Source organism: Jaculus jaculus, chromosome 5 (assembly GCF_020740685.1).
Source record: "Jaculus jaculus isolate mJacJac1 chromosome 5, mJacJac1.mat.Y.cur, whole genome shotgun sequence".
Lineage (NCBI taxonomy): Eukaryota > Metazoa > Chordata > Mammalia > Rodentia > Dipodidae > Jaculus > Jaculus jaculus.
Window position 1 is genome coordinate 158413389 of NC_059106.1, and position 144179 is coordinate 158557567.

The 144179-nt window shown below is 44.6% G+C and overlaps 2 protein-coding genes across 3 annotated transcripts; both read left to right on the forward strand.

The window, feature by feature from the left end:
• Positions 1–8774: 8774 nt before the first annotated feature.
• Positions 8775–98484, forward strand: Mrps6 (mitochondrial ribosomal protein S6). Its single transcript, XM_045149205.1, has 5 exons — positions 8775–8868; positions 37512–37645; positions 37924–38505; positions 87521–87660; positions 98013–98484. Exons 1-5 carry the CDS (start codon positions 8775–8777, stop codon positions 98203–98205), a joined length of 1143 nt encoding a protein of 380 aa, XP_045005140.1. The 3' UTR covers positions 98206–98484.
• On the forward strand, positions 29011–67726 carry Slc5a3 (solute carrier family 5 member 3). Of its 2 annotated transcripts, none has more exons than XM_045150845.1 (2): positions 29011–29333; positions 60736–67726. In XM_045150845.1, the coding sequence occupies exon 2, from the start codon at positions 61070–61072 to the stop codon at positions 63224–63226; it is 2157 nt and encodes a 718-aa protein (XP_045006780.1). In that variant the 5' UTR covers positions 29011–29333; positions 60736–61069; the 3' UTR covers positions 63227–67726. The 2 variants fall into 2 exon arrangements, with proteins under 2 accessions (XP_045006780.1, XP_004654517.1); XM_004654460.2 differs by lacking the exon at positions 29011–29333 and adding an exon at positions 38374–38505.
• Positions 98485–144179: the final 45695 nt, after the last annotated feature.

Here is a 144179-nt window from a genome sequence, read left to right on the forward strand (position 1 = left end):
ATCAGAACATGTATCAAAGAAACGGGCCACTGCAGGTCCATGATTTCTTCTAGCGCTGACCATGTCTGTGGTTAAAAAATACACTTCTGGGCTGGAGAGATGTCTTAGTGGTTAAGGTGCTTGCCTGTGAAGCCCAAGGACCCAGGTTCAATTCTCCAGCACCCACATAAGCCAGATGCACAAGTTTTTTTTGCACTGGCTAGAGGCCCTGGCATGCCTATTCTCTCTCTCTCTCAATATCTGCCTCTCTGTCTCTCTTTCAAAGAAATTAATTAAATATATTTTCAAACACACACACACACTTCCTGGTGGCTGGGAAAAGAGCTCAGTCAGTAAAGTGCTTGCCTTTCAAGCATAAGGACCTAAGTTAGACCACCAGAACCCACACTGAAAAACTCTGGGTGTGTGGTATGTGTTTATAACTCCAGCACTGGAGGAGGCAGAGACAGGTGAGCTGTTGGGGCTCACTGGTCAGTCAGCTTAATCTTCTTGGTGAGTACCAAGCTTGTGAGAATTCCTGTATCCAGAAAGAAGGGAAGAAAAAAAGGAAGTAGGGAGGAAGAAAGAGAGAGAAAAAGGGTGGATGATACCCGAGGAATGACACCCGAGGTTGTTGTTTGGTGGTCTCCACATGCATATTCTCTCTCTCTCTCTCTCTCTCTCTCTCTCTCTCTCTCTCTCTCTCAAAATCTCCAGCATCAGCTCTTCCCTGGTGGTTGCTGGCTGTGATGATTCTTAGGACCACAGTCCTGCCATTTTCCCATCAGCTAGCCCTTCTCGTTCTCTACCATGACCTTGCTTGTCCACTCATTGGCTTCCCCTGTGCAGCCTGTGGATGATGCTATTACCCTCAGGTTGAGGCCCCAGGCCTCCAGCTGGACCCCGGTCTCCTCTTGTCTCCCCCTCTAGGGACTCAGCCTAGTCAAAGGCTCTAGGTGTCACCCCAAAGTTGAGACCCAGGTTGAGGCCCTTAGTACCCTATTTAGAGGAGATCCCTGCCTTTCTGTGTGAGGGGTCAGGACCCAGTTGTGATGAGACCAAGGCCCAGACTCCACAGCTAGCATTTTCCAAGGCCACTTCTAACCACGAGTATCAAAGACTAAATTCAGGGAGCCAGGCCTGTTTCAGACACTGTATGTTTAGAAACTCGCTGACGCTTCGCAGCAGCCCGTGGGCTACAGCCATTACCTCTCTCATTTTAGACAGGCTACATGACATGGCTGATGTCACACAGGGCCTAGGTGGAACTGGGGCAGCTTGATTCCAAAGTCCACCTTCTCCACCAGGATGCTACATTGCTGCTGACCAAACCCTGTTTCCCTGTCACACCACCTCCCTTTCTGTCACCAGGGTCTGTCCAGTGGCACGGAACAAGAACCCCGAAGTCACCGTTGATATCTTCCCCTTTGGGTTTTCAATGTCACCAGAAGCCCAGGTGTTAGAAGCTTGGTCTCCACAGGTGGGAGCTGGCAGAAACATTAAAATGTAAGATCTCTGGGTTCGATTTCCAGAAATCTCCTTCCCAAAGAGATGAGGTCCACTGAGAAGTCACTGGGGGGTGTGGTCTCACTCAGGGACCAGAGAACTGCTGGAGCTGGTGAACAGCACCCTCCAAAGTCAGTAAGAGGCTCCTTTGCAAGTGATGGAGGGGGACACCTGACATTCCCCAGGTAAGCACACGGGGAACCGTATCAGCACGTTTACTTGCATACACCCCCTGCACACACCACATACATACCACACCACGTGTACCGCACACACGAGAGAGAGGACTGGGAAGATGGCTCCACAGTTGAAGGTGCTTGCTTACAAAGCCTGCTGGCCTGAGTTCAATTCCCAAGCCACTCAAGTAAGCCAGACACCCAAAAGTAGCACAAACAAGTCTGGTGTTCATTTGTGGTAGCAAGAGGTCCTAGTGTGCAGAACACACACACACACACACACACACACACACACACACACACACACACGCACGCGCACTTGCAAATAAATTTTTTGAGACAACCATTTATTTATTGGAGAGGGCAAGGTCATTTAAGGAAAGGAAACATATCCAAACATGGGTTTAGCTTGGTGTTACAGGCGTCAATGCTCACAACTAACACTACTCAAAACACTATGGAAACAGGCCACATACAGCCAGAAAGATGCTGTCATGTCGTTCAAAAATAAGCCACAACACTTAGGAAACAATTTTTAGGGAATTAGAGCATATATTAGTCTCCGATTCACCAATTGGCATCTTCAGCAGCTGAGCCAACAGTACTTGGCTGCTTCCTTGGTTACTAAGGGGAGCTCCTGCATTCCATAGAACTGATGATTACACACTTCTCTCTCCTACCTCTGAGTGCCACTAATATCATCTCAACTGCTGGCTTTAACTAGCTCACATCACCATAGTTTTGAACTACAACATTCCATAATAAGCTATTGCAGTATTGTAAATAAAATGCCATGCTTAATTTAGCATTTTTATGATGCACCCAAATCTCATTTAAAGTACCATACATAATATGCTGGGCGTGTTGGTGCACCTCTTGAATTCCAGCACTCGGGAGGCAGAGGTAGGAGGATTGCTGTGAGTTCAAGGCCACCCTGAGACTACAAAGTTAATTCCAGGTCAGCCTGGACCAGAGTGAGACCCTACCTCGAAAAACCAAAAAAAAAGAAAAGTACCATACATTAAAAAAAAGACAGCAGAAAATTATTAGAGTCTTTTTTATACAAGCTGTTAGAAAAGGTAGACACACCTGCATACTGCTGTCCCAACTCTTTGCCAAATTATTTAGCATCACTGTTAGTAGGAGTTTGGCTGGGCAGGCAAAGACAGATTTCAACACCCATTCAAAGCACTGCCCAAATGTTATAAGTCGTTGTATAACATGAAGTTATGAGGAAGAACTCTTCAGTGGAAGATTAACTTCTTTTTTTAAATTTTCTTTGTTCATTTTTATTTATTTATTTGAGAGTGACAGAGAGTGAGAGAGGGGCAGATAGAGAGACAGAGAAAGAATGGACTAACCCTAACCCCAGGGCCTCCAGCCACTGCAAAGGAACTCCAGACCCGTGCGCCCCCTTGTGCATCTGGCTAACGTGGGTCCTGGGGAACCGAGCCTTGAACCGGGGTCCTTAGGCTTCACAGGCAAGCGCTTAACCACTAAACCATCTCTCCAGCCCAGATTAACTTCTTAAATTTATTGATCAACCCTTTTCTTTCTGCTGTAGTGCTGCAGATGAACCTGGAGCCCTGTACCTGGCAGTCCAGCGCTCTCCCACTGAGCCACACCTTGACCCCCACAACCACTTCCACTAACTGCGCAGAGTTTGCAAGATGAGAGTTTCTCACTGCACATAGGAAGCCATATTCAGGAAGCTGGTCACAAGAATAGATACTGTATAAATCCATTATATGAATAAAAATAAGTGTATAGGAAGTAAATTAGTGGTTGACTGAGATGGGGGACACACAGGAAGGAAATAAAGGGGTGACTACTAAAGGTACAAGGTTTCTTTGGGGGTAATGAGATGTTCTAAATTTGTGATGCGGGTCCACAGTTTTATCAATATATTAAAATCACTTGGTTGTATCTTTTTACATTTAAATTTATTTATTTATTTGACAGAGAAAGAGGGAGAGAGGGAATTTTTGGTGTTTTGAGGAAGAGTCTCCCTCTAGACCAGGCTGACCTGGAATTCACTATGTAGTCCCAGACTGGCCTTGAACTCATAGAGATCCTCCTACCTCTGCCTCCCAAGTGTTGGGATTAAAGCCATGCACCACCACGCCGAGCTTGCAAATCAATTTTCTTTTTCTTTTTGGTTTTTGGAGGAAGGATTTCACTCTAGCTCAGGCTGACCTGAAATTCATTATGTAATCTCAGGGTGGCTTTGAACTCATGGTGATCCTATCTCTGTCTCCTATATGCTGGGATTAAAGGCGTGCAGCCCCACGCCCAGCTTGCAAATAAATTTTTTTTTTTTTTTTGGTTTTTCGAGGTAGGGTCTTACTCCAGCCCAGGCTGACCTGAAATTCACTATGGAGTCTCAGGGTGGCCTTGAACTCGCGGCAATTCTCCTACCTCTGCCTCCTGAGTGCTGGGATTAAAGGCGTGCGCCACCGCAAATAAATTTTTTAAAAGGGGGCATTGTAGAGTGGTGGTCCTTCCTTCTCCCCCAGCTTTGTTTCCTGGCTTGTGAAGTGTACCTGTCAGGGTTCTTGAGAGGAGCAGAAGTGATAGAATGAAGGAATATTTTTACAAAGGGGATTTATCAGATCGGCTTACACCACATGGGCTGGGCATGATGTGGGCAACAATGGCTGTCTGCCCACTGGAGAGTCTGAGAACCTGATAGCTATTCAGTCCAGGAGGCTGGGTGCCTCAGTAGTCCAAATGTGGCACTGAAAGTCTGGAAGGTTCCTGGAGAGCCGCTGGCTTTCAGTCTACCCTGGAAGGCCAAAGAGGCTGGGCTCTGATGTCAGCCAAGCACGGCTGTAGCTGAGGTGAAGGCAGGCATGGCAGAAGGACGCTCATTCCCGGAACCTGTTATATACAGGCAGCAATTGGAAGAGCTGCTCACCCGGGGTTAAATTCTCCCTCCCTCTGTCAATCCTTCCTGGAAATGCCCTCACACACCTGCCCAGCAGGTGTGTCTCTTCTTGATTTCTGATCCAATCAAGCTGACGATAGAAATGAATGAAGTAAGCCAGGGTTTTTGTTATTTATTTATTTGCAAAGAAAGGGGGGGGGATGGGTATGCCAGGGCCTCTAGTCACTGAAAACAAACTCCAGATGCATATGACACTGTGCAGCTGGCTTTCTGTGGGTGCTGGGGAACCAGGGTGCCTAGGCTTTTCAGGCCTTAACTGCTGAGCTATCTCTCCAGTCCTCAGTAAGCTGTTTTGTTTCATCATATACTCCTGCTACGGTGAGCTGTCTTTTCACAGGCCCAGAACAACAGGGCCAGTTGATCATGGACTCAAGCCTCCAAACAATGAGCCGGAATAAACATTATTTTATAAATTGATGTTATGGTTTGGCTAAGTGCTTCCCAAAAGCGCATGTGATAAAACTTGGTCCCTAGACCATAGGGCTGTTAAACTTTTTATTTATTTATTTTTTTGTACTAGGAATTGAATTCAGGGTCTTGCACATGATATGTAAGTGCTTTATCACTGAGCTGTATCCCTAGTCCTTAGGTGGGTCTAGTTCTGGGAAGACAGTTCAGTTAATAAAAGAATAATCTTGTAAGCATAAGGACCTGAGTTGATTCCCAGAATCTACTTAAAAATGCTAGGTGTGGTGGTGTGTGCTTATGATCCCAGGGTTGGGGAGGTGGAGCCAGGCTCAGTGGCCAACTATTTTAGCCTGATTGATGGAGCAGGCAATGGTGGCACACGCCTTTAATCCCAGCACTCGAGAGGCAGAGGTAGGAGGATGGCTGTGAGTTTGAGGCCACCCTGAGACTACATAGTGAATTCCAGGTCAGCCTGAGCTAGAATGAGACCCTACCTCGAAAAAAAAAAAAAAAAAAAAAAAGATAGATGCTATTCCTGAAGGACAATAACAAAAGTTGTCCTCTGTCCTCCATGCAGCCATACAAACACACACACACACACACACACACACACACACACTCGCACATTTAAAAGAGGTGGGGGGTCTGGATAGATGGCTTTTAGCAGTTAAGGCACTTGCCTGCAAAGTCAAAGGATCCACGTTCAATTCCCCAGTACCCATGTAAAGCCAGATGCACAAAGTGGTGCACGCATCTGGAGTTTGTAATGGCTAGAGGCCCTGTCACATGCTCTTGTGTGCGTACTCTCTCTCTCTCTCTCTCTCTCCCTCTTCTCAAATAAATAAAAAATATATATTTAAAGGTGGGAGGGCTAGGTGATGATGGCTCAGTGGCCAAAGGAATTTGCTTGTAATTGAATCTGTTAGCACCAGTTCAATTCCCCAGCCACCCACATAAAGCAGTGTGGTGGTTTGAATCAGATGTCCTCCATAAACTGTTTTCTGAACGGTTGATCCTCAGATAATGGCAACTTGGGAGGTGGAGCCTTGCTGGAAGAGGTGTTCTGTTGGGGGCCATCTTAGGGGTGTTATAGCCAGCTCCCCTTTAATAGAGTTTTGCTCACTCTCCTGCTGCTGTTTTCCTCCTGCTGTGGCTGAGGTGGCACACAGCCTCAAAAAGTGATGCAAGCCTCTGGCACTGGACATGCCTCTGGAGGGGATATTGAGCTTTGGGCAATCTCTCTCTCTCTCCTCTCTCTGTCTTCCTGCCTGGATTCTATATGGTGAACATCTACCTCTACCACATACTGTGGTAAGCCTATAAACAGCAATACAAACTTACCAGGTACCATATCCTTTATCATCATCATCTAAAATCTCTCCTTTTTTTTTTTCAGTTGACTATCCCAGGCGTATGTTATAGTGATACAAAGCTGGGCTTGTGCACCCTCCCTCCCCAATTCCGTCACCAAGCTTAGCTGAGTTTTTCTCTAAGAGGCTGTGACTTTGGTGGCCCCGTAAATCCCAGGCATGTGAAATGACGACTCCAGGTAAATGACTCAGTAAACTCCATCTCCATGCTTGGTGTATACTGGGTGCCCCAACCCTTAGTTATATTGCTTAGTCTGTACCCATAGCAAGAGTTTTGGACAATCATGTGTGAAATAAAAATCATTTTAAGGGGCTGGAGAGATTGTTCAGTGGTTAAGGTGGTTAAGGCATTTGCCTGCAAAAGCCAAAGGATCCTGGTTCGATTCTCCAGGACCCATGTAAGTCAGATGCACTGGGGGGGGGGGCAGGCGGAGGAGCATGTAGCTGGAGTTCGTTTGCATTGGCTGGAGGTCCTGGTGCATCTATTCTCTGTCTCTCTCTGTCTGTCTCTCTCTCTCTCAAATAAATAAATATATAAAATATATTTTAAAAAATTAGCCAGTCATGGTGGTGCATGCCTTTAATCCCAGCACTTGGGAGGCACAGGTAGGAAGATTGCTGTGAGTTTGAGGCCACTCTAAGACTACATAGTGAATTCCAGGTCAGCCTGGACTAGAGTGAAACCCTACCTCAAAATCAATCAATCAATCAATCAGGGCTGGAGAGATGGCTTAGCGGTTAAGCACTTGCCTGTGAAGCCTAAGGACCATGTTTCAAGGCTTAGTTCCCCAGGACCCATGGTAGCCAAATGCACAAGGGGGCGCATGCATTTGGAGTTCGTATGCAGTGGCTGGAAGCCCAGGTGCACCAATTCTCTCTCTCTCTGCTTCCTTCTTTCTGTCTGTTGCTCTCAAATAAATAAAAATAAACAATTAAAAAAAAATCACTGGTCAGGTTTAGCAGGTAAGAACCAAACCAGACCATCTAAGTTAGAAGATGCATAAACACAATGACCAAATGACCCTAGCACCTGAGGTGGGGATAGGCCTCTACAGCGTGCATCTCTGTTCCCTTGTCTGTCTTTGTAATTAGAGTGCAATGTCTCGTGTGCAAGGATCATCTTTTCCTCCCTTCTCTCCTCATCTTCTTGTCGGAGGCAAGTGGACAGTTCATTGTCTGTGGGGTGATTATAGCCAGGATGCATGGAGAAACTCCTTGCCTCGGGAGTAACGTGGGAGCTGTCCCCAGGGAAGCAGGGCTTTGGAGTCAGACACGTGGGTGTGAGGTTTCCTCCATCCCTGGCCATTTGAGTGGTTTGGGAACAAAACAGTGAATAGTTCTGAACCTTAGTTTTCATATTTTTTTCTTGTAAAAAATAAGAATAACTCCTACCTACCCCATCATGGAGGATACGAGGAGGTGGAACATGAAAGCCAGAGCCTACGCCTGGGCACAGGTCCTCTTGCTTCTCCTGCCCACTCTTCCTCTCAGGAAAGGGTCGGAAGTTGTTCATCTGATATGATCGTCAAGGTCAAGGTTTGGCCAGCTGCAGCATGTCTTGATGCTGAATACAAGGAGTCAAAATAAAGCCCCTTAAATCTCATCTGCTTAATGTGCTGCTCCTCTCTCCCTCCGCCTCCTGGAGCCTTCACAGTGGAGCCAAGTTTCTCCAGCTGTGGGAAGTGTGAGGCTCTCTGAACTAGTTCTTTGGAAAGACTGACCTCCAGGCCAGTAGCATAACGAAGGCCCCATGTCACCAACAGCAAGCAAGTGGTCACTAAACACTCGCAGCCTGCAGGCTGCTCTGTGCTTTCCTTATATGGTACATGTAATCTTTTTTCTTAAGGTAGGGCCTTGCTCTAATCCAGGCTGACCTGGAATTCACTATGTAGTCTCAGGCTGGCCTCGAACTCATATCGATTCTCCTACCTCTGCCACCCTAACTCATATCGATTCTCCTACCTCTGCCTCCCGAGGGCTGGGATTAAAGGCGTGCGCCCCCACGCCCGCTGTGCCTTACTTTTGAGGTGGGTGTGGGCCTTCACAATCAGGTCTTCCTTTGTGCAGTAAGCCCTCTTATCCTCTGAACCGTCTCTCCCCAGCCCCAGGACATGTGATCTTTGCTCCAACCTGTGTCTTGGGTACATTACAGATAGGGAAACAGAGGCACAGAGAAGTTCAGTAACTTGCTCACAATCACAGAGCCACTGGACTCAGGCAGGCCCTACTGCCCTCCAACAGCCACCTTTGGTGAGACCTGCTCTGCCCATCACTCCTCGGGGCAGCTCTTTCCCACGCATGCAGCTTCCATTCTTCAGTACTGCATTCTTGGGCATTCAGATAAATCCCCAAAGAGATGTGAAGTCAGATTATTCCTACTGACCAGAGATGTCAGCGTCGGTGATCCAGCATGCATGTCCCAGCGACAAGAAGGCTATGGTCCTCTTTCGTGGCGGCATGGAGATCAGGGAGACTCGATGGAGTACGTGGAGGGTAGAGTCACATATTTCTCTTAAAAACATATTTATTTGACAGCTATAGCACTCCTAGGCATATATCCGAAGGACTCATCTCACTTCCTTAGAAGTACGTGCTCAACCATGTTTATTGCTGCTCAATTTATAATAGCTGGGAAATGGAACCAGCCTAGATGTCCCTCAACTGATGAGTGGATAATGCAGATGTGGCACATTTATACAATGGAGTTCTACTCAGCAGTAAAGAAAAGTAAAGTTACAAAACTTGCAGAAAAATGGATGGAGCTGGAAAGGATTATACTAAGTGAGGTAACCCAGGCCCAGAAAGCCAAGCGCCACATGTTCTCCCTCATATGTGGATCCTAGCTACAGATGATTGGGCTTCTGCGTGAGAAGGAAAATACTTGGTAGCAGAGGCCAGTAAGTTAAAAAGGAGATATAAAGGGAAGAGAAAGGAAGGGAGGAGGGTACTTAATAGGTTGATATTGTATATATGTAAGTACAATGATTGAAATGGGGAGGTAATATGATGGAGAATGGAATTTCAAAGGGGAAAGTGTCGGAGGGGGAGGGAGGGAATTACCATGGGATACTTTTTATAATCATGGAAAATGTTAATAAAAATTTAAAAAAATATATCTAAATACCAAAAAAGAATAAAAACAAAATATTAAAAAAAAAATAAAATAACATAAATATATTTATTTGAATGAGGGGGAGAGAGAGAGAGAGAATGGGTGTGCCAGGGCTTCTTGCCACTGCAAACAAACTCCAGATACATGTACCAACCACATTGTACATCTGGCTTCATATGGGTACCAGGGAATCAAACCTAGGCTCTCAGGCTTTGCAACCAAGTGCCGTTAACCGCTAAGCCATTTCTTCATCCCGCCCCCCACTCCCCCAGTGAGATAGATCTGGAGCAGAGTGAAGACCAGATACATGTGCTAAGAAACTTAAGAATGTTGTATCTGAGCTGGACAGATGGCTTAGTGGGTAAGGCACTTGCCTCTGAAGCCCAAGGACTCAGGTTTGATTCCCCAGATCCCATGTAAGCCAGATGCACAAGGTGACACATGCGTCTGGAGTTTGTTTACAGTGGCTAGAGGCCTTGGTATGCCCATTTACTCACTCCGTCCCTCTCTCTTGCTCTTTTCATAAAATAACTAAATAAAAATAAAAATATTTTTTAAAAAGAATGTTACATCTAGTTCCCCAGTAACTCCCAATGCACAGTCTGTTCCTGGAGCTTAGGGTTTGGTTTCAAGTCTTATAACAAACCTTTATTTATTTATTTATTTTGCTTATTTAATGTAATATTTACAAAATGACAACAAGATAAGCAAACCAGACTGTGTGGCACAGGCCTGTGAATCACAAGAGGCTAAGGCAGGAAAATCATAAATTCAAGGCCTGTCTTGGCTACACAGTGAGTTCAAAGCCATCTTGGGCAACATAGTTAGATAGTGTCAATAAATAAATAAATAAATAAATAAATAAATAAATAAATAAATAAATAAATAAATAAATACAGGGTCTGGTGAGCTGGCTTACTGAAGAAAGCACTTGTCACGCAAGCTGCAGCACCTGAGTTCAGTCATCAGACCCCAAGGAAAACACAGGGGCTGTGATGAGCTTCTATAATCCCTTGGATTTCCAGCTACCTGGCTGGAGGAGGTGTCCCTGGGAGGATCCTAGAGTCCGGCCCTAAGGTGTGGTGGTGGATTTGGAATTCCAGTCTAAAAATATCCCAAGTGTCTGAATTCTGCCTGAGTTCCTGAAGCGTGTTTGCTTATGTTGGTGGTGAGGATTTGGGGCTGTGGCTTATGGCTCTTATCTTTCTTGGCATGGTCCTGTGAAGGCAGACCAGCTTCTTCTGCCATTATGGAACTTCCCCTGGATCTGTAAGCTTCCAGTAAACCCCGTCTTCCTCCAGCACACTGTAGGTTGCCTCTTTGCTCTATTCACAGTGGCTTTTGCCATACAAAAAGCTTGTAATTTCATTAGGTCCCAGCAATTATTCTGTGGTTTTATCACCTCAGCAATTGGGGTTATAGTCAGAGAGTCCTTGCCAAGACCAATAATGTGGAAGGGTTTCTCCTACTTTTTCCTCTGGCAGTTTCAGATCTGATATTAAGGTCTTTGATCAATTTGAACTTAATTCTTGTGCATGTAGAGAGATAAGGATCTATTTTCATCCTTCTACACATACATATCCACTTTTCCCAGCACCATTTGCTAAAGAGGCTCACTTTTCTCCAATGAATATTTTTGGCATTTTTGTTGAAGATCAGGAGGCTATAGTCACTCAGATTTACATACGGGTTGTCTATTATGTTCCATTGATCTAGATATCTGCTTTTGTGCCAGTACCATGTTGTTTTTAGGTTGTAGTATAGGTTAAAATCAGGTATGGTGATACCACTAGCCTTATTTTTGCTGCTCAAAATTGTTTTAGATATTTGAGGTTTTTCATGCTTCCAAATGAATTTTTGGATTTTTTTTTTTTTTTGTATTTCTGTGAAGAATGCCATTGGAATTTTGATGGGATTGCATTAAATGTGTAGATTGCTTTTGGTAAGATTGCCATTTTTACAATATTGATTCTCCCAATCCAAGAACAAGGGATGTCTTTTCATTTCCTAGTGTCTTCTGCAATGTCTTGCTTGACTGTTTTAAAGTTTTCATTGTAGAGATCCTTCACTTCCTTGGTTAGGTTTATTCCAAGGTACTTTATATTTTTTGATGCAATTGTGAATGGAAGTGATTCTCTGATTTCATTCTCTGTGTGTTTGTTGTTAGCATATAGGAAGGATACTGATTTTTGTGTTTATTGTATCCAATTACATGGCTATAAGTGTTTATTAACTCAGTTTGCTGGTAGAGTCTTTTGGGTCCTTTATGCATAGAATCATGTCATCTGCAAATAATGATAACTTGATCTCTTCCTTTCCAATCTGTATCACTTTTTTTTTTTTTTTTCGAGGTAGGGTCTCACTCTAGCCTAGGCTGACCTGGAATTCACTTTGTAGTCTCAGGGTGGCCTCGAACTCACAGCAATCCTCCTACCTCTGCCTCCCGAGTGCTGGGATTAAAGGCCTGTGCCACCACGCCCGGCCCCAATTTGTATCACTTTTATGTATATCTCTTGCCTTATTGCTATGGCTAAGAGTTCTAATACTATATTCAATAAAAGTGGGGATAGTGGACACCCTCATCTTGTTCCTGATTTTAGTGGAAAAGCTTCAAGTTTTTCTCCATTTAGTATTAGGTTGGCTGTAGGCTTGTCATAAATAGTCTTCATTATGTTGAGATATGTTTGTTTTATTTCCAGTCTCTGCAGGACTTTTGTCATGAAGGGATATTGGATTTTGTCAAATGCTTTCTCTGCATCTAATGAGATGATCATGTGATTTTTGTCCTTCAGTCCATTTATATAATGTATTACATTTATTGATTTGCATATGTTGAACCATACCTGTATCTCTGGGATAAAGCCTACTTGGTCAGGAGGAATGATCTTTCTGATATATTCTTGTATTCTGTTTGCCAATATTTTGTTGAGAATTTTTGCATCTATGTTCATGAGGGAGATTGATCTGTAATTTTCTTTTTTTGCTCTATCTTTTCCTGGTTTTGTTATCAGGGTGATGCTGGCTTCATAGAAGGAGTTCGGTAGGATTCCTTCCTTCTCTATTTCATAGAAAAGTTTAAGAATCATTGGTATTAGTTCTTCCATGAAGGTCTGGTAAAATTCACCAGTGAATCCATCTGGGCCTGGGATTTTTTTAGTTGGCAGATTTTTATTTATTTCTTGTTTATTTTTTTATTTACTTATTTGAGAGCAACAGACATAGAGAAAGAGGCAGATAGAGAGAGAATGGGTGTGCCAGGGCCTCCAGCCACTGCAGATGAACTCCAGATGTGTGCGCTAGTTAGGAGAGTTTTGACAACCACTTGGATCTCCATACTTGTTATAGGTCTATTTAAGGGATTAATCTCATCTTGATTTAATTTACATAGGTCACATAAATCAAGGAAATCGTCCATTTCTTTCAGATTTTAAAACTTAGTGGAGTATATGTTCTTATAGTAAGTCCCTATGATTTTTTGAATTTCTCTGGTATCTGTTGTGATGGTACCTTTTTCATTTCTAATTGTATTAATTTTTGTCTCTTCTCTCTTTCTTTTGGTCAGATTTTCTAAAGGTTTATCAATCTTACTTATCCTTTCAAAGAACCAACTTTGTTTCATTGACTCATTGGATTTTTTGGAGGGTGGGTTTCAATTTCATTAATTTCTGCCCTAATCTTTATTATTTCTTCCCATCTACTAATTTTCAGTTTGCCTTGTTCTTCTTTTTCCAAGGCCTTAAGGTGAAGCATTAGGTCGTTTACTTGAGACCTTTCTAATTTCTTAACATAGGCACTTAAAGCTATTAATTTCCCTGTTAGGACTGCTTTCATTGTGTTCCAAAGGTTTTGGTATGTTGTGTTCTCATTATCATTTGAATTTTTTTTATTTCCTTCTTAATTTCTTCATTGACTCATTCATCATTTAGTAGTGTATTGTTTAGTTTCCATGATTTTGTGTATGCTCTATAGCTTTTCTTGCTATTGATTTTAGTTTGATCCCATTGTGATCAGATAAAGGGCAAGGAATTATTTCAATTTTCCTGTATTTGTTAAGATTTGCTTTGTGTCCTAATACATGGTCTATTTTAGAGTATGTTCCATGTGCTGCTGAAAAGAATGTGTATTCTGCAGCATGTGGATGAAATGTCCTGTAGATATCTGTTAGGTCCATTTGTTTTATGACCTTATTTAATCCTGATGCCTCTTGTTTATTTTTTGCCAGGATGACTTGTCAGTTGATGAGAGTGCGGTGTTGAAGTCACCCACTACCACTGTGTTTGGTGTTTTCTGTGACCTAGTTCTAATAGTGTTTGTTTGATGAAGTTGGGAACTCCCATGTTCAGTGCATATATGTTTAAGATGGTAATGTCCTCCTGTTGAAGTGTGCCCTTCATCAATACAAAGTGACCTTCCTTATCTTTCCTAACTAATGTTGGACTGAAGTCTACTTTGCTAGATATTAGGATAGCAACTCCTGCTTGTTTTCTAGGCCCATTTTCTTTAAACACCATTTTCCAATCTTTCACCCTAAGATAGTATCCATCCTTTGTAGAAAGGTGAGTTTCTTTGATGCAACAAAATGTAGGATCCTGCTTTTTTTTTTTTTTTCCGAGGTAGGGTCTCACACTAGTCCAGGCTGACCTGGAATTCACTCTGTCGTCTCAGGGTGGCCTTGAACTCACAGCGACCCTCCTACCTCTGCCTCCTGAGTGCTGGGATTAAAGGCATGCGCCACCACACCCGGCAGGATCCTGCTTTTTAACCCAGTCTGAGAACCTATGTCTTTGGTGGGGGCATTGAGGTCATTGATATTAAGAGTTGTTATTGAAAGGTATGTATTGATTTTTGCCATTTTTCTTGTTTAGTTATTATTCCAGTTTTACCTTTGCTTTCTTGTATTGACTAGTATTTGAGTATATGGTTTGTTTTTTCCAGGTTCCTTATATGTGTGTTTTTCTTTCTCTTCAGCATGGAGGATCCTTTCAAGTATTTTCTGTAGATCTGGGCTGGTTTTGTCTTCAAATATTCCTTTAACCTGCTTTTGTTGTGGAATGTCCTTATTTCTCCATCTATTTGAATGGATAGCTTTGCAAGATAAAGTAACCTTGGTTGACAGTTGTTTTCTTTCAGAACTTGGAACACATCATTCCAAGCCCTTCTGGCTTTGAAAGTTTGTGTTGAGTAATCTGCTGTGATCCTGATGTGTTTGCCTTTGTACGTGACTTGATTTTTCTGTCTAACTGCTTTGAATATATTTTCTTTGGTTTGTATGTTTGGTAGTTTAATTATAATATGGTGAGGAGAGGTTCTTTCCAAGTTTTGTCTTTTTGGTGTCCTAATGGCTTCCTGTATCTGCATTGGCATCTCTTTCCTAATTTGGGGGAAGTTTCCTTCTATGATTTTTGTTGAAAATGCCTATTATGCCTTTGTAGTAAAATTCTTCTCCTTCTGCTGTACCCCCAATTCTTATGTTTGATTTTTTTTGGGGAGGGGTTGAGGTAGCATCTCACTCTAGCTCAGGCTGACCTGGAATTCACTATGTAGTCTCAGGGTGGCCTTGAACTTGTGGTGATCCTCCTACCTCTCCCTCCTGAGTGCTGGGATTAAGGGAGTGCACCACCATACCTGGCTATGTTTGATCTTTTCACAGTGTCTCGAATATCTTGAAATGCCCATTCATACTTTCCTATTAGTTTTTCTTTCTCTTTGTTGGACTGTATTAGATCTGCCACCTGGTCTTCTAGTTTAGATATTCGGTCTCTCCTTCCATTCTACTGGTGAGATTTTTCTACAGGTTTTTTAAATTTCATTGACTGTGTTCTTCATTGCTAGTAATTCTGGTTTTTATTAATTATTTCTGGGGCTGAAGGGATGGCTTTGTGGTTAAGATGTTTGTCTGCAGAGCCAAAGGACCCAGGTTTAATTCCTGAGGAGCCATGTTAGCCAGATGCACAAGGGGGTGCACACGTCTGGAGTTTATTTGTAGTGGCTGGAGGCCCTGGTGTGCCCATTCTCTCTCTCTCTCTTTCTCTGTCAAATAAATAAAAATAAATAAAAAATACTTAATTATTTCCATTTTCTTATTTATGTCTTTATTGACTTCATTTCATTACATTGGTTTCCTGTGTCTTCTTTGATTCCTTTGATTTCCTCTTTCATTCCTTTGGTTTCCTCCCTGATTTCTTTGAACATACTTATAATCATTCTTTTGAAATTTTTCTTAGGCATTTCCTCTAAATCATTCTCACTGGAGGTCATTTCTGATGTATAAATACTTTTTGGTGGGTTTATATTTTCTTGACTTTTTGTGTTTCTTGTGTTATAATGTACATATTTTTGCATCTTGGATTAATTTAATGCTTGGATTTTAAATTAGCTGCAGTATTATCAGATGTATCAATCAATCTGATGTTATATATCTTCAGGGTAGGAGCTGAAGACTCTCAGAGTAACTATAAAAGTAACCCTAGATGTTGGGTTTGCCTGCTATGGAGTATTCCAGAGGGCTGAGTGGAACAAAATACAGGCTGGTTCTAAAATTTAACTAAACAATGTACACATTCAATGAAAAACAGCACAAAGTATTTATGCAAAAGTAGGTATTATGACTACCAGATCCTTAAACAAAGTAACAGTCCCTTAAGATGTGTGTTGCCTCACACCCTTAATCCTGTCAACTAGGAGGCTAAGATTTCTGGTCTGTTGAGGGTTCCAAGTCAGCTTGTGACCATGTAAAACTCTTCCCTGGTGTAATCCCAGTTACCTTTTGGGATGATTTTGGTCTCAGTTATTCTGCGCTTCTGCCTGGGTCCCTCTGTTGTGTTGTGGGCTCAGGTAGGCTGGCTGGGTTTCTGGATCGCTGCTCTGATTGTCTGTCAGGTGTGTGTCGGTGACTCCCTTCCCCAGGTCTCTGGTGCTTGCTGGCCCTTACGCTGATGGTGGGGGAGGGGTGGCTGATGTTTTCCCACTGGTCCTCACAATCGTCTTCCTCACGAGCTGCTCCTCTGTTCTTCCCTGCCTCCTCCCTTCATGGTTCTTGAGTTTGTGAGGAGTTGGGAGTCTCCTCACCTGGCTTTTCCTGCGGCTCAGGCCAAGCCTTAGGGCTGGTGCCATGCGGACCTGGTGCCTCTGCTGCTGGAGCCGATGCCTGCTTCTGTGGGCTCTAGACACTGTGGATCTCTTCCACCTTTCTGCTGGCATTGGTAATTTCTTATATACCTCACTTTTTAGTAGAAGAGTATATTTTGCTATTTTCTCTCTCTTTTTTTTTTTTCTCCCCTAGGCTGCTTTGGCATGGTTCCTACATTGCCATCTTTCTTTACCGGTAATTCTTACTTCATTTTTAAATAAATTTTTAAAATTATTTTGAGAGAGGAAAACAACAGGCAGGGAGGAGGAGAATGGGCATGCCAGGGCCTCAAGCCACTGCAAAAGAACTCCAGACACATGCACCACCTTGTGCATCTGGCTTATGTGGGTCTCAGGAAATCAATGAGCCCTTTGGCTTCACAGGCAGATGCCTTAGCTGCTAAGCCATCTCTCCAGTACTGCTCCCCCCCACTTTTTTTTGGTGCTGCTGGGAATCAAAATTTTGTAGCATTTAAGAAAAGATATTTAGTAAAGTTTTTTTTTTTTTCTTTTAAGCATTTTATTTATTAGAGAGAAAGAGAGAGACATAAAGAAGCAGATGAAAAGAGAGAGAATGGGCATGCAGCACTGTGTACATTACATGGGTACTTGCGAATAGAGCTTGTGTCCTTGGGCTTTGCAGGTAAGCACCTTACCTGCTGATCTTAGCAATTAAGGCACTTGCTTGCGAAGCCAAAAGGCACAGGTTTAATCCCCCAGGACCCACATAAGCCAGGTGTACAAGGTGGTGCATGTGTCTGGAGTTGGTTTAAAGTGGCTGGAGGCCCTGGCACACCCATTCTCTCTGCGGTGCCCACTCCTTCCCATCCACCACGTGTTCCGCCTTGGCAAGAGGGTGAGAAACGTCATAGATTCACTGGATTTCTTAAATTCCAGTAATTACTTAAAAATTTAGAAAGATGAGCTAGACATGGTGGCACACATCTTTAATCCCAGGACTCGGGAGGTAGAGGTAGGAGGATCACTGTGAGTTCAAGGCCACCCTGAGACTCCATAGTGAATTCCAGGTCAGCCTGGGCTAGAGTGAGACCCTACCTCGAAAAAACAAAACTTAAACAAAAAGAAAACTTATAAAGATAGCACTTGTCAGATTTATAAGTTTGCCAGGTAAGTTGTTTGATGTGTTTTAGAGAATCAGATGTATTTTAATTTTAAATGTACTCAAATATTTTAGGAAATTAAATGTTTAATTTTTAAGATCTCATGTTCTACCAATTGAGCTAGCTGGGTGGTTGCAATATTTATTTTTTAAAATACTTATTTGCAATAAACAAACATTTAAAAAGTTATTTGCAAGCAGAGATATATAGACAGAGAGAGAGAGAGAGAGAGAGAGAGAGAGAGAGAGAGAAAGAGAGACAGAGAGAGAATGAGAATATGGACATGTCAGGGCCTCTAGCCATTCCAAACGAACTCCAGACACATGTGCCACCTTGTGCAACTGGCTTACGTGGGTCCTGGGGAATCAAACCATTACAGGCAAGCATCTTAACCATTGAGCAATCTCTCCAGTCCTAAATATTTAATTTTAAAATTACTTTTATTTACTTGTTTATTTATCTATATGTAGAGAGAGAGGAAGACAATGAGAATGGGCAAGCCAGGACCTTTTTCCACTGCGAAGGAACTCCCAGATGCATGTGCTACTTTGCACCTGGCTTTATGTGAGTACTGGGGTGTTGAACCTGGGCCAGAAGGCTTTGCAAGCAAGTACCTTTAACCACTTTCCAGCCCAGGAAATTAAACATTTTTATAAATGAAGTTAGATATTTGGCTAAGTTTACTATGCTGAACTTGAGTCATTTCAATGTTAAAGAAATATAGAAAATGATTCATCTTGTTCTATAGAAATTACTAGTTATTTTTTTTTAAATTTTTTATTTATTTATTTGAGAGTGACAGACACAGAGAGAAAGACAGATAGAGGGAGAGAGAGAGAGTGGGCGCGCCAGGGCTTCCAGCCTCTGCAAACGAACTCCAGACGCGTGCGCCCCCTTGTGCATCTGGCTAACGTGGGACCTGGGGAACTGAGCCTCGAACCGGGGTCCTTAGGCTTCACAGGCAAGCGCTTAACCGCTAAGCCATCTCTCCAGCCCTACTAGTTATTAATAAGGATATGATGTACCTGGATGTGGCATGCCAGTAATTCTAGTACTTAGAAGGCTGAGGCAAAAAGACTACTGAGTTCGAGGCCTGCCTGAGAAACACAGTGAAACCTTGTCTTAAAAAGTAAGAAAAAGGGGGCTGGAGAGATGGCTTAGCGGTTAAGCGCTTGCCTGTGAAGCCTAAGGAATCCGGTTCGAGGCTCGATTCCCCAGGACCCATGTCAGCCAGATGCACAAGGGGGGGGGGGCACGTGTCTGGAGTTCGTTTGCAATGGCTGGAGGCTCTGGAGCACCCATTCTCTCTATCTGCCTCTCTCTCTCTCTGTCACTATTAAATAAATAAATAAAAATGAACAAAAAATTTAAAAAAATAAAGAATAAGGAAGGAAGAAAGGAAGGAAAGAAAGAAGGAAGGAAGAAATGGGGAATAAGTTAGATATAAAGACTTAGAAGAATTTAGGTTTTAAATATTTTGACTTTATCAATTTGAGTATTAATTAAAACAAGAGATAAAATGTGGATCTCTTCACCCTACAAGCCTTTCACAGACTTAAATATCACAAGTGACATGAAATAGGTCTACTTTGGTCTGCTGTGTGCTGCTATCACAGAACACTTGAGAATGGTTGACTTCTACACAATCAACGTTGATTTACTCACAGTTGGAGACTGGCAGGTTCAGGGTAAAGGTGCCACCAGTTTGGCTGTCTGATAAGGGTGTGGTCTCCTGCTTATCATGGTGCCTTGAACGTTCCATCCATCCACGTGCTGTCTCCACACGGCTGAAGGCAAAAGGACAAGCAAAACATGACATGAAGCTTCCCTGGGGCTGGGGTCGGAGCTCCGTTGCTAGAAGGCTTGCCTAGCCTGGCATGCATGAAGCCCTGGGATCAATTCCCAGCACTGCATAGACTGTGCACAGGGTGACTCTCGGGAAATGAAGGGCAAGTAGATTTAAAGTTCAAGGAGGACATCCTTGGTTGGAGGTCAATCTGGACTACATGAAACTGTCTCAAAAAATGAAATGAAATAAAATTTTGGAAAATAAAAATTAAAAATACCTAGTCTCTTTCACAAGAACAGAACCTTCCTTACCTGACCAACACTTAAAGGCTCCCAGAATTATGTAGAGGATCCATTTAAACCATAGACAGTCTGTGGATTGGTTCTTCTTCTGACCAGAAACACTTGAGGAAGGTGCCCCATTACCTTATGGTTTATTTTATTTATTTGTTTAGTAAGTTTTGAGAAAAACTGGCCTTAGACTTGCTTTATAGACCTGACTGGTCTCATGACCTTTCTGCCTCAGCCTCCTGAGTGTTAGGATGAGAGGCATCTGCCACCACACTCAGCTCTAGCTCCTGTTTTTATATGTCTCTGTGTTATAAATCTTGCATGTTATAAACCTGGCATACATTCAGTGTACAAATTAATGGGTTTTATTGTGACATTTGCATACATGAATATAATGTTCTTTTAAAAATACTTATTTATTTATTTATTTGTGAGAGAGGCAGATAGATAGAATGGGCATAGCAGGGCCTCCAGCCACTGCAAACAAATTCCAGACATGTGCCACCTGGCTTACGTGGGTCCTGTGGAAACAAACCTGGGTCCTTAGGCTTTGCAGGCAAGTGCCCAAACTGCTAAGCCATCTCTAGGTCACATGTAACATTCTTTGATCATATTCACCCTATTATTAAAATCTCTCTTATTTCCCTTCCTCTGATTCCTTCTTCGTTTCCTTTCTACTCAGGTCTTTTCTTTTCTCTCTCTCTCTCTCTCTTTTTTTTGGGGGGGGGGCTTTTTGAGGTAGGGTCTCACTTTAGTCCAGGCTGACCTGGAACTCACTATGTATTCTCAGGGTGGCCTTGAACTCATGGTGATACTCCTACCTCTGCCTCCCAAGTGTTGGGATTAAAAGCATGTGCCACCATGAACGGCTTCTTTTTTCTTTCTTTCTTTCTTTCTTTCTTTCTTTTTTTTTTTTTGGCAAGTCCAACAGACTGGCCCTTCTTTTTAATGCAAGAGAGAGAGAAAGAGAGAGAGGAGGGGGGAGAATTGACACTCTAGGGCCTCCAGCCACTGTAATCAAACCCCAGACACGTGTGTCACCTTGTGCACATGAGCAACCTTTCAGGCTTGCATAACGCTGTGCATCTTGCTTATGTGGAACCTGGAGAGCAGAACATAGGTTCTTAGGCTTCTCAGGCAAGCACCTTAACCACTAAGCCATCTCTCCAGCCCCTTTCATGCCTTTTAAAATCTAAATTCCACATATGAGAGAAAGCATCTATATTTTTCTTAATTTATCACAACCCTCCACTCTTGCATGGGAGAGGAAATACATGTTTGGAGCCTATCTAGCTTCCTTTGGCTTCAAAATATTCTCCATAACCATGACCTGCAAATTCACAGGTTTTAGAGGTGGCTCCTGACAGCCATAGTAACATGATTTGACATGATTTGACCTTCTCTCTAGATCTGGCTGATTGGTCCAGGAGAGGTGTCACTCACCCAAGCTGGACTAATCAGAACCCCAACTGGAGGAGAACCTCAGCCTATCTTTAGGGGATTAGCAGGGCTGTATTACATAGCAAGGGACTGGGAATGGCTATCTTCTATTGTGTGGACTGGAAAGCAGAGAAAATGGGTTCTTAGAGGAGAATTAAGATGACAGTAAGAGAACCAACTAGAAGAAAGAGAACATCTTTGTTCCAGTCAGTTCCAAAGACCCAGACAGCCACACATTGCCTTGAGTCCCGAGAGACAGCTGGTGCATTTATAATTCACCCCTCCCTTCTAAACAAGCCACAGCCCGTTCCTATTATTTATAACCCACAGAAGTCTAACGAAAATATATTAAGCTGATTGTGTGAAGCAAACTTGTGTGTTTCATTTTCAAAAGCAATAGTCACTTGGTTACTTGAGTTAGTGGAAAATCCTAGTGTAGAGCTGACCTTTGGGTCATGAACCCTAAAAGCCCACAAAATCATGTTGACCTAAAGCCCAACTCTTTCAGTAATTCTATCCTGATAAAATGCCCAACTCTGACAGAGTATAAGAAAAGTTATAACCAGCTGGGCGTGGTGGTGTATGCCTTGAATCCCAGCACTTGGGAGGCACGGGTAAGGGGATCGCCATGAGTTCGAGTCCACCCTGAGACTACATAGTGAATTCCAGGTCAGCCTGGGCTAGAGCGAGACAAAGAAAAAGTTATAACCAATTCATAATTTGTGGCAGTGTCTCGTTACAGTTGGAGTGACTTATGGGAAGATATCTAAAAATCCCACTACAAAGCCCATGGTAGCGATAGATAACTCAGTGTTCTTTCCCAACTACACTTACATTTTCCATCGCTTCTTTAAGAAAAGGCGGAACCAGGACAAGTGACAAGAATGAACCATGGCAGGTGGGTAGAAGTGATGGGTACGACATCTGGGCTACTTTGACACAGGAGTAACGCAAGTCCAGCCTGCTCCTGAAGGGTGCACAGCGGACCGGAGCCGGATCAGCCATGTCAGAACAGGAGATAGAAACCATAGAGAGCAGTAAGCCGGGAAGAGCCTGGGCCCTCACACCTACCTATTTGCATCCAGCCTTTTCTGGGAGAAAGAAAAGCCTTTGTTTAAGCCATTGCTGTTTTGACTTTTGTTTCAGTAGCTAAACAGTACTAACAATAATATTGTTACTAGATGAAAAAAAAAACAAACAAACCTAAATGTGTGTTTCTTATCAAAAGGTATTGTGGGGCTAGGCATGGTCACACACACACAAACCTTTAATCCCAGCATTCTGGAGGCGGAGGTAGGAGGATTGCTGTGAGTTCCAGGCCAGCCTGAGACTACACAGTGAACTCCAGGTCAGCCTAGGCTAGAGCAAGACCCTACATCAAAAAACAAACAAAAAAAAAAAAAAAAAAAAAAACAACCCAGAAGTATGGTGGGCCGGGCATGGTGGCACACGCCTTTAATTCCAGCACTCAGGAGGCAGAGGTAGGAGGATCGCCTGGAGTTCAATGCCATCCTGTGACTACATAGTGAATTCCAGGTCAACGTGGGCTAGAGTGAGACTCTACCTTGAAAAACCAAAAAAAAAGAAAAGAAAAGTATTGTGGGTTGGAGAGATTGCTTAGTGGTTCAGGCATTTGCTTACAAAGTCTAAAGGCCGGGGTTCAATTCCCCAGTACCTACGTAAAGCCAGATGCACAGAGTGGCGCATGCATCTGGAGTTCATTTACAGCAGCAGGAGGCCCTGGTGTATCCCTTCCCTCCCTCTCTCTGTCTCCTCTTGCAAATAAATTTTTAAAAACTTATTTTTTTAATAAAAATACTCTTTTAAAAGGTATTGTAGGGTACTGGAGAGATCTGGCTTAGTAATTAAGCGCTTGCCTTTGAAGCCTAAGGACCCCAGTTTGAGGCTCGATTTCCCCGGACCCACGTTAGCCAGATGCACAAGGGGGCGCACGCGTCTGGAGTTCGTTTGCAGTGGCTGGAAGCCCTGGCGCGCCCATTCTCTCTCCCTCCCTCCCTCTTTCTCTCTCTGTCTATCACTCTCAAATAAAAAGATAAAAATAAACAACAACAACAAAAGGTATTGTGGCTAAAGGCAAGACTTTATGATGATGGGACTGACTTGCTCAACAGGCAATAGCACAGGCAGACTGGACAGTTGACACCCTTGGGAGACGCATGCGGCCTGGGCAAACAGTCCAGTCCACGTGAAGTGAGCAACACTCCAAGAACGTGGGGACGACTGGCCAAGTACAGGTCAGAGAATCGTCTTCAGACACAGGAGGAACTTGGGGGAGAGGGGCTGGACTTGTTCCACGTGGCCTCAGGGGACTAAACTAAGGCCACTAAGGCCCATAGGTTTTGGGGGAACTGAAATAATAAGAGCCAAAGTTCCATCAGCCAGACTTCTTGGCTTTATACAACAGAAACAGACTCTGTCCTAAGCAACTGTGACATATATTGGGGTGATACCTGGGGAATCCCTGAGTTGAGGGACTAGGGGACTGACAAGGAATGAAAGATACCCTGTAGGTCTGATTACCAGAGCAGGTCTTTGGAACTGACTGGAACAAAGATGTTCTCTTTCTTCTAGTTGGTTCTCTTACTGTCATCTTAATTCTCCTCTAAGAACCCATTTTCTCTGCTTTCCAGTCCACACAATAGAAGATAGCCATTCCCCGTCCCTTGCTATGTAATACAGCCCTGCTAATCCCCTAAAGATAGCTGGTCATAGGATTCAAAATCATGGGACACAGCCTGACTGACTGCTCCTGGGTCATCTTTCTCATCCCTGGCTGGTTGGAGGCTGGCCACAGAAAAATCTTGGCCTACTGTGCCATCGCACCAGCTTTAAGAGGAACCAAGATGCACCCAACAGGAGTCCTGTGTCATCTCTGAAGATGCTCTCAGAGCCCATGACTGTGTCCCAGCTGAGAATGGAAGGATTGTCTATTCAAGGAAGTTGTCTCCTTCCCACCCTCACCGAGGCTCTCTGCTGAACCATTCCAGTGAGGAAGTCCTTCCCATCAAGATGAAATCAAGACTGGGGAGTTTAGACCTTCTGCCTGACACTCAAGACCTCCCCCCCCCCCCAGCTCTGGTCCTGGAATTCCCCCGCAGCAGAAAGCTCTCCTCTCTTCTAAACTGCTCCCGAGCTGTCACCAACTCCTGACCCCACCGAAAACTCTTTGTGCTTCTGTTATGTCCCTAACACTTCCACTCTTCACAGTCCAGCTCAAATCCAACACTGTCCAGATTATCCCAGCCCCAAAGCAAACACTGTTTAGAAACTGTTGCCTGGGCTTTTCATGGGCTCAGTTAATCATTTTTGAATGTCTCCCCCTCCCCTTTTTTTAAATTTAGAAATGATACTTGAATCTTGTGACACCATTAAACTTGGGATGCATCTGTTTCTTCCTTTGTTATCTAGATTATCACTTCTTGAGGCCGTGGCTGTCTCTTGTACTCCTTTGCATTAACTGTGGAACTCAGTAAAGCACATCTGATATGGACAGTGGTAACTTAATTCCATAGGTGAGTTGTGAGCTTTACTCGGTTCCAAGAATTCAGAGAATGGGAAACATGGGGTAATGAGGAGAGAGTTACCAGACAATAACCTAAAATGACATTCCTCAGAGAATAATGATGTGAATGACATACATATATATATTTTTTAACACTTTTTATTTTTGTTTATTTATTTTCAAGCAGAGAGAGAGAGAAGAGAGAGAGAGAGAGAGAATGGGTGCACCAGGGTCTGTAGCCACAGCAAACAAACTCCAGATGTATGCGCCCTTGTGTATCTGGCTTACGTGGGTCCTGGGGAATCAAACCTGGGCTCTTTGGCTTTGCAGGCAAATGCCTTAACCACTAAGCGATCTCTCCAGCCTGACACACACACACACACACACACACACACACACACACGCACGCACACACACTTCTCAAAGTATAATCGAGCTGGTTGTGGTGACACATGTGGATAGGAAAGAGGCAGGAGGATCAGGAGGTATAATTGATACATAATAAACTATACATTATAATGTATGCAATTTATCCAGGCATGATGGCACATGCCTGTAATCCCAGCTCAGACTTGGAAGTCTGAGGTGGAAGGATCCCAAGTTTAAGGACTGTCTGGACTACCTAATAAATTCAAGGTCATGATGGGCATCTAACTGAGATCCTGATTCAAAAGTAAAAATAACAACAGAGCTGGAAATGTAGCCCTGAAGTGGTGCTTGTGTGGCATGTATAGGACCCTGGATATAATCCCTAGTACTGAATGGATAAATAATAAATTGTTAAGTTTTAAATATTTTTGTTTATTTATTTGCAAGCAGAAAGAGAGAGAGAGAGAGAGAGAGAGAGAGAGAGAGAGAGAGAGAGAATAGGCACACCAGGGTCTCTAGCTGCTGCAAATGAACTCCAGATGTATGTGCCCCTTTGTGCATCTAGATGTATGTGAGTACTGGGGAATCCAATTCAGGTTGTTAGGTTTTGCAGGCAAGTGCCTTAATTGCTAAGCCATCTCTCCAGCCCAATAATTTTTAAAAAATATTTTATTTATTTATGAGAGAGAAAGAGAGAGATTGGGCATACCAGGGCCTCTAGCCACTGCAAAAGAACTCCAGATGCATGTGCAATTTTGTGCCTCTGCCTTATGTGAGTTATGGGGAATTGAACCTGGGTCCTTAGGCTTTGCAGGCAAGCACCTTAACCACTACGCAATTCCTCCAGCCCCCAATATGTTTTCATACAAGTACAAATCCATGATTAAACCATTGCTTGAGCCAAGGTAATAAACATATCCATCATGCCTTTTTCCAAGTTTCCTCTAGCCCCCTTTGTAATCTCTCTCCATACCAGACAACTATTGATTTGCTTTCTGTCACTGCAAGTTTGCATTTTCTAGAATTTTATATAAACAGCATCACCCAATATGAGCTCTTTTTGTTCTTATACACTCACTCGTCACGACTGAGAGTCATGTATGTTTCTAAACATATCAATGGTCTGGGGCTTTTATCGATGAGCAGTGTGCGCTGTATGGGTGCGCCACAACTTGCTGGTCCATTCACCTGTTGAGGACCTTCCTGTTGTTTCCAGCTTCTGACTGTTGTCAACAGTGCTATGGTGCTCAGTTTGACTACCTGCCTTCATTTACCTTGTGGAAATAAGAGAAGAGTACAATGGGCGGGTCACGTGATCTATCTAGGCATGCCATTTTAATAAGAAAGTGCCAAAATGATTTTTCTCTTTTACATTCTGACTAGCAGTGTTTGAGGGTTTCAGTAGCTGTGGTGGTTTGATTCAGGTGTCCCCCATAAACTTAGGTGTTCTGAATGCTAGATCCCCAGCGGATGGAGATTTGGGACTTAATTGCTCCTGGAGGGAGTGTATTGTTGGGGGCGGGCTTATGGGTATTATAGCCAGCTTCCCCTTGCCGGTGTTTGGCACACTCTCCTGTTGATATGGTCCACCTTATGTTGGCCAGGGGGTGATGTCCACCCTCTGCTCATGCCATCGTTTTCCCCTGCCATTGTGGAGCTTCCCCTTGAGCCTGTAAACCCCAATAAACCTCTTTTTCCCACAAGCTGCTCTTGGTTGGGTGATTTCTACCAGCAATGCACACCTGACTGCAACAGTAGCTCCCTCTTTGGTCTTTTGAATCTTTTTTATTTTTAAAAGATATTTAATTAATTAATTTAGAGAGAGAGAAAGAGAGAGAATGGGCATGCCAGGGCATCTAGCCACTGCAAATGAACTCCAGATGCATGCACCACCATGTGCATCTGGCTTATTTGGGTACTAGGGAATTGAACCTGGGTCCTTAGGCTTTGCAGACAAGTGCCTTACCTGCAAAGCCATCTCTCCAGCCTTTGAGTCCTTCTAACTTTAGTCATTCTAATAAGCATGTGGTGTATCTTACTGTGGTTTGAATTGGCATGCTCATTACAGCTAATGGCATCATATACTTTTCATCTGTGTGCCATCCAGAGGTAACTTGCTTGCCATCTTTGATGCTGTGTCATAATTAAAATTCTTATTGTTGGGATGGGATGGCTTAGCGGTTGGTTAAGGCATTTGCCTGCAAAGCCAAAGGACCCAGGTTCGATTCCCCAGGACCCACTTTAGCCAGATGCACAAGGGGGCGCACGCATCTGGAGTTCTTTGCAGTAGCTGGAGGCCCTGGCGCGCCCATTCATTCTCTCTCTCTCTCCCTCCCTTGTTCTCTGTCAAATAAATAAATAAATAAAATTCTTATTGTTGAGTTGTTTTCTTGTTGAATTTTGAGTTTCTCTGTGTATGTTTTAAGGGTGTAACACCCTTTGCCAGCGCAGTACCGTGTGTGACAGAAACGAGCTTGGTTTCGTTCTCTTATGCTGACTGACAGGAAGTAGCAGCCTAGAGGACAGGCGGTCTCAGCCTTGATGGAGCAGGAGTCCAGGGGGCCGTTGGGAAGCTGAGCACATCATCTTGTGCGTGTAATAAGGCACACTGGGGTCACGATGGAGGAGCATGGATAGTAACAGAATGCGGATGAGAGGTGCCTGAGCCAGTCTTTCTGAGGTTGATAAAACAGAGAACAGGAGTTAGCAAAATCTTCGAGGTAGCCCAGCGTGGTGGCTCACGCCTTTAATCCCAGCACGGGAGGCAGAGGTAGGAGGATCACCATGAGTTGGAGGCCATTCTTAGACTACAGCGTGAATTCCAGGTCAGCCTGGGCTAGAGCAAAACCCTACCTTGAAAAACCAAAAAACAAACAAACAAAAAAATACTCGAAGTGCAAATGCTTTGGAGGCCAGGTGTGGTGGTGCACGCCTTTAGTCCCAGCACTTGAGAGGCAGAGGTAGGAGGATTGTGGTGATTTCGAGGCCACCCTGAGACTACACAGTGAATTCCAGGTCAGCCTGTAGTTGAGCAAGACCCTACCTCGAAAAACAACAGTAACAAAAAACCCAAAAACAGGGCTGGAGAGATGGCTTAGCGGTTAAGCGCTTGCCTGTGAAGCCTAAGGATCCCGGTTCGAGGCTCGGTTCCCCAGGTCCCACGTTAGCCAGATGCACAAGGGGGCGCACGCGTCTGGAGTTCGTTTGCAGAGGCTGGAAGCCCTGGCGCGCCCATTCCCTCTCTCTCCCTCTATCTGTCTTTCTCTCTGTGTCTGTCGCTCTCAAATAAATAAATAAATAAAAATTATAAAAAAAAAAAAACCCAAAACAACAAAAACCAAAACAAAAAAAGTTTTGGAAGACCATTTTGGAATTATCTGAAAAAGCTGGAATTTTGCATACCGTGGGAGGTAGCATTCCATTCCTTGGTCCAGGCCTTGGAGCTGCATGAGTCTACACGTACAGGAATGTTCCCAGCAGTATTGTTTGTTTTATCTACCTTGTTAATAAACAAGCCATCCCCATTATCAACAGAATGCGCGACCAGTGTTTTAGTTGCATGATGGACCATCAACAATGAAAGTGAACGACATTCAATGACTGGATGAGTCACACAAGTATGACTTATTATGGGGTGGGGAGCCCGCAAGACACACAGCATTCAAAACAAGCAGGAATAAGCCGTTGCTTAGCAACTGACATGTATAAACGATAAAACGTAAAAAAAAAAAAAAAAGCAAGGAAGGGGGTAGGGGAGAGGCTGCATTTCTAAAGAGACAGAGAATAGGATATTTGGTAAATAATTCTTTAAACTATATATGCGTACGCAAGTATGAAATAGCTCAATAAAAAAGAGAGAAAATAGGAGTAGGCTAGGTAAAGAGAAAGGTGTGTGCTGCAGGCAGAGGGCAAAGGTCAGGAGGGAAATGGCCCGCTGAAAACTCTGGGGGTTGTAAGCAGGAGGGAATCATGGAATGGTATGGTGAGGAGTGGCCAAAGGAACAGAGACACTCAGGGGCCCTGTGGAGCAAAGGGCTTTATAAGCCCCGAGGAGGAAGCTTGGCTTCTTCCCGGGCGCAGTGGGGAGCCACCTCAGTGGCCAGGCTGGGAGAGGCTGAATCGGGTTTGCATTTTCAGGAACACCCTTTGACTACAGCTTGGAGGACGGTGACCAGGTGAGTGGTAGTGAAGTGGGGGAAGGGGAGTCTCTAGCGGGGTTTCCATCTTCAGTGTGTGGCTGCTGCAGGTGGCGCCTGCCGGGGCTCTGTGTGAGTCTAAGCAGAGCTGCGGGCCCACAGCTGGAGTTCAGCTCGCTAGCTGCTCTCAGAGCTCAGGACTGCGCCGCCTCCCCTTCACACCCAAGGCTCTGCTGTGCTCCCCGATCTTGTCACTTTTTAATCAGTAGGTCATTAGTAACAGGAGGAGATCTTTAATCTCACCACTGAGGAGGCAGGAGGGCCTCAGTGAGTTTGAGGCCAGCCTGGGCTACAGAGTGAGTTCCAGTTCAGCCTGGGTTAGAGTGAGACCTTGCCAAAATAATAATGATAGGAAGAAGAAGAAGAAGGAAGACAAAAAAAAAAAAAAAAAGGATTTGTAGGTTTGCAAATATCTGATTATTATCAAAAGTCAAGCTGCTATACGAGCCATCTCATAACAGTACCATGCATCTCTGAAATGAATTGTTCTACCTGCAATAATATCATTGTGGAGCATCCAGTGAGTATGAAGCTTTCCTTGTGATGAGGACTTCTTGTTTTTTGTTTTTATTTTTCAAGGTAGGGTCTCGCTCTGGCTCAGGCTGACCTGGAATTTACTATGTAGAGTGGCCTCGAACTCACGACGATCCTCCTACTTTTGCCTCCCGGGTGCTGGGATTAAAGGCATGCGCTACCATGCTTGGAGTGATGAGGACTTCTTCACTCAAATTGGGAATTAAATTCAAGTTCAGGAGGATGTATCAGGAGGGGTATCATCTGATAGCTCCAATTATCCTGTAATTTTACTTTATTTTATTTTATCTATTTTCATTTTTTTCGAGGTAGGGTCTTGCTCTAGCCCAGGCTGACCTGGAATTCACTATGTAGTCTCAGAGTGGCCTTGAACTCATGGCAATCTTCCTACCTCTGCCTCCTGAGTGCTGGGATTAAAGGTGTGTGCCACCACACCTGGTTCCTATCCTGTAATTTTAACTGTACCTGAGGAACTTTTTTTTTCTCCAGAAATAGATGACGGTTGCTGTTGTTGCCAATTGGGCTTATTTTTATAGATATAATCAACTTGAAAAAAAATAAATGTATTCTATATTTTGAAATATTTATTATATACTGACCTGATACAGTATAAATGCAAACTATAAAATATTGCTCTCAGACCTGTTTTGGAGGTGTTTATGTTACTATGAAATGTCTTCTCCATTGCAAATGGTTATTTATCTCCTGAATATGTTCTCTGTTGGGAATCCCTCTGCCTTGTATATGATTTTATCAATCTGTTGTATTCCATGGTAAAAGAAAAACCAATGAAGTTCTGATCAGAGGCACAACAATTTTTTTTTTTTTTGTCTTTTTCAAAATTTTTTCAAGGGTCTTATTCCAGCACAGGCTGACCTAGAATTCACTATGTAACTTCAGGCTGGCTTCAAACTCATAGTGATCCTCCTACCTCAACCTCCTGAGGGCTGGTATTAAAGGCATGTGCTACCACACCAGGCTTGGGCACAACTTTTTGTCAGGGCAAACTTCACCCTGCGCCACGGTGTATTGGATAACTATTGGGTATAATTTGGTGTCTGTGGGATTGAGTCCTGTGATTAAACCTCCATTCAGCCCTGTCTGATCATAATGAGACAGCCCAGCCAGGTTCCATCACTCCTAGCAACCAGAGGCGGGGTAATCACGCCGAGTGAGACTTGGGGGCCGTACTTGTACATTGACTTATTTTTCCAGGAACTGTTGTTCATGACACCCATCAGCATTCCCCTGCTAGCAGGATCATTCAGGTAGGGGACACAGAGCAAGCCGTGGGACTTGTTGAAGCCAAAACAGTAGCTCTCACCCTCATAACAGATGACCTAGGAGATGGTTTATTCTGGAGCCAAAGATGAATGACCACGGCTTGGTTGTACAGATTTAGGTTACCCCAAATGCTATATCCCAATGTGGTAACAGTTTTGTGAAGTTCATTTTGTTTTAAATAGTAGCAGATCACAAAAGATCATAAATCAAAACACTTCTCAAATACATTAGTAGGCAAGCTAAAGCAAAGCTGGCGAAATCTCTGCTAGGATTATTCCTAAGCACCCCATTCCCTGTTTTAGATAGTTCCCCACATCAATAGGCTTCAGATGTTACCTGATGATACTGAAATTTGGGTTGGTGGAAGCTGGTAATCTGTTCCTACATACCCAAAGGACTTACCTAGTAGTCACAAGGATATTAGGTCACACGCAAAAAGTAGGCAACAAATGGCTATTTAAGGGGCTGAGACAGGCCAAGGTAACTTAGCTGTGGGCCTTCAACATTCCAATTCCCCACAAGTCAGCTTTTGTAGAATGTTCAAGGTAGGTGTGGCTTCCCTCTGGGAACTTTCGGGTCCTCACTATTCCACTTCTTGCTTTGGTTAAAATCCTAAAGAGACACTATTTAGAGCAATACAAGATATCACTGCAGCACACTGGAAGATTATGATCTTGACATAAAGATTTGTGAGGATGTAACATCTGGAGCATTAACGAGTTGGGTTGTAACATAAGCCTTATGAATCAGCAGCTGCAGGCATCTCAAATGTGGAAGTGGCCAGAAGCCAAGTTGGTTCAGAGTGCGTCTTCAGAAGAAACAGTAGGAAGCTGACGTTTGCCCCCTGCGCTGTGCCTTAAGCCCCTAACCAGGGGGAGGCCTACAGACTGAGTCTCCTAACTCTCCTTCCTTCAACCCCCAGCAGCATCCGCCCTCCTCTTCCATCTGCATCCTCAGAGCTGCTTGCTCTGTGCTTAGCAAACACCAGCCCCCTTTAAATCACTTCTGCCTCCTCTCCTCCCCTCCTTCCACCTGCAGCCTTAAAATTCCCCTTGGTATGGAGCAAGCCCTCCTGCAGAGTGACTGCCCCCCCTACTCCCCAGGTTTATTTGGGGGGCTTGTCCTGGGGCTTTCACTGGAACCCTGGGAAGATGCCATTTCATCTCCCAGATACCCTCTCCAGCTCATGGTCTTTGTTCCTTTTGCTCAATCTGAAAAGGCTTCTTTTTGGGTTCTACCCTGGTGGAGGGAGAACACAGCCAGCTTCATACCTCCAATACTGACGCAACATCAAGAACTCTTGAGGCTTGGGCTGGAGAGATGGCTTAGTGGTTAAGCGCTTGCCTGTGAAACCTAAGGACCCCAGTTCAAGGCTCAATTCCCCAGGACCCACCTTAGCCAGATGCACAAGGGAGCACATGTGTCTGGAGTTCCTTTGCAGTGGGCTGGAGGCCCTGGTGCACCCATTCTCTCTCTCTCTATCTGCCTCTTTCTCTCTCTGTCTGCCACTCTCAAATAAATAAATAAAATTGAATAATTAAAAAAAAAAAGAACTCTTGAGGCTTGTGACAGCCTGTTGGAAAACACTTTACAACTAACTCAGAAGAAAAACAAACTCACCAAGTGGAGAACACAGGAAATTTTTTACCTTTTAGGGCCATGGAATTTTTAAAAAAGTATTCTCTCTTTTCTTAAATAAAGAACATCACAACATACTATAACAACATGTATATATGTAATATTTTACTTTATTTGAGAGAGAAAGAGACAGAGAGAGGGAGAGACTAGATGCACCAGGGCCTCCAGCTGCTGCAAACAAACTCCACATGCACCACCTTGTGCAGCTGGCTTACATAAGCCAGCTGCACAAGGTGGTGCACATATCTGGAGTTCGTTTGCAGTGGCTGGAGACCCTGGCATGCCCATTCTCTCTCTCTCTCTCTGCCTCTCTCAAATAAATAAATAAAATGAAATGAAATGCAAGGAGAGATGGTCAATGTATGACCATCTTAAAAATATGACATGACTCTATCATTCATATCATAACAATCATTTTCTCCATTAACTGAAAACCTTCACCTTTCTCCACCTTCTGAGGGGTGTGTTTAGACACAATAGGCTCATGAGGAGAGTATGTGTGTCGCTTACCTCTTCCCAATAACATTCAGAACTCAGTGTTCAGAGCAGAGGAGAATCATGCATCCTTTGATTAGCCCACTAGCAATGGCAAAGCCAGCATCAAAACCCGGAGCGCATGGATGGGTGGACTCTGGTAAACAGGGCCCTCCTCTCCCTACGTCAGAGCTGTGCTAGCCCAAGGTTGTATGGCTTCGGATAAATAATTTACCTTGTTTCCTTATCAGATTCCTTATCTACAGACAGGGAGCTTGCTCATTTTATACACTTTCCACTGCCCATTTGGGCTGCTGTAGTAGCCTGGGATCCTGGCAGGAAAGAACAGTTCAAAGTTCTTCAAAGCCAAACATCACTTGAGTGACAGGAACTCAGGTTATTCGTCCCTACTGCCTTAAATCCATGCTGCCAGGATGCTTGCTTGAGTCAGGGAACAGTGACAAGCACGTGCAGGAAGGGAGAAAGAGGACCAAAGAGAGGCAAGATGCCCCTACGATGACAGGGACATCATGGATGGCAAAAAGATATAAAGACTATAGCGGGGATCTTAATGTGCACACGTGGGAAACAGCTCGGAAGGGGTGTATTGGCTTTTGAGACTGTTGGAGAAATGTGATGGAAAAGAAAGGAAAAGAGGGCTGGAGAGATTGCTTAGTGGTTAGGGTGCTTGCCTGCAAAGCCTAAGGACCCAGGTTTGATTCCCCATAACCCCCATAAGGCAGATGCACAAGGTGGTGCCCGCATCTGGAGTTCCTCTGCAGTGGTAGAGGTCCTGGTGCGCCATTCTCTCTCTCTCTCTACCTCACTCTCTCTAAGAAATAAACAAAATATCTTAAAAGAAAGAAAGGAGAAGGAAAAGAATGACAAGCTGAGATTACAACAGGGTTAAGAAAAGAGACCCAGCGTTGTCTGAGGAGAAGGAAGATGTCTGCAAAGAATGAGTTTGGCACTCAAAGAAGCCCCGGTTGTACAGCTGTTGGGAATGGGAGACGTCTATGGAAGATGGTGCAGAGTAAGGCTTCAATAAAAGTTGGCTAGTCACTGGGCATGGTGGTGCACACCTTTAATCCCAGCATTCTGGTGGCTGAGGACACTGTGAGTTCCAGGTCAGCCTGAGCTAGAGTGAGATCCTACCTTGAAAAACCAAAAACACCAACAACAATCTGTTGATCAACTGACAGCTGCTGGATTTGCACTGGCTAGTAAGTGCTGAGATGCTGTGTGGTAGTGGGGTTGGAACGAGGTGCTAGGGACCCAGGAAAGTTCTTAAACTCTAGGTTTGTTTCTAACTTTAATCAAAGAATTGAATAAAAAAGACTGGTGGGTTGGAGAGATGGCTTAATGGTTAAGCGCTTGCCTGTGAAGCCTAAGTACCCTGGTTCAAGGCTCGATTCCCCAGGACCCAGGTAAGCCAGATGCACAAGGGGGCCCACGTGTCTGGAGTTCATTTGCAGTGGCTGGAGGCCCTGGCGCACCCATTCTCTCTCTCCCTCTCTCTGCCTCTTAATCTCTCTGTCTGTCTGTTGCTCTCAAATAAATAAATAAAAATAGATGAAAAAGAAGACTGGGAAGGATAATTATTAAATTGTTATATTTATTGAGGGAAGTACAGAGCCAAGGAAAGGCACCCACGCAGCTAGAGACTCCACGTGGAGAGCCTGGGTACAAAGCATGGAAAGAAAAAAGAAAGTTCAAGGAGCTCCTGCCATGGGGAGCTGGAGGGGATAAGGGCACCTATGTGCACAGTAAGAGTTAGGGGTCCCTCCAGGCTGGGCCTGGGCTTGGGCCAAGCTGGAAGTTCCCAAGTAGTCAGAGAGCCTGCCCTCCCCTTGCAAAGGTATTTACAACCTTATAGTAGCGGGCTGTCTTCTTGGCTCAGGTGAACCAGAGGGACAGCAGGTTGGTTAGGGTTAGGGGCTGTCTCGGGAAGAGGTTAGTGGAAAAACAGGCTTAGGGAACTAGGCAAGAGATAAGTCAGATCATCTTTGATTTCTACTAAGTGCAGACTTTCCTTCCTTTTTAAAAAATAACTGTAACCCCTCTCAGGGTTAGTGTACAGGTCTAGAATTCTGGATGAGTTGGGACAAGATATTGAAGACCTGTCTCACTTAGTATCACTTTCTTCCTTTGTAAATGGCCAGAGCGGTCACACCTGTCTTTATGGTGAGATTTGAATATTAATACATGCAAACCATTTAGGATGCTTCCTGGCTCATGGAGAATGCTCAGAATCTAGTAATAAAAAGTAACAGCCTTCTTTGAGAATTAACTATGGAAAGCACAAAGTCCAGCCTCATTATACAGCTACAGAAAATAAGAAGGTAACGGTGATTAAACTGACGCAGAGTATATTCTGAAGTTATTTCTTAAAAAGTGGACTGGCGCACGCCTTTAATCCCAGTACTCTGAGGCAGAGGTAGGAGTATCGCCATGAGTTCCAGGACACCCTGAGACTCCATAGTGAATTCCAGATCAGCCTGAGCCAGAATGAGACCCTACCTCGAAAAACAAAAACAAACAACCAAAAACAAACAAACAACAACAAAAAACCAACTGGACTGGATTTCCACTTCTGTTTTGATTCTTCTTCCCTATTATCCTGTCCCCAAAAGAACAACGTTGAATATTTACCAAAAAACTCTGGTTAATCAAATCTTATGTACCTACCATACTAAATGTTTTGGAGACTTTAAGAAGTAGTTAAAAAATAATAATTAAATACTTTGGTAATGCTTTATGAGTCTAGATGCTCACAATACATTGTATGAAACTTAAACATTGCTTTATGAATTAAGATTTGCAGTTTCAGTTGGAGGACAATAAACCTACAATAGTATTTAACTTTAAGAAAAGAATTTTAATGAAGCCACCAACAACTAATACACAAGTGAGAGGGGAGAGATTAAAGTAACTGTCATCTCTCTCCCTTCAAGAGATGGAATGAGTCTGTGGGTGCCCAATGCTTTGGGAAGGTTTGGGAGCGCTCTCTGGTTTGAGTCACTGTGCAGTCAATGTCAAGTAGAGAGAGAAGGGGAGAGGGAGAAGGCTCCCCGGGAACCAAGGATAAGCAGTGGAGTCTGCTCATGGGATTGCCTTGGCATGTAAATGTGCGGTTCATATTTTCTCTTTCCCAAAGTGGGCCATGTAGTTGATAACGGGAAGGACAGCTGCAGTGGGATGCCAGACGGATACAGGGTCCACTGCTGAAACTCCTTGTGTCCGGCTCTTTGTAGCGCGCTGCTTTTTTAAATCCAAGGTGGATGGATGCAGAGCACACGGATGGAGGCAGGCAATGCCAAGTGGCAGCATCTCCGGGTAAAGTGACTCTCCGTTTGTGGTTTCCATGATCAGCATCTTGACCTGTATGGCAGGACCTCAGAGGGTGGGGTGGTGCCTCAAACTGCTGGGCCCAGCCCACAATTTGTTTCTGCTAGTGTATGACGTGGACTAATGCCATCTTTTCTTTTTAAAAAATATTTTATTTTTATTTATTTATTTGAGAGAGAGGGGGAGAGAGAATGGGTGCACCAGGGCTCCAACCACTGTAAATGAACTCCAGATGCTTGTGCCCCCTTGTGCATCTGGCTTACGTGGGTCCTGGGGACTCGAACCTGGGTCCTTGGCTTTGCAGACGAACGCTTTAACTGCTAAGCCATCTCTCCAGCCCACATATTTTCTAATACTCGAAATGGGGTGAATAGTATTTGCTTCGTAGGGCTGCTGTGACAATGTCAGAGGCACTCGGAACAGCCATCGTGTGGCACTTGACTCAAAAGAAGTGTTCAATACATTTTTAAACTAATTGCCATCGAAGCACTTTCAAGATGAAAGAACATCTCACTTACAGACCGTTTTTAGTGGAACAAGCTAAGGCACAGGGAGCAGTTGCAGGAGACTCAACCTTTGCAAAGCAAGAGCTATAGAATACAGCACCTCACTAGAGGGCAGGGTGGGCTCCGTGCCCGTTTTCTTGGGGGGTGGTGGTGGTGGTCAGGGAGTGCACAGGACGTGAACCTCTCCCCGAGGTTAACCTGTGCTCCTCCAGGGCATGCTCCCGACCCCAGGCAGTTGCTAAACGCGGCTGCATCTTTAACATGTACAGTAACTGGATGGACTGGGGAACACGTTGGTCAGGCCGGGCACATTTCGTCCGTCTGCACCAGGCACCTTTCTTTGGTGGTTCATGTGCCTCCATCCACTCCAAAGGCATCCATCCCATCTTCACGTTTTGCAAACACCAGCCTGGCCAAGGCCACCGACGGCTGGAGCTGGACAACGAAAGCGCGCGTGGAGGCTCACGGCTTGCACGCCCTCTGCGGGTTGGCAGCGGGGACGGCTCGGTGAGGGGTGTGTGTGTGTGTGTGTGTGTGTGCAAAACCTCGCGTGCAACCGTGGGCCGCGACAAGCCCGTGGAGGTCTCTCGGGCGCGGTGGAGAGAGAGCTGCGATCTGGGGGCGGGGGGAGAGGGGGGAGAGGAGAAAGGGGGTGCAGGGGAGAGGGCGCGCGGCGCGCCGAGCGGGGAAAAGACCGCACCGCGGCGCACGCGCACACGCACCCGCTCGCCCGGGAGGAGACGAATGGCATGGAAAGTTCCAGCCGGTTCGAGAGCCCTAGGTAGAAAAAGACGCGGCGGCTCGGGGCGGGTCCCGAGGCGGAAGGAGACGAGCCGAGAGTCGGCGTGTGCGAGGGGGGTGGTGGTGGTGGTGGTGGTGGATGGTTGGGGGGCGCGCCGAGCCGCCTGTGGTCTCTCGTCTGCCGGAATACACCCCACGGCCGGGAGGGCCGCAAAGGCTGTGTCCCCTCCCCGGGGGTCAGCGCGGCGGCGGGGAGCGAGGCTCGGGGACGGCGGGGGAAGGGGGGGGAGGGAGGGGGCGCTGTCGGCGCATGCGCGCGCGGGGCCCGGCGGGAGGGGGGAGGTGGGCGTGGCGTGGGCGTGGCTTCCGTCTGCGCAGCTGCCAGCGCCTTTAAGCCCGGGCTCGCGCACTCCGACCGAGCTTTCGCCGCCGGGGAGCCGACCGGTGTCGTCTCCTCTGCGCTTTCTCCACTGCCCGCTTACCCCCCCCCCACCTCTTCTTTAATAACCCGCGTCGCCTCTGGCTTTTCGGTGTCCCGGGACCCGGCTCGCTTGGGAGCCGCGCGCTCTGCGTTCGGGCCAATGCCCCGCTACGAGTTGGCTTTGCTTCTGAAAGCCATGCAGCGGGTGAGTGACCTCTCTCCCCTCCCCGGCCCCGCTTTAGAGAGCCGCGTCCCCGCGCGCGGGCGCCGCGCTTAGGCCGCCCGGTCCTCTCCACCGCCCCCCCCAACACCCAGCACCCCTCACACCCCGACACACACCTCCCTCTTCCCCCCTCCCCTGCACCCGGGTGACGGGACCCGGAGCTTCCCCCACGCGGTCTAGAGTATAAGGAAAGGAAGCCGGGCCCGGGCGGGCGGTGGGGTTTGAGCGCGCGTGGGCCGGCCGCGGCGGGGTTTCTGTGTGTGTGTGTGTTTGTGTGTGTATGCATGAGTGCGTGTGTGCATGTGTGTGTGTGTGTGTGCGTGCATGTGTGCGCGCGCGTATGCATGTGTGCCTCGCACGGGACGTGGGGGAGGGGGCGGGGCGGCCTCTCGGGTTCTCGGCCCGTGGAGAGTCCCGGTTTTGGAAAGGACGCCCCCCCGCCCCCCCCCGGGAGGACACGCGCGAACGCCCAGCCTTGGCCCCGGTCTGCACCCACGCGCGTCGTGAAGCTGCTCGTCCGCCGGCCCCGCCGCCCGCTCCGTCCCCCCATCGCCTTGGCGACGTCCGCGCTCAATAAAAACCATCCCATGCAAAGCGTCTGTGTGCAGTTGTCTACCCCACGCGCGCTTTGTGTTAAAAAAAAAAAAGAGAGAAAGAAAGAAGAGAAAAGAAAAATTCTTTTTGACTTGTCTTTTTCTGACTCCAGCGACCATCCTGCTGCAGGTACCCTTAGCCCAGTTTCATTCATCCACCTTGTGGCCCTTACTTGCGTCTTCCAAAGACGATTTTCCATCCCCCTCCTTCCCCCAGCTGCTTTTGATTGATGGCATGAAGTAGAGGTATTCAGGTTTGGAGGGATGCTAAGCGAGCCAGCCATCCACGAGCAGGCCCCCCACCCCCCGGGGTGCTGGCGGCCGGCCTGCCGGAGGCACCTCTTCCTCTCCGTTCTCTGTTCTGGGTCAGGCACTCCTCGAGTCGTCGCCCAAATCCCCGTTCTTCCGGGAGAAGTCGGTAACGTAGTGTGTGCTTGTGTGCTTTCTCCTTCCCCAAGCAGGTCAGATGATAAAACAAGGATCATTGTGCCTCGTCTGAACTTGGAAAGAGCTCCCTACAGCCCTGGGGCACGTGGACACGTTTGAGGTTGCAAACAAGCTTTGGGGGGACAGTTTGGATTAGTAAAACGAGTTGGACTCAGTTTGAGCCTGGGATTATGATCTAGGCTCTTACTGGAGTTTGTTAGGAGGGATGGCTTTGCACAGGACTAGCTGGGAAAGGACACTGAGGGCGCCTTGTCAGGTCCAGAGAGGCTGCTCTTTGTGTCCCTAAGCTTGTGCTCCTTGTATTTGGGAGACGATTGTACTGTTTTTGACATTCCGCTTTCTCCGTCTTTCTCCCTCTTCATATACAGCTTTAAGAGGATGGAAACAATGAAGGTGAAAACTTCCAAGAGGGAATGTTTTTAAATTAAGTGGGGATTGTTTGAGCCTTTCTTTTAACTGCTTTCTAGGTGAGATTACGGAATCTGGAAAATGACTGTTGAAATTCCTCTTTACCTACCCTGTTTTAAGGGAGGCCAGGTAGCAGGTGATCACTGAAGAGGCAACATGTAGGTATTAGACTTCATTCAAGTTCCACAAGCCTTTGAATTAAAGTCTACACTTTTTTGGTTAGCATGATCGCAAGTATAATTTACATTAAGTGTGTGTGTGTGTGTGTGTGTGTGTGTGTGTGTATAAAATATTTGGTGTACTCAGGATCCATAATCTATGGGTAGGGCATACAGTTTTGTTTTTTTTTTTAATTATTTATTTGAAAGAGAGAATGGGTGCGCCAGGGCTTCCAGCCACTGAAAATGAACTCCAGACGCATGTGCCCCCTTGTGTATCTGGCTTACGGTGGGTCCTAGGGAATCGAACTAAGGTCCTGTGGCTTTTCAGGCAAGCGCCTTAACCACTAAGCCATCTCTCCAGCCCACAGTTTTTATTCTAGTTCAGAAGAGCGAAGTAGATGGGCTAAAATGAAGAAGTCACTTAAGATCCTTGCCTGGCCGGGAGGGTGGGCAGCAGTCTAACTTACTACAGTTGATTTTAGTGGGGAAAAAAAAAAGTCCAGAAGCGATGATAACACCTCACAAGGTAGCCGAATCAAGAATTTCTTAGATAGGTGCAAGGGAAGGCACCTTTGGCAACAGATAAACCTAACAATACTGAAGTTGTGTTACGATCCTTGACCTGCATTAACCAAGATTAACAACAGACTAATCACTTTGTAAGCAAGTCACAAAAATGTACAGGTTGTGGGCAGTTCTACTTGAGTTCAATTTTGGAAAATTGAATTCTAACCAGATGCCTACTTGGTGGGGGGAGGGTGTGAAGGTGAAAGTTAGCATTAGGTTTGTTTTAATATAAAATGCCCCTGTGGGCTTGCGCACCTCTCGCATGCCCTGGGGGACCTTCTTTTCAACCTGAGGCAGTTTCCTTCTGCAGCAGGAAAGCTCTTATAAATCCTCAATTCTAAGTCGCATATCTTTGTGTTTCAGAAAGACTAATATGACAGTATTTTCCCTCCTCCCCTCCATGAGCATTTTATTGCTTGGAATTGAGGAATTAAGTTACGCAATTTTTATAGCAGATAAGGGAGTTAAAAGACTATAGTTTCTCCAGTCTTTTTTAGGTTCCCAGAGCAGTTTTGTGTCTTCTCTGTGCTGGAAGAATATCCTTACACTCTGGTGGGGATGGGGGGGGGTACTGTCCTCTGTCATGCCCATTATTTTATTTTCTCATATTTAGTCTTCAGCTCGATTTGAATTTACAGTTGTTTTTTTTTTTAAGTGTAAAGATACTATGTCGGGACTCCCACAACAATTCCTTTGTAGCCAAATCACTTGTGGAGATTTCCCATGGAAAGATTTCAGACAAAAGTTTCAGTGCCATTGTTTTTCCACATTGCAGTTGGGAGTTGGTTTTGAAGTCTCTGCTTTTGTTGCACTTCCAAGCCCCTGCATTTGTAAATGCAAATGCCGGTCTCCTTATGATACGCACAGGTACCATTGAGCCTGAGTTCTCATGTGTGCATGGACCATTTGTAATTTCTATTTTCTGTCCTTTAGCGTGAAAAGTAGATAAGAATGTGGTTCGTTGCTGGACTATGACATGGTGAGGCAGTGAATGTTGTGAAATCCAGCACTCTTTGAAGGTGGTGGCAAGCCATTTGAAAAAGCACTTGTTTAGACCAGTCTTAGACCATATCTGGAAGTTTTCTTACCCCATGCTCAGATAATGTCTGAAGAGTTTTCCTCACTTCTGAAGAAGTGTTAAGGGCAGTGACATGGAGGATATAGTTGCAAAGGAAGGACCAACGGTGCAGATTCCCTGCAGCCTCATCTCTGGAGGAAGACCTTTTCTAGCAGCGGCGGAGTGCCTGTGAGATGGTGAGCAGAGCCTCTGCCCCCCTGTGGACTCCTTGCAGAAGGAACTTAAAGGTGGAGAGAGAAGGGCCATGAGCTTTGGTGGGTGAGGTCCAACAGTTGCTAATCCTGTTTCTGGAAAGTGGCTATGTCCTTGGATTCCACTTTGTAATTAAATTATAAAGATTGATATTTAATTTAATTCAGTTAGGTAAATAAGTTAGTTGCTAAGATGTGAGTGATAAAGCCACATCCTAGCAGAGAAAAAGCACTGGAAAACTTGGTAGCTTTTATTTTATTTTATCCTTTAAATAACACTTGTAATATGTATAGGAAGAGGAAGCTTAAGGAGAAAAACCTGTGAAGTACCTAAATATTCTTTGGTTACTCGGTTTAGGAATACTGTCATGTCTTATCCATTTGCTCAGCAGATGATCACAGTTGGGATAGACTGACAGGCCTGGGAAAACACGTGTCATTACTCAAGAATGTTTTACATCATAGCTGGTTTAATTGGTAGATGAATGAATGGGATGTACACTAAAATAGCATTTATACATCTTTTTTTTTTTTTTTTTGAGGGAGAGTCTCTAACTCGGGCTGACCTGGATTTCACTAGGTGGTCTCAGGCTGCCTTCTAACTCAGAGCAGTCCTGCTCCCTTTGCTTCCCTAGTGCTGGGATCGAAGGTGTGCGCTACCATGCTCGGCCTTTAGCCTTTCGTCCTTTATTTATTTATTTATTTATTTATTTTTTACATGTTTGTTTGCAAGCAGAAAGAGAGAGAGAGAGAGAGAGAGAGAGAGAGAGAGAGAATGGGAATGGGTGTGCCAGGGCCTCTAGCCATTGCAAAGGAATTCCAGATGAATGTACCACTTTGTGCCTTTGGCTCGATATGGGTACTGGGCAATTGAACCCCCAAGTCATTAGGCTTTGCAGGTAAGTGCCTTAATCACTGATCCATCTCTATATATCCTTTTGTGTATATGTATATGGATTTTAAAAACAGGAATAGCTGGGCATGGTGGCACATTCCTGGAGTCCCAGATCTTTTTTGGGGGGTGGGGGGAGGTGAGTGTGGGGGAGGATAATCTTCTGCTAAGTAGTAAGTTTGAGGCCAGCACGGACTACCCGAGACCCCATCACAAAACAGCAAAAGATAGGAATAAAGTGATTGTCTCATTAAAACGAGTTACTTTGTTTAATCACTACCCATTTTCAAATTTCAATGAAAAGCATATTTTAAGGTGACTCATAGCAGTTTGTAGGTAATTTTATGGTATTCTCTTAGTTCAATGACTTGGTTACAAAAAGTATAGTGAGGACTGGAGAGATGGCTTAGTGGTTAAAGTGCTTGCCTGAAAAGCCTAAGGATTCAGGTTCAGTTCCCCAGTACCCATGTACAGCCAGATGTGCAAAGTGGCACTTGCATCTGGAGTTTGTTTGCAGTGGCTAGAGGCCCAGTCATGTCCATTCTCTTTCTCTTTGTCTCTCTGCTTGCAAATAAATAAATAAATGTGTAGTAATGACAAACTTCCTAAAATGTAGAAAGCTGTGGTTTTCTAAAAGATATGAAGAGTTTCTCTTAGGCCTTTTTGAATTTGTCAGTTTTATATTTGTTGGAGAGTTTTGGGTCCAAGTTAGGATATACTGAAAAGTAATGCTACAGAATCTACATTTTAGATTTTTTTGAGGTATCGAGTGATAATGAACCCATGGATGGGGCTGGCCCTATGTCATCATGGCTTGTCTTGCTTGACAGCATCTGATAGCTAGGACATAGTGAAATGTCTCCTCTCAGCTGGTGGGAAAGTTCAAGTGGCAAAGTCTAGGTGGCAGGTGACCACGTCAGTCTTCTCCCTCCCATTTTAGGGCCCACCTGAACAGCTTAGCTTGTATCATTACTAATCTCTGGTTACTTATTATTTATTTATTTTTGCTTCAAGCTAGTTTTGTGGGAGATTAAAGTCTTCTTGGGTTACAGCTTAATTACAGCAACAAGTGATTGAAGGAGGAGTCCTGTTCCTGCCCCTGAGCTACAGCTAAAGAGCAGGGAGTGGCTTGGGGGTAAGGAGCCCTTCCTTAACGGTTTGTATATGTGAAGACTGCTGATCAGAAGCAGACATTCTATCCTAGTTAAAAAAACTGCTCACCACTTGTATATCATTACTATTTAATGTTGATTTTAAGATCTTGGTTAGGATTGAATTCTCTCTCTCTCTCTCTCTCTTTTTTTTGGATTGAATTCTTAAGTAATTTTTCATCTAGTGCCATTACTGTGTTTGTAGTCCAGGTGTAACTCATGTAAAAGAAACATGGAATACAGAAGTTTGGCATGACATTAGTGTAGAAGGAAGAGGAGAGGGAATAATACATTGTGGTCTGATTGTTCATGTATAAAACGGTTAGGTTATTTGTCATGGTTTTCCTCATTTACTTCGTTTCTGCCTTTGTGTTAGCGTTCATTTCTAATATTCTCATGAGGATATCGATTCACAATGAGTACCACCCTTCAGTACTTCTAGAAAGGCATGTAAAGACAGGTACTAACTAAACCAACAGACCTGGCTGGCATTATGTAGCTCTCTTCAGGGGAATCGCATGTAAGGAGTTAATGCTGGTAAATTATCAGTTAACCTAAAGAGAAAACTCTACCTAGGAGTTTGGAGGGTAGTGAACCCATTTTCTTCATCCTGTTGCTGGTCTACAGGTAGGGGATGACAAACTGGCTCCAAGCCAGATCTTACCTGCTGCATTGACTTCTTGCGTCCTATGAGCTAAGAAAGGATTTTTACAAAAAAACCATTAAAAACCAAAAGAACAATATTATTTTTATAACTATGTGAAAATGTCAGAAATCTAGATTTAACACTGTACAAGTGAATTTATGTTGTAATATAACTTGTTCTATTGTTTATTTTCTGGCCCTTTACAGGTAAAATTTGCTGGCCCCTGATTCACAATGCACAGACACAGTTTCCTAAGTTCACCATTTCTCTTGGCTTTTTATAGTGCTGTTTTCTGGCTTTCCCCTCTGCTCTTCCCCTTCCTCTGTGTGCTGTACCTTTTACCACATGGGTGATGTGCTGTTTTCACGCCATGCTGAAAGTCGGTTTTCCCCACGTCTCTGGGCTTGCAGATGCGTTGCAAGCCCAGTGCATTACTCCTCGCTACCCCTTCCTTGGTGCTTTGCTTGTGTGTTACTTCCTTGTCTTCCTCCACTCGAGGCTGAACAGATCTCTCCATCCTGTGGTCTCGCTCTGGAATAGTGTCTTCTCTATCTTTTTTCACTTCTTGGCAGTTTTTTAGTGGTTTCCTCTAATATGCTGCTGAGGGGAGAACAGTTCATACTTACAGATACACTTTCTGAAGTATTCATTGTTGAACTCCATTAAGAGAATTAAACTGGGTGAGGAGATGGCTCACGGGTTAGGAGGGCTTTCCGCTTAAACATGAGGGTTTTTCAGCCCTATACCACCTAGTTAGATTCCTCAGAACACATGTAAAAAGCTTGGCATGAGTTGAGCGTGGTGGCACACACCTTTAATCCCAGCACTCGGGAGGCAGAGGAAAGAGGATTGCTGTGAGTTTGAGGCACCCTGAGACTACATAGTGAATTCCAGGTCAGCCCGGGCTGGAGCAAGACCCTACCTCAAAATAACAACAACAACAACAACAAGGCTTGGCATGGCCATGCAGGTCTGTAACCCAGTTGGGGTATGGGCTGGGCTATGGGAGAGTAACTGGAGCTCTCTGACCAAAACAACTCTGGGTTGAAGGAGAGAAAATGTTTCAAGAAAACACACAGATAAGCAGTAAGAGGATACCTGGCTTTCTCTTTTGGCCTGTGCATGTATCTGCACACACATGTGCATACACCATACTTCACACAAAAGAGATTGAGTTGCTTTTTATTTATTTGCAGAGAGGGAGAGGAAGAGAAGGGATGAGTCAGGGCCTCCAACCACTGCAAAAAAAAAAAACCAAAAACTAGATGCATGTGCTACTTTGTACATCTGGCTTTACATGGGTCCTGGGGAATTGAACCAGAGTCATTTAGCTTTACAGGCAATGCCTTAATGGCTGAGCCATCTTGTAAGTCCTGTGTTGCATTTTCTAATAAGGAAATAATTGCAGTAATGCTGACTTTCTGATATTCCATATTATATGAACACTGCCTAACTAGGGCATATGGCTTTTTCTCAGAGATATCCACAATATAGTGTGACATCCGTGATAGCCTCTGTTATGGCTCTAACAGTTAAAAAAAAAAATTATTGCTTTATTTGAGAGAGGAAGAGAGAAAAGGGAGAAAGGAAGACCGAATGGCCATGCCAGGGCCTCCAGCTATTGCAAATGATCTCCAGCTACGTGTGCTATCATGTGCATCTGACTTATGTGAGTACTGGGGAATCAACACGGGTCCTTAGGCTTCATAGACAAGCGTCTTAAATGCTAAGCCATCTCTCCAGCTCCAGTTTTTTTTTTTAAATATATATATTGACAACTTCTATACTGAAAGCATGATTTTTCCCTCTGCTCCCCCACTTTCCCCTTCACAACTTTGCTCTCTGTCATATCCCCTCCCTCTCTCCATTAGTCTCTCTTTACATTTGATGTCATCACTTTTTTCTCCTATTATGAGGGTCTTGTGAAGGTATTGCTAGGCACTGAGAGGTCTTAGATATCAAGGCCAATTTCTGTCTGTACAGTTGCAAGTAAGGAGTGGTACCTTTCATTTGGCTTTTACATTCTTTGTACCACCTCTTCTGCAATGGATCCTGAGCCTTGGAGGGTGTGGTAGAGATGTTTCAGTGCTGGACATTCCTCCGTCCCTTTTCCTCAGCATTATGTTGCCCTTTGGGTCATCCCAGTGGTCATTGCCATCTGAAAAGAGAAGCTTCTCTAACCAGCAGTGAGAGTAGCATTAATATATGTATATCAACATTAAGTGTAGTGCTTTCAGGGCAATTTTGTTTTTTGGGGGGGGGGTAGGGTCTCTCTCTAGCTCAGGCTGACCTGGAATTCACTATGTAATCTCAGGTTGGCCTTTAACACATAGTGATCCTCCAACCTCTGCCTCCCAAGTGCTAGGATTAAAGGCATGAGCCACCACACCTGGCTTTCAGGGCAATTTGTTGAGAATAATATATGCATTTATCCAGACAAGAGCAGGCTTTATACTCCTAAGGCTCATGACCTCCCCTGTCATAGGCTTTTGATGAGGTTTTCAGTACTAGGCATGTATTCTCTCCCACAGAGCGGGCCTTCAGTCCAGTTAGAGAGCAGTTGGTTTCTCCCAGAGCAGACATGCCACTATTGCACTCGTTCAGTCATTTGGCCTGTCTGTCCAAACTTGAGGCTTCCACTTTCCACAGTTTTCACCACTGATGACTTCTGTTTCCCATAAGGCTGCATGCAGTGTAGCTTTTTCCAGCTTTCAGTTGGCTGGACTACAGGGAGAAGGCCAAACCGTTTTTTTTTTTTTTTTTAAAGCTTTTTATTGACAGTTTAATAAGTCTAGACAATAAACCATGATACTTCCTACCCCCATTTTACCCCTCTCAAATCCACCCTCCATTGAATCCCTTTCCAGGTAGTCTCTTTCCTGTTTTGATGTCATCTTTTCCTCCTATTGTAAAGGTCTTATATTGGTTGTATTAGGCACTGTGAAGTCATGAATGTCAAGGACATACTGTGTCTGGAAGATAGTACTGTAAGCAGTGTTACCCTTCCTTTGGCTCTTACATTCTTTCCGCCACCTCTTCTGCAATGACCCTGAGCCTTGGAGGGTGTGATAGAGATCCAACAGAGTTTTTAAACTCATCACTCAATTTCTCTGCGTTCTCCATTCTAGTACCAAGTAACAAGACTCTTGGATCTCTGTACACTACTGTTCCCCTTTTCTTTCTTCAAAGGTGCATGTATCACATTGCTTCTGTGTGGAATGCTGTTCTTTTCCATATTACCACACTTCATGCAAACCTGCCTGAAGTCCATCTTAACTCACTTGTTGCCCTAACCAAATGCCAAGGGCTCTTCATCATGGGTGCAGACCCGGGACCTTTCCTTTGCTGGCAATATTTCTCACCCTGTGGTTCACTTCCTAAAATTGTATTACTGTTGACTTCTTACCTCCTGAGCTAGATAAAGATGTTTGCATTTTCTGCTGTGCTTTATGCATATGATATTAGCTCACTCAGCTGCTGTTGGGGGGCTCACTACTCTGATCTCTCTAGAACAGTTCTTTGATGTGATACATAGTATGTTGACTTTCGTGCCAGTATGTTCTTTTCAAGTCATTGTTCTTTCCTGGGACTGGGTGAGTTGTGTGTTTCTCTAAAGTCTACTGATTTCCGGAACTGTCTTACGGCAGGTAATCTTGTTTTTTAATAACAACTTGAATATCGTAACTGAAATGAAATGAGGGCAAACATTTTCCCAAAACTGAAGTTGGATTCTTTGGAATGACTTGATAGAAGGTGAGTCACTGAAACAATGGCTGTGGAATGAGATGTGTTGAAGTGATTAGGCTTCCGAGGAAGAGTTGCAGCAGTTCCTGGTTTGTGTGTAGATCATTTTACAGGCACCTCTTAAAGCTTTTTGCCTTAAGGGCGCTGGGGCTTTGGCTGGTGTCCAGCAGAAGTAGCTTCATCAGCAAGTATTCCAGATCGTCCATGCCACTCTTCAAGAGCCGAGGGCCCCAGTGTTAAAGTTTATCAATGACGGTGCACATAGGAGTTTAGAATATTTAAGGTATATCTGTGTGGTGTTTTGACTGAATGTGACCACTGGGTGTGACGAAACTTTTGCTAGAACAGCAGCTCCCAAGTGCAGTTACAGGCTGGTCATGATGGCATAAGCAAGGGACTCTGAAGGAACTTCAGATGGACTGGCTTTTGGGTCCTAGTACCTGCTTCCTGGAGTTCTTAACTGTTTGGATCCTCAGTTTCTCATCTGTTAATAGGGGCAGTCTTTATTGGAGGACTTTTGGAGACAGAGTGGGAACTTGGAGGTAGTAGGTGTCAGGTGGCCAGTGTGTCTTGACTGAACTTCATTGCCTGGTTCTCTGATCCTTTACTAATGATGCTCTGTTAATGTACTCTTTATCTTCTTACCAGAATCCCAGATGGAAGCAAACCTGAGTTGAGTTTGTGATGCTGGTGCTTACAGTTCTTCTCCAGTCTATTCCTACCACACATAGCACCAACCATTTTCTGTCCGCTTGATCCCCCCAGAAATCTAGAGTTCATAGGACATCACATTTTCAACATGTTGACAACTAGTTCAAAACTGTGTAAGCACCATGGGCTTAAATGTAGTGTATCTGTAGCGCATATATGGTTCTCACTTGGTAAATTGTGACTTAGATAATTTTATTGCTTTAGATGGCTGCTTTAAACCCCTTTCAGCATTAATAGAGACAAAGCCTACCTTGCTGGTTGACCATTGGTTTATAAGAGGACTCAGAGCTACTCAAGAAATACCAAGCATGTCGCTTCAGATTGTTGGATTCATTTGTGTTCATTTACTCAAAAGTTTCCATAGAGACCTGGGAGTTGCGTGTAACTGAAGTAAGGTGTGACAGTGTGACTGTAGGGAGTTGGTTTTCGTAGTCTACCTTTTCTTTTAAGTGAGTGAGTGAACATGCCCAATTTCTTCTTTTCTTTTTGAGATGGGTCTCAGCTCTGATCCATGTTGGTGTGGAACTCACTGTACAGCCCAGGCTAGCCTCAAACTCATGACAGTCCTCTTGCCTCAGCCTCTTGAGTGCTAGGATTACAGTGGTTAGCCATCATGCCTGGCTATGCTTTATTTTTGACTAGACTTCTTTCAGTACAGTAGAAACTAACTTATTACTACCTTAAGTAATTCTTTTCTTTTTGTCTTTTTCTCTTATTGCCCCCATTCCAAATAACCGGAAATCAGATTGGAAATTAAAACCACAGATCCAGGTTTTTGTTAACATATTTCTGCTCCTTGCTAATTGACTTGTTTGAATCCCCCATCATTTTTACTATGATTACAGTGCCCCAGTTATGGGAATCCTTACCCACTTTGGGGAAATCTCAGATTGATATATAAGCAAGAAATTAAAATGAAAACATAAGTGAATGCATAAACTTAACACAGTATCTGCTGGATCCCTCAGTCTTCATTAATGGGTGCTTCACTTCTTCTGCCCCAGCATCAAAAATAAACACTGGTTTTACCTTTGTTTAGACTTCAGTTTTGATACTAGATACCTATTTTGGCTATTAGATGCTTTAATTTTGTCAAGTGAAGAGACCCAAGTGCGGCTGTTGCAGCCAGGTTGCTATACATGTCCCCTTTGAGATGATTCTCATGACCTTAGAAAGGTTCCCATGAGAATTATGAAAACTGTTTCTGTTAGAGAATGCAGAGTCAGTGAACATCCATGATAACACATCTGTGTTCATATGTGTCTGAATTATAAAGGCCCCATTCTGTACTGGTTTTGAGACATTTTTAAGGCGAGTTGCTATTGGTGATTGAAAAGCTAAATTTGATGGTAGGCATATTATAGGTACGCATATTAGTTGCACTTACCTTGTTTTGTTTGCTTTTTAAATTGCTTGGCTCTTTCAAATAAATGATCTATTTGTCTTGATGTACTGCTTGCTTTCTGTTTTATTAGCACTTAGGAGAAAACTCTCGTGTAGAGTTTGTGAGTTTTTGCAAAGTTGGTCTATGAGAGAGAGAAAAGAAAAAACTTCTCCTAATGTCAGTTTCTTTGTTAGCTGCTTTATCTAACAAAATGAAAGTTAACTTTAAAAAATTTTCAAGATCGGTCTTCTGCTGGGAGTGGGGCATACTCCTTTAATCCCAGCACTCAGGAGGCAGAGGTAGGAAGATCACTGTGAGTTCCAGGTCAGACTGGGATAGAATGAGACTCTACCTTGAAATCCACTCCCCAGCCCCCCTCCCCCCAAAATTCATCTTCTGATATCCAAAGGAAAGCAGTTCTGCAAGTATTCCTCTGGATTTTTATACCCCTCTACTTGTCTGCCTGACATAGAAGAGGAAACCCAGCTGCATTCATCATTTACAGTATTGTGCTTGTTTTAGGATTTATAATTCAGGGCTTATTTTCTGCCACTCCTTCCAGATACTGTTGGCCTATCTGTAGTCCTATTTTTTACTTCCTGGGAAAATCTTTCTTTCCCCACACCTTGGGAAAATCAGGACATTTGTAAATCTTTCTTTTTTTTTTTTAAGCCAAAATTCACCTTGTTAGGAAACATCTGATTTTCAACTATTTATGACTTGGCTTCCTAGGAGTTAGAATCTGGTCTACCAGGGAAATTCCTGTGATTATATTTTCTGCCTCAGTCACATGGAAAATAAGGAGAGAGTGTTTACTATGTGCTCAAAGAACACTTCTAGGAATATAAAATTGGAACCAAGTAGGATGGAAAACATGAAGGTGGGCTACAAAGTCGACTTGGTTGGATGTTTTGCCACTTTCAGCCCTATGATTGCCTTTGAGGGAGCTGAGATACTCAAGTGGTAGTGATCACCAACTGTTGTGTTTTGTTGTAAGCAGAGGCTCTGTGTGTTAATATTAAGTTAAGATGCCTACTTCTCCCTTACCTAGGAGTCCTTAGCATCTTAAGGGTTAGTGTGACTTACATGGTACAGATGAGAAAGTTAAAGCAGAAAGACATCCAGTGTCACCAGGCTCAGTAAATGGCCAGGCCAGGACCCTAAGGCAGTCTCAAGCTAGAAGTCATGCCTTTTGATGACTGCATCTTCCGTACACTAGTTAGATTATAGCACAAGGTCATTTGTGTGGCAGGAAAGCAGTTTTCATCTGTTTGTTTCCATGCATTTCAGCACTTTAGTAAACAAAGCAAAGGTCCCTGTTGATGGTGTGGATGTCCCAGCAGGGCAAACAGATTAGCAGATGCGGTGAAGAAAACCAGGGCAGCATAGGAGAACAGACAACGGCAAGTTCTGTCTTTCCATTCAAAAATTCAAATGGCTTGTTCCAGTGCATGAAGATACAAAAATTGCTTAATCCTTAATTTCTCCCACAATTATTTTATTTGCTTATTTTTTTGAAACTTACTTTTTGGAGGAAGGGTTGTCATAGAGCCCAGGTGGGCTTCAGACTTCCTGAGTAGCTGAGGAGGACCTCGATGCTCCTGCCCCTCCCGAGCCTGGTGTCGTGGGCGTGTCGTGGGCGCGCACCACCACGCCCGCTTCAGCGGTCAGCCGTCTGAGGGAGCACACCTCCCAGCGCCTCCACTGCTCTTCAGTCTCGCTGTCATCACTCTGATGATGCCTTGAGGTACATACTTTAATATTCTATCAACCAGAAGACTTAGGCATGCATAAAAGTAAATGGATTAATGATTTTCCATGTTGTACCCATCACTTAGCTCTATCGGATTAATCATTTTACCAATCTTACTGCATCTCTTTACTCCTCCCGTTTTTGTAACATAATTTCAAACAAGTACCTTTTTTCTTTTTTTTTTTTTTTTCCTGTTTGTCTTTTTTGAGGTGGGGTCACTCTAGATCAGACTGACCTGGAATTCACTATGTAGTCTCAAGGTGGCGTTGAACTCACAGCGATCCTCCCACCTCTGCCTCCCAAGTGCTGGGATCAAAGGTGTGAACCACCACGCCTAGTTTCAAGCAAGTACCTTTTAATAGCTGAGTTTTTTTTTTTTTTTGTAAAAAGTTTATATTTTTTTTGCAAGGAGATTAGGAGGGAAGGAGAGAGAGAGAGAATATGTATATGAATAAATGAATTGGTACACCAGGTTCTTCTGCAGCAAGTGAACTCCAGGTGCCTATTTCATATTGTGCATCTGGCTTTATGTGGGTACTAGGGAATTGAACCTGTACTGACAAGCTTTGCAAGCAAGCATCTTCAGCCACTGAGCCATCTCCTGAGCCCTGCAGTGTAATTTCAGGCTGTTACAAGAACAGCTCATTTAATACTGGTATGCATGATATTCGCAGAGCTAATTGTTAGGATGTATCATGTTTGCTTGTTTTTTTTTTTTTTTTTCTTTTTTTTTGAGGTAGGGTCTCACTGTGGTCCAGGCTGACCTGGAATTAACTCTGTCATCTCAGGGTGGCCTTGAACTCATGGCAATCCTCCTACCTCTGCCTCCCGAGTGCTGGGATTAAAGGCGTGTGCCACCATGCCCGGCTTGTTTTGTTTTTCAAGGTAGGGTCTCACTCTAGTTCAGGCTGACCAGGAATTTGCTATGTACTCTCAGTGTGGCCTTGAACTCACAGCGATTCTCCTACCTCTGCCTCCCAAGTACTGGGATTAAAGGCATGTGCCACCATGCCCAGCCAGAATTCATAATTTTTAAAAATTCTGCCACATACAGACATTTTCTTAGGAGTAAGGACCTTCTTCCCAAGTACCATGTTGTACTTGAAATTGATATTGTTATAAAAGTAATGTGAAATACCTAGTTGATACTGGAATTTAGTGACTCTAGTAATTTAGTTTTTAAAAATTCACTGTTAAAATAAGGATCACAACATTTAGAAAATAGTTTTCCCTGAGCAGGTTTAAAGCCTTTCCCATGAATGACAGTGATACTTTGAAGCACCCAGGCCCATGTTCTGCAGAGCCCCTGGCACAGAACTTGTCATGATGGGGAGTATTTACAGGGATCAGAGCCTCGTAGTGAGAGGCAGGCTGGAGTGCCCATTGTGAGGATGCTCAGCAGTCATTTGGTTTGGGAACACCAAATTGCTCCATTGTAAATGTACCTTTCTTCCTTTTGTAGCAAGTGATTTATGAAGTTACCAACTTGTAACTGTTCTCCAATAGCTAACCACTGACTTCAGTATATATGTGATTCTGAATCGATGATAGCTTCAGATAGGCATGAATAGACCATTGAACCTCTGAATATTCAGTATATATATCCCTCCTTTTTCAGAGAAAACCCTCCTCTATTTTAGTGATCCTTTAACATCATTTATTTTCTTTTGTTTTTGGAATTCCAGTTCTAAGAACCAGGGTTTTGTGCGTGATGGGCAGGCTCTCTACTACTGAGCTATCTATATCCCTGACCCCTCAATTATCTTAGCAGTAATTTGGGGTAATATGCTTGTTTCTTACAGTTTTTTGTGGGGATTACAAGATCTTCTACATATACTGTGAATGCACTACTTGGTGTTTGATAAATGCTAGCGTAAGTAACTTCTGGCCTACCGCATAACCCAGTGGTAGAATGTTGGCCTATTTACTTTCAGCCCCAACACCAGGTAAACAGTTAGGATAGCAAATAAAGCAGCTCAGTTCTGTAGGAACATCTAACCGAAGTGTAAAGGAGACACTAAGAAGGGAAAAGCTTTTCGTGTGTTGCCATAGTCAGGAAACGGGCTTATGTGGATTGAGCTAAAGGGAGTTAGTTGCTGCCTGCCTATACCAGTCTGTCCTTCTGCCATCAGCGGGAAGTGTGGATTGAGTTAGAGGGAGTTGGTGCCTGCCTGTACCAGTCTTGTCCTTCAGAGTGTGGAAGCAGAGAATGTTGTTAAAATGAAGGGAAGTGGGTCCCTCTGATGGGTGTGTAAGGGGGGGTTTGTACTGGTTATGGCTCTTTGAGATGCTTATCTGGACAGAAGGCTTTCTTGCCTTGTCTGATTGCCTTGTCAACTCCTCAAGCCCTCAGTTGGATCTATTTGTGATGGGGTTGGGCCTTTAAGTCTGTATCTCCTACTTCTTAAGCAGTCTAGATGGTTGATAGCGGTGCAAGATCTCCAGGACATCAGGCTTAGCGCTCTTGTTGAGGTACTGACTGTTAATATTTGAGTCACTTATTAAAAGATACCCAACACCGGCAGGAAAGTAATATCCAGACACAGGAACAGTTGTGAGTGGATCAGATGATGCTGTAGAAAGTCAAACGGGATAGGAAGGATCAGTGCGCTCTGAGGGCAGAGGCTAAAGGGAAAGGCCAGGAAGTCATGTGCCTGGTTGGAACACGTTTCCTTGTGTGTGTTAGGCAAATGCTGTGCTCCTGAGCTCCGTGTATTCCAGTACTGCTTTTTGTTTGTTAATCTCGTTTTCTTCATATATGTATCTGTTTACATGTGACCACACAAAATACTGCAGCTGGATTTTTTTTCCCATATATGCTCTTTCCAGTTTTTTTGCTTATGTTTGTTATATATTTACCATGAGTATTTCTCTGCAAGCACAAATTTGAATTTTTTGAGACAGGGTCTCATTTTGTAGCCCAGGCTGGCCAAACTGTGAACTTTCTGCCTCAGCCTTCCAAATTCTGGAAATACAGGTAATGTGCCACAATGCCTGGCTTGAAAGCACAAGTTTCAAACATGTGAGATACTGAATTTTTTAAAGTAAAGTTTGAGGACAGTCATATGTGAGTACTTAATGTTATGCATGAAGTACCATTAAGTATTCCAGTCATGAAATTTCCCTTCCTGGACCTTGACTTAAGATGACAAAAAATGAAGATGTGTATGAAAAGTCTAAGAATTTACATAAGTTCTGTTTTTAACCTTTTAAATTTTATTCATTTAAGAGAGAAGCAGGGAAGGGGTGGGGTGGGGAGAGACAGAGAATGGGTGCCTCAGGGACTCCAGCTTCTGCAAACAATCTCCAGATGCCTGCACCACTTTTTGCATCACTTTGTGGATCCTGGGGAATTGAACCCAGGTCCTTTGGCTTTGCAGGCAAGTGCTTTAACCACTAAGCCATCTCCTCAGCCCTGTTTTTTTTTTTTTAATTTTTTTTTTGTTCATTTATTTATTTATTTATTTGAAAGTGACAGAGAGAGAGGGAGAGAAAGAGACAGATAGAGAGGGAATGGGCGCGCCAGGGCTTCCAGCCACTGCATACGAACTCCAGACGCATGCGCCCCCTTGTGCATCTGGCTAACGTGGGTCCTGGGGAAACGAGCCTCGAACCAGGGTCCTTAGGCTTCACAGGCAAGCGCTTAACCGCTAAGTCATCTCTCCAGCCCCCCAGCCCTGTTTTTAATTTTTTTTTAAACTACAGTGAAGTGCAGTAGGAAAGGGCTAGTAGCTGGTGAGATGGTTGGGAGCCTTCTAAAAGACTTGTGAGACCTAACTATATGTTGAATAAATACATTATTTAATTTTGTCTAATTCCTCTATATACAAATGACATCTGTAAAGATCATAAGATACTTGACGCATACTTGGCAGTCCACATTGCTACAGATTGTGTAGAATAACCCGACGTCTCCTGAGCTACCCCTCTGTTGGGCTGGGCAGAACTTAAGGGTTGTTACGCCAGTGGGCACTAGCTGTTGGCTGCATTTTGCAGAGACGGTTGAAGTCCGTTCAGATGAGTTGCTTGTAAGATCTTGTGGTTGGGAAGGGGCCGAGCCCAGAGCCCAGAGCCCAGCGCCCAGCTCTTCAGTGACTGCTCTCTGCTGCACTCAGCACCTGTGGCCCTGGTGGTCCTACCCCCCCCCCAATGGAGTCACGAAATCTGGTGTCTGTTGCTCTGTGGGCTTTAGCAATCCTCAGGCATGTCCGGTTTTTGTTTTTGTTTTTAATGTTTTTCCTTTGTTTTTGGTAGGTTACACAGAGGTGGTAATTGAAGCTGTGGGGTCTTCGGAGGTCTCTGTCACCCCCATGTTTCTCATTTGCATCAATGTATAAGACCTCCCGGGCCTGCTACTACTGACTTCCCTGGGCCTTTGCAGATTCTCCCTTTAGCACGTACACTGTCCCCAGGACATGGTTGTTTGGTCCCTTTGGTGTCACCATAACTATCTGAGTTCAGTTACCTTGCTCCCTGTTTGATTTTTATGATGTGGCATGTGTCTTTAGATACACATATTTTGTTCACTTTATTTTTTTTAATTTTTTTGATTGTTTGTTTGTTTATTTATTTATTTATTTATATGAGAGAGATCGAGAGTGAAAGAGGCAGAGATAGAGAGAGAGAGAATGGGCACGCCAGGGCTTCCAGCCACTGCAAATGAACTCCAGATGCGTGCGCCCCCTTGTGCATCTGGCTAACGTGGGTCTTGGGGAATTCAGCCTCGAACCGCTAAGCCATCTTTCCAGCCCTAGATACACATATTTTGGATTTTATAGATTATTCAAGAATAATTTCCTAGTTTGGTAGATGAAATAATATAGTTAACCCTGTCATAGAAGAATAAAGTGAGATTTCGTCATCATAACTAAATGTTTTGGTAAATAACTTTCAAAAAACATTTTATTTATTTGTTTATTTGACAGAAAGAGAGAGAATGGGCACACCAGGGCTTCCAGCCCCTGCACACAAACTCTAGATGCATGCGTCACCTTGTACATCTGGCTTATGTTGGTACCTGTGTCCTCAGGCTTCACAGGCAAGCACCTTAGCTGCTAAACCATTTCTCCAGGCCCTTGGTAAACAATTTTTATGACATCTGAAGGGATTTTTATTTATTTATTTTTTCAGGTAGGTTCTCTGGCTTAAGCTGACCTTTCAAGGATATAAAGCAGCAGAAAGCAGTAACCTCAGTTTGGTGTTTCTTTAAAAAAAAAGATCGATTTGTTTATTTGCAAGCAGAGAGAGATAGAAGAGAGACAGAGAGAACGGGCGAGCCACAGCCTCCAGCCACTGTGAACTGACTCCGGATGTGTGCGCTCTCTTGTGCATCTTGCTTTACGTGGGTACTGGGGAATCTTAACTCCAGGTGTTAGGCTCTGCAGGCAAGTGCCTTACCTGCTGAGCCCTCTGTCCAGCCCAGTTTGATGTTTTATGACACAGGGGTCTCACTTTATGGCCCAGGCTGGCTTGGAAACGATGGCACTCCTGCCTCAGCCCCCTGAGTATTGGGACTACAGGTATGTACCTCCATGCCCAGCTGTGAGCTCACGTTTGGCCACCCTCTGGTACCTGCCATGTGTGAGTAGAGCTGCAGCTAAGGAAGTAGAGGCAGGTCTGCATGGATCAGTCAACCACATGGAGAGAGCAGTGTGTCTTAGGAATCTGCTCTGCCTGTATCTTTCTTCACAGCGGGAAGCGGGCCTGCTGGTGTGGCACTGCTTTGTGTGACAGGCAAGGAGCTCCTGCCTGCCTTTAAAGCACTTCGCCTCTGACCAGAAAGCTGCTCTGGAAGCCGTGGGCACAGACCCATCCCACTGCCCTGCAGACAAGGCTGTAGGTGCTTGCTCACCCTCTGGAAAACACGTTTGGCTACTATCACTGAGAAGAGCTTTACCTCAAGACCTCCTGACCCTCTTGGAGTCGGGCTTACCTGTGTAGGAGAGCAATTGACAAGGCTGTGTCTGGATCTTGAGTGACAGGGACATCTCTGAGGGCAGGAGTTCATGACTGCCAGCACTTGAGGACTTTTTTTTTATATATTGGCACATAAGGCACGTTGGTAAATAACTTGGGTTTAGCGAGTCTTCCTAAACAATTTCAGAGTATTTCTTTGAAAACCTGAAAATTTTCAGGAATGACAAAGGTGCTCATAAAATATGACAAGCTTCCGGATTTAGCAAGTATAAAGTGATAGAGATTCCAATTGTTGATTTTTTATTTATTTATTTATTTTTGCCTTGACCTTTTGTTGATAGCTTTTTGTAGGCAGGATTTTAATCTGCTTCATTTGCTAATCTAAGAAATTGTAAGTACCTCTGTGAGGTGAGGATGGGATTGACATTTTTATCCAGCTGGCTTCATGGGTTAGGCCTAACCAAATTTGGTGGATCATTAGTGTGTAGGCAACATGTCTAGCTTTTCATGTTGGTGGGGAGAGTTTCTTATTTTGAACAGTTTTGAGAAGTAGTGGCTTTAGTATAATTTATGGCTTTTAAGTATACTATTGATTTTAAAAAAGAAAATCCCCAGATTTATCAGAATGCAGCAGCTTTTTTAAGCATTTATTTTGAGGTTGCCCAATGAAAGAAACCACTTAGAAGTTAACATATGGCAGTAGTATTTTGATTAGTAATGGTTTTCATATAACTGTCAAGTACAGTTACAATTAACTTTGAAGATTCAGAATTTGTCTCTACCAGGAGGAGAACCATCAAATTCATAAATTTGGTTTTAGTTACAGTTAAATGTCTGTTTTACAGTGTGGTTATCATAATCCAGGACTGAAAAACTGTGTGGGTTTATTGAAGATTACTTAAAGGTTGACAGATATTTATTTTGTTCAGGTTTGGAAGACAATTCAAATTCCAGAAAACCTTTCTTTTCTCTCTTTTTGCTTTTCATACTTTTTTTTTGTTTGTTTATTTCAATTATTTATTTGAGAGCAACAGCAGAGAAAAAGGGAGAGAGAGAATGGGCATGCCAGGGCCTCCAGCCATCGCAAATGAACTCCAGATGCATGTGCCCTCTTGTGCATCTGGCTAATGTGGGTCCTGGGGAATCAAGCCGCGTACTGGGGTCCTTAGGCTTCACAGGCAAGCACTTAACTGCTAAGCCATCTCTTCAGCCCTGCTTTTCATACTTTTAATGACAACAAAGACGTTAAAAATATTTTACCAAAGTCAAACCTTGGGCTGGAGAAATGGCTTAGCAGTGAAGGTGCTTGCCTGCAAAGCCAGAGGACCCAGTTCAATTTCCCAGGATCCATGTAAGCCAGATGTACAAGGTGGTGCATGTGTCTGGAGTTCATTGGCAGTGAGCAACTGGAGGTCCTGTGCACCTGTTTTCTCTCTCATTCTATCTGCCTTCCCCCCCAAAGTAAATAAATAAATATTTTTTAAAAAGGATCAAACCGGGCTGGAGAGATGGCTTAGCGGTTAAGCGCTTGCCTGTGAAGCCTAAGGACCCCGGTTCGAGGCTCGGTTTTCCAGGTCCCACGTTAGCCAGATGCACAAGGGGGTGCACGTGTCTGGAGTTCGTTTGCAGAGGCTGGAAGCCCTGGCATGCCCATTCTCTCTCTCTCCCTCTACCTGTCTTTCTCTCTGTGTCCGTCGCTCTCAAATAAGTAAATAAAAAAAAAAATTAAAAAAAAAAAAAGGATCAAACCTTGACTGTTTTGGCTTTCTCTTCTCAGAGGTTCTCTTGGAAATAATGCCTGAAGAAAAGGAAAGAAAGGGAATTGTCTCTTAAAGTTTTCTTTTTATCTTCTAATATCTCAGTAGCTGAAAGAGAAACATTTTAGGGTGGTTCTGGAAGTTGTGTGCTTGCAGTTTTGTGTGTGTGTGTATCTAGTATTTTATTTTCTACTACCCATGTCACAAATTTAAGTTAGCATTTGGTAGCTGTACAGACATTTACAGTAGGAATTTAGGAAAGTTTCATAACAATAGGTTTGCATAGATGGAAAAGTTCTTTGTTTTCTGTTTTAATTCTTAAGGAAGATGGTAATGCCTAGGAAACATGCCTGCTGTTCCGGCTAAGAGCCTACCTGGCTCTAAGGTTAGCCCCTCCCCATTTCTCTTGGGATTTGTAATATTTGAAGATTTGTTTCCTTATGAATATCTGGTGTCCCTTTGACCTGTTAGAGTGCCCTTAAGATGTTGATTCCTGTTTCAGACTGATGCCACAGTAAGACAAGAAAGGACTCATACCATGATAGGCAATTACTGCTGGAGGAGTTAAGACCGTCAATGAATCTGTTCTTTGTTCTGAATGGTGACTGCTACCACTGACTTTACCTTTAGCTGTGACAGTATAGATTGTCCTTTGCTGTAGTACTAAAGTGAATTTTTTACAGTTTTTTTTTTCCTTTTTATAACAAATCAAATGTCTTATTGCACCATGTTTACTCGATTGAAAGTTTCCTCATCACTTGGTGAGACGCTCCTCTAATTCAATCTTTGTCTTTTGTCTTTGCTGCCTTGCAGGGTTGGTACAATAGGCTTCACTAGACTTAGCTGCAACTCAGAATTTCTCCTCCAACACCTGAGTAAATGCTGATGGTCTTGTGGAGAGTGGATTAAAAGTACGAGCTAAGTTCTCAATCCCAATTACGAAGCGGAGGAAAATTTAAACTGTCTCCTTCCAAGTTTATCACAACCACCACCATCAAGACAGCAAACCAAAGGACAAAGACTTTGACCTGCTGTGTCTGTGTAGTCCAGTTCACGTACGGTTTACAGACTTGGCTGGGGTTACTAATAAGTCATAAAAAGTTGGACACTTCTGTCATTTGGACATTTTTATTCACAAGTGACCAGAATGAGGGCTGTACTGGAGACAGCAGACATTGCCATAGTGGCCCTGTATTTTATTCTGGTCATGTGCATTGGTTTTTTTGCCATGTGGAAGTCTAATAGAAGCACCGTGAGTGGATACTTCTTGGCGGGGCGCTCTATGACCTGGGTAGCGATTGGTGCCTCTCTGTTTGTGAGCAATATTGGGAGTGAGCACTTCATTGGGCTAGCAGGATCTGGAGCTGCCAGTGGATTTGCAGTCGGCGCATGGGAATTCAATGCCTTACTGCTTTTACAACTTCTGGGCTGGGTTTTCATCCCAATTTACATCCGGTCAGGGGTATACACCATGCCCGAATATTTGTCCAAGCGATTTGGTGGGCATAGGATTCAGGTCTATTTTGCAGCCTTGTCTCTGATTCTCTATATCTTCACCAAGCTTTCAGTGGATTTGTATTCAGGTGCCCTCTTTATCCAGGAATCCTTGGGTTGGAACCTTTATGTGTCTGTTATCCTGCTCATTGGCATGACTGCTCTGCTGACTGTCACTGGAGGCCTTGTTGCAGTGATCTACACAGACACTTTACAGGCTCTGCTCATGATCATTGGGGCACTCACACTTATGATCATTAGCATGATGGAGGTTGGCGGGTTTGAGGAAGTTAAGAGAAGGTACATGATGGCTTCACCCAATGTCACTTCCATTTTGTTGACGTACAACCTTTCCAACACAAATTCTTGTAACACCGATCCCAAGGAAAATGCCCTAAAAATGTTGCGAGGTCCAACAGATGAAGATGTTCCATGGCCTGGATTTGTTCTTGGGCAGACCCCAGCCTCAGTATGGTACTGGTGCGCTGACCAGGTTATCGTGCAGAGGGTCTTAGCAGCCAAGAACATTGCTCACGCCAAAGGCTCTACTCTTATGGCTGGCTTCTTGAAGCTTCTACCAATGTTTATCATAGTTGTGCCAGGAATGATTTCCAGGATACTGTTTACTGATGATATTGCTTGCATCAACCCAGAGCACTGCATGCAAGTGTGCGGAAGCAGAGCCGGGTGCTCCAATATTGCATACCCACACCTGGTCATGAAGCTGGTGCCTGTGGGCCTTCGGGGTTTGATGATGGCCGTGATGATTGCAGCCCTGATGAGTGACCTGGACTCGATCTTTAACAGTGCCAGTACCATATTCACCCTTGATGTGTACAAACTCATCCGCAAGAGTGCAAGCTCCCGGGAACTAATGATTGTGGGCAGGATATTTGTGGCTTTTATGGTTGTGATCAGCATAGCATGGGTGCCAATCATTGTGGAGATGCAAGGAGGCCAGATGTACCTTTACATCCAGGAGGTGGCGGATTATCTGACCCCTCCCGTGGCGGCTCTCTTCCTCCTGGCAATCTTCTGGAAGCGCTGCAACGAGCAAGGGGCATTCTATGGTGGAATGGCAGGCTTTATTCTTGGAGCTGTCCGTTTGATACTGGCGTTTACATACCGTGCCCCAGAATGTGACCAACCTGACAACCGGCCGGGCTTCATCAAGGACATCCATTATATGTATGTGGCCACAGCGTTGTTTTGGATCACAGGACTCATTACTGTGATTGTTAGCCTGTTCACAGCACCTCCCACAAAGGAGCAGATTCGCACCACCATCTTCTGGTCCAAGAAGATCGTGGTAACGAAGGAGAGCTGCTCTCAGAGAGACGAGCCGTACACAATGCAAGAGAAGAGCATCCTGAGGTGCAGCGGGAGCGCCGAGCCCATCAACCAGGTCATTCCCAATGGGAAATCTGAGGGTAGTATCAAGGGCCTTCAGCCAGAAGATGTTAATCTACTGGTGACATGCAAAGAGGAGGGCAACCCAGTGGCTTCCTTGGGTCACTCAGAGGCCGAAACTCCAGTGGATGCTTATTCCAATGGGCAAGCTGCTCTCATGGGTGAGAAAGAGAGAAAGAAAGAGACGGAGAATGGAAGTCGGTACTGGAAATTCATAGACTGGTTTTGCGGTTTCAAGAGTAAGAGCCTCAGCAAGAGGAGTCTCAGAGACCTGATGGATGAGGAGGCCGTTTGTTTACAAATGTTAGAAGAGACTCCACAAGTTAAAGTAGTACTAAATATTGGACTTTGTGCTGTGTGTTCGCTTGGAATTTTCATGTTTGTTTATTTCTCCATATGAACTTAAGGATATGGTGAGACACTTAAGAAAATACTGATCTTTGGGAAAAAAAAATGTAACTGTTGCATCTCTCAGGCATTGTTTACGCTGAAGGTTTTAGCCAAATTTTACTTAGTAGAAAATCATCTATTTGCAAGACTTTATTTCCCCAGAGATGGACAAAAGTAAATCTTCAATTTAAATGAAGCAAAACAGACTGAATTGTGTAAAAATGTGGTTTAGAATTTTCCATACCAAAGTTAAGGAGAGACCATTCGTTCTCATAGGTCACATAGAGAAGAACATATGTTAAGGTGTCATGGGTAAGGTGTTGTCTGCACTGCCAAGTCTCAGTAGACCTTACGATGAAGTAGATTTGCTCATTTGTAAGTTTTTTGTCTTTGTAATACCCACTGTGATAAACTGAATTTGTAGAGACTGATCAGTTATATATTGAAAGTCTAATATGCTTGGATGGTAATAATTTCAGGACAAATTAGTTTGCCAGGTCTTTTTGTTAGCATGAGTCTATGGATTCTGCTTGCCCCGAGAAAGGAAGAATGTTCCCCTGTAGGTATTTTTGTACCACCTGTATGTAGACTTTTGGGAGGTGGTGATGGGCTTTAGCCCAGTCCCGCTCCCTAAGTTTTGTTTCCCTTCTGTCATGGAAGCTTAAGTGGACCATACTCAACTACCAAGTCTGTCTATAAAGTTACTTGTTACAGTTGTGTTTTTTTTACATTATTATGAGGGGGAAGTAAATGTTGCTGATGATCCCCCCCCAGATGTTGACCAAATTAAAATTATTTTAAAATACAGTTTGGGAATTACCAGCTATAAAGTAGCACTTGATTAACTTATGCTAAATATTTTCTAGCTTCTTCATGTCATTTTTATAGCATTCTTTGTTAATTGGCCAAGAGCCTTTCCAACTGGATCCAATTGAAAGATAGTGTCCAGTGTTGTGAGGAAGAGTAGACATAGCTTTTGTGTGCTGGGAGGGAAAAGTCTAAATCTGAGACCATATTCTATTCCTCACAAGTTCTTTTCCTGATTTTTGTTTTTCTCAAAAGATGTGCCATTGGCACATAGCCTCTGCAGCTTTATATCCGTAGTCTGTCAGAGCATGAGGGTGTTTCAGTAGAAGCTGGTCGTTAAGTAATAGGAAACTGGAAGTGTACACTTGCCATTGATGAGTTATCTTTGTAGGCTTTCTGTGGGATGGATACCATGTTCAGAAGGTGCCAGGAACAACCAGTGTTGCTTGTAGAGAACATTGGAAGACTTGTGATGATAGATTTTATCTTGACATGGCTTGGTGCTCAGTTGAAATATCCATGGGTAACAAGTCTTTTTCACAGGCTATTTTTCTCCTCAGTGAACTAGGATACAAAAGATGTTAGAGAAGAATTTTACAGATGACGTAGGTCTGTGTCCTCAACACTGCCCCTTTTCCTCTGAAAGATGAAGAAAGCCAATTGTGTATCTACTTTCTTTGACTTTCTGTAAGCTGATAACTTTTTAAAATGCATGATTTTTATTAAGCCTTGTACTTAGGAAAAATTAATTACTTTTATAGGTAATTTTGTAGATTTTGAATCAAAACTCAGTCCTAATACTAAATTTTTTTGTAATACATAAACTAGTTTGTTAGTGATGGACTTGACTAGTCCGAAGTTGATTTTAGGAACTATCAGGTAGCATACTGTCTTCCTGTTTTCAGGAGGTTTCTGATGGACTGAGTCTGTAGGTTAAAAAGAACTAAATGTTTGAATGGCATGTATTTCTGAAGAGCTTAGAGTGCCTTGTACATTTTATTCCTCTCACTTTCATTCTTAAGATTTGTCAACTAGGGGCCAAATAGATAGAAGGACCATTCTTTCTTGAGTGGAGGTTGAGGCTGTGACGTGTCCAGGGTTACGAAACCTATTTGGGAAGAACAGAAATCAGTTCTCCAGATCTGGATTCAGAGTTTGTCCAGATATATTTGGACAAATGGTTTGAGCTATTTTTTTTTTCAAAGGAAGAGTTCTTCCTTTGTGATAACCTTTTGACATTTGGGCAAGTAATGGGATCTTAGGTTTTCCAAATTGGCATTAGTTGCAGGAGTTAACATTTTCTTTGGCTCTGAACACATTCCTGTGTTGACACTTCGGATGGGCAGCCAGCGTGCCTGTCCCTCCTGTTTATAGCATCATTCTCTCCCCATTTGTTATTTAATGTTGAGTCCTAATAGCTTTGGAGTATTAGGATTCCCTTCACTTTCCTCTGCTGTTGTCTTAGTAAGATCCACAAAAATGCATCATCTTGTGTCTATTGATGGGCAGTAGCAGTAGCCAAGTTTAGAGTCTAATGTCTGTAAATAAGGGTGACTTAACATCATTAAACTGTTCATTCTTACTAGTACAAGCATCATTTAGTAGTCTGAAGTCCCCGAGGCTCTTCCTTCTTACTGCTTCCCAGTAAGGGGTAGGGTAGTGTGCTCAAAGAAGTGTGTGAATTGCTGGGGGCAGCCTCATTTCAGGGGCCCAGTCTTCAGTGTAAACTTCAGAAGAATGAGTGTTCCTGGAGTGACGCACACACTGTCTTAAGCTGTAACATTTCCATACTTTATCTGCATACATGAATCTTTAAAGGTGACACAGATCTGCAGATAATAATATGTAACTAAGAGTGGTGGTACTGACTAAAACAGTGGCTGAAAGTCAGAATGGAGCTGGCGAGACTACTAGTCTACAAAGCAGAAAGAAATACCATCTGACCTATGCTATGACTGGTTCCTTGCTCCTAGGTGTTTGTCTTATCAGACACTCTACAAGCAGATTTGATGAAAGGGTTTACTCTCCAGCATGCAGAATGACTGTGGGCTCTGTTGTGGGACTGAGAACTTCTCTCTTACCTTGGGAGATTCTGACCTGCCACACAGGAATAAGCAGCTGAGCCACTCTCTCCTTCAGCTGATCTTTTCAGGAGGTGATCTTTTGTCTGTAGAGAAGTGTCAAGCAATAGCACTGATCCTTTGGCCCAAATTCAGTAGATCTGATCACTAGGGCTTCCTTTGCACTTACTTGGCTCAAAGGATCCATTATTTTGCACAAAGAAGCTGCCCAGGGTCTGTACCCATAACTTAGGAAGGGCACTGCAAGAGAGGAGCAGGCCCTTCCCTCTGAAACTTCCTGTTTTAACAATCAATGGCAAAGATGTTCAGCTCTAATCTGAAGCTAAACAGGAGGTAAAAGTCTTGTCCGTGGCAATTCAGAATCTTGAGAATTCTACCTCCTGGGTTTTTAGCTTCTTTCTGTGTCAAAGGTGCATGATCCTCCCCTCTCTTTTGGATACCATTTAATGTCATCTAGGTCCCCCCCCCCCAAAAAAAAAAACAGCTTTATTGTTAGCCACCAAAGGATTACGTCATTCAGCATTCCTACTTGGATTATGATTAAGATTAGGATTGCTTTATTTCTTCATGCCTTATCCCCTGTCTTATTTTACCTGAAGTGTGGTAACTGAAAAGGGACCATATGGGAGTGACACCTCCCCCATTTCCTAGATTTGTGTTGAGAAAAAAGATGTGCTCAAGACCAGTCTTGTTATGTGATCGTAAAGCCTACCCAATAGAAAGTTCTTCTAAGTCAAAAACTAGGGTGAGATCTTGACAAGTCCCTGGATGTGATATAGATGTGAACAGATTGGTAAAGAACAAACATTGGTAAATAAAAAAGTCTGGGCATGGTGGCACACACCTTTCATCCCAGTACTCAGGAGGCAGAGGTAGGGGGATTGCTGTGAATACGAGGCCAGCCTGAGACTTAATGCCAGGTCAGCATGGGCTACAGCAAGACCCTACCTCAAAAAACAAACAAACAAACAATAGAAGAAGTAGTAGTCATCTGTAGAGATGTTGGCAGATGTTCACTGAATTCTAGAACTTGAAGCCTCTGGGCTCTCAGCTGGTTTAAATCCCCCTCTGTATAAATTAGAACACAGGGGGATGACCCCAGTTTAATGTTACTGTAAAGTGTGAATTTATGAGTACAGTAGAGGTAAAGTGAGTGATAGTGGTGATTTATTTAAAAACATAGTTTTAGGCTTTACTCTTCAGCCCAGACATGTTTTACAAATGACAGAGACTGATCATCTTATCACACATCCTTTCTCAGTTTAATCACATGTTCTTTATTTCAGCCTTAGTAAATTCCTTCTCAGCTCTTCAGTCCAGTATGAGCATACTGTTTTGATGTGTAAAGTGCTGTTTTGTCCCAATGTTGAACTTAGAACCAAGTAATGGTTCATTCAGACATACGCTTAAATATACCAAATTTATATTAGCTCAGAATGTTGAGAACAATAATTTTCTCAGAATTACTGTTGGTTAATGGTAAAAGCAATAGAAGTTCAGTGTTTTCAAAGTTCCATTTCCACGAGTTATGGAAAAAGCAATAGTGATAGTTCATTAAAAAAAAAAAAAATCCACTTGAGGGCTGGAGAGATGGCTTACCAGTTAAGGCGTTTGCCTGCGAAGCCTAAGGACCCCCGTTCAGTTCTCCAGTACTCACGTAAGCTAGCTACACAAGGTGGCACATGCTTTTTTGGAGTTTACTTGTAGTGACTAGAGGCCCTGGTACACCTATTCTCTCTCTATCTGACCCCCCCCCCGTCTCTTTCTAATAAATGAAGTGAAACATTTTTAAAATAAAATAAAACCCCCTTGAGGTGATGGTGTTGGAATGCAGAGAGGACCTGGAATTTTTGGTGTCCAAAGACTTGTTTTTGCAGTATGTGTTAAAAATAGTCTGGAATAAAGAGCTGTGGTAGTTAGCTTGGTCTTATGATTGATTGCATCTTTTTTGTACTGTGTGTGGTTGGCTTAACTGGGGCTAGAGACCCCTTTCCTCATTAAGCTGAGCTCTCTTGATTTGGTATGGTTTCGCCACCGTCTTCTGTTGGGGTACTCCTCAGCTTCTTTGAGAACAGTTAGCTGGGGTTCCTTGTGGTGGGCTTTGTCAGTCCCGAACCACTGACACTTGGTCGCGTAAACTCTCTGCTGGAAGAAAGGCTTTACTACTGACTCATCTTTAAAAAATGTTGTGAAATGGTTGTCATTTTTGTTTTTGTTTCTGTCTCACTTCCTTTTTATAAAAGGTAGGGTTTAATTTATTTGGTATTAAGCAATCCACTCATGTATCTGGCAACCAACAGCTAACAATTGGCAGATAAGAACTATCTGAAATGAATGGACAAGGGCTGGTAAATCTGTATCATTACTGATCTCACGCACTTTACTTTTGAGGAGAGTATCCTACCGGATCTGCAGCTGTTGTCTTAAGCTAGGACCTTTCTTTCATATAGTGACTATTGAATTGGTTGCCTTTGTTAAGATAAAGCTGCCAAAGAGCCAGTCAGGGTGACACGCGGTGATCTGATTCTCTTCACAGCAGTGGTTCTCCTGTTGTCAGAAAGGCAGAGGAGTGCTGCGCCTGAACCTGTGTCCCCTCCCCTCCCCCTTCCAGACTTCATACACTCACTCAGTTCTGCCCGTATGGTGTATGTTGCCATTTGTACAATAGCACAAGATGACCACATATGTCCACAGCCCCGTTGTATCTTGGTGATCTTTCCCTGCTCCTTAGCACTGCTAGATAAAGCAGTATTACTTAGATTGTTTTTTTTTTTAAGACTAGTTAAGTTTTGAATTTATCAATGTAGCCTAGACTTCTGCAAGTGGAGTAGTTATTAGTGACTCAACATTTTTTTGGTGTTAATAACTGGAAAAATTAGACTGAAAGCTATTGAAATCTCAAATTGGCAAATGTCAATATGTATATGCTATTTCACGGCATACATGATCAATTGTTGGAATTTGTGTTTGGATTAATGTCTTCTGGTCGCCAGTATTGACTATGCTACTTTGCACCTTTCCTTTTTTTAATAGAAGACTCTTATTTGTTGTTACTCTTTGTAAACTTTTATTGCAACTTGTGAAGGAGATTAACAAAACCACATTTCTATGCTTTTGTGTATAGCCTTTAGGTTCACTAATAACTTAGTTTAAGATTTGTTTTGCAGCTTAATGTTATTTATTTGTCATTATTTGCTCTTTTGTCTAATTAAAAATTACATACATAATTTTTCCAACATACTCGATAAATGTATCTTGAGAACACATGTAAATAGCATTTCATATTTCCATGAGAGAGAGAAGGCTCGAGGTCGGTAAAGAGCACAAAACCATGTTCATACCTGTGTTTCTCCATACATCAAAAGCACAAGGCTAGTAACATTCTCACCAACTCATAAGTGCCACTGATACACCTACCCAGTGTTGGTCCCAGAGTTGTTAGGAAGACCACAGTATTGAAGCCTTAAAAATGAGCTGTTTCTGCTGGTGGTGGGTCTTGAGTGATGAGAGGTTTAAAGTAATCTTGTTAAGTTTGTCCTTCATTGGTGAATGGAGAGCCCATAGATGTCAGAAATACTGTGATTATACGTGGGAGTTACAAGCAAAAATTAGGCTCGTGGACACACTTTGATAATCTGAAACTAAAGAAATAGGGACAACTTGGGATTTCGGTGGCTAGAACAGGTAACAACTTCTGCTGTATCTTGTGGAGTCATTTGAGCTGTGTTTTTAAATATTGTCTAAAAGAAATATTACCTCTTGCCAACAGGGCTCTGAAAAGCATGGAGAAATTCACACTGAAGCAGGGCAAATCCTGTATTCATTTTTGTGTAGGTCTGTGTGAGAGATGAAGTCATCCTCGTTTTCTTTCTGTGCTTGATTTCAGAGATAACTTGATCTCAGTGTTTTGAGCATAAACTAAATCTGAGGCAGATTTGCAAAGTCAGCAGCAGTGCTCTTCCTAGCAGCACCGTCTGGAGGAAGGATGTTTTGACCCATCCCTGTATCTTCCCAAGGCTAGATTAGTGGAAAGCTGTGAATGTGCATACAAAAGATGGAAATGTGTTTCTCCTGCTCATTGCCCCTAGACTGTCCCCTGATTTCTTTATTTCCAAGTGGTCTCATGTCTGCCAGGAATAAAAAGTAGTTGTCTTGAGTTTTGTCTGGGTTTTAAGATACACCAGAACAGGAGAGAAGTGATTAACCTATTTTCCTCTTCTCTTCTATTTTGCATATCTTGTTATCTTAGGGGAAAGACTTGATAACCGTTAATGAAGATGGCAGATGGTAAAGACTAATGTCACCTTTTAAAAATATTTTATTTTTATTTATTTATTTATTTGACAGAGAAAGAGGGAGGGGGATAGAGGGGGGGAGGGAGAGAATGGGCATGTCAGGGCCTCCAGCTACTGCAGATGAACTCCAGATGCCCTGTGCTCCTTGTGCATCTGGCTTACATGAGTCCTGGGGAATTGAACCTGGGTCCTTCGGCATTGCAGGCAAACGCCTTAACTGCTAAGTCATCCCTCCAGCCTCAACCTTTTTGTTTTTAAAGAAGCACTTGCCATGTGACACGCTTCAGATCGTTCACGTGAGCACTGGGGAGCTACTTCTGAGCGGTGTACCTACAACCCAAAGGGGAGAGCACCTAACTCCTTAGGGTAAGTGGGTGCTGAGGGCGAAGAGTGTGAAAAACTAGGAAACTAGAGCAGTTTGGAACGTCTTCCTAGCAATATCATGACGCAGAGCAGTCATGATCTTTAACCCTCTCTACTGTGTGCTCTGTACCTTGAAGAGAGTTGATATTAAATTTTAAAAAACACTTTTTAACATTCTTTTGGCAGAAACATTTTTCATTTGCAATCTCATGGAAAACTGCTTTAATTAGCCTAGGTAAAAAGTAGTCCTAGCAATGTAAATACATGCAATTAAAATGCTCTGATTTCACTGTGAGATCTCACATTTGGGAGTGGCAAACAGATCAACAAGTCTTCTGCTCATGGACTTTTCTGTGGGGTTGTTAAAATGTAAAAGCTTTATATATATTTTTTTTAATAGCAGCATATGTTAGCATCGGATAATGGTATGGAGTCTGTCCCTCCTCTTTCCCTCACCTTTATTGCTTCAGTTTGTGGATTGCCAGCAGAGCTCAGCAGAGATGGGCTGTTTCTTTCTGTCCAAAACTGTGTTGGCAGTCTCCGTATGAGCTGTGTTAGGCTTCTCAGTGATTCTCTCTCTCTCTCTCTTTTTTTTTTTTTTATAAAATGGATATCAAAAATAGTTGCTGTGCAAAAGTTAGTAGTCTTCTTCAAGAAGAAATCCAGTTCTTTTTCTAATAATATCCTGTGAAATTGCTTCATCCATTCCTTTATTTTTAAGCCAAATGTCAGCAGAATACTGCTGCTTTTATCTAATACTTTTGATATGTGAGTATTAATTAATGCATTTGAAAATGATGATTACGTTGTTAAATATCTTCTCCGGTGTCCTGCCTGTTACACGGGAAGAGACCAGGCAGCGCGCCTGTGTGTGCGCATCGTGTCATCAGGCGCTTTGCACCACCGTGGTGACGAATTCAGTGGATGAATGTCAGTGTGTTACTGTTTTTTTTTTTTTTTAATTACAAAACTGGCTTAGTTTATCACCCATTGTCTTTAGTTTGTTGTTGTTGCTTTTAAAGTTGTTAACTAATCAGGCTTATCTCATTGTGAAGTGCTTTAGTTGCAAACAGAAAGTAGAATTTTCCGTAAACCAGGTTACTTCCATATTGAAAAGCAATGATTAAAACTGTAGATTTTGAAGTGTTAACCATTCACGACAATTCTAACCTGGCTATTCTGTATACAGCTGATTTTTAAACTTGTAAACATGTATGATCTTGGTTTCATGTGTTCAGTGTTACTGTTTAAATAACGGAAACAGTGAAGCAGAGCCGCTGGAGACCTGTCGGCTCTCCTCGCTGCCCGTACACTGCACTGTTCTGTGTAAACTGCGCGTTATTCTGCCAGCTGCTGCATTAGCCTTCAGAAGTATTTGGAAACTTAAGATGAATTACATTTCTTGCAAAGTACATTCCTTTCTGTGGTATTTTGTCCTGTAACTGAAGTGTAGTAATTATTTTATGGAAATGTTAGCACTTCTGTACCAACTTTGAATAAAATGAAAAATTTACATTTCTGTGACTGTTTTCAGTGTGAACATGTGTCTGTCTGCCCAGATTTATAGTACTCTGTACTCAATTGAAGGTCTGATTCTTGGCTTATTAGTGGTTTATTTATCCCTGTTGGCATTATCATTTTTAACCATTGTGAATACTGACTCACAAATGTTGACCAAGAGTTCAGTCACATGTGAAGCATGGGGTAAGTAAAATTCTTAGCTCTTTTCCCTGTAATTTCAAGTTACAAGAAAGCTATATGGATAAAAAGAAGAATAAGTTTGGAGTCATCTCAGTCCACATTTACCAGTAGTTCGCACACTGCCACGTCTGCTCTCCTGTGCGTGTGTCCCGCAGTCTTCTGAGAGAACCGTTTGTAGAATTAATCCCACCTCTTAAATTCCTTGGGGTGCTTTTTTTCAAGACAAATCAATTACATAAAGTACCAGTGATTTTAATCCAGACTCTTCAAATGCTACTGGTTCTGGGACTGTCAGCAACGTGTTTTTAAGTTGTTCAGAGGCTACTGCATGGTTTAGTCTCACGTGTCTTGTTTACTTTAGTCTGGAACAGTCCCTTGGCATGCCCCCCTGCTTTTTTTAAAAAAAAAATTTATTGAGAGAGAGAGAGGAAGAGACAGATAGAAAAAGAGAATGGGCACGTCAGGGCCTCCAGCCACTGCAAATGAACTCCAGATGCATGCTCCCCCTTGTGCATCTGGCTTCCGTGGGTCCTGGGGAATCGAACCAGGGCCCTTAGGTTTAGCAGGCAAACTCCTTAACCACTAAGCTATTTCCCTAGCCCCACTTTTGTTTTTTGAGGTAGGGTCTTGCACTAGTCCAGGCTGACCCAGAATTCACTGTGTAGTCTCAATGTAGCCTTGAACTCATGGCAGTCCTCCTACCTTGGCCTCCTGAGTGCTGGGATTAAAGGCCTGTGCCACCATACCCCCTTAAAAATTTTACTGAGAATGCACACGTGCAAGAGAGAGTGCATGTGGGCATACCATGGCAAATGAACTCCAGACTTGTGTGTGTGCCACTTGTGTATCTGGCTTTACGTGGGTGTTGGGAAATTACATGGAGCCTGCAGGCTTTGCAAGCAAGCAACTTTAACCTCTGAGCCATCTCCCCATCCCCTCTTTCACTTGTGATACTGATGTTGGGGGAGTGAGTCCAGGCCAGGTATGTTTTGACTGTCCCTCCATTTGAGACTAACTTCTCTTCATAATTAGATCCAGACTGTACATTTCTGGCACACATACAGCATAATGATAGAGCCTCAAAATCTCACATTAGGCTATGAATCTCATTGTTGTTGACAATACTTTGCTGCTTAGTGAAGGTAATGTCTTGCCAGATTGCTCCTTTGTCCAGTTTCCCTTTTTCCTTTAGGTAGTAAGGAATGTGTGGAGAGAGAGTTTGAAGCTATATGAGCAGGTTATTTTTCATTAAATTAGACATCCCCCCCACACTGGTCTTTTATTTATTTATTTATTTATTTATTTGAGAGCGACAGACACAGAGAGAAAGACAGATAGAGGGAGAGAGAGAGAATGGGCGCGCCATGGCTTCCAGCCTCTGCAAACGAACTCCAGATGCATGCGTCCCCTTGTGCATCTGGCTAACGTGGGACCTGGGGAACCGGGGTCCTTAGGCTTCACAGGCAAGCACTTAACCGCTAAGCCATCTCTCCAGCCCCTCTCCCCCCACTGGTCTTAGCGACCACTGGAAACTTTTCCTTCAGCCATAGCTGATAGAACAAGATGGCTGTCTTGTCTTAACCCTTCTTGACCATGCTGAACTCCAGTGCTTCCCTTTTCTCTGTCAGCATGGACAAACATGGATTTCTTTATTGGGTAGGCTGTATGCCATTTCGTCATTTTGTTCAGATGTTGTCCCATTTAGCTAATGGGGTGCTTTGACATGGCTTCACTGGTAACTTGGAGTAGTTCTTGTTTTCTAGGACACCAGAATGTCCCAGGCTTCATATTGCCCTTTCCTTGACCTCGTTGGGTCAGGCTGCCTATAGGAAGTGAACGGTGTACATGTGCTTATTGCAGGGGGATGTCAGGATTTCACCAGGCAGTGTACAGAGTACCTTCTAATTCCAGTGCTAATCCAGGCCCGAGGTTTCTGTTAAGACCTCCCTCATTCCGTGTTCCTATATCCACATGGAAGCAAACTAATATTTATCTACTTACTTTCTCAACTTCACATCTCCATAGAACTAAAAATTGTGCATACTTAAAATATTCTACTTGAATGTAGAATTCTGTGTTGGGAAGCATTTCCAGAACACCACTAAAAATTAGAAAAAAAGTGGAAATTGGGAAACCCAAGCCCCTATATCCTAGCTTCTGTTCTTTGTTCTAAAATTTGCCAACCCTGCTGAAAGTGTGTCTTTCCTTGCTCTGACCCTCAGTGGGGGGTCTGAATGTGCCAGCTCAGTTCTGGGGTGGTGATCCTGTTTTCTCTTTCTTTGTCCCTTGAAACTTCTGCCAGTAGGTGTTGTTTTACAAGGCATATTTGTGTGTCTGTGTGTGTGTGTGTGTGTGTGTGTGTGTGTGTGTGTGTGTAAGCTGGTACACATGTGAGGATAGCTGGGTGTTGGCCTTCACATTTCGCCTTGCTTGAGGGGAGGACCTCTTGTAACCAGCGTATGCGTCTCTCTGCACCTCCCTTCTGGCTGAAGGTGTGCTGCCGTGACCCGTGCCTGCCCCAGGTGTGTAAAGGTTCTGGGGATCTGAACACAGGTACTCACTGCTTGTGTAGCAAGCACTTTGTCTACTGATCCACCTCCCCAGCCACCTCTTTACGTTTTTTATCTGTCTTTTCCCCCTTCACATGGGTGTTCCTAACAGTTTTAAATGATTTCTATCATGTTTTTTAGTTCCGAGCGCTTTTGTGGCTTGTGTCTTTTATTTTACAGTCTTTTGTTTTGTTCCGTGAATATGGCACAGTCTCATCTCTGAAGACGGTAGAGATTTCCTCTGGCCTTATTTACTCTGACAGGTTTTTTTTTGGGGGGGGGGTATGTATTTATGATGGTCTTTTCTAGTTTTTCCCCCCGAGGTGGGCGGTGGAGGGGGGTTGTCTCACTCTAGCCCAGGCTGACCTGGCACTCACTCTGTAGTCTCAGGCTGGCCTCAAATAGTGATCCTTCTACCTCTACCTTCTAAGTTCTGGGGTTAAAGATGTGCGCCACCACACCTGGCACCCTGTTGATCTTTCATATTAAAGGCTTTTCTTAATTATTTGCTGGTCCTTGGTTGCTTACCTGTACATGTATGTTTGATTACAGACATACATAGTATGGCTATGTCATTTGTTGGTATCATCCTTTCCCTCGTCCCTGCCCCTGTTCCTGTAGGGACCCTCCTCAGTGGGGTTGATGGTATTCCTCACGGAGTTGTGGGTTATGTGTTGTGGGAGCAGCTGTCAGTTACTGAGGAGAGGCAGTGCTTCTGGGCTTGACGTCCCATCCTAGGAGGCCTCCGGATCTCTGCTTTGGCGAGTGTTGACCATCCTTACTTAGCATCTGTCTCCTTCGCCCTGGTGCTGATTGCCAGGCCCACCGTGGAAGCAGCACTCTTGCTCAATCTCCCCAATTCATCCATGGCTTCATCTGGGGCTTGGCTGAAGTGTGAGGGGTAGTGTACCTCCTTGGTACCTTCTGAAAAAGAAAAATAAGGTAAACAAATGGGTAGGTGGAATTTAGCTTCCACATTGGCCTTCAGAGCCTCAGTGTAAGATAGGCCCTTCAGTATATATTCAGAAAACCAGTCTCCAAATCATGAGTTAAATAAACCTGTCATCTTCACTAGTTACTGGCTCAAATTTTAAACTGTGGGGGTATGGTTGGGTAAAGCTCTCTGGTACAGCACTTGCATAGCATGTGTGAGGGCCTGCGTTTTGTCCCTGCACCAGCCCAAAATGACACCTGAAGGGTAAAAAGCCTCTTATCAGTCTGAGAGCTAAGAGGTAAAACATCCAGTCTCGGCATTCTGCGCACTTCTTTTTTTCTAAGCGCCCCTGCTTAGAGTGGGAAAGCCATGAGGCTTCTTGTCCAGAGGCTCTCAGACATAGCCACTGCAGATAGCAGTCCTCCAGATAGATACACATCTTGGAGTCCCACTGCCCTTTTGATTGCCATGATTTAACCCCATTCCAGAGGTGTGTATGAGAAAATCTAGTGGTGAGTGAGTGAGCGCGCATGTGCGTGTGGCTTTGATTCTTGGTTGTCTCCATTGTTGCCTTGTTTACCTACATCCTTCCAAAATCTTTTATCCCTTCTTTCTCTCCACATTCTTAAAAAAAAAAAAAAAAGTGGGCTGGAGAGATGGCTTAGTGGTTACGTGCTTGCCTGTGAAGCCTAAGAACCTCGGTTCGAGGCTTGATTCCCCAGGTCCCACGTTAGCCAGATGCACAAGCGGGCGCACGCGTCTGGAGTTCGTTTGCAGTGGCTGGACGCCCTGGCACGCCCATTCTCTCTCTCTCCTACTTTCTTTCTGTTTGTCTCAAGTAAATAAATAAAAATGATTTTTAAAAATGCATGTAATACACCTTGAACTGTCACTTTTACTGCCATAAAGCCGAAAAGAATGTCTTTACAGTACACTTCCCTTGAAAGGGTGGAACCTGGGTCCTTTGGCTTTCCAGGCAGATGCCTTAACTACTAAACCATGTATCTCTCCAGCCCTTTGATGGCTGTTTTTATGCCTATAGTTTCTTTGTGCATTTCCATCCTTGCTTTTCCCTGCTCAGGGTAGAATAGGCTATTAAGCACCGTCCCTTACTTAATGCTTGAATTTAAGCACCACACAGTAGCCTAGTTGATGAGTGTACTGTTGGTCTGTTCAGCGAGGAATGCAACTTTAACTCCTTCACCAGAGCCCATGTTTTCAATTCTATTGATGCATATTAACACCCCCAGTCCCTTCCCCTGAGCAGTCATCTAAACATTGCACGGGCGTTGAAGAGAGTCATGGGACCTAAGTAGAATTTCCTTACACATCCTTTGTCTCCAGTGTCCAAACCCTGTGTTGGTCCATACCTTCCTTGTCCTGGCAGGCCCCCCTGGCATCCCGTGCTGTTCTGTACCTGTGAAGCAGGTGAAATACAAGGCAAAGCAGGGAACTGGGCTGTGCCCAAAGGAGAGCAGTCAGCCAGACAGGGAGCGCAGTGATGTCTACCTGATTCCTGCTCTGACTATCCATTTCACAAGCTGTGGCATTTCATTTACTTGCTGCCATAGTAACCAGGCCTCCTGCCAGTCTTCTTGTTTCCCATCTTTTATTCATCTGAAAGTGCTTCTGGAAGGGGGATGGAAAGGATAGACATGAACCCAGCAGGAGGATCCTGGACTTGGGGATGCCCTTGGACCAGCAAGCATGGGCATCTTAATTTTGGTTTTGTTCCCAAACTGATTCTCAAGTGTTTACGACAGGTAGCCACCACTGGAACTGCCATTCGAGAAAGAGTGGTCTGTCTTAAAAGAACAGGTTAGTGCTTAAAGCCCTTTGTAAATTGCAGTTCAGCCAGTCATCCCCTTGAATGACAGGAAGCCAGCTTCCTGATAAGAGAGTAGCTCTCACCTTTGTTTCCACGTGGAGAGCTTTAAGACATTTCAGTACCCAGGAGTTTTCAATCCCAAGGTCAGTGGAATTGAAATATCCATGGGAGAGATGTAAACATCTTCAGTTTTTAAAGTTGCTTGATTCAAGTGTGTGCTGAGGAATACCATGGTGACTACCTTTGGCTGAACTCAAACCCAGGTTAGCCTCCAGATTTTTTTTTCATATTTTTAATATATTTATTTATTTGACAGCAGAGAGAATGGGTGGGTGGGGGAGAGAGAGAAATGGACAGGACCTCCAGCTGCTGCAAATGAACTCCAGATACATGTACTACTTTGTGCATCTGCCTTTTTGTGGGTGCTGGGGAATTGAACCTGGTTCATTAGGCTTTGCAGGCAAGTGCCTTAATCGCTGAGCCATCTCTCCAGCTTCAACCTCCAGATTTCTCATTAACTACCAGAATGATACTGGCTGGCTTGGGCCTTCAGAAAGAAGTTAAGGAACTAAACTGCATTTCAGTTGAACTGCACAGATTTCATGTTAATCTAATACATGGATCACTAACAATCGTCAAGTCGTTCAAGGTTGGTTCTCATGTAATTTATTTGAGAGAGAAAGTGAGTATATGGGTGTGCCAGGGCCTCTTGCCACTGCACACCAGCTACAGATGTATGGGCCACCTTATGCATCTGGCTTACTCGGGTAGTGGGGAATTGGACCTGGGTCCACAGCCTCCATAGACAAGTGCCTTAACTGCTAAGTCATCTCTCCAGTGCTGTGTTTTAGAATTTTAATACCTTAACAAACTAATTTCTTATTTGAGAATGTTAATATATGAACATACTGCAAATTGGCCATATTCCCATCAGGTTATACTCTTAACATTCCCTCTCTCCTGCCCCCATTCCAGTGAAGGCTCTCCTCAGTAAGGTTAATGACTGGCTGGGGTCATGAATGTACCAGCTTCTCTGGGGTAGACAATGCCTCCGTACACCTTCTCACCTGGGGCTCCTACATTCTGTCCACTCCCTCTCTCACAGTGTTCTCGGAGCCTCTCAGCCTGGTTTTTCTGCTGTGTCGAGTGTTGAGTCTCCTCAGTGTATTTCCATCTCCGTGGAGGAGGTTCCTAGGCCAGCAGTGAAAGCTGCACTTCTGTTTAATCCACCACTTCTGTGAGGTTTCCTGGGCTCTGCCAGATATGATAGAGATGGCCTGGCTTGTGCTGGGCAGTCTGCTATCTTTTCTTGTCATTCTGATGGGTCGTGGGTCTCCCTGATATTAGCTGTCATGTGTAAAAAGCAGATTGTCTAGCCAAGAGTGAGAGCAGCATAGATAAAAAGAGACAAATACAGACATTTAGAAGATTTTTTTTGATAAGAGACATAACCTCTTCTTTTCGCCGAAGAATGATGGAAGCTTCCACTTAAGTTCTGTTTTTCCAGTCTGGCGTGGTTCTCAGCAGGAGGCATGAATTCCCTCCCACCGAGCAGGCCTCATATTAGATCAGAGGGCAGTTGGTTACCCCCATAACCTGTGTGCCACCATTGCATGGGTATGAGTACATCCTGCCTGGCTAGTTGATTTTGTAGCTTGCAGGGTCCACTGCTCATTCATGCTGTTGGTGACTTTTACCCCCCAGCCTCTTGCATAGCACTTCCCGGCACTATGAGAACTAGCTGGCAGGGGCCTGAATTCTTACAGGATCTCTCAGTGGTCTGTGACCACAACCCGTGGCATCTTCAGCAATAGGGTCTTGTCATTTAGTTCTGGTGGATAACCAAGTACTTTGGCAGTTGCTTGCGTTCTTTCGGGGGTCCCATGGGCCTTCTTGACCAAAAGCTTACTGCTGTGTGTGTGTTGGAGTGCTGAGGCGGGGATAGCCCAATTCTGGCCCTGGTATTTACTGACAACGGCCTATGGTTTTACAGAAAAGTTTTCTCCTAAGGGTGTTTCTGCCCAAAGTACCCCTCTCATCTTTTCTATTTTATTTATTATTTTTTATTTTAAAAGAGTTAGGTCTTTTAATTAGCTAACAAAGAGGTGAATTTATATGGTACTGATTGTATACCATCATTAATTTTGTATATCTTCTCATCCCCTTTCTGTCTTACTCCTACCTCCCCAGATCCTTTTAGCCCCTGTATGCTCTCTCTACTTGCCTGTCTACTGTCTCCGCTTTTGATCCCTTCTGGCTCGTTCTCTCTGCAAGCCTCGTATTATAGCGTCCTAACTAGTACTGTTGATGCTTAGTGCACTTACAAACAAGTCAGACTATTCCATGTTAGGATAGGCAGAAGAGGGAGAACATAAGGTGTTAGTCTTTCTGAGCCTGGGTAACCTTGCTAGGTATAATTTTTTTCCCCCAGGCTTATTTTCCTGGAGATTTTAATTTTTCCTTACCACTGAGTATTGTGTATATGTCCCACACCATCATTATCTGTTCATTAGTTGTTGGGCATCTGGGATGATGGCATTTCCTACCAACGGTGAATAGCGCAGCACCAAACACAGCTGACCAAGTATCTCTGTAGTAATTTATAGAGACTTCAGGGCGTATGCCCAGGAGCAGCACAGCAGGGTCAAATGATAAATCCCTTTTTAGATTTTTGAGGAACCTATGTTCTCATTTCCAAAGTTGCCATACAAGTTCGTACTCAAACCATCAGTAGGTAAAGGGGTTGTCTTTGCCCTTGCCCTCTCCAGCATTTCTTTGATTTTTTTTTTCTTTTTATTTATTTATTTGAGAGAGAGATACAGAAATAGGCAGGTAGAAAGAGAGGGAGAATGGGCGCTCCAGGGCCTCCAGCCACCACAAATGAACTCCAGATGTGTGCACCCCCTTGTGCATCTGGCTTACGTGGGTCCTGGGTCCTTCGGCTTGGCAGGCAAGCACTTTAGCCACTAAGCCATCTCCAGCCCTGACTTTTTTAAAGAAAATATTTATTTATTTATTTATTTACAAGCAGAGAAGACAGAACAGAGACAGAAAGAGAACGAGTGCACTAGGGCCTCAAGCTATCTCCTAAATGAACTCAAGAAGCACGTGCCACTTTATGCATCTGGCTTTACGTGGGTACTGGGGAATCAAGCCTAGGCCGTTAGATTTTGCAGGCAAGCACCTTTATCACTGAGCCATCTCTCCAGCCTCATTTAGTTTTTTTTTCTTTCTTCTTTCTTTTTTTCATTCTGACTGGATTGAGATAGCATCTCAAAGTAGTTTTAATCTGCAGTTCTCTGAAGGCTAAAAATGTTGAACATCTTTTTAGATGTTTATTGTCCATTTCTTCTACTGAGACTTCAGTTTCCTGCTTTATTTTTTTAGTGGGTTGGTTGATTTTTTTTTTTTTCATTGCTTAGCTGTTTTGAGTTCTTTGTATATTCTAGATAGTAAGCCTCTGTGAGATATGTAGCTGGCAAAGATTTTCTCCCAGTCTGTATTGTCTATTGATTTGGTTGATGGTTAGTTTATCTGTACAATAGCTGTTTTAATTTCCTGAGATCCCAACAGTTCAGTGTTTGTCTAATTCGCTAGGCTGCTGGAATCTTATTTAGAAAGTCTCTCTCTCTCTGTATGCCTATATCCTGGAGTTCCCCAGTTTTTTTTCTTCCAGTTTTAGAATTTCAGGTCTTTTTTCTTTTCTTAATGAGAGAAAGAGAGAATTGGTGCACCAGGGCCTCAGCCATTTCAACCGAACTCCCGATGTGTGTGCCAACGTGTGCACATGTGTGACCTTGCCCTTGCATCACCTTGTGCGTCTGGTTTACGTGAGATCTGGAGACTTGAACATGGGTCCTTAGGCTTTGCAGGCAAGTGCCTCAATTGCTAAGGCATCTCTCCAGCTCTAATTTCTGGTCTTATGTTTAGGTTTGATCCATTTAGAGTTGATTTTATGCAGGGGAAGAGAAGAGGGTCTAGATGCAATCTTCCACATTTGGCTATCCAGTTTCCAGCCCTATTTGTTGAAAATGCTGTTTTTTTTTTTTTTTCCCCCAGTGTGTATTTTTAGCCTCCTTTATAAATATCAGGTAGCTGTAATTACTAGAACTTGAATCTTCTATTCTGTTCCATGGATCTCTGTGTCGTTATGTCAATCATGCTTTAAAAAAAAAAATTACTGTGGCTTTGCCTCTATCTACCTACCTACCTACCTGTCTATCAGTTTTTCGAGGTATGGTCTAACTGTAGTCCAGGTAGATCTGGAACTTACTCTGTAGTCTCAGGGTGGCCTCGAACTCACAGCATTTCTCCTACCTCTCCTCCTTGACAACAAGTCCAGGTTGTTCACTGTGAAATCCATCTTCACAAGGACAGACATGGGGATGTGCAATACATAGTAAGTTTTCATAGGGATACAAAGTCACTTGCGGTGGGCAAAGGAGATAGCTTTCCATGCAGGAATTAGGATATCAGTTTCGCTCCCAAGAACCCACATAAAGGTAGGGCATACAGCATGAGCCTGCATTCCTAGTGCTGGGAAGGTAGAGACAGGCAGATCCCCAGAGCAGGCTGACTAGGCCAGCTGGATCAGTGAGCTCTGGATTCGAGTGAGAGACATACCTCAATAAATAAGCTGAAGAAAGTACTGAGGGCACCTGACACTGACGTCTACTCTCGACGTGCCTGTGCACGTACCTACCACACACATATGTGTGAAAAGAGAAAAAGGCAGGTGGAGAAACAGGCAGAATTCAGGTGAAGAAGTATGCTACAAGAACTCAGGAAGCATTGCTTCCAAATGGTGTATCAGAAAGTAAACATCAGCCAGACCCTGAAAAATGAGCACCCTTTCTAATTTACCAGTAGGGCTACTCAGAGCAAGCCTGGACAAACAGTCGGGTGGAGGACAGTAAGAGATGACTCTTGGTGGTCAGGTTAGTATTTGGAGTGTAATCCCCATAGAACAAAATACAGCTCGTGACAGACAAAAAAGTAATGAAGAGAGGGCGGAAATGAATGAAACAGAATAAAGGAGTAGCACATCGAATCAGTGTTCTTTTAAAACATAAACATAATTGATAAACCCCTAACCAAGAGAGAGAAAAAACAAATTAAAAAAAAATTAGAGATGAAAAGGGAATTATTAAGCCCCAATGAAATTCAGAGGATGATTAGCATGTAATTTGAGAAACATGCCAAAAAACTGAAAAATCAAGAAGAAATGGATAAATTCTTAAGCATATGACTTACCAAAATTAAGATCATAAAACAACTTAGACCCATAAAAAGAAATGATGTGGGAGCAAAAATTAAAAGTTGACAAAGAACAGCCCAGAACTGGAGGGATTTACTGCTGAATTCTACAGAACTTTTTTCCTTTTTGAAAAGCCTTTGCACTTGCTAGCATTTAGTGAACCTCCTTGGATAACATCAAGCCACCAGAAACACAGGTGTCCCCGACACGCCTTCGCGATGACAGGTTGCTTAGGGGCTTTCCTTGTCCGATTTCACACCATCAATGATGGGGACAAGTCTGGTCTAGTTTTTGGCAGCATTTACCCAGGTCTGTTCACTGACCAATGTCCACAGTTCGTCAAGGTTGGCAGTGGAGAGAAGCTCTGGTTCCTCTTTAAGTGGTCACGCCTCCTATCAGCTTTCCCAGAGTGACCTGGATGGTATACTTGAGAAGCGGATCCTGTGGTGATGCCTGCCACCAGCATTTCCCCAGCCTCCCCGGTGCTCCCCTGCGGCCATGGCATGGCCCACGTGGCCTCCAAGCTTCGGGGTCTTCCTCAGTCTGGATGGCATGGTGGCAGCTGGAAGGGAAGAGCTGGATTCTACAAAACTTTTTTTTTTTTTTAAATTTTTTATTTATTTGAGAGCGACAGACACAGAGAGAAAGACAGATAGAGGGAGAGAGAGAGAATGGGCGCGCCAGGGCTTCCAGCCACTGCAAACGAACTCCAGACGCGTGTGCCCCCTTGTGCATCTGGCTAACGTGGGACCTGGGGAACCGAGCCTCGAACCGGGGTCCTTAGGCTTCATAGGCAAGCGCTTAACCGCTAAGCCATCTCTCCAGCCCTCTACAAAACTTTTAAGGAAGACTGAAGATCAGTGTTTCTCAAACTGCTGTGCAAAATAGAAAGGGAAGGAACAATACCAGACTCATTCCATGATGCCCCTGTTGCCCTGGTTCTGATAAAGGACACAACAAAGAAAGGAAGTCACAAACTAACTTTCCTGATGAACACAGATGCAAAAACTCAACAAAATACTCACAGACTGGTTAACTAGACCATACATGATGATCAAGTTCGTTTCGTCCCAAGGATGCAATGTTAGTTTAACATATGCAAGTCTCTACATAAAATATATCTTATAAGTAGACTTAAGGACATAAATCACATGATCATCTCAGTAGATGCAGAAAAGGCATTTGACAATTCAACATGTCTTCATTATAAAAGTCCTGAAGAAATTAGGAATAGAAGGACTGTATCTCAACATAATAAAGGTTATAAATGACAGGTAAGTCATTAATATACTAAATGGGATAAGACAGAGCATTTCCTCTAAAATTTGAAGTGAGATAGGATTGCTCTTTCTAATATTTTTTCAATATAGTATTTGAAGTCTTAATCTAGGGCAGTCCGATAAGAGAAAGAAAAAAGATACAAATAGGAAAATAAGTGAGATTATCTTATTTGCAGATGACATAATCCCAGACTCAAAAAACCCCTTGGAATCTACCAATAAACTAGATCTGATCTATACTTTGAGCAAAGAAACTTCTAGAGGTATCATAATACCTGACCTCAAATTACACTACAAAGCCATAGTAATATGGACAGCATGGTACTGGTACAAAAACAGACATGTAGACCCCATGGAATAGAATAGAGGACTGAGTAAGAGGACTGAGTAATAAACCCGTATAACTACAGCCACCTAATTTTTGACAAAGATGTCAAAAATACACGTGGGGGGGGGGAGAGGAGAAGCCTCTGAACACATTTGCTAGGAAAATTGGATATCCTCATGTAGACAAAAAACATACGTGGGGGGAGGAAAGGAGAAGCCTCTTTGAACAAATTTGCTAGGAAAATCTGGATATCCTCATGTAGAAGAATGAAATTAGATCCATATGTCCAAGTTTGCACAAAAGTCAATTGAAATGGATCAAAACTTAATAGAAACACTTAAAATGCTGGAAGACAACATTTAGATATATAGACATAGGCAGGAGCCTTCTGTAAAAGAGTTACAGCACAGGAAGTCATCCCAGGAGTTGACAGATGGCATTACGTGAAGTTGAACAGCTTCTGGTCAGCAGCAGGGTGGAAGGATGGGCTGTGAAATGGGGGGGGGATCTTAGCTGCACCTCATACAAGGGACTCATATCTAGAATTTATAAAGAACTGCAAAAATTCCACTTATGCATGTGTGTGTGTGCATGCACGCACACAGCAACAGAAATATTCCAGTCAACAAGTGGGCCAGTGAACTGTACAGACCAGTCTCAGATACAGAAACACACGTGAACAGAGTGTTCAACATCCTGATTCCATCTTGTCCCAATCAGAATGAGAAAACATTGTCTTTGCTGCCCCCCAACTTCCTCCCCACTGGGTTTCTAGTCCTTGCAGTGTGTGTGTGTGTGTGTGTGTGTGTGTGCGCACGCGCGCGCGCAGGTTAAGAAAGTTAACAAACACTAGACCGATGACAGGCCTGTAACAAGTAAATAAATCACACTAATCACACTTGTTACCATTATGGTTATTTTAAAAATGTAAAAATCTGGGCTGGAGAGATGGCTTAGCAATTAAGACGCTTCCATGCAAAGCCAAAGGACCAAGGTTCGAGTCCCCAGGACCCGTGTAAGCCAGATGCACAGGGCACATGTATCTGGAGTTCATTTGCAGTTACCAGAAGCCCTGGCGTGCCCATTCTCTCTGTCTCTCTTCTATCTCTCTCCTTGCTAGTAAATAAATAATTTTTTTAAAAAAAGAAAAAAAATTAAAAATCTTTCATTTTAACTTTTGGGTTTTTGAGGTAGGGTCTCACGCTAGCCCAGGTTGACATGGAGTTCACTGTGTAGTCTCAGGGTGGCCTCGAACTCACAGCAGTCTTCCTGAGTGTTGGGATTTAAGGCGTGTACCACTACGCCTGGCTTCCACTTAAAGTTTTTGACTTGGTTCCTTCCCCTTTTAACTCCTGACTTGGCTCATGTGTTTTCTGTCCACAAATTCACAGCCCAGGTCTGCTTGCCTCTCAAGCTCTTGGTTCTCTCCTTGCTCCTCTGCTTGGAGACCTTTCTCATTGGGCCCATCTTGCCGAGTTCCCTTGCAGCCCCATGCCGTGGATCTCTTCATCTCCATCCTCATTGCTGCATTCTGAGGACTGCCTCTTGCCTTGGATTTCTGTGACTTGCTTCTCGAGCTCTCCGTGCCCTTGTCAGCCTCCAAGTGTTTGTGCTTTCTCTTGTTGATATCCCCCCCCCCCCCCCCGCCGCCAGACAGGTGCTTATTGAACATGCGTTTCTCACCCACATGGTTGAGAGGTCACCCTTGGAGCTGTGGGCATCTCGGTCTTAAATCTGGATTTCCTTTAACTGCTGGTGGCCGCACCCTCCTCAACCACATCTTGTTCTCCTTCTCCACGTTGCACTTACTGCAGCTTTCCAGGGTCACCCTTGGCACTGTGTGTGCATATACATGCAGAAAGAAAGCATAAAATATTTTCTTCTTACCCCTAGATAATGGATTTTTTTATTTGAACTTTTAAAATATTTTTATTTATTTGAGAGACAGAGGCAGACAGAAAGAGAGTGAGTATGGGCACAACCAGGGTCTCTAGGCATTGCAAACAAACTCTAAATACATGTGGCACTTTGTGCATCTGGTGCTGCATGGTTACTGGGGAACTGAGCCTGGGTCGTTAAGCTTTGCAGGCAAAGGCCTTAAGCACTGGGCCGTCCCCCCAGCCCAAATTCTGCGTTTCACGGAGACTCAACGCTGTCGTCTTTTTCATCCTTCCTCACCTTGCTGCTTTTATCTCCCCAGTGCACCTGCACCCCTTGTCCTTGCTCCTTCATCTGGTGCCCGGCTCGTCATTCATATGCAGTCTGAATTTCTAGGGCTCCTGTGTAAGCCTGGCTGAGGACAGCCCTTTGTATTCAACCTCTGGTCCCTATGGAACTGTTGTTTCGACCATCTTGTTTTATGTGTATTTGTTAAGCCCTTTATTAGATTAGAAGCGTCCTGAGGGTGGAGATTGGGTCTTACCCTTTCCCTTTTTGGTTATAATCTCCCAGTTTTTCTTTGTGATACGACTCCTTTTCTCCCTGGTTGTGGTTTTGGTGGAATAATCTAGTGAGGTTTCCCACCAATAGGATAGCTAAACTTTCATGGGCTGGAAGGACCAGCAGTGATTGGCCCTGACTGGGCCTGGCTGAGGTTCTTTGAAGAAGCCATTTGTTAGCTCCTGATCATTGGAGCTGTTCTGGCTCCTGGACTCATAAGACCTCCAACTTTTCCTCATATTTTTACTTATCTCAATTCTTAAAATAAATGCCTTCCCCACTCTTTCTTTTTTTTTTTTTTTCCTATTTTTTTTTTTTTTAGCCAAGACCAGTTTCAGTTGCTTTTACCCACTGATCTTTGCCAGCATAGACTTAATCATTTTAATTCTCATATTGATTCCCCCTCCTTTCTTCTCTTTACAAATGAAAACGCAACAAACAGCCAGAGACTGTTGCTGCTTTGAAGCGTACAGTGGAGGCCCTGCTGGACCGAGGAGCCATAGTGAGGAACTTGGAGAGCCTGGGTGAGCGCACCCTCCCCTATAAGATCTCAGCCCACAGCCAGAAGCACAGGAGAGCAGGGTAAGTGTCTCCGCGGCACGCCTTTGATGGGCTCAGGTAAGAGCACTGACCAGAGGGCTGGGGCGATGGATGGCCCCATGAGTGAAGTGCTGGATCAGCACAAGGCCCTGAGTTTGGATCCCCAGTTCCCACATAGAATGCCAAGTGTAGTGACACACACCCGAGACTTGGCGACAGTCAGGTTCGCATTGCTGGTAGAAATCACCCAACCAAGAGCAGCTTGTGGGAAAAGGAGGCTTATTGTGGTTTACAGGCTCAAGGGGGAAGCTCCATGATGGCAGGGGAAAATGGCATGAGCAAAGGGTGAACATCACCCCTTGGCAACACAAGGTGGACAATAGCAACAGAGGAGAGTGTGCCAAACACTGGTTTGGGAAAACTGGCTATGACAACCATCAGCGGGCCCCCAACAATACACCCCCTCCAGTAGGCATTAATTCCTGAATCTCCATCAGCTGGGAACCTAGCATTCAGAACACCTAAGTTTATGGGGGACACCTGAATCAAACTACCATAGGTCCTTACCGAAGGAATGTCGTTTTACAAATCGCATGCAGTTATGCTGGCCCTTAGGAGACTAATCAGAACCGAGCAGACCGCGCTAGGCTTGTAGGCTCTGATTGGGGAAAGCTCTTCGTGTTAGCCTGAATCCTCGTTTTGCCGTGGTGTTTCTTTTAACTTTTGCCTCCCAACCTAAACAATGTGTTGTCCTCGTACATGGCATCCTTGTAAATAGGTAGTGGCAGATAAGGAACATATGCTTCTGACCATGGCCAGAGCTTAATCCACGAGAGAGCTGATTTGACCCACTGCAATCCGACTAAAGATCAGCGTAGCGTCCTCTGTGGGCATATTTCCCCAGGGGTGAAGAACTCCACTTTCTATGCCTTGGGCAAGTCCCTTAGCTTTTCGGAGTGCTGAGGCCTTGGCTCTCAGGCAGTTGTTCTCCCATTCCTGTTGTCTCAGGGATGCAACGAGAAAGAAATAAATGATTGTGCGCTGTGGTGTGCTGGGCTCAAGATGCTGCTTTTGTCTCTTGGGCTTCATGGCGTGGGCGGGGGCCGGGGGCTGAGGCTTCTCGGGGCCGAAACCTGCCACTCGGCCGTGGCTCGCCCTGCAGACCTCGGTGGCCGCGCCTTGTTTTGAGCTCGTGTGCAGCTTCTCAGGAGCGCCTCGCCAGAGTGCCCGGCCGTTGCTAGGAAACCAGAAGTGCACAGTAGCTGGACTGCTTCCCCAGTCGTCATAACAATGAGGGGTGGAGATGGGGGGCCCCGGTCCTGTGCAGCCATTCTTTCTTTACTCCTTTTAAACAACAACACAAACAAAAACTTAGTCACAAATTGGGGTGGCTGTAACAGCAGGGTTATGGATCCTTTTGTTTAAAAGGTGCCTAGGTGCCTACCCCTTCGCCTGGTCAGGAGCTATTCGCTGCTCTTGGGTGCACGGAGGGCACTGAGCAGGGAGGGAAGCCCGGTGTCCCCGTCCGCGTGGCGCTCATGGGGGCATCCAGTGCAGGGCTCCTTCTGCTTGTATGTGTCCACCTGAGTCACCCTCCCCCTTGGCAGGGAACTAGGATTTGGCACAGGCACCAAGTGCCTGGTGCGACGGATGCTGCTACCCTGACCGAGAATGGCACTTGGAGTGCCACAGTAGTAAATTACTTAGGTGCCCGCCTCTGCACGCAGTTGCTGGCACGCGTGTAGGTGTGGCTGTGGGTCACGCCCGGAACTGCTGGCAGCACTGGCCCCGTGCGCTGGTTGCTGACCAGGTGCGCGCGCCTCTTCCTCGGCATTTGATGGTGTGATTTCTGGTTCTTGTGTTCCAGGCTCTGGTATTACGAGAGTGTCTACCCAGTACAGAAGGGGGATTGCTCAGTGCACGGGGGGGGGGGAGTGCTGCAGGGTTTTCACATTTGTTTTCTGAGATAAGTCATGTTTACTTGTTTAAATGGCTACTTTTCAAGATTTTAAAAATTTATTTATTAGAGAGAGAAAGAGAGAGAGAAAATGGGCCCCCTGTGCATCTGGCTTACATGGGACCTGAAGAATCAAACTTGTATCCTTTGGCTTTGCAGGCAGGTGCCTTAACCATTAAGCCAGCTCTCCAGCCTAAGTGACTACTTTTCAACGTGTGGTATCTGAAACACTTAATTTACAAAGATTGTTGCAGTCAGGTTCGCAATGCTGGCAGTAATCACCTGACCAAGAGCAGCTTTGGGGAAAAGCAAAAAAGATTTATTTTGGCTTTCAGACTCGAGAGGAAGCTTTGTGATGGCAGGGGAAAACGATGGCATGAGCAGAGGGTGGACATCACCCCCTGGCCAACAACATAAGGTGGACAATAGCAACAGGAGAGTGTGCCAAACACTGGCAAGGGGAAACTGGCTATAATACCCACAAGCCAACAATATACTGCCTCCAAGAAGCATTAATTTCCAAATCTCCATCAGCTGGCAACCTAGCATTCAGAACACCTAAGTTTATGGGGGACACCTGACTCAAACCACCACAGAGATGGTCAAACAAAAATAAAACACGGGGCATGTGATATCTGGAGGCTCACTTTGGCATGTAATGATGAAGAGTATTTCAGTAAGATGACCTTCATTTAACAGTTTTATTTAAGCATGGCATTTTTTGTCGTACCCATGAATATTTTTTGCATTGGTTTTCGGTAAGTGTGCATTTGAGGGCTAGTGTATTTGGAGTTGCCAGGGTCAAGGTCTGGAACAGAACGACGTGTCCAGATGTCTGCAGTAGGGGCATGTGGTTACTTGGGTACCTCGGCCAGCCCTTTACCACCACTGACTCGTCCTGCTTGCTTCGTGCCTTTCCTTCATGTGCACAGACAGAACCAATGAAGGGCTGCACAGGTATTATTTATTTATTTATTTATTTATTGTTTTTTTGAGGTAGGGTCTCACTCTAGCCCAGGCTGACCTGAAATTCACTATGGAGTCTCAGGGTGGCCTCGAGCTCATGGCGATCCTCCTACCTCTGCCTCCCGAGTGCTGGGATTAAAGGCGTGCGCCACCACGCCCGGTTTGCACAGGTATTATTAAGTGAAATGTGCACTGCTTAAAAACGGTAGACTTGTCAGTCGTACATTCCATACTCAAAAGTTTTGGTTCATTTTTAACATCCCTGGAGATTGTAACATACAATTTTGGCAAGACATTGATTCAAATCTTGACAGTGTGTGTATGAACTAGTGTGTTTCAGCTGGCTAGTGAAATGGGCCTAGGTGTCCTCCGAGAATCCACATTCTTTGTGGGACTTTTGCTGTCATATGTTCCTGAATATGTGGTATGTCCTAGTGCATCTGTAGAACTCGGGATGATCATGATTGCCCTGGCTCCTGGTAGGTTTTCAAGGTCTCAGAGGACTTGGCACGTTGTGCTAAGCTAGGCCCCAGATAAGGGGGTGTGGGTAGAGGTGTCTTGTACGCAAGGGTAGTGCCCAACACAGGGCTGACAACCCAGGTCTTTTCCCAGCATGCTGTGCGTTTGCCACCTCCTTCCGTGCACAGGCCGTGCAGGCAGAGGGAAAGGAGTAGAAGGTGCTCAGGGGTATTCCTGCTTTAGGATTAGCTGGGCCGCCTTCCCAGAGGAGAAAGGCTTACTTTGGAAGTGATGCCTCCTAGTTGTTATTTATTATTCTGTCAAGGCTATAGCCAGTTTGTGCCAAACACAAAAATGGAGTTATTCCAAATATTAATTTGGTCAGTCCCCAGTTTAGAAACAGGTTATGTTCCAGAAATTTGTCTGTAAGTCTCTGTTTATAACTGGAAACTTTGTTTTCTCCCTGGGACAAGTTGATGGTTAAGTTCCCAGACTTGTCCACAGAAATTCACCTAATTCATGACCTCTGAGGGCCTGTGCAGTGGGGTGGGTTATTTCTGCACAGTGGAGGACGCTGTAAGTGTACTGCCAAAAGTGCTGTTGTGTGTGCCACTTGGCTGTAGAACAGCCTGCTCTGTCACCCTCACCAGGGACAGAGACAAGGTGTCAGACACCTGTCACTTCGGTGTGTGCTATTCTTTCGTTTTCCCAAGGGGCAGCCATGTCCCAAACTGCTTGCCTGCCAGGTGATAGGCATCTGGGAACAGTGCAGGACTGATCAGATGCCTCTGCGGCTAGGGCTCTCTTAGGGTGGTTTGAGACACTGGGTGTCTGGGACCAGCTTTTCAGATGGGGTGTCTGCTCTCACGTATCATCTGTTGTCACTGGGCACTGTCTAGAACCCCGGTGTACAGCGGGGAGCAGGGTAGTGGGGAGGTCTGAAAAGGCCTGGAACCATTCCCAGCTCTGGATCTGCTTTGATCTTTTAGGCCTCCGGACTATCTTGTCCATGCCCACCTCATCTACACCGTGGGGAAGGTTCTACCCACACAGAGGAGGGAGCAGTGGGAGTGGGTGCTCCTTAGACCCTTGCCTGAAAGGGCCAGCATCTTTCGATCTAGTGAGGTCCCTCTGCCCGAACTCTAGCATCTCATTCACAGCCGGGCTGCACACCCTTTGAGGCTCTTTCCACTAGATGGGGCTGGATGGAGAGCGTGCTCTCTGCGGGGCAGGAGACGGAGCTCACAAAGGGACAGTGCTCTGTATCTCGGGCTGGGCTGTGCCTGTGGTGAAAGGAGCCCAGTGGCTTTGACTCTGACCAGGTCTTGCTCTGGCATTGGCTGGGCTCATCACGGGTACCTGCAGGAGCCCTTCCATTGGGAAAAGGGGGTCTTCCCTCTTTTGCCCTGCTTTCCTTATTCTCTTCTGCTTTAAAATTCGGGCAGGTGCTTATGGCAAAGTTCTGCTGGCCTACATATGAGACACCCTTCTATTTACGGGTAAGCAGGATGGCAAAAATAACTGGCTTTGTGGTGAATCAGTGGAATTTTACTGACTTGCTCCCCGATTGTGTCTGCAGCTCACTTACTCTTGAGTGCTGGCAGCCTCCCTAGAGGAGATTGTTCTCGTACTTGCCTGCCAGCATCCTGACCCCATTCCTGTGTGGAGGTGCTCTGCAGCCTGTTTCAAGGTGCTGCTGTATCCTGAAGGGTTCTTTTCAGTGGCAGTGCTGCAAAGACCTGGTAGATGTCAAAACACACGGGGCTTTCCATGTAGAGGCCACTCCAGTTTTAAGGTGAATAATTCTTTGTCTCTGCGAAGCATGAATTCAGAAAGATTTAACCAAGACAGTCTAGGAACTGGCATCCGTGCAGACCTGTCTCCTGCCTTCAAAAAGCTTCCAAGACGCTTGCTTAGAGGCCACAGAGTCCTCCTACCCCTCCCCTACTCCACACCTACTGAGCCACTGAGCCCTGCAGTGGAAATTTCCACATCTGTCCCTGGGAGGGGGAGGGCGTCTGAGAGGGACGGAGACAAAGAATATAACCACAGCTCAAACGCTTTCTGTGAGGAAATCGTAAATACAGGGTTAAGACAAAAGTGGGACTGGAAAGGTATAAGCTTTGCATCTAAGAACACTACAGAGAAACACATCTCATTCCCCCAGCACCTATGGGAGGTGGAGGGCTCAGACCTGGGCAGCTGCGTAGCCTTGTATGAGAGGTGACCACATCTAGGACCAGGCCCTGGACCCGTGGAAGGCTGCTGAGGCACTGGTTCCCTGGGAGACCACCGCTGTGTGTGTGTGTGGGGGGGAGGGGTCAGTCTTGGGAGCATTGGTTTCCAGTATTGACCATATTCTGTCCTGAGACACCTTTGTCTGAGTCTTTCCAGGCCTCTGGAGTCCTGCAGTGTGACAGTGACTGGAGCAGCTCTCAGGAGGGTAGATTGTCCCTGAGACCATTTGAGCAGGTTTTACCTGGGAAGCAAGCCGCTCACTACCTCTGGCTTCTGAACATTGCGGTAGCCCTCCGTGGGCCCACGTCCCCCCGCCCCGCCAGGCATCACCTCACTTGCGGAGTTGGCGTGCGTTTCTGCAGCGAAGAGAGGTGCTGTGGTGACGCTGGCCGTGCCTTTGTACACAAAGAGGTCCTGCAGTCAGAACCACACGAGAGAGGCGTGTCGGGGTTCCGGGTCTGTGTTCAAGGCCGTCGCCATCGTCCTCGTCCCGGCTGCTGGGCACGTGATGAGGGATGTGTCATGTAATTAGATTTTAGGTTATTACACTGAGTTTCTCAGAACGATCTGTCCGCTTACTGGTGCACTCACTAATTAGAATAAAAATAGAAAATGGAAAACTAGCTAGAATACTTCATTGTTATTTTCTTATTGGAATGTCAGCTTTTAGGCCTCTGTGTAGCCATAGTCACAAACCTATTCAAGCTCATAACTCCACACATGTAAGGAGTTCAGGTGGTGTGTTTAGGTTCTGAGAAGCAAACGCCAGTATCCCATTGAGATCTGGAATTTGCTTGTTCCTCTCTTCCTGGGCAGGATGGAGTAGGGCCACAGACCTCTGGTTCCATAGATTCCTTAGCCTCTCTTTAGCCTCCCTTGAACTCAGCTGCTCTGAAGACTGGCTATGGCAGCCTCCAGCAGGGTACAGGGAGCGTTGTTTGGTATCAGGAGAGTTCCTAGGGCCGTTTTGTTTTCTCAAGTCTCCTTTTTTAGTTCTTTATAGACCTGGTCTGTTAAGGGAAGAGAAACCTGGCAGGCCTCAGAAGCCGCCCAGCCCCCAACTGTACCTGGGCTCTCTTTCCCTCTCCTCTCCTATGAAAAGACTCATTCTCATTGCTGCTCTGTCATGTGTCGCTAGCAGAGCCACCAGCCCACAGCTGGGTGTGCGTGGCCACAGGAAGGGAGTCTTACTGAGTGGTGGGAGCCTGGGTTTCTGCTAGTACCAAACTCTGGTGACTTCTGTCTTCTGCTCTTCCCTTGTTGCAGGGGCCTGTGCATCTTAGTGTCTGAGTCTCCTGTGGTTTGTTGCTAGCCAGTTAAGTTTGCCCATATAGTTAAGGGGAAGAAGAAGAAGGGTGGGGGGAGGGGGGAAGGGAGAGAGGCTAAAATAAAATTAAAAAAAAAAATACTGACTGGAAGCAACTAGAAATTGGTCATGAGCCTTCCTGTGTGGGAAGACCATGTGGACTTTACAAACTAGATGGGTAGGCTTTGTCCTGGGAGGGAGGGGGAGATTCAGCTTTCAGGGAGAGCTGAACACAATATATCTGCCCATCTCTGAGCCACTTCCCCTCTTTTCTGTTTGGTGTTTCCTTTTCGTGGAAATTTCCATGGTGTAATAAGGAACCATGGGAGTGGAAGCAGTCTTTGCCCACATGAGCCCCAGGCACAGATCAGCAGGGTGATAAGATAAAATGACAGTCACACACTGTGGTTGTGGGCACAAACCCACTTGCATTTTGGCCAGTGCTTTTGTTTGGATTAGGCTGCCAAGAGGACTGTAAGAGCGGGGAAGGTGAGTTCTTAGGGAAAGAGTGAGAGGGTTTGGCAGCCGTGGGGAGTCTCCAAAAGCCCAGCCCCAGCCTCATCTTAGGACATTCAGCACTTCCATCCTCTAATTCTTTACCTCCGTTGGTCTCCAAACTCTAGTGGCTTCTTGTATGGAGTCAAAAAATCAGATGTAAACCAGGCATGGTGGCACATGCCTTTAATCCCAGCACAGGGAGGCAGAGGAGGCCAACCTGAGACTACAGAGTGACTACCAGGTCAGCCTGAGCTAGAGACCCTACCTCCAAAAACCAAACAAAAATCAGATGTATTTGAGCTCCAGCTATGACCACATGACAGCTGAGTGAGCTAGGTTCGTGACCTACCCTGAGTCTCTCCTTGGGGACCTGAGGTGGGGGGGAGGGGAGGCAGCATGTAGGAAGGTAGTCGTCACTGCTGGGAGAGGACTGCTGAGCTCGACCAACACTCAGCCGTACCACTTCTTCTTGCACCCCCTTAACGAGTGCAGAGTGGGATTTCCACTGCCCTTCATCCTTTTCCTCAAGCTGTTAAGGTGCGAGAAGCAAAGAGCTTATGCTGCCGTGTGTGCGCATGCTCCGAGTTCTCTTGGGCACACGCCGAGAGCGGCTTAGTCAGAGTGCAGATGTACTCTGCGACGCTACGCGTGCTATGTGACAGCCCGGTGCAGTGCCTGAAGAGTGTGCCAGAGGACCTTTGTCACATTGGCTGGGTCATAGGCGTTCCCACTGGCAGTGAATCACAGTGCCAGTCTCCCTGTGACTTTGCCAGCACCTGGTATGGTCAGTCTTTCTAACTGTAGCCCTTCTAGCAGGTATGGCTTTAATTTGAATTTCACTAATGATTAATGGTTCTGTTGCAGTCAGGTTCGCATTGCTGGTAGGAATCACCCAACCAAGAGCAGCTTGTGGGAAAAGAGGTTTATTTTGGCTCACAGGCTCGAGGGGAAGCTCCACGATGGCAGGGAAGACGATGGCATGAGCAGAGGGTGGACATCACCCCCTGGCCAGCATCAGGCAGACAATAGCAACAGGAGAGGGTGCCAAACACTGGCAACAGGAAACTGGCTATAACACCCATAAGCCCGCCCCCAACAATACACTCCCTCCAGGAAGCATGAATTCCCAAATCTCCATCATCTGGGAATCTAGCGTTCAGAACACCTAGATCAAACCACCACAGGTTCTAAGTATCTTTTTTTGTACTTCTCTGTTATTTTTACCTTTGGTGAAATGTCTATTTAATCTCCCAACTATTGTTGTAAGATTTAAGTAGGTTTATTTTTTGCTTTTTCGAGGTAGGGTCCTTCTGGGGCTGTTGTTTTGATGGACTCGGGCCGTCATCAGCAGAGGAGCATAGGCCCCTGGCGCCGCAGTGCTTGAGAGGAGTTGAGCTAAGGGCGCAGTGGGTGAGGCCTGTGGCGTGCCACAGGATGGCGAGCTGGAGGGAAGGGTTACCGAAGGCCTCTGTGAAGGCAGGCTTCGAACAGAGACCAAGGGGTACGCCAGAGAGTCCTGAGGGGGGTGTGTGGCTAGAGCACAGAAGGTGGCAGTGAAAACCCAGCTAGAACGGTGCAGAAATTTTAGGAATGTGTGCTGACATCACCCTGTCTTTAGCAATGTTGTGGTTCAAATCAGACAGTAAAGGAGGCTTCAATGTTTCCTTTGTTTTGTTTTTTGAGACAGGGGCTGTATAGCTGTGGCTGACCTGGAATTTACTATGTAGACCAGCTGGCCTGGGATTACAGGAGCACACCCCCACCCCCAGCTAGAGGCTAGCATTGAGGCTGGAGAGCAGAAGCGCTTCTCCAAGGGGCAGTGCTTCTTTAAGGTGTTTCTCAGCAGGGTGCTGATAAAGCCTTGGCGCTTTCAGGGCCAGTAGCTGTCTAGGATTCCTGTCTAGCCTGAGTGGATGTTGCATGTTTTGCCTTACCCAAGGTCTAAGTTGTTCTGTTTCTTGTCACTTCTTGAGTCTACAAGTCAGTCTTAGATGAGTCTTATCCCTTTATCTTTTTCCTTATTGTGAAGTATGGTTGATGTCTGTACTGTATTTGTTAGGTACACTGGGTCACTTCTAAAGTCTTCTCGAAAATTAGAAGACAACTCAGTAAATGTTCATGTTTACACACACATGCATGCACACACGACTTTAAAAAATCATTGATGAGCTCCTGACTCTCATGTCATGGTAGTTTTTTGCTGCTTTAAAGTTGGGTTGAATTTATATTTTGTTGGGAGAAAAGCCATATGACGGGAGACTGGTCATCCTACTGGGCTGCTCCATTAATGGGTTTCTTTTCTTTTTTAAAAACTTTTTTTTTTTACAACTTCCATAATTATAGACAATTACCCAATTACCCATGGTAATTCCCTCCCTTCCCCCACTTTCTCCTTTGCAACTCCACTCTCCATCATACATTTTCCACTTTCAATCAGTCTCTCTTTTATTTTGATGCCATCATCTTTTCCTCCTCTTATGATGGTCTTGTGTAGGTAGTGTCAGGCACTGTGAGATCATGGATATCCAGGCCATTTTATGTCTAGAGGAGCACGTTGTAAGGAGTCCTACCGTTTCTTTGGCTCAAATTCTTCCCACCACCTCTTTCACAGTGGACCCTGAGCCTTGGAAGGTGTGATAGAGGTATTTCAGTGCTGAGCACTCCTCTGCCACTTCTCAGCACCATGGTGCCCCTGAGTCATCCCAAGGTCACTGCCATCTGAAAACAGAAGGTTCTCTAACCTAAAGTGAGAGTAGCATTACTATATGGGTGTGAACATTAAGAGAAGTGCTTACCGGGCAGTCTGGTGAGCATAGACATCTCCACTAATGGTTTCTGTTCACAAGGTGTGTGAGTGTTCTTGGGTAGCTGGTGCTTGTCTAGGAAGAATAAATGAAACCATTGACTGAAGTACCGGGATCATTATGACATTTCAGAATATAGGATTCACAAGTTTGTATTTCCTTGCAGGTATTTCTTGGTGGACTTTTACGCCCCAACAACCATGGTGGACAGCATACTGGATCACTTGTCTCGTGACACTGATGTGGTTAGACCGACTGTTGTAAAACACCCTCTGACTCAGGAAGTAAAAGAATGTGATGGCATTGTCCCAGTCCCATTACAAGAAAAGTTATATTCTACGAAAAGGAGTAAGAAGTAAGAAGATTTTGGCTTTACATGAAATTCTAAGTGTGGTCTTATGTGACGTACTGCAAGAGGTGGGAACACTGGTCAGAGAACTGCCCTGAGGTCGGTGGCTCCAGCAGGCTACTCTTGATGGCCCCTGTCACCAGTATACAGACCAGTACACAGACTTTCGCCATGTAATGGCAGCACCATTTTGAAAAGCAAAACACAAAATTCCCTTGGATTGCAAGCCTGTCATTCAGGCCACACTGCCATGTAAAGAGATCAGGGTAATAAACGTGATTTTTACCAACTCTGACTGGTGTGTTCCCTCTTCCCCTGCCTTGCACGGTGCACTCCTGGAAGCTGGGCAGCTCCAGTCTTGTGCTGCCTCGAAGACACTCTGAAGTTAAGGCCCCGGAGAAAGGAAACAAGGGAGAGTCTGTTCTGGGCCCCTGTGAGGTCTATAAAATTAGTACTTCTTTCCCTCTGGTACTGTTTCCTGTCCGCTGTCCCCCACTGACTTCTGCCTCCTCCACTGTCCTGCAGCCCAGGCAGGCCTTTCTGAGAAGGCGGGAGGATGGCTTATGTGATGGGTGTTGGTGACTGTCTATTCCCTGGCTGGTGGCTTAGTAGGACCTGGCAGCGCCTCCACCCTCCCAGAGGTGTCCTGCTCAGGCTCAGGGATTGGCACCATCACCATGACAGCTGACATGGATGATAGGCTGGAGGAAGGGCCCATTTAGTAATGGCTGTGTTGCTGTCTTAAAGCGGAAGGGGGCCAGGCTCAGAGGTGTGTGAGCGGTGCCCGCAAAGCTGCATCTAGGACTTCCTCTGCCCCGGTGACCCGGTTGTCACCGTCTCTGATCCGGAGAGCCCTACTTAAACTTCTTCCAGGCAAGAGCCGCACAAAGTGTCTCTGAAGAACAGTGAAGGAAAGAGGATCATTAAGAGCTCAAGGCTAGAAATAAAAGGGGTAAAGTAGAGATGATCTAGGAAAACACATTACTTCCACCCAGTTCATTAGGCATGGTCTGAAAACGCAGGCTCCTGGTGAGGACTCGCAGGAGCCGTGAACACCTCTCCCAGGCAGTCTGCACCGCGTGAGTTTTGACTTCGCGGTTGCCTGAAATGTGTTTCCTACCTTCCTTTAAAGTGTTTCTAAAGTCCACACCACGTGCCACGTGCTGTGCTGGACGTGTTGTCTGATGGCCTCAATGTAGTCTTTCCGGCCCCAGAGAGAGCGTTGCTACTCCTGAGTTTTGGCTTGAGGAGACTGGCTCGGAGTTGACGTTGTCCGTGCAGCTATCAAGTTGGGACCTTGACCTGGAGTGTGTGTGGGGCAGGGTACCGAATGTCTTCTGGTTTTGTGTTTGTTTGCTTTTCTATCTTACAATATTGAGGCTGACTTTTTCCTCTCAGGTTAAATAAGGCGCCTGGTGGTCCAGCGCAGGTGGTAGCTCTGTCCGGGCACTTGCGTTTTCTGCACTTGCTAAGTCCCGGAGGAAACAGTTGATGCCACTGGGCATCCAGGTCGTGCAAGTGCTCAGTTAGTTAGGCGGGAGGCCGGCGGAGTAGGAGAGCTGTGCAGCGTGCTGCGCTCCCCTTGCTCTAAGCAGCGATTCTCAGCGAGCCCCTCAGCAGCTTGTTGCGGCCTCTGGCCACTGCGTTCCTGGCTTTGAGCGAGCCCAGGCAGGTGATTGCCAGACTGCCTGTTTCCTCTGAGAGCCAAGTGTCTGGTCTTCCTCTCCAGGCTGATAGTGGTGCTGGGAGCTGTTGTATTACTCTGCTTTCTCCTCCTTGTTGGTATGACCCGCAGTCCCCATGGGGATGACCTGCATCCCCCAATAAGGAAAACCCCTTCAGCAAGGGGGCAGAGATGAGGGAGAGGATGGTACCCACATACGTTGTTTACGTACTGAGTATGTCTATATCTAATAAAAATTAATTTAGAAAATAAAATCTAGGGCTGGAGAGATGGCTTAGCGGTTAAGCGCTTGCCTATGAAGCCTAAGGACCCGGGTTCGAGGCTTGATTCTCCAGGACCCACGTTAGCCAGATGCACAAGGGGGCGCACACGTCTAGAGTTCATTTGCAGTGGCTGGAAGCCCTGGCGCGCCCATTCTCACTCACTCACTCACTCTATCTGCCTCTTTCTCTCTCTGCCATTCTCAAATAAAAAATGAACAAAAAAATTTTTTAAAAAACATAAAAAAAATAAAATAAAATCTAAAAAAAAATGATAAGGTGCCAGGGCTAGTTAAGTGATGTTTCTCCTCGTGATCTCAGCTTTTCCTCTCTGGCACCCTTCCTCCCCCCTCCTTCCCCACTTGATGCCAGTATCTCCTAAGACTTACTGTTGCCAGTTGGCTCTGACACCTGCCTGAAGGAAGGTCGCGGGAAGGAAAGCCAGGAGTCCTTGTGACAGTAATGGCTCCTCCTCAGTGGTCCAAAGGTAATGGCTGTGAGAAGAGCCTGGGGCATGAGGCTTTCTTAGGGAGGTGGATGATGAGATACGAGCTGAGGCCAGGCAGCCGCTTTCAGGGAAGCTGGCCCCACTACATCGACATCATCGACACACACGACACACACGTTGACCTAGCCCTCTAGCTAGCCCTAGGCCGTGGGACATCAACAAAGAAAGTCTGTAAGCCTTTTCGAGCTCTGCTGAAAGGCCAGGTCTGTGTTGGTTAGAGACTAGGGTATTGAAAGCCCGAGCCGCCCTGGTCTGCGTCGGGCTGAATGTGGGAGAGTTGGATTGCCGGCTTAGACGTTGGCTGCAGCCCAGCTGAGGTGCGGGACTGGGTGTCTTTCCAGAGCTCAGCGTGGAAAATTGTGCTTTGCCCGCACAGCAGTGCGGCCACTCTTCGCGCACAGAGAAGGCTCCTCGTTTATGGCCACAGGGGAGGATTTGGGGTTGGGAGCCTGTCTGCCTGATTCCGAAGGCCACTTTTGGCCTGGTACACCCTCTGGATGCCCTGCTGGCCTGTCGCCCAGCCCCTGCTGTGAGTGATCCCTCCCCTGCACAATACCCAGGCTCCTCCATGGTTGCAGGGGGTGAGTGGGTCTGGGACTCCTGGAAAGTTTTCTTTTTTCAGTTTGGGTCTTCAAAGGGCAGCTCTGAGAACAACAAGCAGAAAATGCGCATCCTGGATACCTGGCCTCCCTTTACACAGTTCCTCACAGAACCGCCCTTCCCTGCGCCACTCCAGGGGTATGTTTCTATAGAGCTCACATGGAAACTGCTGCCTGGGGCAGGATACAAAATGCAGTGGGCAGTGTTGTGTCCCTGACCTTCAGGCACGCATATGCAGGGAAGATGGAAATGCTCAGAGATTTAAAACAGCCTAGGAGCTGGAGAGATGACTGGGTGGTTAAGGCATTTGCCTGCAGAGCCTAACAACCTGGGCTCAGTCCCCAAGTTCCCACGTAAAGCTAGAAGCACAAAGCGCATGCATCTAGGGTTTGTTTGCAGAAACTAGATGCCCTGGCATGCCCATGCCCATTCTTATTCATTCATTCTCTCTCACACACACAAATAGATAGATGTATATATACATACATCTATCTCACAGGCCATAATTTAAACAATAGTTGAAACACAAATCAAGTGCTATGGAACTAGGTGGGGCTGGATTCATTAATACTTGGAAAGAGGGTGGGGCTCACAGTTTTGCAATTTGGCATAGGGGCAGCTAGTCAAGTAGGGAGCATGTGTTGGGGGATGGGAGGTGGCAACGTGTGTTTGGGGGGCTCCCAGAGCAAGTGAGTATGATGTGTTGGTGGGAAGGAACGTGAAGTGTTAGGGAGATGAGACTGGGAAGTCATGGGTTCATGTCTGCTGTGGATACCCTGTGGCTATTGAGGGTTTCCTGAATGATCCTCGGGAAGAGCCAAGAGTGAAGTTGTGCATATAAACTTGGTATAACATGTTCCTGACTGAATGGCCCTATGCTGCCTGTATGTTTATGAGGTAAGAATTCTGCAGAGATGAGGTTTTCGGATGTTCCTAAGAAGGTAGCAGGCCATTTGGAGAATGAAAGTGTTTGCTCAGTGTCTCCTAGCTGAACAAGGTATCCTGTGACATTTGTGTTAAAAGAGACTGAGTGGAGAGATTGCCTATAGAGGCCTTGTAATGCCACCCGCCAACTGGTGTCTTCTTCACCTGAGTATGATGTGGATGATGGATCCTTAGTCACTTTGAACAAAAAAAAAAAAAGATGGTGGGAGACGGAATGAACTTAGAACTTTAGGTTGGAGATCTGCCTCTGGGCCCAGGCTTTGCTATCTACCAGCTGCTTGACCCTGTCCTTGTATGAAATGCGCACTCCCAAGAGCTGTTTCAGCTCTATACCTGGCTGGTTTCTGGAGAGGCCGATTGGCTGGTGACTCCAGAACGAGGTGTAGTGAATGGGAGAGGGGGTAGGGAAGGGCGAAAAAAGGGCTTTCAGGGGTTAATTCTTCATACACTTCTTTTTCTGATACACATAGCCATTTGTTTTCATAACCTGCCAGTGAGCTCTGTTGGGTTGTCTGTGACTCTCATTCTAAACAGAACAGGCGCTATACTTGATCACAAGGACTCGGCAGAGGGACCCCCAGGGGTCAACCCCACCATTTACTTGCTCAAATTGCCAGCGTTCTTTGCGCTCTGCAGAAATTAAGGGACGCACACGTGGAGCCAAACACAGGCAAGAGGCATTCTGAGAGCCCACAGAAGAGACACAATGTTGTAATCAAGACATTCATTTGTAATGGCAAAGTCTAGTTTGTGGAGAGTCAAACCAAACAACCCTCCTCCCTACCCAGGTACACCAAATCTAGAGCCTACCCATGCTGCTCCCTGCAACCTAGCAAAGATAGCAAGAGAGTTCTTTTTTTTTTTTTTAATTTTTATTAACATTTTCCATGATTATAAAATATATCCCATGGTAATTCCCTCCCTCCCCACCCCCACACTTTCCCATTTGAAATTCCATTCTCCATCATATTACCTCCCCATTACAATCATTGTAATTACATATATACAATATCAACCTATTACGTATCCTCTTCCCTTCCTTTCTCTTCCCTTTATGTCTCCTTTACCAAGAGAGTTCTTGAAACCAAACATTATCTGCAAAATGCCCAAGTTGTTTGGGTTGCTGGAAAGGACAGAATTATCTGGGTATTGCCTCCGATCTCTTGTCCATTCTAGGAATACCAGCACCCCATTTTCCAGAGAAGATTTGACCTGATAGGATATGATCCCACTGGAAAGTGGAAAGGTCTAGGTAGGTGGTGGTCAACCGACCAGGCCAGAAGTAAGGATTGTGCAAAATTAACTTGACTTCTGTGTTCACCTAGGTGGGAAACTCCGTTGCTCTGATACAGCTCAATACTAAACTCGGAGACAGTACATGACTGGTAACCCCATTGTCCAAATCGATTCCCAGCTGGCAACTGTGTAGTGTTGGCCGTGGAAGGAGGTGATTCAGCAACTCCCTTGGCACAGTGCTATCTTTCAAGTCAACCCTATTTCAGATACCTATAAAGTAACTGCAAAGGGTTATTCACATAGCAAAGAAATACTCGCATTGCAAGGGATGGTGGTGGTGACGTTATGAAGCAGACTACAGAAAATGTGAAAGCTTGTTCCGTACATCTCTTGCAGATAATAATGTGGGATAAGTTAAGGAAGTCCACCCTTGCTCCCTTATGCCTGCTTCCTAGTCAGCGTGATGTGGCTGGGGGTGGGGGGTCTCTTTAGCTGAGACATGGGGCTGGGGTCGCCATTGCCCAGCTCTCATAGCGTGACTTATAATGCTCCTTTCTCAAAACCTGCAAGTCAGAGGATCTAGAATCACCAAGGAAACAAGACTGGGCATGTCTGGGAAGGGTTTTTCGAGGTTAGATTAATTGAGACGGGAAGACCTGCTCTAACTCTGGGTGACACTGTTCCCTAGGCTGAGGGTCCTAGACTGAATCAAAAGGAGAAAGTGAGCTGAACATCACTCCTCTCTGGAGCATAAGCTGAAATAAAACTTTCGTCCTTTAAGTTGGTTCTTGTCTGGTCTTCTGTCACAGTGCCCAGGAGAGTAACTAATACAGATGCCTACCCGTCCAGTTGAGCAGTATGCTGTGTCTTTGCCACATGTGCTTTCAGCTTGTTTAAAGAAGTGCTAGCTCGGCTGGAGAGATGGCTTAGCGGTTAAGCACTTGCCTGTGAAGCCTAAGGACCCCGGTTCGAGGCTCAGTTCCCCAGGTCCCACGTTAGCCAGATGCACAAGGGGGCGCACGCGTCTGGAGTTCGTTTGCAGAGGCTGGAAGCCCTGGCGCGCCCATTCTCTCTCTCTCCCTCTACCTGTCTTTCTCTCTGTGTCGCTCTCAAATAAATAAATAAAAAATTCTAAAAATATATTAAAAAAAAAAGAAGTGCTAGCTCTAGTTGAAATATTTTTGTCCTCTTCATTAGGGTAACTGATTCAAAAACAACATTTTAATCTATGTTTTTATACTTTTATTATATATACAAGTAGCTATAATGCATTATTTTTTTTGTAAATTAATTAAATGAGGTCATGATAGCCTTTAGCAATATGCCTGTTATCATTCAGCACTATCATTTGGAGACCTCTCATGGGTCACTGACTTATATCAGGTCGTCCACCTATTAATAGGCATTTCCAATTTGAGCGTGTCAAGCCATACTACATTGAACTTACTTACAGATATGCAGACTGGGTGCAAGTTTTCAGTCGAGTTGATGCCAACTGTGTTGATGCACACTTGTAATCCCAGCACTCAGGAGTCAAGGACAGGACTATCTTGAGTTTGAGGCCAGTCTGAGCTGCATAAGGAGATACTGTCTCAAAAGAAAAGGAAAGGAAGGGAAAGGAAAGGAGAAAGGAAAGGAAAGAAAAGAAGATAAAAGGAGAGGGAAAAGCTGAATTGCTCGTTCATTAGGCATTTACATTTTTTTTCTTTAGTACTTATTGAGAATTTCCCCTCCAAAGTCATTCATAGAAACAAAAATCACAACATGTGAGAGTTCATGTTTTCAGGCACTTCCTAATATATGGCATGTTTTTACAAAACAAAACCTGGCTAGCCTGAGTGTGAAGATGTGTACCTTGGGACAGCAGAGATGACTCAGTGGCTCAAGTGCCTGCTGTGCGTGAAGACATGAGTTTGGATCCACAGAACCCACGTAACAGTGGACACAGCAGCAAATGTCTGTAAGTCCCGCTGTCCCGCAGCAAGATGAGAGGTGGAGAAAGGAGAATCCCCGGGAGCTCAGGGGCCAGCCAGCCTGGGGAATGTAGCAAACTAGAGACCCTGCCTCAAACAATGTGGAAGGTGAAGATGAAGGGAGTTGTTTGATCCCCACATGCACATGTATATATCATGCACACACATAAAGCATGTCTTGTTTTAAAACATAATTTCTTGCTGGGCATGGTGGCGCACACCTTTAAACCCAGCACTTGGGAGGCAGAGGTAAGAGGATCGCCATTAGTTTGAGGACACCCTGAGCCTACATAGTGAATTCCAGCTCAGCCTGGGCTAGAGCGAGATCCTACCTCAAAAAAAAAAAAAAAAAACCCCACAATTTCTCCATTACTAATAAATACTAACTTATTTTAATGGTAACAATTATTCCATTATTTAAAATATTTATTTAAGAGAGAGGAAAAAGAGGGAGACAGAATGGGCACACCAGGGCCTCTAGCCACTGCAAATGAACTCCAGACATGTGCCCTGGGCAATCGAACCTGGGCCCTGTGGCTTTGCAGCCAAGCACCTTAACAGCTAAGCCAACTCTCCAGCCCTTCATTTTGTTTTTTAGCCTGCTAATTATTTGTTTATGGACTTTGCTGATGCCCTTCCTGGGTTGCCTGTCATTTTCTAACCTAAGAAAAGAGAAAGGCAGTGTTTTGTATTCAAGTGCAGGGTTAAAGAGGGCTTAAGACCACTCCCTGCCTCACCCTACCACGGATGGGAGAGAAAACCTAAACGGCACATGCTTCTGGAAGCACTGTCAGCCATTCTTGCTGAAGCCTACCCACTCTGTGTGTGTGCCTACACGCACACGTGTACACATACATGCACACGCACTGCCTGGCTGCTGTTTGCCTTGAGTACTTTGAAGTTAGTCCCTCCAGGTCTTTTTTTTTTTTTTTTCCCTCCAGGTCTTTTGTCTTTGATGGTCACCATAGGAATCCTAAGACTTCCAGGCCCCCTCCACTCTCAGAAGCCCAATCTCCACCCAGCCCCAGTGTATTCCATCTTTGACCCATTTCCTTCCCTAGTCCTCAAGATGGTTCTTGTTGCGTCTGCAGAGTCGCAGTCATGAGCCACACCTGTGCTCTCTTCAACCTTTTCTGTAAATGTTTCTCTCCTTTTGCTGCTCCAATGGAAACTTGACTCTCAAGACTCCAGCTTTCCCCATGGTCCTCTCAGTGGTAGCTGTTTCCTCTGCCCTGACATTCCCCCACTAAGCCTGGAGAGAAAGCAAGATATCCTCCTTAATCCTGTGCCCCATCCAAACCGTTGCCCCTCACATCCTTCTGAAGTCCTTAGACTTCAGCCTCAAGCCATCAGGCTGAGCCACTGGGTGCAATGAGTCATCTGAGGACTCTAGGCCACGTCCTCTTCACGAGGACGTCAGCTCTTGGCCACTGTTAGCCTTCCCGGTTCAACTCCTGATTCTGTGTGATTTAAACATCCACTTCGATAAAATCCATCCCGGTGTTCTGGGCTCTCATCTATCTGATCTCCCTCTTGCTAACTACTCTACCTCAGTCACCTGCTTCTTGGTTACCCCTGAGACAGTGCCATTAGCAGCAGCGTCATCACCCAAACTCTTACCTTAAAACATCCCAATCTCTCCTGTCCAGATCGCCCACTTTTGCATCCTAGCATCAGCAAGCCGTTCTCAAAACCTACTGACGCCTGCCAATCATGCTGTTTTCTCGTCGTCTCTCATTTCATTCCTTCTTTCTTAACCCAGATTAAATTGCAGGTCAGTTTCTCAAATCCCATGATATTCTTTGTGCTATGTTTAAACTCTCCCCGCAGCCTGCACCCAGGCAGCTGAATGTGCCAGAGAGACCACTCCCTGTTGACTGGTCTCATGACTACTAGCCGTACATGAGCCATCGGTGCTCCCTGACTTTGTGATACTTCCCTAGTCCATTGATTCTCTCTTTGCCTGTGTAAATATTGCCTTCTTTCCCCTTTTCTCAAACCTTCAGTACCCCTCTTTGCCCCCATTGCACCCTCAGCGGGTCACCTTTCCCTCTATTTTACTGAAGTAAGACAATCAGAAGAAAAGTGTCATAAAAACTGGAAGCACATCTGTTGTTCTTTGAATCTGTAACTGTGTCCTCCATTTTCCCCTCCTCGATGAACTCATGGTGCTACCAAGAGCTCACATCTCTCCCATTCCCACAGCATGGTCCTGGAAATCCAGCCAGTCTAGCCAAATCAGTGAGCTCTGGGTTCAGTGAGAGACCCTGTGTTAACAATAATGTAGAGAATGATTGAGGAAGAAACCCTACAATGGCCTCTAGCCTCCATATACACCCATCCCCACACACGAACCCATACACACAGTGTGTATACATGCACTCACATTACACACAAAAAAGTGGTGATGTACTAAAACCATTATTAGGAAAAATCTTAGTAACAATGAAGAAAGACTGAGCAAGAAAAATGAATGAAATATCATCAAGAAAGTCATCATTTACTGCAAGTATGTGAGCAACACAGGCTTTTTACTTAGAGCGAATGTGGCACTGAGGGCAGTGGACCTGGGTATGAAATCATTGTCCCTGGGGCCTTTAAGATAGCGGGCTTCCTGAAGTCATTGTTCCTGAGGCCTCTAATCTCTTTTGTTTTAGGAGAGACCTAACAGGTTCTCAGCAAAACATAACTGCTAATCAGATTAAGATTTTAACTGTCTTGATTATTTTGCCTAATACAAATCATGGCTTAAAATTTCCTTTAAGTAAGTAAAGAGTTTTAGATGAAGACACTGATCAATTAATTGTTCACCACTTTTGCAGAGAATAGAGCAAGAAGCAATCCTAAGTCGATCAGAAACTTGAAAAAGACTTATTTTCTGGGAGGCTGCTAAGTCCTTGGCATTAGAGGACAGGGCTCTCAGACCCAGGAGACTAAACAAAGGATGTACCATCTGTCACAGGATATCTAGGGAGGGCTCCTGTGCTGGCTGACCAGAAGATTCCTTGAAGTTTTGGTTTTATGATGTCTCGATGAAGGTGTAAATTCACCTCATCTATTTGCTGGACCACCTGGAACTCAACATGTCTATGTTCTTGGCCAGGACTGGGCTCCAGAGAGCTGGTAGCCAGCCATCTGTGCGATGCGAGTGCTTCCAGAGACTGCTGCATCATGCTGTGTGAAATCCTGCTAGGTGACAGTCATGGTTTTGGTCATCATGAGACCAATGGAGTGTGAGTGATGTGCTTATGGGCCTCCTTTTCCTCCTCCTCCTCCTCCTTCTTCTTTTTTTTTTTTTAAGTTCAAGAAGGAATAGTATTTGAGGTTTTGAGATAATTAGTTTAGAATTTTCTCTGTTGAGAAATGGTTAAGAAAACACATAGAGTTTATAAATATGGCAATGGGGTGTGTCTTTTCAGTGACTTACTGAGAAAATGATAGGTTCAGGCAAGGATAGTTTCGTTATTGATGAAAGTATACCTGGATATGACTTACCTCACTGATAAGCCTAAACACAGTAAGTTGTTGGGTTCTTTTTTCGGTTTTTCAAGGCAGGGTCTTGCTCTAGCCCAGGCTGACCTGAAATTCACTGTGTACCCTCAGGGGGGCCTCAAACTCATGGTGATCCTCATACCTCTGCCTCCCGAGTCCTGGGATTAAAGGCATGCACCACCACACCCGTCAAGTTGTTGGTTTTTATACTTTGTAAATGATAGCTACAAAGGTTACAAGGTTAGCCAGGCGTGATGGCACACACCTTTAATCCCAGCACTTGGGAGGCCGAGGTAGGAGGATCGCCATGAGTTCGAAGCCACCCTGAGACTACATAGTGAATTCCAGGTCAGCCTAGAGTGAGACCCTACCTCGAAAAGCCAAACAACAACAACAACAACAAAATTATGTGGCTGATACGACCTGAGGGTCTGATTGAAGTTGTGGGCCATGTGCTGCAAGGAACAGAGCGCAGTGATCATTGCATTCTGGAACTTTTTGAGGAAACAGCATCCTCTGTCTCACGGTGTTTGTAGATAGAGAAAGCTGAACGTGAACTGACTTACCTCCTCAGGTCATAGGAAGCAACACACAGCACCAGAAGCCCTGGGCCCAACATTTCATTGTTGATGGCCTTCTATGGGCTGTTCGATCCCACTCTTTCCTCTCGCCCTGGTTGTTAACCAGTCCCTGTCCCAGCCCAGCAATCCTGCTGCACTGCGCTGTAAGCCCGTGACTGCCAGTCCCTGCTGAGGAGGGTGTAGGGCCCGATTGAAGGGTGATGACACACACAGAGAACCCCTGAGTAAACCGAAGCACCGCAGTCCTGTGACGTGCATGGGCGCTCCTCGCCGTGGGTGCCTGCGGTACAGCTGCAAATTCCAGCTTTATCTCTGCTGTGGTTGGAGCCTGTTTGCCTTTGATTATGTTTTGGCTTCCCAAGGCAAGAGACACACACAATAACATCTAGTTCCTTCTTTTGCTTTCTAAGATGGAGTAATAAAGCTTATTTATAGTGGAATATTTTTTTTTCCATTAGGGCACATCTGATTTTATTATCCTGCTGGCTTGCATTCTGAATTGCTTAGGAGGAGACACAAGTAAAAGAATACGCACATACAGACCACCTCCGTGTAGCTAGCTGGTGGTGCAGCAAGACCAGAATGATTTCCATGGTGATTCTCAATACTATCATGTTGACAACCAGAGATTAATCAGCACAAGTTCACCCTCTGTGATTTAATAACACTTTTAAGACATGACCTTCCCACCCCTTGCCCCTCAGGTACATGACTATCTCATACAAAATGCATCCAGTCTAACATTAAAAGTGCTTATAGTCTAGGGCTGAGGAGATGGTCCAGTGTTAAAGGTGCTTGCTCTCAAAAGCCCTCATAGTCTTTAACAGTTCCAGCAGCTTAAAAGTTTAAGTGCAGGGCTGGAGAGATGTCTCAGCAGTTAAAGGCACTTGCTTGCAAACTCTAACAGACAGCCCAGGTTCAATTTCCCAGTACCCACATCAAGCCAGATGCACAAAGTGGTGCATGCATCTGAAGTTTGCTTATAGTGGCAAGAGACCTTGGTGCATTCTTTCTCTATCTGCCTCTTTCTGTCTCTGTCTCAAATAAATAAGTATTTTGGGGGCAGGAGAGATGGATTAGTGGTTAAGCGCTTGCCTGCAAAGCCTAAGGACTCTGGTTCGAGGCTTTATTCCCCAGGACCCACGTCCAGTTGCACGAGGTGGCGCATGCGTCTGGAATTCATTTGCAGTAGCTGGAGGACCTGTTACACCCATTCTCTTTCTCTTTCTCTCACTCTCAAATAAATTTTTTTAAAAAGTAAATTCTATAAAAATAAATAAATATTTTTTTAAAGTTTAAAGTTAGGGCAGAGTCTCTTCTGAGATTCTGACAGTCTCTTAACTGTGAGCTTCTGTAACATCAAAAAATTAGTTTCTCTGGGCATGTGGAGCACACCTCTAATCCTAGTACTTGGAAGGCAGAGGTAGGAGGATTGCTGTGAGTTCAAGCCTACCTTGAGACTACATAGTGAATTCCAAGTCAGCCTAGGCTAGAGTGAGGCCCTACCTCAGAAAACAAAACAAAATAAAACAAAACAAAATGAGTTTCATACTTCCAACATGCAGCAGCACAGAGCAAACATTCCCATTCCTATAGGGAAGATTGTGTACACAGTAAGGAATGCTCAGACCAAGGCAAGACCAAAACCCAGCAGGGAAAATACCAAATCCTGCAGTTCCATGTTCACCAGCTGGGACTCATAATCAAATCCTCTGAACTCCAAAAGGCTTGGTAGCTCTGCCTCTCCAGCTGTGCTGCTTATAGCCTGGCCCCTCTTGTGGGCCAGGTACACCCTGAGCATGCAGCTTCCCTTGGCAGATGTCATCTTGTCCTGACATCTGAAATCTCAAGGTATCCATTGAAACTTACGATTCACCTTCACAGCTTCATGTAGTGACATCTCAGGGCCCTTGTGGAGGTTTGATTCAGGTGTCCCCCATAAACTTAGGTGTTCTGAATGCTAGGTTCCCAGCTGATGGAGATTTGGGAATTAATGCCTCCTGAGGGGGGGGGGTGTTGTTGGGGGTGGGCTTATGGATGTTATAGCCAGTTTCCTCTTGCCAGTGTTTGGCACACTCTCCTGTTCCTGTCATCTACTTTATGTGGATCAGGGGGTGATGCCCACCCACTTCTCATTGCCATCATTTTCTCTGCCATCATGGAACTTTCCCCTCAAGCCTGTAAGCCAAAATAAACCTCTTTTTTTCCCCACAAGCTGTTCTTGGTTGGGTGATTTCTACCAGCAACGCGAACCTGGCTGCAACAGCCTTCTTGCAAGGATTCTAGAATCCTGTTCCACGTCATTTAGTCTCAGTGATTCTCTGGAACTGTGGTGCAATTTTACATCACCCACTATGTCTTGAATGTTTCATTCTTCCAAAACTGGTACCATGTGGGCAATGCTGGTCACTTTTGCTGCCATACTGGGATGTAGCCTGGCCTTGGATCTCAGTTGTTATTTATTTTTAATTTTTATTCTTCAAACATATCGCATTTAGGGATGGAGAGATGGCTTAGTGGTTAAGGCACTTGCCTGTGAAGACTAAGGATCCAGGTTGGACTCCCCAGTACCTAAGTAATCCAGATGCATAAGGTGATGCATGCATCTGGAGTTCATTTGCAGTGGCTGGAGGCCCTGGCATGCCCATTGTCTTTCTATCTGCCTCTTTCTATCAAATAAATAAATAAAAAAATTTTTTTGAGGCAAGCCCAACAGACTGGCCTTTTTTTTCAATGTATGTGTGTGTGTGTGAGAGAGAGAAAGAGAATCGCGATGCCAGGGCCTCCAGCCACTGTATTCGAACTCTAGATGCATGTGTCCCCTAGTGCATGCACATAGGCAACCGTGTGTACTTGCATCACTGTGCATCTGACTTATGTGGGATCTGGAGAGTCAAACCTGAGTCCTTAGGCTTTGCAGGCAAGGGCCTTAACTGCTAAGCCATCTCTCCAGCCTGTAAAAATATTTTATTAAGTATTTGTTTATTTGCAAGCAAAGAGGGATAGAGAGAGAGTGAGTATGGGTATGCCAGGGCCTCCAGCTGCTGTAAACAGACTTCAAATGCAGGTGCCACTCTGTGTATCTGGCTCTACATTGGGGACTGGGAAATGGAACCCACATCGTTAGGCTTTGCTGGCAAGTGCCTTAGCTGCTGAGCCATCTTCCCAGCCCTGTTTCCTTATCATTTTTGTACAGCGTTGGGCTAAGTTGCATCACTGAATGAGATAGTCATGTAAGTTCTGTAAAGTGCGCTGATCTGCATCGTCATGATGCATACATCACAGTGAGAGGCTTCTACAAACTAAGATGGCTTCAATGCCCTTCGGTAAGATAATCTGGACCACTGTCCTACATGCTGTCTGTCATTGAGCAAAATGTCATGTGTAACTATACTTAAACATAGGCTTATGCTTTTACTTCAATTTCTGGGAGAGAAAATGGAACCACAGAATATTCCTTCAAAGTAGGGGACAGGCTTTGATCAAACTTTATTGCTTCTGTCTCAATTTGTACAGATGAAAGAGAAGCATATCCTTACAAGCGCTCTCCAGGGCAGGGGTGGAGGATGCTGGATATTCCTTTTTTTTTTTCCCCTGCACTTCAGTTGCCTTCAAAAACATCCTGCCAGTGTGGAGAAACTAGAACCATAATACAGCTGCTCTTCAGAGCAGTTAAGGTTAGCATGTGACCCAGCGAGTACACTTCTAGGTATGCATGCACAGAATTAAAAAACAATATGGGCTGGAGAGATGGCTTAGCGGTTAAGCGCTTGCCTGTGAAGCCTAAGGACCCCGGTTCAAGGCTTGGTTCCCCAGGTCCCACGTTAGCCAGATGCACAAGGGGGCACACGCGTCTGGAGTTCGTTTGCAGTGGCTGGAAGCCCTGGCATGCCCATTCTCTCTCTCTCCCTCCATCTGTCTTTCTCTCTATGTCTGTCGCTCTCAAATAAATAAATAAAAAATTTAAAAAATGAACAAAAAAAACCCCAATATATTTCATCTGACAGCTTATACAAAAAAAAAAAAATGTTCCTGGCAGTATATTCATAGCCTTCCCAGAACTAAAGGCACCCCAGATATCCAATTCAGCTAATGCATAGACATAATTGATGTGTGACCTATTCATACAATGGAATATTAGTTGAGATGAAGAGGAAGGCAAGCTGGGCATGGTGGCACATGCTGTGATCCCAACACTCCAGAGGTATATGCAGGAGAATCATGAGTTCGAGGCCAGTCTGGGATACATAGCAAAACCCTGTCTAAAAGTACCTTAATCAATTAAGAAAGAATGCGGTGTTAGTATGTACTATATACATCAACATTGAAGACAGCGTGTTCATTCAAAGAATTCAGCCCCAGAAAGACCACACAGTACTTGATTCCATGTGTATGAAAAGTGCCCAAAAGGCAAATCCACAGAAGAAAAGTAGAGCAGTGGGGATTCGGAGAGAAGTGAGGAGCGGCAACCAGTGGGGTGGGGTTCCTTCCTGAATTGAGGTTTTAAAAGCAGTTGTGTTGAGGGCTGGAGAGATGGCTTGGTGGTTAAGGCACTTGCCTGTGAAACCTAAGGACCCAGGTTTGATTCCCCAGGTCCCATATAAGCCAGATGTACATGGTGGCATATATGTCTGGAGTTCACCTGCAGTGGCAAGAGGCCCTGGTGCACCCATTCTCACTCTCTCTCTCTCTTGTCTCTCTCTCATGTTCTCTCTGTCTCTAATAAATAAATAAAAACAAAATCTATTTTTTAAAAAAGTGTTGAGGGTTGCCTGTCTTTGGCTACACTGAAAGTCATGTAATAATACACCATAAATGAGTGGGCTGGCTGGCCTGGGAATTGTATTGTAGTAGAGATATTATTAAAAAGGAGGGAGGTAGGGCTGGAGAGATGGCTTAGCAATTAAGGCACCTGCCTGCAAAGCCAAAGGACCTCGGTTCAATTCCCCAGGAACCACGTAAGCCAGATGCACAAGGTGGCACATGCATCTGAACTTCATTTGCAGTGGCTAAAGGCCCTGGCATGCCCATTCTGCCTACCTGTCTGTCTGTCTGTCTGTCACTTTCAAACTAACAAATAAAAATTTTAAAAAAGAAAAGAAAAACTGTTTATAAAAAAGCAGGGAGGGAGGTTCTTAAGGCTCCTGATGCCAATGTAGTAAATGACAGAGAATGTGGAAACAATCTCAGCATGGTGTGGAGACTTCTGGATCTTGATTTCTCAGAACACATGGACTGTGTGGGGTTACAGCAAGTCAGTACTCTGACTTGAGATATTGTGGAGGAGACATGAATACCCCAAACCCACCCTGATATGTCTCAGACTGTACCTAGCTGTCTACAGATCTGGATGGGGTGAACCCATGCACTTTTGCCTCCTGGAATCCCACACTCACAGCCACATGGCCATAGCATGCATATGTACAGTATGTGTGTGTAGTATATGTGGTGTGTACATGTGTATGTGCTGATGTAGCAGCCCATGCACGCACCTGCAGTGCCTTTGTGGGCTCACCTGTGGTGCCCAGAGAAGAACGTCAGATGTTCCCTCCAATCACCCGCCTAATTTTCCTTACAACAGAGTCTTGCTGACTCCAGAGCTTGCCATTCGCAAGGCCTAGTGATCTTCCAGTCTCAGCTCCCCATAGATGTATGTGGCCATGTCTAGCTGCTTATGTGCATTCAAGAGATTTGAATTTGGACAGTTAAGTCTCAGGCCTCCTTCAAGCCCTCATGGTTGCATAGACAGCTCACAGAACCACTGAATCATCTCTCTAGCTCCCAGAGTGTTGTTTTTTTTTTAATTTGTTTTTCAAATTTGCTTCTTCATATCTTTGTCTCTTTTCTTTTTGGGGAACTTCTAGTATTGAATGCTCAATAGTCAATCTTCTCCTAGGACCCAATATTCTTCTTGAATCTACTTCCTGGCTCTTAAAACTATACATGATTTTAGTTTCTCTGAAATTTCCTGTTTACCTTTTTTGTTTGTTGGTTGGTAAGCCCAACAGACTGGCTTTGTTTTTTTTTTTTTATGAAAGAGAGAATTGGTGTTCCAAGCCCTTCAGCCACTGTAATCTAACTCCAAAAGTGTGCACGCCACCTTGTATGCACATACAACCTTGTACACTTACATCACCTTGTGCGTCTGGCTTACATGAGACCTGGGGAATTGAATGTGGGACCTTAAGCTTGGCAGTCAAGCTCTTTAACTGCTAAGCCATCTCTCTAGCCCAAAACTTTATGTTTTCTGAGAAAATTTCTGTAGTATGACTTTTCCCAAGGGAGTCATGAGTGGATGTTTATTTGCTCCAGATAGGGCACCAATGACAAAGCAAAAAATTTATTCCACCCAAGTCTAGTGAACTATTGAAGTTACTTATGGGAGCATGGGTGTGATAGTTGCAAAGATATGTCCCCCATAGGCTCATGTCTTTTGAATATTTGTTGGTTTTGAATATTTGTAGAGTCTTCAGGGGCAGGTCTGGAAGTTTACTATTATAGCCCTACTATGTGTCCCCACTGTGTGTTCACTAGGTAGCCCAATTGGACTACTTCTTTTCCTTGCTGCTGTGACAAGATGTGACCCAGACTTCCTGCTCAGGTCTGCCATGATTTCCCCCATCATGAAGAAATTTCCCTTCAAACTAATCCTGAAACACCCTTTTCTTCTATAAACTGATTTTGGTCTGGTGTCTTGTCCCAGCAGCAAGGGGGTAACTACAACAATGGGCGAGGGATTAATTGCAGGAGCAAGAAAGTGTGCTCAAGAGGGTCACGTGTTGGGGGAGGGAGAGAATTGGCATCCAGGGCCTCCTGCCATTGTAATCAAACTCCAGATATGTGTGCCATCACCTTATGCACTTTGTCACCTTGTGCATCTGGCTTATGTGGGACCTGGAGAATTGAACATGGGTCCTTAGGCTTTGCAGGCAGCTGCATACCTTTGGGTGTGTCTGCGAGGATGTCTCCAGAGAGAATTAACTCATGTGGGAAGACCATGATGAATGTGGGCAGCACCATCCCATGGGCTGTGTTCCTGGACTGCATGACAGAATAAGAACGTATGCTGAGCGCTAGCATCCATCTCTTTTATTCTGCTCTGCCCTTGGGTGAACAAAAAGGTATACATGCTTGCCACCATACTTGAGGGACCGCTCCAACTGCCATGCCTTCCCCTCCATGTTGGACATTATACTTACATGGTAAGCAAAAATAGACTCTTCCCCCTTTACGTTGTTTCATGTCAAGTATTTAGTTGCAGCAATAAGAAAAGTAATTAATTCAGAAATTTGGTACCAGGAGTAGGGATGCTGCCATGGTAAAACTAACCATATCACTCATAGGCCACTGGAGCTGGTTTGTGAGAGTGATGTGGGAATGTTTGGATGTGTGGGTTAGTGAAGCCCTGAAACACTGGGCTTATTGGGGAATTATGGTGGGAGTTTTCACCAATTAACCATGTGGACAGTGAAGGTTAGACCTATGAGGATTCAGAGGGAAACACATTGTCTGTTAGGAATTGGGTTAGAGGCCATTCATGTTATACTCTGGCAAAGAATCTGCCTGTTTTCTGTCCATGTCTTAAATACTTGAGCAAGGCTAAATTCAGAAACAATAGACTAAGATGTTTGGTGGAGCAAATGTGTAGATAATATAGCATCCAGGGTATAGTGTGGGTGTTACTAGCTACTTCTAATAAGGGTCATAGTGCGAATCCAGTGCAAAATGTAGAGCAGAAATATGTGAGAGCTGTTCTTCTCAGCCAAGAAGGGAGCACGAACACTGTTAAAATTGTGGACAGAGAAGGTAAGGCCACTATAATTGTTTAAGAGATTAGTACCAGTAAGGAAAAGCTTTGGACTATGTGCTGTGACAGCAGGAAAGACGCCTTGAGGGCAAGACTCCATCCATCGAGAGCTCCAGTGTGTATCAAGTGCAGACTCATTTGAAGAGCTTGCATTTGGGGAGGAAAAAAAAGGAGTGCCTGAGCAGAGAGAGCCTCTGGGGGTCCCCTGTTCTAGCCAGACCATTAAGGGAAAGTATTTTTCAGGCTCAGCCAGGAAAGCTCACAGAGACTGCTTGAAGCTGTGGTTGGTCCAAGGAGCCAGGCAGCATCTAGAGCTGCCAGTGGAAGTCGGCTTCATCAACGTGGTTCTGGTTTTGCAGGAATACAAGATGCAAGTGTGAGGGGTTGTAGAGGCTCGCAGCAAGGTTCCAGAAACTGAAGCTCGTCCATGTGTAGCAGGGTTCTATCGCCTGCATGGGATTTCTAAGCAGGATATGTGTGAAGCTGGGAGGGTGAAGCCTAAGTTGCCATGGAGACCCCAGGCTGTTGGTGATGGCAGAGCCATGGGATGTGGCATGGGCGAGGAGCCAGCTGCAGATTGTAGAGGTTGAGAGGTGGGGACACTGAAGCCCGAAGGAGCCCAGATGCTGCCACCGTGACCTCTAGATGTCAGATGTGGAACTGTAGGGTTTATCCTGCTGCTGTTTAGTCTCAGTCCTTCCTTGCTATGCTATTAACATGTGCCATTCATTTTTCTTTTTTATTGAGGCAGGATCTTGCTGTAGCCCAGACTGACCTGAGATTCATCATGTACTCTGAGTCTGGCCTCGAACTCACAGATACCCTCCTACCTCAACCTCCCAAGTGCTGAGATTAAAGGCACGTGTCACCATGTGCAGCATATTGTGCCAATCTATGTTGGACATATGTAACATGTTTTTTTTTTTTTTTTTTTTTTTTTGCAAGCAAGCACCTTTAACTGCAGAGCCATCTCCCCAGCCCTGTACCTTGGTTTTTGGTTGTATAGAGGCTCACAGTTAAGAGGCTACATTGAGTTTTCTTGAAGAGACGTTGAGCTTTTGAGTGGCAGTGAATCTTTAAGCACATACGAATATTTGAGGTTGAGCTGAATGCATTTGGCATTGTGAAGTGGTGATAAGCTTGCGGGGATCAAGGGCAGGAGGCTGTATGGTTTGGATGTAAGCTCATGTGCTTAAACACTTGGCCCTCAGCTGGTCAGGACTGACTTTGTAGGTCATGGGCCTTTAGGAGATGGGGCCTAGTTGGAAGAAGTAGATTGCTGAGGGGCGAGCCCTGATTGTTACAGCTCAGCACTACTTCTAGCTCAACCCTCTTTTGTTTCTTGCTCTGCTCAGAAGCAAGGAGTCCTAGCCACGTGTTCCTGCCGCCATGGGGCCACCGTTGTCATGCCTTTCCCACCAAGATAGACTGTACCCCTCCAGTTATGAGTCAAAACAAACCTTTCCTTCTTTAAGTACCTTCAGCCAGCCCTTCCATCATGGCCACGAGAAGAGTTAACTAATGCTCCTGCACTAATCTATCTGGGCTGCCATGAGATTGGCACCTTCACCTGGTACAGTTACAGCAACAGAGATTTATTTTCTTCCGGTCTTTGGAGCTAGGACTCCAAAGATCAGATTTGGCGGCAAAGTTGCTTTCTCTGGAGGCCTCTCTCCTGAGCCATCTTCTTGTGCTGCCCTCGCATGGTCTGTCCTCTCCTGTGCACACATTCCGGATCTCTTTCTCTGGGTCCACGTCTCCTCTTGTAAGAATGCCAGATCCGATTAAGGCCCACACAAGTGACCTCGTTTAACCTGTTGTGGCCACCTTCCTGTGGCTGGAACAAAACATCTCACCAGAAGCGGCTGATGGGAGAAAAGCAACTGATTTTAGTTTAGGGTCCCGAGGGGAGGGTTCGTGTGGCGCACGGCAACAGGGCGCGAGCAGGAAGCTGTCACCTATCTGGGTGAAAGTTGTCTGAGTGAGCTGTCTAGCACTGGCAAACTGGGCTAATAACCTTCAAGTTCCACCCCCAGCAACTCACCTGCAGCAAAGCTCCGTCTCCTAAACTGCTGCCAGCTTAGGACCAAGTATTCAAAATATCTGAGGCTATAGGAGACACATTCAAAGCACCATCAACCTTAACTACCTCTTTAAAAGTTCTGTCTCCCAGGCTGGAGAGATGGCTTAGTGGTTAAGGCATTATGTCTGTGAAGACTAAGGACGCAGGTTCAGTTCTCTAGGTTCCACATAAGCCAGATGCACATAGTGGCACATGTGTCTGGAGTTTGTTTGCAGTGGCTGGAGGCCCTGGCGCACCCGTCCTCACTCTCTCTCTCTCTGTCTCAAATAAATGAATAAAATAGATAAATACAATGTTAAAAAATAAAATAAAATAAAAGCCCTGTCTCCAAATATAGTCACATTATGAGTTTCCAGGGCTACAGCTTCAGCATATTAAGTTTAGAGCGGGGACAGCTGGGCCCAAAACTTACCTCTAGACCTTTGGCTTGTAATAAATGCTCAATGTGTACCTTAATAAAGGTCTCTCATTTCATTCCGTTTGCCCATCTTGATTTTTAAGAAACATGTTTCCCATAATATCACTGTATTTTTCTTATGATAAATAAATGAGTTAATTAATTTTTATTGTTTTTTTTTTTTTTTTTGTTGTTGTTCCTTAGCCAACCATAGTTTCTTTTTAGGGGAAACAACTTTATAGTGATGTGAATATATAATCTTATCCCACACACACACTGCACCAAATTCCCTCCTGTTGCTTGGTGAGGAAATGAGTTCTATGCCTGAGGTCGTATCCAGCCTGCCTCTGTCTCCGTGGCAAAGCCACTGGCTTTTCACAATAAGTCTCTCTGTGTCTCTCCAGGGGCGTTTGAATCACACTGCTGCATGCTGGATTTACTTACCTTCATCAGGAATTTAGTTTTCTTTTTTTTTTGTTGTTGTTGTTGTTTCCAAACACATTTACCTCATTTCATCATATTTATTTCTGTGCTCTGCCTCAGGCTCAGACAAATTTGAATTTTCACAAAAGCATGGGAAATGCACTATTCTAATTATGTCAGTTATTTGTAATTGTTCTTTATAACAATGAAAAGATGGTATTAAATTTTTTCTTTGTCTATTTTATTCCTTTGCATTCTTCATTTCTGCGGTTTGCTTTCAGTCTCCTCATTGAATTTTGATTAGCAACAGCAATTTTAAATAGCTATTCAATGGTATGTGTATTCACAACAGAGTTTATTGGCACACATACAGAACTAATGGATTACTTATTCAAATGTTGAATGGCTGCAGAGCAGAGTCTATGTGTAAAACACAGAGAGATCTGGAATAGGACATTTTGTTGGATACCACCAAGCTGACAGCTTCCAGTGAGTTGAGAGTTTTGTTGAATTTAGTAGCTTGTCAATGTTAATTCCCTCACGTTCTCAACAAGGGTCTCAAGTGCCCATCGACACTCACATCCTAGCTGTTCTGAAGCACCCTCTGTGACCCAAGATATTTTGCTCTGGCTCTTTTCTGGCCCATGAGCATGCCCTTCCATCAGCCAAGGACAATCTAACTCCCTTTCTCACTGGGAACTTTCCTCAACCCAAACTAGCCTGATGCTCCCCCAGGGCTTCCAGAGATCCTAGCTGCTCCTCCTGACCATGCACAACATTGGTCTGCGCCTGAGTGTTGACAGTCCTGTCCCTCTCTTTTGGCTAAAGATCTTTTCTGTGCATGGAGCTCTGACAGCTAATAAGGCCTATGGAACATATGTGAGGATCATGGTTTCAAGCGCCCCAGATAAACGCGTTACCTTGTGATTCAGGGCAAGATGGAGAAGACATATCTCGGACTGTCTCAATGAATGCTGCTGTGAAACGCATACAGAATGTGTGGAATAACTGAAAAGGTAAAGATTTCAGAAAAGAAATACTAGAAGGACCAAAACAAATTTAGACATAGAAACTAATAATGGACCGAAAAACAAATGTTAGCATATTGGTAAAGATGACAGAATCTCAGGTCCTGCTTATCTGGTGGGGAGTTAGTGGGGTTCCCCCCCCCAGGACAGCTGACCTTGATTCAGCACAGACTGAAACCCAGACATTGGCAGTGGTTCAGAGATGGGCCCAGGAGAAACCTCTAGCCTGGTTTGAGAAACAGGAAAGAACTCTCTTAATACTTAGGAGGAATGGAGACATCTTATTTTCTTTTATTTTCTTTCCATCATTCTCTTAGGTTCTTGGACCCTAACTAACCTTGTGGCAGTTGGGGCAAAAGACCACACAAGAACTTGAAGTACAGGGCTGGAAAGATGTCTTAGCACTTAAAGCGCTTCTTTGCAAAGCCTGGGGACTCAGGTTTGTTTCTCCATGACCCATGTAAGCCAGATGCACAAGATGGCGCATGCATCCAGGGGCCCTGGAGTGCCCATTCTTTCTCTCCCTTCCTCTCTCTGTCTCTAATAAATGAAAATAAAGAGGCCGGGCATGGTGGTACACGCCTTTAACCCCAGTACTAGGGAGGCAGAGGTAGGTAGATCACCGTGAGTTTGAGGCCACCCTGAGACTACATAGTGAATTCCAGGTCAGCCTGAACTAGAGTGAGACCCTACCTCAAAACAAAACAACAACAACAACAACAAAATTTTTTTAAAAAGAACCTGGAATTCTGGGAGTGGTGGATCTTCTCTGGGAAGAGAGAAGCTGCAGTCCCAAGAAGATGGGCAAAAAAAAAAATCCCACACTTTGTCCCCTCATTTCCTCAATCTCTCTCTCTCTCCCACTCCTACTTTTCCCAGGATGCAGATACAGTTGTGGAGTCACACAGTAACGTAGTAAAGCAGGCTCATTAAAGCCCTTGCCTTCTGACCAAAGGACAAAAGATGTTGAGCTTCTGAGGACTAGAAAGTACCAGAGAGAGAGAGAGGGAAGATCAAGGAAAAGCAACCCTCTAAAAGAATGTCTGGGCTCACCCTTGAGACTTACAAAAATAGACCTAGTCCTAAATAACATACACCAACTTTAAGAACTGAGCTACAAAAGAAACCATTGCCCAGGTTCCAGACTGGCCACTGGCACAGGGTCAGATCCAAAGTGTTGGAAAACAGATCTGCTAGTGAGCCACAGCCCATAGAAGACTGGTTGGAACTTGTGACCTGAACTCAACCAGGTAACAAGACAAAATCCACTATAAAATTTAATAAGATTTAGAGACTTGTAGTCATCAAACTGTCCAGTGTACGACAAAAAGTTGCTGTGCACATAGTAAGAATGAGGAAACTCTCACCTTTGCACTCCCAATGAGGTGTGAATGCTGAGCTGACACCAAGTTTAAAACAGCTTTCATTGAAACACTTCAGCACATAAGAGCAAACAAGCTTGAGATGCATGAAAGGATAGAAGATTTCAAGAAAGAAACAGATGGTAGAAGGCGGAATCAGAAGCAAATTTTAGACATAAAAACTAATATTATTGGGCTGGAGAGATGGCTTAGCAGTTAAGGCGCTTGCCTGCAAAGCCAAAGGACCCAGGTTCGATTCCCTAGGACCCACGTTAGTCAGATGCACAAGGGGGCGCACACGTCTGGAGTTCGTCTGCAGTGGCTAGAGGCCCTGGTGTGCCCATTCTCTCCTTCTTTCTTTCTCAAATAAATAAATTAAATAAATTTTTTAAACTAATATTATTAAAGTAAGAGTATCACTGAATGGGCTCTGTAGTAGAATGGAGATGACAAAGAATTAATGCCAATGCAGGTCAGGAGAAGTGATACAAATCTGAGCTGGGTGTGATGGCACACACCTGTAATCCCAGCACTCAGGAGGCAGGGGACAGAAGGATCATAAGTTTGAGGCCAACCTGGACTACATAGCAAAACTTTGTGGAAGAGAACAAAACGAAAACAAAAAACGGGGCTGGGGAGACTGGCTCTGTGGTTAAAGCTGCTTGCTTGCAAAAGATTGCCAGCCAGGATTCAATTCCCCACTATCCACCTAAAGCCAGATGCACAAAGTAGCACATGCACCTGGAATTCATTTGGTGCACTTAGTCTCACTCACTCTCTCTCCTGTTAAATAACTAAGTCAGTGAATAAATAACAAAACAACAACAATAATAAGAAAGATGGCAGTGATTAAATCTAAACAACACAGAGAAGATTGAAAAATAAAGAACCTGTGAGAAAATACCCCCCAAAGCCCAACAATCTTGTCATGAGCACTCTAAGTAAGGAGGGAGCAGATGATGTATAGGAAAACTTGAAGGAAAATGGCTAAAAGTCCCCCAAATATGGAGAAAAATATAAACCTATGTATTCTAAGAACACCAAACAAACAAATCCCAAACAAAACCCATGCCTGGACATGTGCCCCTTTGTGCATTTGGCTATATGTGGGTACTGGAGAATCGAACCTGGGTCCTTTGCCTTTTCTGGCAAATGCCTTAACCACTAAGCCATCTTTCCAGCCCAAGAAAAATATTTAAAGCAGCCCAAGAACAACACATTCTTCTCACAGGGGTGTGCAGCCTTTCACCTTCTTTGAGCCGCATTGGATGGAAGAGAAGTGTCTTGGGCCACATAATCTAGGAGAATGTGATTCAAATTGCTACAGATCTCTCCAGAAGGGAATGGAACATTTTTACAGTGTTGGGAGAAAAGAGCTGCCAACACACAATTCTATATCCAGTGAAAATATCCTTCAAGAATAAAAATGGAATAATGACATTCTCAGGTGAGGGAACATGAGGAGGCCTCATTGTCACTAGCCCAGTTACCACAGAGGTCCTTGAGGTAGATGGAAAAGACACCCAAAGAAAGCTGGGATATCAGAAAGACAGAAAGGAAGAGCAACAGAAATAGTAAATCCCTGTTATTTGTTTGTTTTTGCATTGGGAATCAAACCTGAGGTCCTTTGCATGCTAGACAAATGCAACCATTTTCTTCCTAAAAAAATAAAAATCTTTATATATTTGCACACACGGTGTGTGTGTGCTCGTGCACGCGCATGCATGTGTGAGTGTGTGTGTATAAGTGTGTCATGGGTTCATGCCACTGCACATGAACACCAGACAATGGCTGGCTTGGGAATCAAACTCTGGTAAGCTTTGCCTTTAACCACTGAGTCATCTTCTCTGGCTCCCAAGTGCAACCATTTTCTTCTTTTTTTAAAAATATTTTATTTTATTTATTTATTTGAGAGAGATGGAAAGAGAGAGAGAGAGAGAGAGAGAGAGAATGGACACACCAGGGCCTCTAGCCACTGCAAACGAACACTAGATGCATGTGCCACCAGGTGCATCTGGTTTACATGGGATCTGGAGAATCAAACCTGGGTCCTTAGACTTTACTGGCAAGCACCTTAGCCACTAAGCCAGCTCTCCAGCCCAAGTACAACCGTTTTCTGAGTCCTTAACAATGTTTGCTGGTAAGGAAAATTCTGCTGTTTCCTAGTGAAGTTTTAATATATGTTGATGTAACAAATAAGAAAAATAAGAACCACAAAATGGAGGGCTGGGGAGATGGATCAGCAGCTAAACTCACTAGCTTGCAAAGCCTGCTGTCCTGGGTTCAATTTCCCACTACCCACATAAAGCCAGATGCACAAAGTGGCAAGAGGGCCCTGGTGTACCCATTCTCTTCCTTCCCCTCTCTCTCACTCACTCTCTCATTCACTCACTCAAAGAAATAAAAACACATATTAAAAGAGAACCATGACTTTGAAAAGTTAAATTTGTATGTTCTCTAGAATAAGCATTTTAAAATTATACAAAGAGGGACTGGAGAGATAGCTTAGCAATTAAGGCACTTGCATTTAAAGCCTTTATTTAAAAAATCTCTAGACCCAGTTCCTGCACACAGCATATAATATGTTATTAAATATTTTTAAAAGAAGAAATGAATTCAATATAACATTATCTAGAAGACACAACAGGAGAGAGTTCCCAATTATTATTTTTTAAATATTTTATTTATTTATTTGAGAGAGAGAGTAAGAAAATAGAAAGAGAGAATGGATGTGTCAGGGCCTCCAGGCACTGCAAACAAACTCCAGATGCATGCACTCCTTGTGGATCTGGCTTATGTGGGTCCTGGGGAATCGAACCAGGGTCCTTAGGCCTCACAGGCAAATGCCTTAATCGCTAAGCCACTTCCCCAGCCTGAATTCCCAATTATTTTACAGGACTGGCATTATCCTAAAACCAAAACTAGAAAAAAATGGGACAATAAAAACAGTGTCAAATAATATCTTTTGTGAGCAGATTTCAAAAATCCTCAGCAAAATATTAGCAACCATTCCACCACACATGAGAATACAAGTTGCTGCTCAGTGTTAGGGAAATACAAATTAAAGTCCTGCTGAGTTATCATTACATACCTACTAGAAGGTGAAAATGAAAAGTGCTGGTGGTATTTAGTGCTCACAATCCAAAGCCAGGACCAGAGAGATGGCTTCGTGGTTAAGGCACTTGCCGGCAAAGCCAAAGGACCCACATTTGAATCCCCAGTATTCACATAGGCCAGATACACAAGGTGGCCCATGCCTCTGGGGTTCGTTTGCAGAGGCTGGAGGCCCTGGTGCGCCCATTCTCTCTCTCTGTGTCTCTCTCTCTTTCCTTGCAAACAAGTAAATTAAAATATGTCTTAAAAGAATAATACCAAGCCGTTAGGCTGCTGCTTCCTTGCCAATAGGAATGGAGAATTTCATGGACACTACAAACCACTTGGCAGTTTCTCACAAAGCTAAACACATACTTAACATATGACCTAGCAATCCCTTGTGGACTGAAAATGTATGTCTACCCGAAACTTTGCACATGAATGTTTATAATGGTTCTGCTCATACAACCCAAGTGTCCTTTGGTGAGTGAATGGGTGAATAAACTGTGGTTCATTCCTACAGTGGGGCACTCAATTAGCAACAAAAAGGAATGAACTGTTGACACGTAAACAGCTTAGATAAATCATAAAGGTATTAATTATGCTAAGGGAAAGAAGTCACTCTCCAAAGTCCTGAATACTGTATGATTCCATTTCTATGAAGTTATCAAAAAGATATTACTAATGACAGAACAAATCAATGATTTCCAGGAGTGAGAGGGTGGTGAAGACACTGTTGTAACTTTTTCCCACCCAAATTTACGGACCCCTGAGTTAATAACTACTAACCACTTGCTGGGAAGGTATGAGGGCCTCAGGTTAAAAGTACTGCTGTATAATATATGCTGTGTAAAACTGGACTTTGTTTTGTTTTTCTTATTGTTCATCCTTTAGCCGAGTACAGTGGGCTGGCATGTAGTAGGCAATTTGATGCGTGAAAGAATAAATGAAGGGCTGGAGAGATGGCTCAGCAGTTAAGGCACTTGCCTGCAATACCCCACGACCAGAGTTCAATTCCTTAGTACCCCCCCATAAGCCAGATACACAAAGTGGCACATGCATCTGGGATTTGTTTGTAGTCATTGGAGGTCCTGGCATGCCAATTCTCTCTGTCTGTCTCTACTTGAAAATAAATAAAAATAGTTTTTTAAAAAAGAATGAATGTCTGGGAAGATGGCTGGTTTTTTTTTTTTTTTTTTTTTTTTTTTTTGAGGTAGGGTCTCACTCTAGCCCAGGCTGACCTGGAATTCACTATGGAGTCTCAGGGTGGCCTTGAACTCACGGCGATCCTCCTACCTCTGCCTCCCAAGTGCTGGTATTAAAGGCGTGCACCACCACGCCCAGCGATGGCTGTTTTTAAAGGCAGCTGTTTGCAAAATATGCCCGTCCATTTTTAATTCCCAAGTACCCATGTAAAGCCAGATGCACAAAGTGGCACATGCCTCTGAAGTTGGTTCGCAGTGCCAAGAAGTCCTGACATGCCCCATGCCCTCTCCCTCTTCCTAGTCTCTGCTCACAAATAAATCAAAATATCTTTTTAAAAAGAATAAGCAAAGGATGGCTTAGCGGTTAAGCGCTTGCCTGTGAAGCCTAAGGACCCCAGGTTGAGGCTCAATTCCCCAGGACCCAGGTTAGCCAGATACACAAGGGGGTGCATGCATCTGGAGCTCATTTGCAGTGGCTTGAGGCCCTGACTCGCCCATTTTCTCTCTCTCTCTCTCTCTCTCTCTCTCTCTCTCTCTGTCGCTCTCAAATAAATAAATAAAATAAACAAAAATATAAAAAAGAATAAACAAATAAACAAAGAAGGAAATGATTTAAACAAGAGGCTTCACAAGAGATGGATGCATTGTGTTTAAGGCAACTTCTTGACTAAGTTTTGGGCTGTGTTGTACCTGTACCACTTCTGAGCCATTTCTCCAGCTCTGTCCTATAGAGGGAACTCAGTTAAACACACAAGTCCTTTCTCCAAAATGATGCTACTAATGTTGCCCAAGATGGTAGGTAACTGTCCGTGAAGGACACATTGGAAGTGAGGTTTGAGATTCACTGGACTCCTGAACGGCAGAACTTGAGCGGGGTGGTGAGCATCCTTCAAGCTCTGCTGGGGACCTGGGGTTAAAGATTCTCAGTAAGAACACCCATGAGAGGCTCCAGGGGAGAATGTACAGCGCCCTGAAAACCAAAGCTGCTCTTAGAGCCAGAAGGCTTTTCTCATCCCCAGCCAAGAGGAGAGGCCAGAAGAAAACTTGGTCAGCAGAAGGTTCTGGAAAAGTTGTATGAACCAGTTGCTGTACTCTTAACTGCTTCTGCCATGTACCAGAAATCTTTCTGATGATTCCCAGAAGGGCTGTTTTCACATACCTAAATAAAACCGGGGGGGGGGGGGGGAAATGCTTTAATTCACGTAAAACAAAAACAAAAAAACAAACAAAAACAAAAAACAAAAATAGCATTAATTTATACACCAAATAAAGAAGAAAAACTGGGCTGGAGAGACAGTTTAGCAGTTAAGACGCTTGTCTGCCGAAGGCTAAGGACCCACCCAGGTTCCATTCCCCAGAACCCATGTAAGCCAGGGGCACATGAGGGTGCATGCGTTTGGACTTCAGTTGCAGTGTGGCTAGAAGCCCTAGTGCACCCATTCTCTCTCTCCCTCCAGATAGATAGATGGATGGATGGATGGATGGATGGATGGATGGATAGATAGATAGATAAAAATAATTTTCTAACAGAAAAACAAAAAGAAAAACCACTGCCAGTAGACTGAGGGGTGCCTTAAATGACAGTCTTGGATGCCACCTGGGTCAGTCTCCTTGGGTTCCTTTCAAATGAGCCTTCCTCTCTTCGCAGGCCTTTGGCAGGGAGGCGGATCTCTCCGGCGCAGAGAGCAGCTCGGATGGCTCAGCTCGCAGCTTCTCTCTTCTCCCTCCGCCTGTGGAATCATTCTTTAGTAAGATCCCACTTTGGTCCACCGGGCTGCTCGGCCTCTGCGCGCCTTGCCGGGTCATTCCGAAGCCGGATCGCCGTGAGGTCCTCGTTTCTCCACGGCAGTCCAGAAGGGATGACCATGTGGACAGATGTGGCCGAGGGGATCCGCTGGAGAGGCCCGGGTGGCCAGCATCACCAAGGCTGGTCAGCTAACGGTTTATGCTTGCGATGCACCCCCCCCCCCGTGCCAGTGGCATTGAGCCGAGGGCAAGTGGGCATCTTGTAGACTCAGCAGAAAGCACGGATTCTGGAACTGGCAACCTCAGGAGAGCATCTCGTGCTGGGGACATCCTGTTCGCTGGGGAATGTTCTAGGGCTACTGTGGTTCACCAGGTCAGTGACTCCCCTGCCCAAGGAGCTCATACTGAGCAGGAAAGACAGACAATGAAAGAAACAGAGTAATAATCGTGCTGTTCTGTGCCCAAGGCAGGAAATGAGCAGGAGGCTAGGATGGGGCCTCGGGGCGGAATGGGTACAGGGGACTTGCGCACATTTGTGATGATGACTCCTCTCAAATTCTCCCGATCCCACCTGAGCCAGCCTTTGCATTTTGGTCTCTGAGATAGAGAGAGGGACTGACAGCCCTCCGGATTTATCACCTGTCCCAAGATTGTTCAAAGCTGAAGAGCTTCCCGGGAGGCGGGGTTTTCTGGACGCCCAAGCTTCCTGACACTGTAGGTCACCCATAGGAGTTCACAAGACAGCTCAGTTGCTGTTACTGGTCAGGGTTCTCTAGAAAACAGATAGAATGGAAATATATTGCAAAGGGAATTGATTAGATTGGCCTGTACAACACCGTTTGGGTGGTCCAACAGGGCCTGGCTGCCTGATGGAGAGTCTGAGAATCCAGTAGCTTCTCCCTCAGCGAGGCTGGGTCTCTCAGCAGTCCTAACCTGGCACTGAAGGCCTGTAGGAATCCCAGAGAGCTGCTGGTCGTCAGTCTATGTTGGAAGGCTGATTAAGGTAAGTTCGTTTTTTAAATTTAGTTTTTCAAGCCCAGGCTGACCTGGAATTCACTATGTAGTCTCACGGTGGCCTTGAACTCACTGCGATTCTCCTACCTCTGCTTCCCGAGTGCTGGGATTAAAGGTGTGTGTGCCACCATGCCCAGCTCAAAAATATCTTCCTTCCTTCCTTCCTTCCTTCCTTCCTTCCTTCCTTCCTTCCTTCCTTCCTTCCTTCCTTCCTTCCTTCCTTCCTTCCTTCCTCTTCCTTCCTTCCTTCCTTCCTTCCTTCCTTCCTTCCTTCCTTCCTTCCTTCCTTCCTTCCTTCCTTCCTTCCTTCCTTTCTTTCTTTCTTTCTTTCTTTCTTTCTTTCTTTCTTTCTTTCTTTCTTTCTTTTTTTTAAGTGATTAAGCTAAGTTCCGATGTCAGCATCAGGGTAGCTGTGCTCACCAGCCAGGAGCCAGGCAGAAAGCAGAGCTTCTTCCTTAGATTTTTGTCCATGTAGGCTGCCATAGAAAGGGCTACCCACCTCAGTTAATCCTTCTGCAAAGCCCTTATGGACTTGCCCAAGATGTGTGTCTCTTAATTTGATTTCTGATCCAATCAGGTGGTAGTTGAGATTAACTGTCATGGTTGGTAAAGTGCTGGCCTTGCACATGTAAGAATCCAAGGTCAATCCCAAGGACCTATGTAAAAAGCGCCAGGCCCAGTAGCATGTGCTTGTGATCCCAGCACTGGAGAGGCTGAGACAGGAGCCCTGGGGCTCACTAGCCAGGCAGTTCAACCTGATTAGCAAGCTCCAGGCCATTGACCTACCCTGTTTCAAAAAAAAAAAAAAAAAAAAAAAAAAAAAAAAGGTGGATACCCTCTGTTGCAGTCAGGTTCACATTGCTGGTAGAAATCACCCAACCAAGAGAGCAGCTTTTGGGAAAAAGGGGTTTATTTTGGCTTACAGACTCCAGGGGAAGCTCCATGATGGCACAGGAAAATGATGGCAGGAGCACAGAGTGGACATCACCCCTGGCCAACATAAGGTGGACAATAGCAACAGGAGAGTGTGCCAAACACTGGCCAAGGGAAACTGGCTATAGCACCCATAAGCCCGCCTCCAATAATACACTGCCTCCAGGAGGAGTTAATTCCCAAATTTCCATCAGCTGGGAACCTAGCATCTGGAACACCTGTTTATGGGGGACACCTGGGTCAAACCACCACACTACCCCTATGCATATGTGCACATGTGCATGGCCCCCCACCACAAGTGAATGTGCGTACACGCATGCAGAAAGCAAAGCTGTGAATGAAGTCATAGTGCAGTTCCTGAATGTATTCGATTACTCAACACCACCCATTCAACTCTTGCTTTAAGTGTTTTGGTGGCTACAGTGATAGATCAAGGTGGCCTCGGGGACTGAGAGCTGTGCACAAACAGCTCAGTGTATTAAGGTATTGGCAGACAAGGTCATTCATCGAGGCTCCAGCCGGAGAAGGTAGGTGGTTGGTAAAGCCAAGATCAGTAAGGCAGGGGATGCTGCTTTCTGCAATTTTATTTTACTTTGGATGAACAGTATCAGCCAAGAGCTCTGAGGAAAAGTAATTTTCTTTGCCTTTGAAATAAATTAAAGGCAAAGACAACTCCATCCTTTTATGTGAGGAATCATTTTAGTAAAATGGCATGCCTTTTTGTTTCGTAACTAAAAGAAGAGCAGAACTCTGGGTCACAAATGCTTCTGTGTGTATTGGAAATACAGTTTTTTCCTGCTTTTTAAAACAATGAAATGTGTTTTCTCGATTTTTCTTTTCTTTCTAAGTGTGCAGTATGAAAATGTGGTGATCAGGTATGGAATGGCACTCTAGTGTAGATTGTGAAGGTTCTTGGCTTAAGAATTTTTATTTAGGGCTGGAGAGATGGTTCAGCAGTTAAGGTACTTGCCTGCAAAGCCTAAAGCCCCAGGCTTGATTCTCCAGCACCCACATAAAGCCAGATGCACAGGGTGGCACATGTGTCTGGAGTTTGTTTGCAGTGGCTAGTGGGCCTGACATACCCATTCTCTCTTTCTCTTTATCTGCCCCCTTCTCAATCTCTTTCTCAAACAAATTAATAAAATATCTAAAAATAATATTTATTTGTTGGCAGTACTCGGAATGGAACCCATGGCTTCACACATGCTAGGCAAGCACGTATCACTGAGCTACATCCCCATCCACCTTATGATTTTCAACTTTTCAATAGTATAAAAGTGATTTCTATCCAGTGTGAACTATACTTCAGAGTTTGAAATTTGATCACATCCCAGCTAATGGCTTGTGATGTGTCCCTCTCAGAATGATGAGAAGCTTCCAGTCAGATGCTGAGGAGCCTGTAATGATAGCTCCTTCCTCATCCAGTTAAGATTAGCTCAGTCCTTCAGACATCTTTCAGGCCAGTCTGTTTGTTTGTCTATGGAGCACATCGGTAGTGCATCCATACAACCTCCGTTTCTTTCATTTTTGGTTCAGTGATAAATAAATGGCATGAGCTAGCCAATAATTTAGTGTATAATGGGCTTTGTGCTATGTGGTTGTATGTGACAGAAGGCTAATATGCTTCCTACAAGGCTCGATGGACGGTATGTTCGATCCCTGCAGTCAGCCTGACTCAGGGGCTATGTGAATGATCCAGGCACCTTCTGTGACTATGCACTTCCTTCCCATTCTCCTTGACCCTTTGCATTTCATTTTCTTCTCTTATCTCACAAGCACATAAATCTGTCTTTAAGGACTAATTGTGTTGAATGTCATAGCTAATCTTAGAAGCATTATTATTTGAACCAGGCAATCGAACATAATGGAGTTTGGTGGATGACTTCAGAGGGGTTCTAGGTCCTTATGTCTCAAACATCCAGACCAAAGAACTACACAGAGGCACATGGATAGTAGCAGATGAAGGAAGAGTTCATGAAGAGATAATATTCTTCCAGAGAGGAGGAGACAGGCTGGAGCACAGAGAAACTTTGTCAGCTCGAACAGCCTGATGCACAGAGTTGGGGTTTTTATGTTACTAATGTGGACTTTTTGTCATTTGTATAGTACAGACTTTCTCCTTCTATGCATTATATGTAGTTCTACATACAATTTTATATATCTACATATAATTTTATATATTGCACATTTCATTAGCATCTTAACTCTGTGGCCACAGGTGTATATTTTAGTGTTATAATGAGTCACAGCACCTTTAAACACTTTGGAGTGTCTCTTTGGACTGCATCTATGGCCAAATATAGTCATCTTGGGCTGGGGGATTGCCAGACTTCCTCTTTGCCAACTTTTTTCATATGCTAATTTTACAAGCCTTTGGGCAAGGCCTCCTGGGACTCACTCTCTACCCCATTCTCCTGTTTAAAACTTCTTACATGGGCTGGAGAGATGGCTTAGTGGTTAAGCACTTGCCTGTGAAGCCTAAGGACCCCGGTTCGAGGCTCGGTTCCCCAGGTCCCACATTAGCCAGATGCACAAGGGGGCGTATGCGTCTGGAGTTCGTTTGCAGTGGCTGGAAGCCCTGGCTCGCCCATTCTCTCTCTCTCCCTCTATCTGTCTTTCTCTCTGTCTGTCACTCTCAAATAAATAAATAAATAATGAAAAAAAAAAAACTTACATGATCATTCCTGTTGTGAACTGAAGCTGTTGAAGGTTCTGCAGACTGACTGATGAGAATTTCTGTGATTGTGGAAAGTTGCTGCGTTGTTGCGGTAATTTGAACGTAAAATGTCTCCCGGGGCTCATATGTTTGAATACCTAGTCCTTGGCTGATGGTACTGTTTGAGAAGGCTATGGGGCTTGTAGGAGGGGCAAGTGGGAGCCCCACTTGCCAGTTAGCTCTCTTGCTACTTCCTCCCTGCTGATGTGGAGTTGTGACAGTGTGGTGCTGATTGTCTGCTCCTGCCATGCTTCCCCCACCACAACAGACTTCTCCTTGAGACTGTAAACCAAAAGCAAACCCCTTCCTTCCATGCACCGCTTCTGGTCAGGTATTTTGCTAGCACTGAGAAAGTTACAGATCCTAAGCCAAAATCACTGGACTATCTTTAGCCAGTTACCACTCACCTCTAGGTCTGGCCTAACTTCCCCCTAGCTATTAGAAAAAGCCTGTGAACTGCATGTACTTAGTAGACTATTAGCTTTCACCAACCCCAAAGCTAAGAAAGTCATCGGATAACCTTTGAGAACTACAGCAAAGTTTCCTCACTTAGCTATAACCTACCTAGCTGATGTCCGTTCTAATGTATTTGGTAAAGGTATTGAATTAGGACTTCCTTGTGCTCTGTGACTATAAAAGTCCATGGGGCAGTTGGGGAGAAGTCTCAGTGGATAAAAGTGCTTGCTCTGCAAGTGTGACAATCTGAGTTTAGATTCCCAGAGCCCATGTTATTTAAAAAAAAAAAAAAAAAAAAAGCCAAGAAGCAATGGTGAATGTCTGTAACCCCAGCCCTACAGGCAGATGGGAGGCAGAGACGGGAGAATTGCTGGAAGCTCACAGGCCAACCAGCCTGGCATGGGCAGCAGGGCAAAGACCTCGCCTCAAATAAGGTGGAAACAAGGACAGTCAGAGTGTCAGAGTCCCCAGACTAACGCCGGAAGTTGTCCTCTGACCTCCACAGGTGCACCATGGCACGTGCATGCTGATACTCTCACACACCAACACACACACAAAATGCAAGAAATTACAGTGGGCCATGTCATTTGGAGCAAACTAATCTGTGTCTCCAGGTCATGGCCGCTCATAGTCAACGAAAAATAAAGTACCTCTTATGCTCTTTGGAGTGATAATGCTATTTTGTGTTGACACTACAATTTGTTTTTTAAAATTATGGAAGTCGTCAAATGAAAATGAAAGCTTTAATTCTTTAATCTATCCCATACTTGTAGCTCACTTATGCCAAGAAAATAGAACATGGATGTGAGATTGTGTGTGTGTGTGTGTGTGTGTGTGTGTGTGTGTGTGTTTGGAGCCCTGGAAAAGAAAACCAGAAAATCTTAAAGTTATGTAAAATTTGGAATCAACATTTCAATTAGACATGCTTTACAGGCTGATATTATTTGAACATTGAATAGCTGATGTTTAAAATAGATTTCTCTTTCTTTCCAAAGAGTGGACAGGGGCCAGTAAGTGGCAAAAATAACCACATGCCTTTCTTGGACTTTTTCCTCTTACCCCAAAGGGGTTTCTTGTGTAGGAACCAACAATTCCTTGGATGAAAGCATTGCTTAGACTGGTCATTATTTTGAGATTTAGGGGCCTGCGGATTCTTGGCAGACTTCTTTTGTTTTTCTAGAGTAGTAGGCAAGTGACTGGACAAATAGCAAGAAAGCGGATCCATGTTGCTGGCTTCACACTCTGTGAACCTGCCAGCCAAGGTTGCTAGTCTCTCTGTCATGGGAGATGGTGTTCTGCTGACTACAATTGTGATGCCTGATCTTGGACTCTCAGAAAGCAGGAAGCCCTTTCCCCGTTTGCTTGGGGCTTGCTGGCCACTGTAGAAAGACCCAGGCAATATCTGCTTGTCACTAGCCAACACAGCCCACGGAGGGCTAAGAAAGAGCAGGGTTGCTTGTCGAGAGAGAACAATCATTCGATTGTCAGAGGTTCCTTCTGCACCCCTCATGTAAGCACTGGGTGGCTTCGAGCACAGTTGGAGGTACTGTGTGGAGGAGCCTTTGCTCCCGGCAATGTTTTCTCTGTGCTTTTTCTGCAGCTTCTTGAGTTGGAAAATTCCATCCTTTAGCAGTGGGATTGTATGTCACCACCACTGAAATCATAGAGTCCACTTAATGTGCTGCAAGCATGAGAAATAGCCAGAGAGAATGGGAGAAGATAGCATTCCCTTGTATAAAGAGAGGCTTGAACAAGGTCAGTGAACCAAAAAGTCCACAGGTCACAAACCCTCAGGGGGTCATAAAAATCTTCCTGAGTTTCCTATCTTTTGGAGCAAAACAAAACAAAACAAAACAAAAACCTTGCCTATTCAGATTCTGAAAAAAAATCAGTTTAAAAGTATTTAAAATTGGCCATGATAGTTATCTGAGAGGTTATTGAGCTAGCTTCTGTAGTTTTGTGTAGTTTTGAAAATTTGAATGATAGAATCTTTAAAAAGTAATTGTTTTCAGAGCCACGGAGCCTGTGTAGAATACGGAGGGTTGCTCAATTGAGCATGCTCAGATTTGATCTCAGTTTTTCTGTGAGTTGACACCAGAGATACTAACCATTGTAGTTTCAAATGGCCTTTATTCTTAGCCATGTAGTGTTTAGTCAATATCCTGAGTGGACCATTTATTTACAAAAGACCAAAAGCCTTAGCAACCCAGATGTGAGAATGCACGTTAATAATTCCATAAATGGCCTCATGATCATCTTCAGCTTATCTGAAGATAGCCTTTCCTCCATCACAGTCTGTGCCTCTGAGAAAATGACTTTGGATATCACAAACCCAGTGTTACAAAAAGAAAATGTAGCGACAGTTATGTCTAATTTTGATTTCCATTTATAGAGAGCAAATGGGTATAAAGAAGTAAATACAAATAGCAGTTGCTTGATATTTTAACCACAACATGTAAGAGTTTCAGACATGAGTTCAAGAAAGCAGGTTTTGGTGCTCCTGATCAATGGCAACCTGTCATTTAATCTGAGCACCAAAGAACTGTTACAAAACTGTTATGGATTCCTTCTTATATCAGGTGGCTTCAAAATGGTGGTCACAAAATTTGTTTAGACACTGTTTCCTAGCTTTTGTGGGCATTGGAAAGGTAGAAGTTTCTAGTAATGGGACCCATGGGCAAGGCTTAGAGGTTTAAGGCACACATTTCAGACATTCAATTTATTATTTTTTATTTATTTATTTGAGAGCGACAGACAGAGAGAAAGAGGTAGAGAGAGAGAGAGAGGAGAGTGGGTGCGCCAGGGCTTCTAGCCACTGCAAATGAACTCCAGAAGCGTGCGCCCCCTTGTGTATCTGGCTAACGTGGGTCCTGGGGAATCGAGCCTTGAACCAGGGTCCTTAAGCTTCATAGGCAAGCGCTTAACCACTAAGCCATCTCTCCAGCCCGACAGTCAGCATTTTTACTTGGGTCTTGGAGATCTGGATTCAGGTCCTCATGCTTGCGTGGCAGGAACTTTGTCCACTGAGCCATCTGCACAGCCCCCCTCCCCCACTTCTTGTACAAAAACCCAGTTGCTGTCTTCCCAGGAGGAACCCCAGGTCGTATACTGACATGTCACACTGGACCCAAGATGTGACTTTGGGGCTAGAGAGATGGCTTAGCAGTTAAGGGGCTTGGCTGCACCCAGGTTCGAATCCCCAGGGCCCACGTCAGCCAGATACGCAGGTGGTGCCTGTATCTGGAGTTCATTTGCAGCAGCTGGGGGCCCTGGCGTGCCCATTCTCCTTCTCCTTCACCCGCCTCTTTCCCTCTGTCTCTCTCAAATAAATAAATAAAATTTTAAAAATATGTGACTTTGAAGGTAAACTTTGCTCATGTTCTCTATGAATGGGACTCAAAGGGAAATTTGAAAGATGCTGAAATATGACCATGAGAATCGGCACATTTATAATAGAATTATTATACAACTGTGAGAATCAGCACAATTATAGTAGAATTATTAGACCCCAAGTCAGCTCCTTGCTGGTTCACAAGGATCTGACTCTCCCATGAAAATGGAAGATCCCTTAGCTTTGTAAAGCCTGAAGAACATCTCTGGATAAGTGAGATATGCATGAGGCACAAACGAAAAATCAATCAGCCAGGCATGGTGGCTCACGCCTTTAATCCCAGCACTCTCTCAGGAGGCAGAGGTAGGAGGATCGCAATGAGTTTGAGGCTACCATGAGACTATATAGTCCAGGTCAGCCTGGGCTAGACTGAGACCCTATCTTTAAGAAAAAAAAAAAAAAATCAAAGGAAACAGTTTCGCAATCACTCAGACAGCGACAAAGCCTGAGTCCTCTGTCTGTTTCTAGGTGATAGAATGATAGGGAGGCAGAGCTATTCCCAGGAAACTCAGCCTCTTTCTAGGGTCTGGCCCCTGCTTGCACATGAAGTCAGAGGTGAGCAGAGGAAAGCTGCAATTCCTCCATCTCTTGGGAGGGTGGGCTTTGGATAAGCCAGAAGAAAATCCACCTCTGCGAACCATTGGGTTCTGTAGGATCCCTGGATAAAATTGTCTTTTCTAATGGAGGGAGATCTAGTGATCTTGGGTCTCATACCAGATCTTGAGCAATCTGTCTCAACAGGCCTCCCAGACATTTCTCTCCCTTTCATAGTATTCTGTGTGTTACATGTCTCTGTCATATGGCTGAGGCTGGCTTGTGACTTGTCAGGCTGCCATGTGTTCATATGTTTCACGTAGTCTGTCTTTGCATGTAACTAGATCTGTGGCCATTTAGTGTTCTGATTTTAAAGTATGCACATGTTCATGGAGATATGTATATATGTATATATATATATATATATATATATACATATATATATATATGTATGTGTATATATATATATACGTTTAGCTTTTCTTTTTTTTAAAATTTTTATTAACATTTTCCATGATTATAAAATATATCCCATGGTAATTCCCTCCCTCCCCACCCCCACACTTTCCCATTTGAAATTCCATTCTCCATCATATTACCTCCCCATTACAATCATTGTAATTACATATATACAATATCAACCTATTAAGTATCCTCCTCCCTTCCTTTCTCTTCCCTTTATGTCTCCTTTTTAACTTACTGGCCTCTGCTACTAAGTATTTTCATTCTCACGCAGAAGCTCAGTCATCTGTAGCTAGTATCCACATATGAGAGAGAACATGTGGCGCTTGGCTTTCTGGGTCTGGGTTACCTCACTTAGTATAATACTTTCCAGGTTCATCCATTTTTCTGCAAATTTCATAACTTCATTTTTCTTTACCGCTGAGTAGAACTCCATTGTATAAATGTGCCACATCTTCATTATCCATTCATCTGTTGAGGGACATCTAGGCTGGTTCCATTTCCCAGCTATTATAAATTGAACAGCAATAAACATGGTTGAGCATGTACTTCTAAGGAAATGAGATGAGTCCTTTGGATATATGCCTAGTAGTGCTATAGCTGGGACGTTTAGCTTTTCAAGGTAGGGTCTCACTTTAGCCCAGGCTGACCTGGAATTCACTATGTAGTCTCAGGGTGGCCTCAAACTCACAGCAATCCTCCTACCTCTGCCTCCCGAGTACTGGAATTAAAGGTGTGCAACACCATGCCCAACTCATGGATATATTTTAAGGTGACTCTAAGTTGCTAAAAACAGGTTTACAATATATTTAAAATAATTCATCTCTGTGTCTTTGGTTTTATGCATATTCAGGCTTACTACAACAGTAGACATATTTGTAATTTGGATCTACTAAAAAAAACAACACATGACTGGGGCTGGAGAGATGGCTTAGCAGTTAAGGTACTTGCCTGCAAAGCCAAAGGTTCAATTCCCCAGGACCCACATAAGCCATATGCACAAAGTGGTGCATGCATCTGGAGTTCATTTACAGTGGCTGAAAGCCGTGGCACACCTATTCTTTCTCTCTATGTCTCTTTTGCTCCCTATTTCGATCTCTGTCTTAATAAAATAAAATAAACACATTAAAATTTTTAAAAATCACATTACTATTGATACATTTGCTTGTATTTATAACTTTAAGACACAATATACATGCTTTCTGTAAAGAAAAACTTTGTGAATTTTAATTTTAAAATGACGACAGTAATGATAACAATAAAAATAATACAGAAAGAGGCCACCCAATAAAAGAAGAAATAAAATTACAAATATAAATGTGTCCTCAGTCAGGAAGGTCAAAAGAAAAAGACATATTTTTAGATCAGAAAGGACTTTGTAAGGTAAGACATTGTTCTGAATGGAAACTGAGATATAAAAACTAGGAGGTTGGGGCTGGGGAGATGGCTCAGCAGTTAAGGTGCTTGCCTGCAAAGCCTAAGGACCCTGGTTGGATTTCCCAGTACCCATGTAAAGCCAGATGCACAAGATGTCAAATGCGTCTGGAGTTTGTCTGCAGTGGCTAGAGGGCCTGGCATGTGTGCTCTCTCTCTCTCACAAAATAAATAAGTAAAAATTAAAAATACTAGAAGGTTAAGTATGCTGTAAAAAATGTTATGACAGCTGATATTAAAAAAAAAAAAAAAAAGGCTGAAAGAGGCCGGGCGTGGTGGCGCACACCTTTAATCCCAGCACTTGGGAGGCAGAGGTAGGAGGATCACCATGAGTTCGAGCCACCCTGAGACTACATAGTGAATTCCAGGTCAGCCTGGGCTAGAATGAGACCCTACCTTGAAAAACAAACAAACAAACAAAAAAATGCTGAAAGACTTAAACTAATAAAGGTTTGAGATGCCTGTAGTAAAATGAGTCAATATAAGAAGTTTGGTTCCCTGTATTTTCTTTCTCTCCTCCTTCTTCCCTGTTACCATAAAGTCTTAGATCCAAGCACTGTCTGTTTGGGTCCTCCACTGCAAACCCTGAAATCTAACAAGGTTGACTCAAAGCATGTGTTCAAGCCAGGAGGGGGAGAATATATGCATTGGCTTCCTGTTGCCATGACAAAATGCCTGAGGCAATCAACTCAGTAAAGGAAAAGATTAATTTGGGCCCATGGTTTCTGACCATGGTTGGCACTTGGCTTTGTTGGTTTGGGCATGTGATGCCCAGTGCATGATGGGTGAATGGCAAAGGAGGCTGGGAGGCAGAGCAAGAGCAGAGAGGCTTCCAGCATATCCTTCCAAGGCACCCTCCCAATACGCTGGCTTCCTTCCATTAGACCTCACGTTTTATATTTTATTTTGACTTATTTATTTGAGAGAGAGAAAGAGGAAGATATATAGAGAGAATAGGTGCATAGGGTCTCTAGCCACAAACGAACTTCAGATACACACACCGCCTTGTGCATCTAGCTTATGTGGGTCCTGGGGAATAGAACCTGGGTCCTTTGGCTTTGGAGGCAAGCACCTTAACTGCTAAGCCGTCTCTCCAGCCCAGACCTCATCTTTTAAAGGTTCCACCACTTGAGGAAGGTTGGTGATCAAGCCTTTAACTGTTTAGTGCATGGGCCACTGGGGTCACTTCTGAACCATTTCATAAGGCCACCCATGGGCACTTTACTCATTCACAAATCAAAGGCTTCTAGCTATGTTTCCTGGGGTGGTGGGAATATTTCCTTCTGTTTTCCCATGCGTTGATTGACCATTTACTTCCTTTGCTTGTGTGTGTGTGTACACGTGCCCATGTGGCACCCCATGTGCTTGCCGGCAGTGGGATGCTCTTGCCTGAGATGACCCATTCTTACTTGAACCAGAGTCTCTTTATTGATCCTGAAACTTTTTGTTGTTGTTGTTTTTGTTTTTCCAGGCAGGGTCTCACTCTGGCCTAGACTGACCTGGAATTCACTATGTAGTCTCAGGGTGGCTCGAACTCATGGTGATCCTCCTACCTCTGCCTCCCAAGTGCTGGGATTAAAGGTGTGTGCCACCATGCCTGGCATCTTCTTTTTTTATTTTTTTAATGAACTCTAGCAATTCTTGGTTCTCTCCCCTACAGAACTAGGATTGCAGATATGCATGGCCACACCCAACTTTATATGGGCTCTAGGGATCGAACTTGACCAGTACCTCAGGCCTCTTCCAGCCCTTGCATTTGCACAGGGACTGCTATTAATGGCTGAGCCATCCCTCCAGCCCCATTTTCTACTTTTGTATCATAAAAATCATCAGAGCTGACAGCTGAGTGGTTGGATTTGGGGAAGCATGTTATCCTTAATGGAATTAATTAATTGAATAATATTCCTCGACAAGGTTCCATTATACCCAAGGGCCTGTGACTTAATTACTGATGTCATTTATCTCTCTATTTGCACCCCACCAACAAGCGACTTGCTTCTCATTAACATTAGGTCATCTTCCAAAAGGAAGAAAAGAGGCCAAAATATCAGCAAGGAGGGCGTAAAAAAAAGAAAAGAAAAAAAGTGATGTCTTTGTTCCCCGTCTCATGATCCTGGTAAATCCTAACAGCCTTTGCTAATTAGATGGGCAGCTTTAAGCAGCTGACTCCCATCCAACCTCAGAAAGAAACCCCACTGGGAGCATTTCCTTACCTTGGAAGGAACTAAAAGGATGTCTTTAAGGAAAAAAGGGGGATTCTCCCTCGATGGGGGAGGGCTATGCCTCGCTGTGGTGGCTGAGGGCCTCCTAATCAAGTCTGAGGTCACGGTTCTCAGGGCTCCAACTGTCCCCGGGAGATCAGAACCTAATTAACAAGGGAACAGGTGTGAAGAGGACCTGACTTGATCTGGCCAAATGAATTGCTGCGATTGGACTTAATGTTTGGTAAATGCAAACGGTGAATTAACTGGCCGAATACAGTTAATCCCCAGTCTCTCTCGGCCACTGTGTATATAAAACAGACTGGACTCCCACAGAACACAAACAAAGAGGCACTCTCAGCAAAGGTAGACATGTGCCCTTGCCTGGGAAAAGCTGGGGCATCAAGGCCTCACAGTGAGTGGCCCTGTGTCCTGATTGGACAGGGGGATAGCCCTGGTTTAGGTTTGCAGAAATCACAAAAGTGTTAATAGTTCCATTTCCTTTTCAAAAAGCACCTCAATACATTCAATTGGTTACTGTAGTTCATGCCAATTTTAAGCTGCCCCCCACCTTTTTTTCTTTACCAGAAGTGGGGTTGATTTCTCTCTTCTGGTAAAGATTCACATTACCTGTGAATATGGTCTCAGTTGGCCTTGAATTGGAAATAGGCCCTTTAGAGGTCATTTAACTGATAGGCCTTAATCCACCCTGACCAGAGGAAATGTGGACTGAAAGACTCGGAAAGAGCGCCACGGGCTGGGAGGGCCAAGATTGTGTAACACATTTAGGAACCAAGAGCACTAAAGAAAGCCAGCCATTCACTCAAATCCAGTGGAGAGGTCTGTATTCCCTCCGAGCCCTCAGATGGAACCAACCCTGCTTGTCACCTTGATCCCAGACTTCTGACCTCAGGAACTATGAGGCAAAAATGCCCCCACCCCCTGTGGTCTCTCACAGCAACCCTAGCTAATTTATCCAGGGTGGGGGGATGTTCCAGTAACATGCGAGTTATCTTTAGATTGTCCCATCCACAGTCCTGAGCCGCCCCAGAGGCCCTGGCTGATTTGAATGCAGGCTGGGGTGAGAAGCTGGTCAGCAGATGGACAAGAATTTCTCATCTCTCTGGTAACTTGTGCTTGGAAAGTGGGTGGTGCAGGCAGCCCTGGCACCTGGCTTCAGGGTGCCAGCACCCTGGTGAGAGGCAGCCTGAAGAGGCAACCTTGTGCTTGAGTAGCTCACACTTGCCTGTAACTTTCAGTGTCCCTGAAAAGAGAGGGGTTCGCCATGGGGAAGCACCTTAATCAGGGCTGAGAAACTACAGCTGGTCTGGGAAAGGTACAGCTCAGCTGCGACCTGATGAGCAAGGGTTACCTGGGTTTTAAAACAGTAGAAGAGGGCTGGAGAGATGGCTTAGTGGTTAAGCGCTTGCCTGTGAAGCCTAAGGACCCCGGTTCGAGGCTTGATTCCCCAGGACCCACGTTAGCCAGATGCACAAGGGACCACACGCGTCTGGAATTCGTTTGCAGTGGCTGGAGGTCCTGGCATGCCCATTCTCTCTCTCTCTCTCTCTCTCTCTCTCTCTCTCTCTCTGTTCCTCTCAAATAAATAAAAATAAAAAAAAAAATTAAAACAGTAGAAGGAAAGGGAAGAGTTTTGAGGGTTCTGGGGCAAGAGTGAGGAGCCGAGAGAGTGGCCCAGAGGCTGTTCTGCTTTCCAGTTCTCTCGGCCTCAGTCACCAATGTCTACGTACCACATGTTCAGTGACACTTCTGTGAACTTCCAAATAAGCACTGATGGCCCAGGAGGTGAGGGTCCAGCTGCCTCCTAAAACAAAGCCACCCATGCTATGGTGAGAGCTCAGGGCTGAGGAGGTCACCCTGAGGGGAAGGAAGAGCGAGATGTGGTGCCCCAAACTGGGCAGAGCCTTTGACCCCCTTCCCCGATCTCACTGGCCAATAGTCTTCATGTGGCTGGGTTTGAAGACGTCCTGAGTCCCATTCAACAGTGCTAGTTATTTCTAAGTGAATAATGTGATTTCTTATTTTCCTCAGGCAAAATTTGAGTTGCTGATCCTCTTCAGAGACACGGCAGGACATTTTGCAACCTCTTAAGGAGCATCATTTGTGGTGGCTTCTTGCCTCAGAGGATCTGGGCCACACATAGAGGACTTTGGATGCTATATCTAGGTCTTACTGTGGATGCCATCTTGACTTGACTTCAGATCTTCACCTTTTGGCCAGAGACTGAGGCAGCATAAACATCCTTAGGTGTAGTTTATATGGTGCATGTACACATGAGCACGTGTGTGTGTGTGTGTGTGTGTATTCTTTTTTTTCTTTATTGTTCCAAATTTTATCCTCATTTTGTTTTTTGAGGTAAGGTCTCTAGCCCAGGATGATCTGAAATGAAACTCATTCTGT

Bases quoted from the DNA above. Each gene is read 5' to 3' on its own strand.
- Slc5a3 (XM_045150845.1), top strand. From the start codon at position 61,070: ATGAGGGCTGTACTGGAGACAGCAGACATTGCCATAGTGGCCCTGTAT.
- Mrps6 (XM_045149205.1), top strand. From the start codon at position 8,775: ATGTCAGCGTCGGTGATCCAGCATGCATGTCCCAGCGACAAGAAGGCT. The intron at 37,646-37,923 runs GTGAGGGGTGTG...AGCCCTAGGTAG, and splicing joins TTGGCAGCGGGGACGGCTCG to AAAAAGACGCGGCGGCTCGG. The intron at 38,506-87,520 runs GTGAGTGACCTC...CGCAACAAACAG, and splicing joins TTCTGAAAGCCATGCAGCGG to CCAGAGACTGTTGCTGCTTT.